At 37.9% G+C, this 138,800-nt stretch overlaps 19 protein-coding genes, 2 long non-coding RNA genes, 3 other non-coding genes and 3 pseudogenes across 27 annotated transcripts in view; 10 read left to right on the top strand and 17 right to left on the bottom strand.

The window, feature by feature from the left end:
- Positions 1-13,403: 13,403 nt before the first annotated feature.
- On the top strand, positions 13,404-13,510 carry LOC147948588 (small nucleolar RNA R71). The gene has a single exon (XR_015585957.1). It is a non-coding gene; the product is annotated as a small nucleolar RNA R71 (small nucleolar RNA).
- A 2,674-nt stretch (positions 13,511-16,184) lies between these two features.
- On the top strand, positions 16,185-17,330 carry LOC147948587 (uncharacterized). The gene has a single exon (XM_087467731.1). It carries the CDS (start codon positions 16,185-16,187, stop codon positions 17,328-17,330), a length of 1,146 nt encoding a protein of 381 aa, XP_087323857.1.
- Positions 17,331-21,677: 4,347 nt separating this feature from the next.
- Positions 21,678-24,160, bottom strand: LOC104749119 (putative cysteine-rich receptor-like protein kinase 32). Of its 2 annotated transcripts, none has more exons than XR_015579220.1 (6): positions 23,175-24,160; positions 22,983-23,104; positions 22,706-22,891; positions 22,380-22,617; positions 22,122-22,275; positions 21,678-22,035 (listed from the first exon to the last, which is right to left on the bottom strand). XR_015579220.1 is itself a non-coding variant. In XM_087482996.1 (6 exons), the coding sequence occupies exons 1-6, from the start codon at positions 24,130-24,132 to the stop codon at positions 21,712-21,714; spliced, it is 2,013 nt and encodes a 670-aa protein (XP_087339122.1). In that variant the 5' UTR covers positions 24,133-24,154; the 3' UTR covers positions 21,678-21,711. The 2 variants fall into 2 exon arrangements, 1 of the variants encoding a protein (XP_087339122.1); XM_087482996.1 differs by having other exon boundaries at positions 22,706-22,922; positions 23,175-24,154.
- Positions 24,161-25,994: 1,834 nt separating this feature from the next.
- On the bottom strand, positions 25,995-28,689 carry LOC104718775 (putative cysteine-rich receptor-like protein kinase 32). Its single transcript, XM_010436587.2, has 6 exons — positions 27,705-28,689; positions 27,505-27,629; positions 27,209-27,419; positions 26,888-27,125; positions 26,617-26,770; positions 25,995-26,523 (listed from the first exon to the last, which is right to left on the bottom strand). Exons 1-6 carry the CDS (start codon positions 28,591-28,593, stop codon positions 26,191-26,193), a joined length of 1,950 nt encoding a protein of 649 aa, XP_010434889.1. The 5' UTR covers positions 28,594-28,689; the 3' UTR covers positions 25,995-26,190.
- A 2,518-nt stretch (positions 28,690-31,207) lies between these two features.
- LOC104718786 (putative cysteine-rich receptor-like protein kinase 31) lies at positions 31,208-33,890 on the bottom strand. The gene is made up of 6 exons (XM_010436595.2): positions 32,877-33,890; positions 32,663-32,784; positions 32,354-32,564; positions 32,042-32,279; positions 31,787-31,940; positions 31,208-31,700 (listed from the first exon to the last, which is right to left on the bottom strand). Exons 1-6 carry the CDS (start codon positions 33,790-33,792, stop codon positions 31,368-31,370), a joined length of 1,974 nt encoding a protein of 657 aa, XP_010434897.1. The 5' UTR covers positions 33,793-33,890; the 3' UTR covers positions 31,208-31,367.
- Positions 33,891-37,371: 3,481 nt separating this feature from the next.
- LOC104718798 (uncharacterized) lies at positions 37,372-41,017 on the top strand. Of its 2 annotated transcripts, none has more exons than XM_010436605.2 (3): positions 37,372-37,759; positions 38,349-40,158; positions 40,254-41,017. In XM_010436605.2, the coding sequence occupies exons 2-3, from the start codon at positions 38,371-38,373 to the stop codon at positions 40,593-40,595; spliced, it is 2,130 nt and encodes a 709-aa protein (XP_010434907.2). In that variant the 5' UTR covers positions 37,372-37,759; positions 38,349-38,370; the 3' UTR covers positions 40,596-41,017. The 2 variants fall into 2 exon arrangements, with proteins under 2 accessions (XP_010434907.2, XP_010434914.2); XM_010436612.3 differs by having other exon boundaries at positions 37,430-38,244.
- On the bottom strand, positions 41,008-44,468 carry LOC104718822 (uncharacterized). The gene is made up of 9 exons (XM_010436628.3): positions 44,207-44,468; positions 42,749-44,110; positions 42,523-42,641; positions 42,270-42,394; positions 41,986-42,085; positions 41,755-41,841; positions 41,547-41,630; positions 41,384-41,469; positions 41,008-41,273 (listed from the first exon to the last, which is right to left on the bottom strand). Exons 2-9 carry the CDS (start codon positions 43,923-43,925, stop codon positions 41,087-41,089), a joined length of 1,965 nt encoding a protein of 654 aa, XP_010434930.1. The 5' UTR covers positions 43,926-44,110; positions 44,207-44,468; the 3' UTR covers positions 41,008-41,086.
- Positions 44,469-44,962: 494 nt separating this feature from the next.
- LOC147948586 (uncharacterized) lies at positions 44,963-46,105 on the top strand. Its single transcript, XM_087467714.1, has one exon. The coding sequence runs from the start codon at positions 45,107-45,109 to the stop codon at positions 46,103-46,105; it is 999 nt and encodes a 332-aa protein (XP_087323840.1). The 5' UTR covers positions 44,963-45,106.
- A 5,877-nt stretch (positions 46,106-51,982) lies between these two features.
- On the top strand, positions 51,983-53,458 carry LOC147948585 (uncharacterized). Its single transcript, XM_087467710.1, has one exon. The coding sequence runs from the start codon at positions 51,983-51,985 to the stop codon at positions 53,456-53,458; it is 1,476 nt and encodes a 491-aa protein (XP_087323836.1).
- Positions 53,459-54,311: 853 nt separating this feature from the next.
- Positions 54,312-54,641, bottom strand: LOC147948584 (uncharacterized). Its single transcript, XM_087467707.1, has one exon. The coding sequence runs from the start codon at positions 54,639-54,641 to the stop codon at positions 54,312-54,314; it is 330 nt and encodes a 109-aa protein (XP_087323833.1).
- Positions 54,642-54,951: 310 nt separating this feature from the next.
- Positions 54,952-60,732, top strand: LOC104718829 (eukaryotic translation initiation factor 3 subunit A). 2 transcript variants are annotated; one of them, XM_087482975.1, is made up of 14 exons: positions 54,952-55,905; positions 56,198-56,303; positions 56,409-56,890; positions 56,979-57,194; positions 57,333-57,701; positions 57,786-57,815; positions 57,904-58,131; positions 58,254-58,415; positions 58,532-58,753; positions 58,895-59,101; positions 59,186-59,392; positions 59,488-59,568; positions 59,650-59,851; positions 59,957-60,732. In XM_087482975.1, the coding sequence occupies exons 2-14, from the start codon at positions 56,258-56,260 to the stop codon at positions 60,451-60,453; spliced, it is 2,949 nt and encodes a 982-aa protein (XP_087339101.1). In that variant the 5' UTR covers positions 54,952-55,905; positions 56,198-56,257; the 3' UTR covers positions 60,454-60,732. The 2 variants fall into 2 exon arrangements, with proteins under 2 accessions (XP_087339101.1, XP_087339106.1); XM_087482980.1 differs by having other exon boundaries at positions 55,828-56,008.
- Positions 60,733-61,969: 1,237 nt separating this feature from the next.
- Positions 61,970-64,385, top strand: LOC104718840 (short-chain dehydrogenase TIC 32, chloroplastic). Its single transcript, XM_087482966.1, has 8 exons — positions 61,970-62,250; positions 62,511-62,742; positions 62,844-62,923; positions 63,061-63,214; positions 63,311-63,389; positions 63,503-63,587; positions 63,842-63,888; positions 64,019-64,385. Exons 1-8 carry the CDS (start codon positions 62,145-62,147, stop codon positions 64,187-64,189), a joined length of 954 nt encoding a protein of 317 aa, XP_087339092.1. The 5' UTR covers positions 61,970-62,144; the 3' UTR covers positions 64,190-64,385.
- A 95-nt stretch (positions 64,386-64,480) lies between these two features.
- Positions 64,481-64,644, top strand: LOC147948583 (U1 spliceosomal RNA). The gene has a single exon (XR_015585807.1). It is a non-coding gene; the product is annotated as a U1 spliceosomal RNA (small nuclear RNA).
- Positions 64,645-67,684: 3,040 nt separating this feature from the next.
- On the bottom strand, positions 67,685-67,896 carry LOC109127614 (uncharacterized). The gene has a single exon (XM_087482969.1). The coding sequence runs from the start codon at positions 67,892-67,894 to the stop codon at positions 67,685-67,687; it is 210 nt and encodes a 69-aa protein (XP_087339095.1). The 5' UTR covers positions 67,895-67,896.
- A 438-nt stretch (positions 67,897-68,334) lies between these two features.
- LOC109128200 (uncharacterized) lies at positions 68,335-70,247 on the top strand. Its single transcript, XM_087467699.1, has 4 exons — positions 68,335-68,364; positions 68,580-68,625; positions 68,732-68,880; positions 69,267-70,247. The coding sequence occupies exons 1-4, from the start codon at positions 68,335-68,337 to the stop codon at positions 69,570-69,572; spliced, it is 531 nt and encodes a 176-aa protein (XP_087323825.1). The 3' UTR covers positions 69,573-70,247.
- A 443-nt stretch (positions 70,248-70,690) lies between these two features.
- Positions 70,691-73,491, bottom strand: LOC104718863 (AT-rich interactive domain-containing protein 2-like). The gene is made up of 3 exons (XM_010436684.3): positions 72,924-73,491; positions 71,831-72,720; positions 70,691-71,712 (listed from the first exon to the last, which is right to left on the bottom strand). Exons 2-3 carry the CDS (start codon positions 72,647-72,649, stop codon positions 70,924-70,926), a joined length of 1,608 nt encoding a protein of 535 aa, XP_010434986.1. The 5' UTR covers positions 72,650-72,720; positions 72,924-73,491; the 3' UTR covers positions 70,691-70,923.
- An 11,407-nt stretch (positions 73,492-84,898) lies between these two features.
- Positions 84,899-85,675, bottom strand: LOC147948582 (uncharacterized). Its single transcript, XR_015579187.1, has 2 exons — positions 85,380-85,675; positions 84,899-85,169 (listed from the first exon to the last, which is right to left on the bottom strand). It is a non-coding gene; the product is annotated as an uncharacterized LOC147948582 (long non-coding RNA).
- A 1,919-nt stretch (positions 85,676-87,594) lies between these two features.
- On the bottom strand, positions 87,595-88,375 carry LOC147948581 (uncharacterized). Its single transcript, XR_015573690.1, has 2 exons — positions 88,246-88,375; positions 87,595-88,133 (listed from the first exon to the last, which is right to left on the bottom strand). It is a non-coding gene; the product is annotated as an uncharacterized LOC147948581 (long non-coding RNA).
- Positions 88,376-90,951: 2,576 nt separating this feature from the next.
- LOC109127213 (protein VACUOLELESS GAMETOPHYTES-like) lies at positions 90,952-92,083 on the bottom strand (annotated as a pseudogene).
- A 536-nt stretch (positions 92,084-92,619) lies between these two features.
- On the bottom strand, positions 92,620-93,247 carry LOC147948580 (uncharacterized). Its single transcript, XM_087467697.1, has 2 exons — positions 92,830-93,247; positions 92,620-92,714 (listed from the first exon to the last, which is right to left on the bottom strand). The coding sequence occupies exons 1-2, from the start codon at positions 93,245-93,247 to the stop codon at positions 92,620-92,622; spliced, it is 513 nt and encodes a 170-aa protein (XP_087323823.1).
- Positions 93,248-96,295: 3,048 nt separating this feature from the next.
- LOC147948579 (uncharacterized) lies at positions 96,296-96,757 on the bottom strand. Its single transcript, XM_087467688.1, has one exon. The coding sequence runs from the start codon at positions 96,755-96,757 to the stop codon at positions 96,296-96,298; it is 462 nt and encodes a 153-aa protein (XP_087323814.1).
- Positions 96,758-97,742: 985 nt separating this feature from the next.
- Positions 97,743-118,207, bottom strand: LOC109126446 (uncharacterized; annotated as a pseudogene).
- Positions 109,432-109,538, top strand: LOC147948578 (small nucleolar RNA R71). The gene has a single exon (XR_015585988.1). It is a non-coding gene; the product is annotated as a small nucleolar RNA R71 (small nucleolar RNA).
- A 2,282-nt stretch (positions 118,208-120,489) lies between the features above and the next one.
- Positions 120,490-121,370, bottom strand: LOC147948577 (uncharacterized; annotated as a pseudogene).
- A 34-nt stretch (positions 121,371-121,404) lies between these two features.
- On the bottom strand, positions 121,405-123,667 carry LOC104749154 (uncharacterized). Its single transcript, XM_087467667.1, has 7 exons — positions 123,093-123,667; positions 122,843-123,011; positions 122,418-122,726; positions 122,082-122,331; positions 121,819-121,869; positions 121,547-121,614; positions 121,405-121,428 (listed from the first exon to the last, which is right to left on the bottom strand). Exons 1-7 carry the CDS (start codon positions 123,665-123,667, stop codon positions 121,405-121,407), a joined length of 1,446 nt encoding a protein of 481 aa, XP_087323793.1.
- Positions 123,668-128,717: 5,050 nt separating this feature from the next.
- On the bottom strand, positions 128,718-130,727 carry LOC104749163 (uncharacterized). The gene has a single exon (XM_019230001.2). It carries the CDS (start codon positions 130,723-130,725, stop codon positions 128,770-128,772), a length of 1,956 nt encoding a protein of 651 aa, XP_019085546.1. The 5' UTR covers positions 130,726-130,727; the 3' UTR covers positions 128,718-128,769.
- Positions 130,728-135,244: 4,517 nt separating this feature from the next.
- LOC104718871 (beta-adaptin-like protein B) overlaps positions 135,245-138,800 on the bottom strand; it is a 5,445-nt gene continuing 1,889 nt past the window's right edge. Inside the window, exons 5-15 of the mRNA XM_010436695.3 lie at positions 138,490-138,625; positions 138,171-138,350; positions 137,975-138,067; positions 137,679-137,890; positions 137,528-137,591; positions 137,236-137,415; positions 137,053-137,145; positions 136,521-136,909; positions 136,213-136,402; positions 135,927-136,130; positions 135,245-135,757 (exon numbers count right to left, since the gene is read on the bottom strand). Coding sequence (XP_010434997.1) covers positions 135,458-135,757; positions 135,927-136,130; positions 136,213-136,402; positions 136,521-136,909; positions 137,053-137,145; positions 137,236-137,415; positions 137,528-137,591; positions 137,679-137,890; positions 137,975-138,067; positions 138,171-138,350; positions 138,490-138,625 — 2,041 coding nt within the window. The 3' untranslated portion in view covers positions 135,245-135,457. The remainder of the gene's footprint in view (positions 135,758-135,926; positions 136,131-136,212; positions 136,403-136,520; positions 136,910-137,052; positions 137,146-137,235; positions 137,416-137,527; positions 137,592-137,678; positions 137,891-137,974; positions 138,068-138,170; positions 138,351-138,489; positions 138,626-138,800) is intronic.

Genomic DNA, 138,800 nt, shown 5'->3' with positions numbered 1-138,800 from the left:
ATCGTCTAAAAAATTGGGCAATGGTTCAAAGTCATATTATAAAAGATACCAAAATGATTTCAAATACAAATGAGTAGAAAACTTGATTTATCAGGCATTCAAACTTTAAAAACTTTTATTTGGTTTATTCCGGTTCATTTTAAAGATTTTTAAAAGGTTAAATATGAAAAATATTTAAAACTTTTAAAAAGTTAAATATGATAAATATTATACCGTGACGGAATAATATAGCGGGATGGGTTTTATTGATGATATACTGTGAGTTAAAATATAATGTGAGTGAAAAATATTAAAAATTAAGATGATATAGTGTGAGTTAAAATATCTCGGGACGGGGTTATATAGTAGGACGGGTTTTATCGATATTTATATAAATTAAAAAATATAATCAATTCTGTGTTACATGGGTAAAACATTATTTCATTATTTAGTTAACATTGTCGGTATCAGAGAATAGACATATCTAATTAAATTAATTAAATAAATATTATGTAAAAAAAATTATATTGCGGTATTATATGGTTTATTTAACAATTATTATATAATTACAACATATTTAACTAAAAAATACAACTTATAGTTTAAGTATTTTAGTTATAAATAATTTTGCCCCGCGGTGTACCGCGAGTCCTAATATAGTGACATTGTAATAAAACAAGTAGTTTTATCAACTAATAAAATATTTTGATTTTTGAAGTGACATTAATAAAAAAAAGATGAATGTATCAGGATAATAAAATATTTTGAAAAGAAAATAAACTTTAATTAATCTTAACATTTTTACAACAGTTTTGGCAAAGAAAGCTTGAAGTTGGAAAATATTTATATCATATGCTATTATAATTAAGACGTTTAAAAAATATAAAAAATCAAAATTAGCAAAAATTGGGTGGAAATACATGTTTTCCTAAAATATATGAACAAAATAAATTTCTATTTTCTTTTTTAATTACAAGTTTTAAATTTTTTAATGAAAAAAGAAACTAAAATATGTTACCTTCTTCAATTTTGATTTTCTATAATTTGTTTGGCAAATTTATTTTCAAAGATTTTGCAAAATAGTAACTGATTTTCCATCATATATGTTTTGTTTCTATAAGTTTTTTAATGTATTCTTTGTTAAAATGGATAGAGTAATGTAGGATAGAAAAAAACAGAAAAATAAACTAACAATGTATGATTTTATTATACTACATGTATTTTGTTTCAACCTCCACAAATGATATACGTTTTTTTTTACTTCAAAAATGTGTCATTTATAAAGTTATGATGTCAAATACAAATATATATCTTGTTACAAAATTCTCTTTAAGGGGCATTTACAAAAATACTTTTTTCTATGTTACTATTCAAAAATATCCTTTCATGTTATCCTTTTTCAAAAATATTCCTTTTCTATATACAAAATGACTAAATTCTAAACCCTAAACTCCAAATACTAAACTCAGTCCCGTTAAAACTATACCTTAAATGTAAAATGGAGAACCCAAATCAAAAAAAAAATTCTAAATGCTAATTTAACATATTGTAATTGTGTAAAAGAGGGTCAAATTGTGGTCAGTCCTCCAACGAGAGTAGTAGAGGAGTCCATGTCCTTGGTTATAGACGCGGTTGGTGTTGCCCCTGTGGTGATTACTGGGCTTCAGGGTACGGAGGTGATAATGCACAATGTGGACCAAGGTTCCGTTCCGGAGAAGCAACAAGTTGAGCTGCAGGGGTCGGGTATTGAGCAGGAGCATACGCAGTCTCTTCAGGGCGGTACCTCTTTGGTTGTCTCTGAAGGTTCGGCTACGACTTTGCGGGTCGGAGAGGTTTTGGGTGGGGTTATGGATACGATGGGGATAGAGGAGGCGGCTGAGCAGGATGTAAGCAAGGAAGGTGTTGGTGGGGACTTAGATGGGGATCAGGTGGATGGTGACGTCTCGGAGGAGGATATGGACTGCGATGATGGTGATCTTGGGGAGGGAAGAAGACTCGAGGAAACACTTAAGCTGGCTCCGAGTGACAGAGGTCGACGAGGAAAAGGTCTGATGCTGCGTGGGTGATACTGGGACTTTTGTGTCTCCTAGTAGGTTCAATTAACCTTATGCGTTGTAATACTTAAGGTGTCAATCCAGTTGGGAAAGTTTACTATCACTCAAAATGCAATCAAGATGTCACAAGTTAAGCCAATTCAAAGAGTGTTTTTATCTAACAGTCCTAGAATGATCAAAATGCGAAACGGAAGTGAGTCACAGAACTAGAAACAAGAATGCATGACAAGAAGCGAAAGTGAATAAAAACGCAAACTATTCTAAGCATGAACAAACTAAACAGTTCCAGGAATGTAATAAAAATCAGAAAGAAAGAAGTCATGAGAATGGGGTAATTGATGTCGGTGGAGTACCCTAGTCTAAGGAGTGTTTAACATACCACAAGCAAGGTATCCCTAAACAATGAACATCACAACTTAGCTAATCCAATCTCTTGGCAAAAGCTACTCAGACTCAACCACTTCCATACCTAGCTCTCGCTAGAGAAACGTGGTTGAGCAGGCATGACAAACAAGTTCATTCATGTCAACAAACATCCTAGACAACTAATCTCTTAGGCTAGGAACGTAAGTCTCTGGCACTAGTTGGTCAGACATTTCATCAAACACCTTTCGGGTGTGGAAATGTCTCAAACCTAGTTCCAATTGATCAGAGAGAAACTAGCAATTCTAACTCTAGTCCAGAAGGGAATCATACAAATCAAGCTTAAACACCCTACAACCTAAGATCCTCCACCTAATCTATCCCATCCTCAAGAACTAACACACTACTCAGATCCGAAAATCATAGTCAAGGATGCAAAAACAGAAATCATTGAATCAAGCATAATAAGATAGATAAAAATAAGATGAACAACTTTGTAGAAGGAATCAAATGCAAAATCTGAATAAATCTCAAAAATATCGGAATACAAGTCTCAGAACGTATTGGTGGCTAGGTTCAGAAACCTTCTGGGAACGAAAACGAGATTAAAAGATAAGATGTCTCTGCAAAGACTTAACAAAATGTATATATAGTAGTCCAACATGGAAAGCCCTAAAACTTAAAACGACAAGGTAAAGCGTCGGTTCGGTAACAGAAGCGTGTGAAACCAAACGTCCTTCTTCCCGACATGTGCGATCGAGTCCGTGTGCGTCGAATGGAATGCAATGTCATCATAGCTCGGATGGAAGGCTGAGGAGCATGGCATGGACGAATAGCTCGGACGGAACGAAGATGGTGATAATGGCTCGGACAAAACGGAGATGGTGACCATGGCTCGGACGAAACGGAGACGGTGACAATGGCTCGGACGAAACGGAGATGGTGACAATGGCTTGGATGAAACGGAGATAGTGACCATGGCTTGGACGAAACGGAGATGGCGACCATGGCTCGGACGAGATGGAGATGGTGACAATGGCTCGGACGAAACGGAGATGGTGACCATGGCTCGGACGAAACAGGGATGGTGACCATGGCTCGGACGAGAATGGCTTCCAACGTCTCCTAAATACATGAAATACTCCAAAATGCACAATGTATGCAAGGATGATGCAAGAGCTACCTAGACGTGCAAAGTGTATAGAAAGAACTAGGAAATGATGCAAACCAATGAGTTATCCTAGCTAAATGCATGATAAAAATAGGCTAAGAAGAGACAAAATATAGACATATCAACTCCCCCAAACTTACTCTTTGTTTGCCCTCAAGCAATCAATCAAGAATAGAGTATGGAGAAGAGGTGTGAAGATGGGGTTTCAAAACCTAAAACATGCTAAATAAAATAGTTAGAATCAAGGTCCTTGTTTTTAGTTCTATGATGCATGGTGAAGGAACTCTATGTTTTTTTTTCTACACATGCAATCCTATCAATCATTCCCTTTAACATTCATTAACAGAGAATCGTGAATCAAGCTAAGCAATGTCGTTGAACTCATTTGGCTAGGGTGAAGGGTTGGAGACTTAGATGGTCTCCTTCTCGAGTGGTTTCATCAATACATGACAAGGTTCTCTCACGAAAATGAGTTGAGCTTAAGAGAAGGCTAAAGGTTGAAACCAACTGATACATACAAGAGCAGCGTCCTGTCTACCCAAAGAACATTCCAAACCGAAGTTGGTCCTATCTCTACCCTTCATCAGAAACATCATCTCAAACCCATTCTTTCACTCTTTATACTTGGTATTAGGAGAAGTTCACTTATTATCATTCTAGCAGATTAGGAAATCTTTATTATCACTATGGTTCTTCTTCTTTTCTTCTAAGGACTCTAGACATCATAAGCATTTTACTTTCTTTTCCTTGTCTAATCTTTTTATTTTATGCCCAGAACCAATTACTCTTTTTACTTCGGTCAACCCAAATCCTTTACTAGACTTGTAAAATTTGAAAGCACATCCCCCTCCTAAAGACTTTCTACCCTTTACTTCCGTTTTACACTTCCTTTTTCTGCACAAATCCATACCTAATACCCAAAATCGAGTTCTCACCTAGTCCTACTAGTCCGGATAACGCAAACTAGAACTACACAGGATCCTACTCTTGTCGGTTAGAACCTAACACTTTCTAACAAGCTCAACTCGGAAAAAAACCTGACACTCAAGAATACAATTGGCTTGAAAGAACGGTTGGTTAAGGGTGCGGGGAACTGTTCCAAAGATGGGAATCAGCTACTTGGATTGACAAGGGTGGTAAAAATGAGAAAGACAATCCAAGTATGTATATGGTATCCATGAGTTCGACTTCAATGCATAACATGATAATTGCAAGTCAGGATTAGGTTCAAGTAGATAGAGAATGATATCAATTCAAAACATGCTTCAATCTTAACTTTTCAGGTTCAATCAACAAGCATCAAAGAACTAAGAACAAGGGCCTTGATCCTATCCTATTGAATCCAGCATGCTAACAAGGTTACAATCATCATCAACCCCTATGCTAAATGCAACAACCCTATATGAATAAACCCAAACGTAATCCTAATATGCAAGTGCAAACTACATGATCACTCTGTTTTTGTGGAAATTTTCGAAATTTTTTTTTTTTTTTTGTTTTCATTTTTTTTTGGTTTTTCTATGCAAATAGATGGATGCAGACTCAAACATGATATGATGCAAAAATTTGAAATAAGAATCACAAAACACAACATTAGATACATGATCTCAAACCCTCCCCCAAACTTAAATTACACAGTCTCCTGTGTAAGAAAAATTTGCAGGACGATCTAAGAATCACAACACAAACAATGCAGAAATGAAATGGTATATACAAAGGAAGGTAGGAGTACCTCAGTAGTAGAAAAAGGAGTCTGAGCTCGCCCAAGGAGTCGGTGCGTGGTACTGGCTCTGTCCTTCACCGTGTTCGGAATTCGCAAGAGTGGTCTCACCTGGTTGGTCGACTTGTTGCTCAACCGCTTGCGTGTTCTGATAAGTGTTCGGCTGCTCGTCGCACTGCATGTCGTCGACTCTAGATTCGCCATGGTCCAAGACTAATACTACCACATCCGTAGGCTGATAATCACCTTGCTGCCCAACTTGTTGCTCAACCTCTTGCTCAGCTTGAGCTGCAGAACGACGCGCTGATCGACGACTTGAGGAGGCTCTGGAACCTTGCGAACCGCGTCTCTGTCTCTCCCTAGACTCGTGTGACGAGTGGCGTGAAGGAGCGGGTGAAGGCGGACGCTCCCGCGGCAGGTATGAAGATTGACGTGCGGGAGAGCGAATCGGAGTAGGTGTTCGCTCTATGTTCACGGAAGGACGTCCTGGCATTGGTCTGGTATCCTCAGGGATAGACCTAGGGACTGCGGTTGTGGAAGTCGAACAGCTAAACTTACGCATGAAGCTCATGACAGTCTTGGTGAATCGGCTCAACGTTTTGTCTCTGGCCTTCCCCCAGTCTTGTAGTAGGTTGAGTCTGTGATGAGCTGCTCTGACCCCCTTGGCGATTCGTGGATCCGAGTATTCCTCAAAGTGGAACTGCTCTGGGCGATAGTCCTCTGGGCGGTAGTCCTCTGTGTCTTATTCCATTGGCTCTGCGCGTGTTTCCGCAACGTCGACATGATCCTCTTCAGCTTCAGAGTTGTATAAGATAGCCGTAGGAGGGGTAAACTCGATATGCTCTCCCCCTAAGATTGTAGTCAACTCGACGCAAGGGAGGAGTAATCTCGAAGGTCCGACCGCAGGATGCACAAACTTGTAGAGCAACCTTCCTTGCCTCAAACCCCAATCCAAAGTGCGTAGCTGTCACAGGTAGCTGATGTCTATTCAACGTGGTGGGTGCGACTCAGAGTGTACGGGGACGCCAGCATCCTCAAGGAACCAAGTCACAATGCCTCCCATGCACATCACTCCGGGAGTGTGGTTGAGGCTTAGTCGCGAGACCCAATGCTTGTATGTCAGCATGTAGTTGATAAGGTAGAGCGAGACGGAAGTGTTGGATATGTCACCTTGCAGCGCGGTGCAATCCATGGCAGTGAATGAGAGTCCCTTAAGTGCTAAATCGATCATCTCTAGCTCGCCATTCGTCATGTATCCTTTAATCTCTTTAGCGTAAAATGCATTGGTGACCGCCTTCTGGAAGTAACGCAACACTGGGCTTCGCACGTCAGCGCTTTTGTCTTCGAGGAAGTGAATGTGGGTGTGCTCCCAATCGTTGCCCAGAGTGCGGATATCTCATCCCGATCGAACTGCGGCGTAGTCCCCGTTCCGCTGGGAAATCCAAACATCTCTTCGACAGTTTTGAAACTGAGAGTGTAGAACTGGCCATGAACGCGAAATGTAAAGTAACCCAGACCTCCATCAGACATCATTCCCGGCTCATCCGCATACAGATGCGTCTCCAGAGTACAGAGGAACTGAATTGTCTCCTCCCTGTATCCGCTTTTTGGTGTGTTCATGATTCCCTCCAGATGGCACCGCCTAAACAGATACTAAACATCCTCCCAAATCCCGAGTTGCTGCATAGTCTCAACATGGGGATATCTTGTTCCCTCAAACTCCATCTGCTGGAACAGCTCGTAGTATTCCTTGGGAGTTAATTTCGTCTCAGCGCTCTTCCGTTTGACCAATTTTCTGGGAGCTGGTGTTGAGCGCAACGCAGGTTCCTCCTGTTCGTAATCACTCCCGTCCTCTTTTGAGTTTGAAGATTGTGCCGGTCGCTTCCCGTGACTCTTGCACTTAGAGAGCGGTTTGTCTGGTCTGCTTGACCCAGCGCCTCGCGTAGGCGGCTTGGAAGTAGCAACACGTCCTGGAACCTGACAACCATACTTATCATACATCTCGTCCCAAAAATTGTCAGACATTGCAAAGCGGAGACAATTCAAACTCAAAATCAAAGATTAGTAGGTTAGTGACCGGGCAATAATACAAATCGCAAAAAAAATCAATGAGAGTGAGTATGGCGCGAGACAAACGAAGATGGTGATAATGGCTTGATCGAAACGAAGATTGTGACAGTGACTCGGTCGAAACGAAGATTACAGTGGCTCGGACGAAAATTTAGAGTGGCGATGGGAATTACGGCTCAGACGGGAACGAAGATGGTCGCAGTGGCTCGGACGACAGCAAGATGGTCGCAGTGGCTCGGACGACGGCAAGATGGTCGCAGTGGCTCGGACGACAGCAAGATGGTCGCAGTGGCGTGAGACGGTGGTGATGAACGAAGGCGTGGAGTGACGTCGAGATCATCGGTCGAGTAGAGGACGTAGTGGTGGTGGGATGAAATAGAGAAGTGAGAGTGAGTTGATGATGATGAGCGTAGAGGTGAGTGAAAAAGAGGGAGGTGAGAGTGTGTTTAAAAAGAAGGAGAGTTGTGAGGGTGGTGGTGAAGTGAGGTGACACAAAGTTAGTGTGTCTCATGAGTGGGAACAAGAGAGATGTAGAGGTGATAGGTTCACGTGGGTGGAAAATCAACAAAGAGGGAGAGAGAGAGAGAGAGGGGTGTCGGTGAGAGTAGGTAGAGGAGGGGGATGAGAAATGAATGGTTGGGGAGAAAAGAGAAAAAAATTATTGTGTTAGGTGGGGTTACGCAGTGTGAACTTCTCTACTTTTCTCACCACACTCTACTCTTCTGTTCACTCTGTCGACTCTTCTCTTCCCCTTTTCTTTTTTTTTCGATTTTATTTGTATCTCCACTCCTCTATTCATTCTGCCCCTTTTTTTTTTTTTATTGTTGCCCATATTCCCTTCTGTTGATTCCTGAACGCATAAAAACCAAAAAAGAAAATTAAAAACACAAGGATCCTAAAAAAAAATATTTACAGTGATACCTTTGGGACTTCCTCCCAAGTGAGCTTGTTTAAAGTCACTAGCTTGACTTTTCAGTTTTTTAGGCTTTTGGGGGTTCATAGAGGAGCACAGAAAACCCCTCTGGTCGGACTTGGTCAGCTAAATATTTCTTGACTCTCTGACCGTTCACAGTGAATTCACTACCATCTTTGTTCAGGAGAGTGATGGCTCCGAATGGCAGAACTTCCTTGACGTTAAAAGGTCCAGACCACCTAGACTTAAGCTTTCCAGGAAATAACTTAAGTTTGGAGTTGAAAAGCAAAACCTGATCCCCAGCTTTGACCTCCTTGACAATAATCTTCTTGTCATGAAAATTCTTTGTCCTCTCCTTGTAAATCTTGGAACTCTCATAAGCATCAAGTCTTATTTCTTCCAACTCATGGATGTCAAGAGTTCTCTTAGCCTGAGTTGTGTCAATATCCAAGTTCAGCAGCTTGATTGCCCAAAGTGCCTTGTACTCAACCTCCACAGGGAGATGACATGCTTTACCATATACCAACTGAAACGGTGTTCTGCCTATTGGCGTCTTGAACGCTGTTCTGTATGTCCAGAGAGTCTCGTCCAACTTGACAGACCAATCTTTCTTCGAAACTCCAACAATTCTTGACAAGATACCCTTGATCTGTTTGTTCGAAACTTCAACCTGACCGCTGGTCTGAGGGTGATACGCAGTAGACACTTTGTGCTTGACCCCATACTTTCTCAGCATGCTCTCAAAAACTTTGTTGACGAAGTGAGTTCCACCATCACTGATCACCGCTCTAGGTATCCCATACCTTGGAAAGATTATACTTTTGAACAGCTTCAGAACAACCTTGTGATCATTGGTGGGGCTGGCTATGGCTTCGACCCACTTAGAAACGTAATCAACTGCCACCAAAATATAGACATTCCCATTAGATGGAGGGTTGAATGGTCCCATGAAGTCTATCCCCCAGACGTCAAATATCTCCACTTCCAGGATCGGATTTTGGGGCATCTCGTTTCTACTTGTGATGTTGCCCATCCTCTGACAAGCGTCACACTTGGTGATGAAGTTGTGAGCGTCTTTGAACAAGGTTGGCCACCAGAGACCTGCTTGAAGGACTTTTTGAGCTGTCTTGAATGTGGCGAAGTGACCTCCATAGGTGGAACCGTGACAGTGCTCAAGCACTCCCTGCACTTCCCCTTCTGCTATGCATCTTCTGAACAGACCGTCAGAACCTCTCTTGTACAGATAGGGTTCATCCCAGAAGTAGTGGTTGACCTCTCTGAAAAGCTTCTTCTTCCTGTATGGATCCATGTCATCAGGGCCTTCTCCACATACCTTGTAATTCACAACATCTGCATACCAGGGTGCAGTCTCAGAAGTGATTGCCATGCATCTGATTTTGAGGTTCTCAACCCCTGTGTCATGCATCCGCTCACAAACCTGGGCTACCAGAAGTTGTTCATCAGGTATTGAATCATCTATGGGGACAACATCATCAATTCTCATTCGAGACAAATGATCTGCAACTCCGTTTTCTATGCCTTTTTTGTCAACTATCTCCATGTCAAACTCCTGAAGAAGCAGGATCCATCTCAACAGTCTCGGTTTGGTATCCTTCTTCGAGTAGATGTGTCTCAGAGCGGCATGATCGGTGTACACAATGACCTTCGAACCCACAAGGTAACTCCTGAATTTTTCGAATGCAAACACAACTGCTAGGAGTTCCTTCTCTGTGGTAGCATACCTTCCCTGAGTCTCGTCCAAGGTGCGACTCGCGTAGTAGATGACATGAAGCTTCTTATCAATACACTGTCCCAGAACTGCTCCAACTGCGAAGTCTGAAGCATCACACATGATCTCAGAAGGATGATCCCAATTCGGAGCTTGCACTATGGGTGCTGAAACCAAGGCTTCCTTGATCGTGCTGAAGGCTTCCAAACATGCTGCATCAAATTCGAACTCAACCTCCTTGCACAGCAACCTTGTCAAAGGTCTTGCAATTTTTGAGAAGTCCTTGATGAACCTCCTGTAAAACCCAGCATGTCCCAGAAAACTCCTGATGTCCTTCACTGTCTTAGGCGGTTGAAGCTGAATCATGACCTCAATCTTTGCCTTGTCAACCTCAATTCCTCTTTCAGAAATCTTGTGTCCCAGAACGATCCCTTCTTCAACCATGAAATGGCACTTCTCCCAGTTCAGCACCAGGTTCGTCTCCTCACATCGCGTCAATACCCTGCACAGATTCAACAAACAGGAGGAGAAAGTGGAACCGTATACAGAGAAGTCGTCCATAAACACTTCCACTGACTCCTCAATTAAATCCGAGAAAATTGAAGTCATGCACCTCTGAAAGGTGGCAGGAGCATTGCACAAGCCAAATGGCATGCGTCTATAGGCAAAAGTGCCATATGGACAAGTAAAGGTTGTCTTTTCCTGATCATTTGGGTGAATAGGGATTTGGAAGAATCCACTATACCCATCAAGGAAACAATAATAGGGATGACTAGCTAGTCTTTCCAACATTTGATCAATGAAAGGCAGAGGAAAATGATCTTTCCTAGATACAGCATTCAACTTCCTATAATCTATACACATCATATGTCCTGTGATGGTTCTAGTTGGGATTAACTCATTTTTGTCGTTTTTGATCACAGTTATGCCTCCCTTTTTAGGTACACAATGCACTGGAGATACCCAAGTACTATCAGAGATAGGATAGATAACTCCAGCATCAAGTAGTTTCAGGATTTCTTTCTTAACTACCTCTTTCAGATTAGGATTCAATCTTCTTTGGGGTTCAATACTAGCATATGATTCATTTACAAGATTGATCCTATGGGTGCATAGACTAGGTGAAATTCTCTTGATATCATCTAAAGAATAACCAATAGCCTTTCTATACTTTTTCAGCTCAGTTACTAGCATCTCCAATTCATCATCACTCAACCTAGCATTCACTATAACAGGATAAGTAGAATTGGTTCCCAGAAAGACGTACCTGAGCCCGGAAGGAAGAGTTTTGAGTTCTACCTTTGGAGCTTTCAGTTCCAACCAGTCGTCAGCATGGGCGTCAGAAGCGGTAATAGTCGAGCGTGGTTCGAACGGTGTCTCGAGCGGTGACTGAAGTCAGGTCTTGACGTTGGTCGAGTGGGAGGTTTCACGTTCTGAATTCTCTGTCTCAACTACACATACCTCTTCTGCGTCAGACAACTGCTCGAACTCTTCTGGTTCGTCCGTTTTTCTGTGGGAGTCTAGCATATTCTTGTAACAAGTGGTCTCCCCATGCAGGAACCCTTCTTCTCCATCCTTGGTTAGAGCAGTTTTGAGATGATCCTCCTCAGCTAGTTCCTCCAACAACTCGTCAGCCAACTTATCCATCTCCTCAATGTAGAAGAGTTGTCCTCCTATTGTTGGCTTCTTCAAAGTATCCTTGATGTCAAACTTCATAATGAAGTCGTCTCCCAGATTGAGATCAATCTTGCCATTTCCGACATCAATGATTGCTCCTGCAGTCGCCAGGAACGGTCTTCCTAGGATCAGAGGATCCTTTGGTTCTTCGTCCATCTCTAGAACCACAAAGTCGGTTGGCACTTCCACGTCTCTAATCCTGACAGGTAAGTCCTCTAAGATACCATGTGGAAGTCTCACTGATCTATCTGCAAGGATGAGGGAGATGTCGAATCCCTTAAACCTTGTGAAACCCAACCTCTTAGCCACAGAGAATGGCATCAGATTCACTGAAGCGCCAAGATCACATAAGCACCTCTCAAAAGACATGGGTCCAATGGAGCAGGGAAGAGTGAATGATCCAGGATCTTTGAGCTTCTTGGGTACAACCTTCTTCTGGATGATTGCACTGCACTCAAGACTTAGTACCACTATGCCTTGAACTTCTTTTGATCTCTCCATCACCAAGTCCTTGAGGAATTTCTGGTAGTGAGGAACAAGTGCGAATGCATCCAGCAATGGCATCCTAAGTTCAATCTCCTTGACTTGTTTTTCGAACAGAGCTTTGTACTTCTCAGTAAGCTGCTTCTTAAACCTCACTGGAAATGGTAGAGGTGGCTTGTATGGTGGAGGAATGAATCTCACAGGTTTATCCTTGGGAGTAGTGGGTTCTTTAGTAGCTTCAGGATCAGATTGTTTGGCTGACTCAATTGGATCCTTGAGCACCTCGAAAGGATCCTTTATGTCAACTTCATATTGAAGAAAATCCTCCCCATCTAAACTCTCAGTATCCTCAGTGAGCCGTACATCTACAGCTTGGGTGGTGATTGCATGGATAGTAGCATAGTCCTTGGGGTTTTGAACTGCTTTTCCAGGTAGTTGGCCAGTTGTTGGGGTAGAAGTAGAAATAGTCTTGCCTTCCATATACTTCATCATGGAGTTAAGAGCTTCAAACTTGACATTCAGATCATTGTAAGAACATTCCATCCGCTGACTGAGTTCAGCAAACTTCTTAGCAGTATCCAGAGAACCACTAGCTTGACCTTGAAGAAGTTGTTGCAGCATGTGCTTCATTTCTTGATCTGGACCTTAAGTAGGTTGAACTTGTTGAGGTGAAAATCCAGGTGGTGGTCCGGAAGGAGCGTGAGAACTTTGCTGGAACTGTTGCTTAGGCATGAATCCTTGATTATAAGGAACAAAAGGCTTTTGCATACCTTGTTGTTGCTGCTGAGGAGGGTACACCTGATCTTGTGGATTTGCAACATTGGTGCTCCGGTAAGACAAATTGGTATTCGTCTTGTAGGGGTTATAACCCTTGTTGTATCCACCTTGATTCTGGACGTAGTTGATTTCTTCAGACTGCTCACCCTTCCCATCCTGAAACTTGGAAAGGGTCATCCTCAGAGACGAAGTGGATGCTCCTCTGCTGGCTCAGTAAGATACGGTCAAGCTTCTCATTGACATTCTTGAGGTCCTTCTTGTACTTCTCTTCAGACCCAGCGTCGCCGCGAAATGTGCGGTCATAATCCTCGTTGTAGTTGTCGTCGGACTGAGCGAGATTCTCCACCAGTTGCCAACCTTCATCGACGTCCTTGTTCAGGAAGTTACCGTTAGAAGCGGTGTCAAGCAGCATACGTATTTTGGGAAGGACACCACGGTAGAGAGTACTCAGTAATGACTCATTGCTGAAACCATGGTGTGGGCACTAGCTGTGGTAACCTTTGAAACGCTCCCATGCTTCACAGAATGATTCAGAGCTCTTCTGAGTGAAGCTGGAAATCTCATTCCTGAGACGGGCTGTTCTAGAGTTGGAGAAAAACTTGGCCAAGAATGTCTTCTTGCAGCCATCCCAGGTGGTGATTGATCCCTTGGGAAGGTTTTTCTCCCATTGATGAGCTTTGTCACCAAGGGAGAATGGGAAGAGGCGCAGCTTGTAACCATCCTCACTCACGCCGTTGATCTTGGTGAGACCACAAAGACGGTCGAACTCGTCCAAGTGGTCGAGTGGATCCTCCATAGGCAACCCGTGAAACTTGTTTCCTTGGATCATGGTGATCAGACCACTTTTGATCTCGAAGTTGTTGTTCGGCACGGCGGGAGGGACGATTCCAGCACGTCGAGTATGCATCCCCAGCACCAATGTTTCGCGGTCCCTGATGTGGTTCATGCTGTTGTTCCATAGTGACGTTTGCGGGTTGATCAGTGGTTTGACGAGCTTGTCGTGGGCGTTGCAACCGATTGATTTCATCGATAACAGGAACGAGATTCTGATGCCCTCTTGATCTGGTGTGCATGCAAGGTTGCAATCAACAGGTATCTGAGATGCAAAACAAACAAGCAGACAACCAAAACAAGTTAGTACTCAGATCGATTGTGTAACAGAACTTAATCTTGCAAAACTTGAAATCTTAAATGTAGCAAAAAGAATCCCAAATGGCAACGGCGCCAAATTGATATTGGGATTTTTGTGTCTCCTAGTAGGTTCAATTAACCTTATGCGTTGTAATACTTAAGGTGTCAATCCAGTTGGGAAAGTTTACTATCACTCAAAATGCAATCAAGATGTCACAAGTTAAGCCAATTCAAAGAGTGTTTTTATCTAACAGTCCTAGAATGATCAAAATGCGAAACGGAAGTGAGTCACAGAACTAGAAACAAGAATGCATGACAAGAAGCGAAAGTGAATAAAAACGCAAACTATTCTAAGCATGAACAAACGGAACAGTTCCAGGAATGTAATAAAAATCAGAAAGAAAGAAGTCCTGAGAATGGAGTAATTGATGTCGGTGGAGTATCCTAGTCTAAGGAATGTTTAACATACCACAAGCAAGGTATCCCTAAACAATGAACATCACAACTTAGCTAATCCAATCTCTTGGCAAAAGCTACTCAGACTCAACCACTTCCATACCTAGCTCTCGCTAGAGAAACGTGGTTGAGCAGGCATGACAAACAAGTTCATTCATGTCAACAAACATCCTAGACAACTAATCTCTTAGGCTAGGAACGTAAGTCTCTGGCACTAGTTGGTCAGACATTTCATCAAACACCTTTCGGGTGTGGAAATGTCTCAAACCTAGTTCCAATTGATCAGAGAGAAACTAGCAATTCTAACTCTAGTCCAGAAGGGAATCATACAAATCAAGCTTAAACACCCTACATCCTAAGATCCTCCACCTAATCTATCCCATCCTCCAGAACTAACACACTACTCAGATCCGAAAATCATAGTCAAGGATGCAAAAACAGAAATCATTGAATCAAGCATAATAAGATAGATAAAAATAAGATGAACAACTTTGTAGAAGGAATCAAATGCAAAATCTGAATAAATCTCAAAAATATCGGAATACAAGTCTCAGAACGTATTGGTGGCTAGGTTCAGAAACCTTCTGGGAACGAAAACGAGATTAAAAGATAAGATGTCTCTGCAAAGACTTAACAAAATGTATATATAGTAGTCCAACATGGAAAGCCCTAAAACTTAAAACGACAAGGTAAAGCGTCGGTTCGGTAATCTCCTGAAGCGTGTGAAACCAAACGTCCTTCTTCCCGACATGTGCGATCGAGTCCGTGTGCGTCGAATGGAATGCAATGTCATCATAGCTCGGATGGAAGGCTGAGGAGCATGGCATGGACGAATAGCTCGGACGGAACGGAGATGGTGACAATGGCTCGGACAAAACGGAGATGGTGACCATGGCTCGGACGAAACGAAGATGGTGACCATGGCTCGGACGAAATGGAGATGGGGACCTGGGCTCGGACGAGACGGAGATGGTGACAATGGCTCGGACGAAACGGAGATGGTGACCATGGCTCGGACAAAACGGGGATGGTGACCATGGCTCGGACGAGAATGGCTTCCAACGTCTCCTAAATACCTGAAATAATCCAAAATGCACAATGTATGCAAGGATGATGCAAGAGCTACCTAGACGTGCAAAGTGTATAGAAAGAACTAGGAAATGATGCAAACCAATGAGTTATCCTAGCTAAATGCATGATAAAAATAGGCTAAGAAGAGACAAAATATAGACATATCAGTGGGGTTAGTGCAAAGAAGCGAAACGCACAGATGCTTTTGTCTCCACGGAGCGTCCTACTCACGGGACGGGGACTGGAGAAACCGGACATGGCCCCAAGGCCCAGGAAGGGGTGAAGGGAGGCCCAGGTGGGAGAAAGCCACCAAAACCAAAAGTTGTTAAATGAATGTATTAAGTTGGAATTGTCACGGGCTTGGTAATAAGGCCACTATAGGGAACCTTAAGGATCTCTGGAATAAACATAGGCCAGATTTTTTTATTTCTTATGGAAACAAAACAATCTTTTTCTCATTTGGAAAAATTTGTAGGCCATTTTGGTTATAATAATTTAATAACAGTGGACCCCGTGGGATGTAGCGGGGGTTTGACTTTAATTATAATCAAGAGTCTTTTAATGTTTCAATTTTATTGGAGTCTAACAGAATGATTGATGTTGAAGTGGTTTATAAGGGACGTGTCTTACATCTAACTTTTGTCTACGGTGATCTTGTTCCTAAAAACAGATATTTGGTTTGGGAACGGTTGTTACGGATTAGTTCAATTCGATCAACTCATTGGTTTATTATTGGTGATCTCAATGAATTAACCGGAAATCATGACAAACGAGGAGGGAAGTTGCGTCTTGCATCTTCTTTCCTATCTTTTAATGGGATGATTCGAGACTGCAGTTTTTTGGGGGATTGCCTGTCCTGGCGGGATTGGCGAGATAAGAAACCTATACGGTGCCGGCTAGATAGGGCCTTAGGGAATGGGGATTGGCATGATTTATTTCTGGACACGGTTACAGAATACTTACCTATGATTTCTTCAGATCATAAGCCTCTTGTGGTCAGCATAGGAGCAAAGAGGCCGCGGGGGCGTAGGTGTTTTATGTTTGATCATCGCTGGGTAGGTATGGAGGGTTTAATGGTTGCGATCTCATCGGGCTGGTCTGGAAAACCGGACAAAGATTTTGCCAGGAAAATTATTAGTTGTAGACGGGAGATTTCTAGATGGCGTAAAACGCAGGTTCCGTACGGTCGGGAGTTGATTGAGGATCTTAAAAGGCAATTGGAGATGGCACAGGCCAATGATTTGTCCACTCCGGAAGTTGTCTCGGACCTCAATGGCCGCCTACGAGAGGCTTATCGGGATGAGGAGGTCCATTGGTACTTAAAGAGTCTGAATCGGTGGATGCGGGTGGGGGATAAGAATACAAAGTATTTTCAAGCCCAAACCAAGCAGAGACAGGCTCGTAACCGGATTGCCGGTCTTTTTGACGAACATGATGTCTGGTCTACGGAGGATGTTGCAATCTGTGATACAACGGTAACATATTTTGAGGAACTATTTTCCTCGATATGTCTGGCTAATTTTGAGGATGCTCTACGGGAAGTCAACACGGTTATTACAGCGGTGGATAATGCCCGATTAACGGCCCCTGCCACGGAGGCCGAGGTACGATGGGCTTTATTTATGACGCATCCGGACAAAGCTCCGAGGCCTGATGGAATGACAGCCTTGTTTTTTCAAAAGGCATGGAAAGTTGTTAAGGATGATCTGGTGTCTTTGATTAATCAGTTTTTTTAGGAGGGTGTTTTCGACAGACGGTTAAATCAAACGCATATTTGCCTCATCCCAAAGGTGGCGAAACCGACCGGATGGCGTAGTTGTGTCCTATTAGTTTGTGTAATGTGGGATACAAGGTCTTGTCAAAAGTTTTGTGTAACCGGCTTAAGGTAATCTTACCTGGTCTAATCTCGGAAACTAAATCAGCATTTGTACCTGGACGTTTGATCTTGGACAACATCCTTATAGCTCAATAGATGTTTCATGGGTTGAGAACCAATAATTCCTGTAAAGGGAAGTTTATGGCATTTAAGACGGATATGAGTAAGGCGTATGATAGGGTTGAGTGGGGTTTTCTGGCAGCGTTATTGCGGAAGATGGGGTTTGCAGAGACATGGATCTCATGGATCATGTTTTGTGTCTCATCGGTGGAGTACAAGGTCCTTATTAACGGCCAACCTAATGGTCAGATTGTCCCAGGGAGGGATTTACGGCAGGGTGATCCGTTATCCCCTTATTTGTTTATTTTGTGTATGGAGGTTCTGATTGCTAATATTCAGAAGGCGGAGGGTGATAAGCGGATCACAGGTATTAAGGTGGCCAATAAGTGTCCGCCAATAACACATCTGTTGTTTGCGGATGATAGTCTCTTCTTTTGTAAGGCGGATAAGGAACAATGTGGTGTTGTTTTGGATATCCTCAGGCAATATGAGGGAGTTTCGGGGCAACAGATAAATTTCACGAAATCTTCGATTCAGTTTGGTCATACTGTTGACGACCGAGTCCGGTCGGAGATGCAGGGGATCCTTGGAATAACAAACTTGGGTGGTATGGGGTCGTACTTAGGGATTCCTGAGAGTTGGGAAGATCTAAAACGAAGGTTTTTTCTTATGTTCAAGACCGGCTGCAGAGCCGGACAACGGGCGGGTCGGCCAAATTATTGTCTAAAGGGGGTAAGGAGGTAATGATTAAGTCTGTTGCGACGGCTGTCCCTACATTTGTGATGTCTTGTTATCATTTGCCAAAAACGATAACATCCAAGCTTACTAGTGCAGTGGCGAAGTTTTGGTGGAGTTCTAATGGTCAGTCTGGGGTATGCATTGGATTGCCTGGGAGAAGCTTTGCTGTAGCAAGCAGATGGGTGGTTTGGGTTTCAGAAATGTTGATGATTTTAACACGGCTTTGTTGGCTAAACAATTATGGCGACTGATTGATGTTCCGGACTCACTGTTTGCCAGGGTTTTCAAAAGTAGATACTACCGGAATTCCAATCCTATGGAACCGATACGGTCCTACTCTCCTTCCTATGGGTGGAGAAGTATCGTATATGCTCGATCTTTGGTAAACAAAGGGCTCATTAAACGGGTTGGCTCAGGAGACACCATTTTTGTATGGATTGATCCCTGGATTCCAGCTCAATTCCCAAGACCAGCTTTAAGTAACGGTCCGTTTAAGGACCCAACTCTCCGTTTGACTCAGTTCATGGATACTCAGACGAATACTGGGCTTAGAGATCAGCTCGTTGAGCATTTCGATCCTGTGGATGTCACCTTGATAGAGGTTATTCCCTTTAATAGCCTCCCGATAGCAGACTCTTTAGGGTGGCACTTTACAAAATATGGTAAATATTCGGTTAAGTCAGGATATGAAACGACACGTCTGGGTGTTCCTAACACTTTCCAGGCTCATGGGTGTGGCCCGGAGATCACTCCTCTTCTTGCTAAGGTTTGGCAGGTTCACTGTCCACCAAAAATTAAACATTTCATGTGGCAAGTTTTAACGTGCAGTATTTTGGTTTCTGCTAATTTGCGACAACGGGGCATAGACTGTGATGTTGGATGTATGAGATGTGGGGCGGATGTGGAGTCGATTAATCATGCTATTTTTGTGTGTCTGCCAGCTCATCAGGTATGGGCTTTGGCCCATGTACCTGTGGGGCCTCAACACTTTCCGACGTACTATATTTATGCTAATGTAGATCACTTTCTGGGTTCTACGAATCCGAGTTCCCAGATAGAGATTTTCCCTTGGCTAATGTGGTATATCTGGAAAGCGAAGAATGCTTGTGTGTTTGAGAATCAGACGGACCGGATGACATTGTGCGCGTAGCGCAAGGGGAAGCGTCCTCTTGGCTACAAGCTCAGGTGGAAGACAAGGGTGAGGAGGTTATCTCCTCTCCTGTGGTTCCTACTTCTCGATTACAAGGGCGTCTCTCCCCCCTTCCACTGGTTTATTCCGGTTATCGATGTTTTGTTGATGGCTCTTGGAAAGAGACCGATGTTTTTGCAGGTGCAGGATGGTTTTGTACTTCTTCACAAGGATTGTCACCTTTTCTAGGCGCTACCAATTACCGGCGCAGTCTATCTCCGTTGCATGCCGAAGTGGAAGCTTTCAGGTGGGCAATGCGGTGCATGATTGGCCACGATTTCTGAAATGTGGCTTTTTTTACGGACAGCTTGGATCTGGTGAAGATGGTGTCTTCTCCTCATGAATGGCCGGCCTTTGCAACTTATTTGGATGGAATCAAGACGGATCGGGAGGAGTTTTCTTCTTTCTCTTTATTTCATATTTCTCGTAATGCGAATACTAAAGCGGATTCTCTGGCACGCCAAGCACGCTTATCTCCGCATTATGTTTTGTTTGTAAACAACTTTCCTTCAAATTGGCTCATTTGAGCTGATTCTTTTGTTGACAAAAAAAAAAATATTGAGTAAAAGATAACAAAAAAAAAGTAGCCAGGAAAAAAATTATTTTTGAAAAGAGATATCTCATAAAAGGCATTTCTAACAAATTCTTTTTAAATATTAAGTACATCAAATTTAGTCATATGAGTTATATCAACAACTAAGAGGTTGTGGACAAAACTAACTAATTTCAAATTTGTGGATAAAATTTAAATAATATTATATTAATTACAAAGGATTATACATATTAACAGATATTTACTTTCACAACAACTAATTTTGATTGGTTAAATTCCAAAATAAAAAAAAAATTTGAATAATTAAATTCCAAATGAAAGTAATAATTTGTACTAGATAAAGCAAATAAAATTACAAAATATCTAATATTATTATATTTTTAAAAATATATACATTTGATCCAACATAATTTTTTTAGTAAGTTATATAATATATGAAAAAAATATAATCTCGCGGTGTACCATTAATTAAAATTTAGTTTGTGCTTTAAGAACCATCTCAATCCTCGTCTCATCTGGTTTTTAAAAGGGTGCACTTGCAATTTTCCACAGACTCCATGAGATCATGACCGTTGTAACCACCAATAACATAAAAAACAGATCACGATCAAAACGATGCCCAGCTATAACAAGAAAAGTGATCACTCCCATAATAACAGACCGCCATTGATACATTCGGAAGTTGCTTTTTCCTTCAAAAAAAAAAGTAAAATAAAATTTTAGTCAGAAAAATTGTATCGTAAAAAGAAGATTTCATTAAACTTAGAATTAAAAAAAAAAACAAAAAAGAACTACTTACGAGAAAAGTGGGCCAAGATTGCTGTTGCTATGCATGCTGCGTAAGTCGAAAACAAAGCTGCTTCCACAAACTTTTTTTGATAACTTGCTTCCACAAACTTGTAAGACCAAAATTTGTCTAACTTGTCATCCATCATTGATTCGTTGGTGGTGATCATGGTGACATATATTATCAATGTTATAATAACAACGTTTAGTCTCATTGCAACTGATCCTAGATCTTCATCATTGGGGACCAAATTACGAGAAAATCTGCTAAGAGAAAGAGAAAGGAAGAAACAAGTGAAATTAATTAAACTAGGAAAATTATTAGGCCAACGAAAGAAAGTATGAAGAAGCTATAACATTACGACGGACATATATATATATAGAAAGTTATGCCGGCAATGAGTAGGAAATATTTCCATAAATATGGATACGTAAAAAGGATATATAACGTAAATTCTCAGTTTCCATTTTTTAAATGATGATGATGACCAAAAAAAAGGGACAACAAGAAAATATATAATTTCCCATTTTCTCCTTAATTCTAATCTATTTTTCTTTTTTCGTCACAGATAATTTTCCATATTTAGATACAATCTCATATTAGGAGGAAAAAGACATAGCAATTATAGCTAGGAAGACAAAGATTGTGGATTTGAGTCAATGACACTGAAATGAGGTTACTCATGGGTTTGATATAAGCTTGAGGAGTTAGGGAGAGCTCAATAGGAGAAAAAAAACGATGGTAAGAAGACTAATTGGAGGTAAGAGAGCATAATGATTTACACAACAACAGTTTGAAGCTAGCTCAGCCGAAATATTGAGACAACTATATGTAGTAAGCCAACTGATACGAAATCATTTTGCAATAAATGCGAGAGAAAGACTAAAGAAACATCAAATACTATAATATTATCTTCAACGAGGTTCTAAATCTGTAATCGATGCATCATTGAAAGAACTAGGAATTGGTTTTCCATATGAATTTGAGCACTCAACTTCTGAATCTTGGTCACGGCTACTTTGTAAGAAAAAAGCAGGTGCACGAGGCACTTGTAAAGTGATTGTGCTACTAGTGAGCATCAAGATAATTGTAGACATCATAGGACGGGTTTCAGGATCCTCTTGCACACATAAAAGCGCGATGTGAATGCATCTTGTAACTTCATCGCTTTGATAATTCCCCCCAAAAGTCGAGTCCAAGAGCTCTAAAGGCGAGCCTTTCCTCCAAAGTCTCCAAGCCTAACATTGATATATGAGAATATATCAGTAAACAGTACATATATAATCTTTTATCATAGTGGTAATTGTAGACGAAAAGTACTAACATGTGTGATTAAATTGCCGGCAGATCCATCTGTTTGATAGAAGCTACTATTCATCTTGCCACTTATGATTTCAAGAACCAACACTCCAAAGCTGTAGACATCAGATTTCATGGAAAATTGACCGTGCATCACATACTCCGGAGTCATGTAACCGCTGGATATATAATTACAAAAAAAAAAGGGGCAAAATGAAACTTGTGTTTACAATGTACAAGCGAGATCAAAAGGTTAACATCATTAATTATGACAATCACTTACAAGGTTCCAGCTATCTTGCTAGTATTGGCTCGAGTTTGCTCCATTCCGAAAATCCTTGCCATGCCAAAATCCGCTATTTTCGGGTTCATATCATCATCTAAGAGAATGTTGCTCGCTTTGAGATCACGGTGTATGATTGTGAGCCGTGAATCTTGATGAAGATAGAGAATCCCTCGAGCAATCCCTCCAATGATATTGTACCGTCTTCTCCAATCTAGTTGTGGTCGTTTTGTTGGGTCTGCTCATTCGATATTATATTAAGAACAAATCTAGGTTTCAAGAATGAACACAAGAATATCAAGAAAACAAAGGGACTAGAAACAAACCGAAGAGGAAATAATCAAGACTCTTGTTGGGAACAAACTCATAGACAAGTATTTGTTCGTCTCCTTCCAAGCAAAACCCAAGAAGCCTAACAAGATTCCTATGTTGAAGCTTCGCCACAAGAACAACCTCGTTCTTAAACTCTTGCGAGCCTTGTCCTGAATTTTTTGATAGTCGCTTCACCGCAACTTCAGTTCCATTTGGTATACATACACACCCCTTAGCTTCCATGGAAAAAAAAAAGCAAGCAGTCATATATATACAGAGCTAATAATATACCTTGTAAACTTCACCAAATCCACCTTGACCGACTTTGTTGTTCTCCGAAAATCTATCAGTTGCCGCTTCAATTGTCTTGAAATCAAATTGCAGAGATTGTGGACTTGTAATATCATCATTAGCTGCAACAGTAAATGTATACTGTTGATATAAGAACTCATAAGTAAACGCTGTTAGGTAAAAATAACTCACTAAGCTTTAATGCTTTGTATGATTGTCTTCTCTTCAAAGCAATCAAACCTAGAGCTAACAGCGCAACGAGTATGACGACGGAGAAGACAATCGCCACTATAACTCCAGTAGAAATCTTTTTGCCATCTAGAGGAGGAGGAGGCGACGCCGTGAGTTGAGATTCTTGAGGATCTTTAGAACTTTGAGGAGGAGGGGACGATGTTATGCTATCGAAAGCATCTAGGAACGGATAAGGATCAAACCGAAAAAAGCAAACAGGTCTCCTAATAGTACCCCCTTGCTTACCACCGCAACAACCTTGGTACGAACGAACGCTTGCTTGAAGACAAGCGTCACAATCCACAGAAGAAATCCCTGGAGTACACTGCATCAATACGTATATTCTCCGGAAACCTGGCAACGGAGTTATGTTTGCTGCGTAATGTCTGCCAGCAAGCGAGCCTGGAGTTGAGGACGAAGCTGCGGATATCATACGTGCCATGAAGTCTTCCCATGTTCTGTTATACTCTGAAACATCTCCGGTGACTTCTAAATTTAAATATTCTGCTGTGGTCGGGTCTAGGTCAGTGTCGTTGAAAAACGAGCGGTTGGAATAACGAACAAAACAGAGCGTCTTGTCGGCTCTCCAGTCCCATGACTCGGTCTGGTTGGGACAGTTCTTTAACAAACCGTCAGACGCGGGTTGGATACATTCGGAACAGACCTTTGGATCAGTCCCTGGAATACATAGCCCTAAAGCATATATCCTTCCAGCGCCTTCACCAGCCGAGACGTTGTAGTAGCCATCTCGAGAACTAACGTTGGAAGCAAGAGTTGAAAGAACGAGACGACGGTTCGTATCATACGTACCGTTTGGTCTGAAAAACAGATTCTCTCCGCATTTTTGAGCAGATACGTAGCCGAAGCTGAAGACGAGTATAATAAAACAGAGGATTGACAAGAGATGGTTATGAGACATTTTTCAAGAGACCAAACTTTGCTCAGATAGTTGTTGTAGATACTAGTACTACTAAATAAGGCAAGACTTTGGTTTGTAACTTTTTAAGAAACGTTGATCTCGTCAAAAAACACATGCATGTTTAGAATTTTTCTTTGAAGTAGTTGAGTCAAGCATGCATATTCAAGTCAACTCCATATGTAGACAATGTTGAGTCAACTCCATATGTCACCCATTAATAAACGCGTTAAAAATATATGATGTAAGTGAAGATCCGAAACATGGACCGTATCCAGAAACGTCTACTCTTTAAATATGTTGCTTTCATAATCAGAACATCTCCAATGGTTGGATCCCATTTTTACTCTTTAAATACGTTTATGGGATCCAACTATATTTATTATTTTTGACATAGTCCAATGATAGAACACCTATTGATGAGGGTCTAAAAATTTAAATTTGTAAAAAAGTAGTGTATAAGTGAAAGGTAGAAGAATACTTAACACACAAGACATATAGAAAGAAACTGAAAACTGAAGAGATTAATTGAACCGAAAGGCAGACCTTCCATGTATAGTTCATGAATATTTCATCACATAAGTCAAAGAAAGGTTTGTTCAGCACTGTCGATGGTGAGAGTGTACAGATCAGAGAACCTAGGTAACTTGGAAGATATCACTAAATCAGTACTTACTTGTAAATGAATCCCTGCATATTAACCATCCGAATCTACATTTAGACTTAAACCGATACTCACAGATGACAACACACCGACACAAACAGAAATCATAAACACAAATTAAATTGATTCCCAAAATCAAAAGCTACCTCAGAACATATACATCCACATCCACATCCACATACACATCAATATACTTCAAAAATCAAAACAATAAACATCTAGGAGCAGATGAATTACCTTGCTTCATTTGATCAAATTCATGCCGAGAGTCGCCAATTAACCTTTAAAAAAACAGAGCACACTTGATCAAATTCATGCAGAGAAAATCAAACAATTCAATCAGAAATGTAATTGTTTAGTTCAAAAGTTTGGTTTAAGCAAGTGAAATACTGACAATTCATATCAGTGCTTACCAAAAAACAGAATAAAGACTGCTTAATGAACAAAATCAAGTATTTCACCAAATCAAATCATGCCCAACGAGGACATGTTATATCAGCTAAGCTAGCACTTGCAGGAAGGAAAAAAAAAAAAAATAGAGGAAAATCTCATCTCTGGAGCTCAAGAAAACTTACCCACCACAGGAATAATGTCATGCAAAATTCACATTGCTATGAAGAAGAGATCGGAAGGACTAACGGCAGAGCTCCACGTCCTCCGTGAGGCAAAGGATTAGTTACGATTAAGAAACCCTTTTGTTGGACATGAAAGCTCAAAGGCCGTGACTTTATCCAGTGTATAGCCGTGATTACCGATGATCGATTTCCGAAGATTCACTGGAGAAGGAAACAGAAAAGAATGAAAGATTTTCGAATATGGGTTTCAATCACTCTCTTCCGATTGAAACAAACTCTCTTCCGATTGAAACAAAGATTCTGAGCGAAACCCTTTTTTTGTCATGCAGTCGCTCCAACCAAAAAAAACTGACACGTATGGTCACTTTAGGGGATCCAAAAACTCCAAAATTAAACCCGGTTCCATTGTTTTTTCTCATTATTGATTTATTTTTTGGACACATAAGTTAAACCCTCAGTTGGAGATGGTCTCATAAGCTAAAAAACTAGAATTAATGTCACGTGTGCTACAAGAAACAAATTGGATACACTGTGACGTTAATATGAGCAGACGTTAGGTTCAGTTCTTCAGTTACATAAACTTAAGGAAAAGTAGACTTTTGGTTTCTATCATCAGTAACATTTAGTTTATCAAAAAAAAAATAGTAACGTTTAGAAACTTGTAATAATACAAATCACATAAATGAAATTATTGCTTTTGAATCTTCAACTTCTGTATACATACTTTGAAGATTGGAGTTACTTGTGATACAAGGAAAAATTACGGACTTGTGCTAAACCTGCTGAGGTTAATTCTACATACAGAGTACATATTCAATCATTTCAACGAGGAGTGACTCTAGTTATTGAATCTTCGTTGATGGAATAAGGAATAGACTTGCTGCTGGATTGCCCCAACTCGGATCCATAAGTTAAAGGGTCTAAATCGGGTCTGTTCCTGAAGAAAAATCCGGGTGGTCGAGGTACAGGTAGAGTAATGGATCTATTGGTAAGCATTTGAAAGATTGTAGACATAGCCGGTCGATCTGCAGGAGTTTCTTGAACACATAATAGTCCAATATGGATGCATCTAACGACTTCATCCTTCTCATAGCTTTCCTTAATCGCGGGGTCAATGAGATCCAACGGTGAATCATTGTTCCAAAGTCTCCATACCTTCCAAGAAACTCATTATCAGAATCAAAACCTTAATCACAATTGAAATATATGGAGTAAGGTTTTTGAGATTTAGATTTGAATTTTGCTCACATGGGTAACCAAATTTCCACCAGAATCATCCATATGATAGAAGCTGCTATTCTTCTTGCCACAAACAATCTCCAGAATCAGTACTCCAAAACTGTAAACATCAGATTTGGTGGAGAATTGGCCATGCGTCACATATTCTGGAGGCATGTAACCGCTGAAAATACAGATGAAAATGTTTTAAGTTCATTATATACAAAAAGGGTTCATCAGAAAATTGTGCCCATTCTAAGTATTCAAGATTCATCAAATTAAACATTAAGAGAATACTAACAAGGTTCCAACCACTCTTCTGGTCATGTCTTCAGTTTGGTCCACCCTGAAATTCCTTGCCATTCCGAAATCCGCTATTTTCGGATTCAAATCAACGTCTAAAAGAATGTTACTCGCTTTGATGTCACGGTGTATTATGGTGAGTCGTGAGTCTTGATGAAGATAGAGAAGCCCTCTCGTAATCCCTCCTATGATGTTGTACCGTCTATTCCAGTCTAGCTGAATTTTCTTTGTTAGGTCTGCACATCCATATATGTAAAACATCTTAAGAAATTTTTTTCTAAGGGGAGAATAAATTAAACAAAGAGTTATTGTTTATTACCAAAGAGGAAATAGTCAAGGCTCTTGTTGGGAACAAACTCGTAGACAAGTATCTTTTCGTCTCCTTCTAAACAAAACCCAAGAAGCCTAACAAGATTCTTGTGTTGAAGCTTCGCCACAATCACAACTTCGTTCTTGAACTCTTGAGTGCCTTGTCCTGAATTTCTCGATAGTCGCTTCACCGCAACTTCTGTATCATTTGGTAAGATTCCCTACATATGAAAAGCTTCTTAAGGTCTAAGTTTTCATGAAAAATCAAGCAATCATACATATAGGTAAATCTCAGCTTAAATATACCTTGTAAACGTCACCAAATCCGCCTTGACCTAGCTTATTATTCCTCGAAAAATTATCTGTTGCCGCTTCGATTGTCACAAAATCAAATTGCAGTGACTGTGGACTATTCATGCCATGATCAGTAGCTGCAATAACATATGTAAGGTTTCGAACTTCCTATTATGCGTTTCAAAAAGGAGAGAAAGAAGAAAAAAACTCACTCTGAGGTTTTAGTGTTTTGTATGATTGTCTTCTCTTCCGAAAGACCAATACTAAAGCAAGCAGCACCACAAATATAACCGCGGAAACAACAATCGCTACAATAGCTCCCGTAGATATTGTTTTCCTATCTGAAAGAGGCTGAGGTAGAGATGGCGTGTCACCAAAGGCACCAAGATATGCAGAACCATCCCACCGGAAGAAGCAGACCGGCTTGCGAACAGTTCCTCCTATGAACCCACTGCAGCAATTCTGGTACACACGGACATTTTCTTGAATACACGTTACACATTCCTCAGAAGATATCCCCGGAATACACTGCATCAGCGCGTATATACGATCAGAGCCTATCCGAGGAGATATATCGGCCAGGTACCGAGTTTGACCGAGTCGTGTGATCATAGAGTTCATGAACACGTCCCATGTTCTTGAATAATCTGTAAGGTTCCCTTGGAATAGTCCACTATTCAGATCTCCTATTATCATTGTCGGCTCTAGATCCATTTTGTTGAAAAACGAGCTGTTGGAGTAACGAACGAAACAGAGTGTTTTCTGAGATCTCCAGTCGTATGAGTCGGTCTGGTTCGGGCAGTTTTGTAACAAACCTGTAGATGCGATTTGGATACAATCAGAACAGAGCGTTGGATCAGTCCCTGGGATACAGAGACCTAAGGCATAGATTCTTTCAGGGCCTTCACCGACAGAACCGTTGTAGTAGCCGTTTCGAGAAGTGACGTTAGAAGCAAGATTTGAGAGAATGAGATGACGGTTTGTGTCATAAGTACCGTTGGGTCTGAAAAACATTGAGTCTACGCATTTTTGTGCAGACACGTAGCCGAAGCTAATGGCGAGGAAAAAACAGAGGATTGACAAGAGATTGTGTATAAACATTTGTTTTTGGATCTTTTGCTGAGATCATCGAAATGAACTGTAAACAATATACAAATTTTTCTTTTACTATAGCATTTAGGGACGTTTGATTTCGTCAAAAAAGCATGTTTGGTTAGAATTTTTGTTAATTAATTGACTAATTTGTTTAAAAGCTTATACAAGTCAACTCGGTAATAATTTTACTGTAACACTTAGGGGGATTTGATTTTGTCAAAAAGTGTTGGTGCAGGTAAGAATGTTCTTTTAAGTATTAGTTGAATCTAGCTAGCATAGTCAAGTCAATTCCATAAAGAGAATATTGCATCAACACCCACTTTCTCAAACTCTAATAACACACACCCACTTTCTACTACTACTATACTTTACCCCTATAAAATTACATCTTGCCCCTTCAAACTCACTTCACTCACTTTTTACTCCCTCACCAAACCAAACACATCTCAACTCTTTCTCTCTCTTCTCTTTCTCTCTCTTCTTACTATATATATATATATATATTTCCTCTATTTTATTATTTAGTTTATATCTCTCCTTTTATTATTTTATTTGTTGTAACACTTTAGTTAGTTATTATTAAAAAAATTTCTGTTCATTTTTATACAATATCTTGTAATTATATTTTTTTCTACATTTTAAGATGTATATTGCTATATATTTTTAAAATTAGTATATTATACACTTTCCATTTTTAGTTGAACATTTGTTCACTAATAAGTGGATGACCAGTTACAGTAAATTATGTAACTGGTCATCCACTTATTATTGAACAAATGTTCAACTTTTAAGTTGAATTGTCACATTTTTAGTTGAATTTTTTTTAATGAAATAAGTTGTATCCATTACAATATATAGAAGTACTTTAACAAAACCACTTAATGAATTTTACTCTTGTTTGCATCAAAACACAATTTACTATAATTGGTCATCCACTTATTAGTGAATAAATGTTGAACTAAAAATTTCACATGATGTGTCTAGGTCTACTTTTATGGTTTGGGTACAACGACACATCGTATCCATATGACCATGATCATGTGGATACTATTGTAATTTGTGAATACAAGTTACACATGTGTATAGTACCTTCAAATCCATATGGAGTTAGTGCATCAATGTTCACTTTTAATATACATGGTTAGGATTTCACATTTTGTGTCTAGTATTTAGTGTGTTAGGCTTAAAGATTTAGGTGTAGTATTCTACTGATATCCACATGACCATAGATATATGGATTTGATGTTGTCGTTATATCTTAAACCCTAAATCTAAGCTCTAAACCCTAACCCCTAACCCCTAAACCCAAAACATTAACACATAATCCACATAAGTCCTAAAACATAAGTCTTAAACTATAAAATCCTAAACACTAAAACCTAAACCATGAATTTTTCCAAAAATCCAAAACCTAAAACCCTAATTCCTACCACATGAACCCTAAATCATCACATGGTGATGTGTTACTAGTATCCATGAATTGTATGATAAATCTTAAACCCTACACTTTAAACCCTAAATTATCACATGGTGATGTGTTACTAGTATCCACAAACTTTTTAATTAATTAGATTTTTATCTGTTTTAAAAATATTAAAGCATAAATATCCACAGTTTACCATCCATTTATCGTCAATCAAATGTTCAGCTAAAAATGGATAGCATACAATTTATTCATCTAAAATATAGCACAGTGCATCTTAAAATGTAGAAAAAATGTATTCATAGTCTTTTTGTGTAAAAAAATATACAAAATTTATTAATAATAACTAAATAAATGATAATAAAGATAAAAGAAAGAAAGAAAAGAGAGAGAGAAAGAAAAGGGGAACCATCGACTAAGGGAAAAAACAGACAAAATTCATTTTTTTCTTAGAACAAACAGATACTACAATAGTAAATTGTTGTCAAGGACAAGGGCAAACTTGTCTTGGTTTATGCAAACTCAACCAAAACACTCCCAAAAGTACACCACACTCAAGAAGTGGGTGTGGATGCAAGGGAGTTTGGGAAAAGTGGGTCTATGTGCAATTCTCTCTATATATGTTAAATATTTTTAAATCTTTATTAGCTGCGTTCAACTCTTTTTATAGGCTTTTTGAATGGTTTGTAACTTGGACTGTCATACACTTTTTTTTTTTTGTGCAACGACTCGTTTTTACAATATAAACCAGTGTAAAAACCAGTGTACCTGTCATACCTATAAACCAGTGTTCAACATTGTTACAATATAAAGAAGTTAGAGAATAAGGAATGGAGTGTATGATTATATAACGGTTTGTTTATGTTCTGTACTTCTGTTGGTTTTAGAGATAGTGAATTCGGTCTAATGTGTTTGATTCTGTTGAGATGTAAGCTAAATCATACACCATGATATAGGAGACTCGTTTTATATATTGTGTCGTTTCTCGGTTTTACTCTCAAGATGTATGTTCAAACTCCTTAGCGGGGTTGTGAGTTAATTTGTTTTAGAGTGTTCAAGCAATAGAATGGATTGGAACACCAACACTTGGTATCAGAGTTTAAACTGAGCTAACCCTAAGAGACTTGTGATTAATTCTACATAGGGTTTTCGTATGTTACAGTAAAGCATAATAGTGTCACAAGTAAACTCTTAATACATAAAGCGACAACAGATTATGTCTATATATACCTACTTGGGAAACTTGCAATATGTGTACCATCACATGCATAATTTTTTTTGAAAAGAATACAATTGTTTGTGCTACAAGGAAAATTGTACGGACTAGTGCTAAATACAGAGTTCACAAGCAAAATTTTCAGCGAGGAGTGACTATAGTGTTTGATTCACTGTCTCTAGAATAAGGAACAGACATGCTGTTGGATTGCCCCGGCTCGGATCCATAGGTTAAAGGGTCTAAATTTTGTCTGTTCCTGAAGAAAAAACCGGGTGGTCGAGGCACAGGTAGAGTAATGTAGCTATTGGTAAGCATTTGAAAGATTGTAGACATGGCTGGACGATCCGCTGGAGTTTCTTGAACACATAAAATTCCGATATGGATACATCTAATAACTTCATCATGATCGTAGCTTTCCTTTATCCCAGGGTCAATAAGATCTAAGGGTGAATCATTATTCCAAAGCCTCCAAACCTGCCAAGAAACTTATAGTCAGAGTTCAAAACTTTGACCAAACTTGAAAATAGTGTAAGATACTTTTTATATTGGCTTTTGCTCACATGTGTCACCAAATTTCCCCCTGAATCATCAATCTGGTAGAAGCTGCTATTCTTCTTGCCACAAACAATCTCTAGAACCAATACTCCAAAGCTATAAACATCAGATTTGGTAGAGAACTGACCATGCGTCACATACTCTGGTGGCATGTACCCGCTGCGCATATATATGCACATGAAAATGTTAATATTATAAATCAGAAAGAAAAAGGTTCACTAGATTGAGCTTATAGAAACTTATGTAGGGAGGATACTAACAAGGTTCCAACGACTCTTCCTGTATTGTCTTCAGTTTGGTCCACTCTGAAATTCCTGGCCATTCCGAAATCTGCTATTTTAGGGTTCATATCAGCATCTATAAGAATGTTACTCGCTTTGATGTCACGGTGTATGATGGTGAGTCGTGAGTCTTGATGAAGATAGAGAAGCCCTCGCGTAATCCCTCCTATGATGTTGTACCGTCTTTTCCAATCTAGCTGGCTCTTCTTTGTTGGATCTGCATTAGACTACTATTTTAAGAAAAGTTGATAAAATAAACATAGATATAAACCATAATGTTATTGTTATTACCAAAGAGGAAATAATCAAGGCTCTTGTTGGGAACAAACTCGTAGACAAGTATCTTTTCATCTCTTTCTAAACAAAACCCAAGAAGCCTAACAAGATTCTTGTGTTGAAGCTTCGCCACAATCACAACTTCGTTCTTAAACTCTTGTGTGCCTTGTCCTGAATTTCTTGATAGCCGCTTCACGGCAATTTCTGTTTCATTTGGTAGCATACCCTACAAATGTATATAACAGAACATAGGACGCGCTAATGAACTTTAAAGCTTCTTAAGCAATCATACATATATGCAAATCTCAGCTCAAATATATATACCTTGTAAACGTCACCAAATCCGCCTTGACCTAGCTTATTATTGCTCGAAAATTTATCGGTTGCCGCTTCAATTGTTGCAAAATCAAATTGGAGAGACTGTGGACTTATCATGTCATCATCAGCTGCAATAACATATGTATATGGATTGGGTTACTTTTATGCATTCCAAAATGAACTGTGAGTATGGTAACCCAAAAAAAAAAAAGTAACTCACTTTGAGGATTTAATGTTTTGTATGATTGTCTTCTCTTCCAAATAACTAATCCTAAAGTGAGCAGCACCACGAGTGTAACCGCTGACACAACAATCCCCACAATAGCTCCCGTAGATATTTTTTTTCCATCTGGTGGAGGAGGAAGCGGCATGGGTTGAGATTCTTGAGGAGGTGATGATTGCGTGTTACCAAAGGCACCAAGATAGTCGTAACCATCCCACCGGAAAAAGCAGACTGGCTTGGCAACGACTCCACCTACGAAGCTACTGCAGCATCTCTGATAATTACGGACACTTAGATCAATACAGGTTTCGCAGTCGCTTGATGATATCCCCGGAATACACTGCATCAGAGTGTATATACGATCAGAACCTATTTCAGGGGATACGTCGGCCAGGTATTTAAGTTGACCGACTCGGGTGATCATAAATTTCATGAGCGCGTCCCATGTTCTATTATAATTTGTAAGGTCCCCTCGAAACCTTCGCATATTATAAAATGTTAACGTTGGTTCTAAATCGATCTTGTTGAAAAACGAGCTGTTGGTGTAACGGACGAAACAGAGCGTCTTGTCGCCTCTCCAGTCGAATGAGTCGGTCTGGTTCGGACAGTTTTTAAGTAAACCTTCGGATGCTGCTTGGATACAATCTGAACATACCTTTGGATCAGTCTCTGGGATACAGAGACCTAAGGCATAGATCCTTCCAGGTCCTTCTTCACCGACCGAGACGTTGTAGAAGCGGTCTTTTCGAGAACTGACGTTGGAAGCAAGAGTTGAAAGAACGAGACGACGGTTTGTGTCATAAGTACCGTTAGGTCTGAAAAACATTGAGTCCCCGCATTTTTGTGTAGAGACAAAACGGAAACTAACGACGAAGATAAGACAGAGGATTGAAAAGAGATTGTTCAGACACATTTTTTTTGTTTTTTTCCTTAGATTTTACTTTTCTCAATACTTTGAACCTGAATCTAAATAAGTAAATCTTATTTACGAGCGTTGATCTTGTCAAAACTTGCGTGTTTAGAAACTTCGTGGGAGTAGTTGATACGAATTACGAGAATTCATAAAGAAGTCAACTCGGTAAATATTGTTTTAATATTTTATAAACGGCGTTAGGTGAATGATTAATTGAACATGAACCAACTCTTAGCCCTTCTAAGCCCAATCAGACACCAAAAGGTTTAATTTAGAAACTTCTAACTTACTCCGGAGCACAATGCCCACAAGCATTAACATTTGACGAGTATTTAAGCTGTTCGGTTCTTCTTCTTTAATATATCTCTTGTCCCAAACCTCCATTTAATGCGGTGAGATGAGGGTGGAGGCGCTAGCATAAAAAGATCAAAGGCACGATTGAAAGGGTATAGATCCCACCGGAAAATGCAATTAGGCCGATACATCTAGCCTCATTGCTTCCAATGACAACAATTCAAATAGTCATCAACACTTTGTTTCAAACAGATGGTACAGTTGGAAGGAGAGACGTCTGGCTGCACTACATTAAGGCGTAGACCATTGAAAAATTATCAAGTTTGCTTCACCAGCTGCAAAGAATCTACTATTATGTTATCGAATGAAGGACTTCACGGGGAGCCCTAATCCAGACCTTTTTTCAATGTCAAACTTTATTTAATATCACAAATGACATACATAAATATTATACTTAAGTCTTGAAACTATAATAACTTGAAATAAATAAGTAAAATTAATATTGTAGAAGAAAAATGTGTTTTTTAATACTTGAGTGAAATTGACCGTATAATTATAATTTCAATTTGATTTTATACACATTGTGTTGATAAAATATTGATGCATATATGCAATGGAATATATGTCTTTAGAATCGAATATATTATTTACAGACAATTTAGATTTGATGATAATATAAGCGAAATATTAAGAAAATGTATATGTAGACAAAATTCTAGAACGTTCTAACTTGAATTGTTTTGATGTATATGAGTGGGAAGTCATGTTGGTAAACAGAAGACGGTCGCTTTACCAATGGATGGATTCTAGATTTACATAAAAGACTATATTTTGTTGATGACCAAATATTTGTGATGATATATAGTAATGAATGAAGGAAATAAAAGGTTAATTATAGAAAACTAAAAAGTAACAGCAGCTATAAGATTAAATAAAATGATTGTTTACCGCAACAAAAGAATTGATACAAACAATAATTTACATTTCAATTAGTTTTTGTAATATAACATATGTTTTGTTTTTGTTTTGAAAAATAACTTTTGTAGTCAATAGACGTAGTGCTCTTGATTTAAGATTTTTAATTGTTAACAACAAATTATTTTTGGTATGAGATATTTCACAGATAAGAACTCATTGGATATCTTTAAAAATAAATTTACTCTCTTTCTCATGAGTATCATATTAATTTCATGTATCATCCATAATTCAACATGTATGTGCATCAGCAGAACAAAACAAAACCAAAGTTTGTGAGTATTTAGAATTCAAATATTACTAGTAAAATTTTATATTTGTTTCTTATACAGGGCGGGCTCAGTATCTAATATAATCATTATGATGACTTAGTTTCTGGTGACCTAATTTCACTAAATGATTAAAAATTAAATTTGGTATTTCCAAAATTGAACCGTTTGGAAGTGCACAACAAAATATTGAAAAATAGGAAAAAGATATGAGTTCATCATTTTAAAAAGTAAACAAATTTGAAATATCGAAATATATATATGTTTTTAAGGAATCCCATACCAATCGGTTTCCTGTTTTTTTTTTACCGGGATTTAACGGATTTATATGTTCAACAAACAACTCAACAATTATTTCGGGTTTTCACAAAACGAAAACCAAAAAGACCACATATTTGCAAGACCAACCCAGTCCGGTCTTTAAATAATAACTTTCAGTTAATCTAGATTTCACACAGTTCATAATCATCATCAACTCGGCAAACTATGAAACAAACGCACAATTTAATACTATATGAAAATTTTAAAAAAATTCATACAACTCTTCTCCTAAATAATGGAGATTTTCACCAGATTAACATTTACATGAGTCATTCAATTCCAAATCCCTATAAAACTATTTTTGTCTTTTATCAATTTGGACCAAAATGTTTTAAAGTTTGAAAGTTTGGTCAAAAAAGTGGGTCTTCCCCAATTACGATGCGGCCCATTACAGATAGGAGCTACCATTACAATACCACCATAATTAGTAGTAGTATTATTTTCCTTAAATCCTAAATCTGACTTAAATACCAATAAATCACACTACCTGTATTAAAGTTTCACACTACCAGTATTAATTATACAAACTCTATTTGAAAATAAAAATCCCCTATATATTAATAGAGAAACACTCTCTTGAAAAAGCTGATGTGTCGCCGCCAGAGAGCTTGAGACATATTTAACAAAAAACCTTAAATTTTCTACTTAATTACATTAACATGCCACTATATTAAAAAAATAATTAACTGAATAATAATTAGATATGTCATCAATTCTTACACAAATTTAAATATCACATATTAAAACTAATAAAATAATTACATACTATTTTAAGTCAAAATTTCACTAAAATTTACTTACAAAATATACAAGTCAAAGTTATATTATTTTTAAGAAATCAATATTTATAAAATATTGATTTCTTAAAATCAATATAAGTAAAATATTCTAAAAAGGCAATAAAAACATATAAAGTTAATACAAATAAAGAACATATAACTTATTAACAAAATCATATAAAAAATATTATTTTTTATGTTAGTATTATTACCTATCATAATAATTTAAATAACAAGATTTCAATAGTTATTATAATTGATTATAAAAAGAAACATATTACCCCTAAATCATCTCCAACTCATTAAAGAAAACTTAATTCTCAATAAATATAGATTTATATATATTCATAAATATATATAAAAATGACAACAAATTAGGGGATATCATGATGTGTGATTATTTATAAATATCTAAGTATGTAAACTAATTAATCTCAACATTTAGTGTGATTATTCATTAAAAAATAGAAATAATGATAACCAAATAGGAATATACGTTTTAATTGTACATTAATCAATGTGCTATTAAAAAAGAATGAGACAATAACCCTTATCATTATAAATAAACTTAGTACCTAAAAAAATTATAATATATTTAAAAAACTTTAGTTACATATTATGTTTGACACAAACAAATATTGGTTCTAAAATAATAATTTTACTTATTATAATTTTAAATAAATCGATTTATCCCGCATATAGTGCGGATTGTTACCTAGTATACTTTTATATGAGATGTGAGTACACACAGTCACATAGAGTCGAAAGATTTTAATTGGGGATAGGAATCTCACATGAACTTCCCGAGAAACAAGTAAACAAAATTACTTTATTAGTTTTTTGGTTCACGAACCGATCCAATTATTTTTTTTATTAATCCATCTTTATGTAAATGACGAAAATACCCTTTTAAAATAGTTAAGCGACAGTTTCTGACAGAAGGGTAAGATAGTCTTAGGTCACAAACACTTCATTGAAGTGAAAAAACCTTTGTTTGATAGAACAAGTGAAAAAGAAACAGACAACAAAAAAGCTAAAGCAAAAGTACAGTGAGAGAGAGAGAGTGATTGAGTGATATAGATTTTTTTTTGCACACTCGAAGAGGGAAATAAAGAAACAAAATGATGCCTTGAGGGAGAAAACTAATTGATTGCTTTTTTTCTTCTATATCTTTTTGTTTACACTTACACGAGAACATGATCGGTTTATCTTATTACCACCATCATTGTTTTGTAATCTCTCCTTCTTCTCCTTGTTCTTCTTTTTTTTCTCCAATGTCGATGAAGAAATGTTTGAGATTTACACAGTGTCTTTCTTACTGTAACTCGGGTATGTTTTTGTTTTTTTCTTTCATGTCTCTATCTGTTGTGTCTCTCTTAGATCTCTTTTTTTTTTTTTCTCTATCTGTAAAAAAATTAAAAATTGCCTCTTTTTGCTTCTTTTGCTTAATGCTATAGTCTTATGTCTCTATCTGATTCTTCTTTTGTTTAGTGTTCTTATTTGACCGCTATTTTGTGTTCTTTCTGTTTCTTAATGTTCAGTTTGATACTCTCTTCTTAAGTTAATTGGGGTTTACTTGATTAGTTCAATCCAATCTGCTAGCTTGTCTGGTTTTGTTATCTGTTTTTAATTCATGTACTAACCTATAATGAGATCTGCATTGGGTACGTATCAAAGATCATTGATTGTGCATGTATAGTTTGTGTTTTGGGAGCTTAAGTTGCGTCCTTTTGAAGCTTATGACATTGAGTCAATTGGATCTATTAATACTGATTAAGAAAGATTCTTCTACTCTGTTACTATCATGTTGTTTTGTAAGTTTCTGAGATTGGTTTGTTGTGCAAATTTGATATCTTTATGTTTTGAGGGCTGTGGAGGACTTAACATATTGCTTTGAATTTTAATGTTTTCTTTACAGATGTTTTGAAGTGGTGATTGGAATGGAAATGGAATTTGGTAAAGGAATTGATATGGAACAAAGCCCCAACAGTGTTCTGCCTGCTCCTCGTCCTTTCACTGAATTAGAAAAAAGGAGTACTAGACTGAAGCCGCCTCGTAGAGATGAGGTTTTGAGAGTCAAAGAAGGGTTCACAGAGATAAGCTTCAGGCGCTACCGTAGCACATCCTGTAAGAATTTTAATTCAAAGCCTCTTGCAATGGGGGATACAACGGAGCTAAGGAGAGGCTCTGTGTATCAAAGCTCTAATGAGTTGTTTAAAGAACTTAGAGAACCTCATGGTCGTAAAGATTCAAAGGCTAAACTTGAGTTGTCTCGTAGTAGTGATGCTTCTTTCTCCTTTAGAGTTGTTGATTCTTCTAGAAAGGGAAGTACAGAGAAAAGACAGAACAAGATGGTTTTAGATGGGCAAAAGTCATCAGTTGAACCTTGCACCTCTGGCAACTTCATTGACATTTGTTTGAAATCAGGTATCAAAGATAGAGCGGTGGTGTTGGATTCAGCTGATGATGTAGCCAGTCCCCTGAACGAATGTAGTAATGACCATAAAGTTAGATTGCCTAAGCTACATCCAGCAAAGGTAGACTCATTAGAAACCAGTTGCAATAAGGACAGCTCAAGAGTTAGGAAGATGTTTGATCCATTTGTTAAGTCAAAATCTCTGAGAAGCCCTCTTGTTTATATAGGAGAGTCAGGTGTATGTACAGAAAAGCCAGGGAAGAACAATGAGCGTTGCAAGTCTATGTTGAGTGATTACTCAAATATTCATAAAAGATCAAATCTTTGTCCTCCTCCAGTGGTCAGTAAAGATTTTACTTCAGTGCTGAAATCTTCCCCGGTTCATCTACATTGCCGTCTCAAGATGGAAAGCAAACATGGACTGCCGGTTTTTCAGTTTGTTACAGGTTCTCCTGAGGAGGTTTACGGTGCAAAGACTTGGAAATCTGACAATGGTTCTACTTGGATATATACATTTTCATCTGCTGGAAGCAGAAAGAGGAGCAGTGCTAGTGTGCGAGGATTGAATGAAGTTAGTAAAGAATCTTTGCTGTTGGCTCAGATGCAAGTTACATGTAACATGTGCTCAGAAGTAAGAAAAAAGGGACAAGATCCAGAAACTTTGATGGTGAATGAGTTTATTTTGTATGATATTGCACAAGCAAGAAGAAGTGTCTCCACAAAGGAAGATCAATCACTACCACTTGATATGGTTAATAATGCCTCCAAGAATTCTGTTAAACCAGACTCAGAGTTGAGAAATAACTCAATGTCCGGGGATGGTTCAGATACAATGAAGCAGAGAACATCTCAGCCGAAAAGAACATCTCAAAGCTATGATCTTGAGGCTTCAAATGGAACAAACCCGTGGTCAGCTGCAGATTTGCATCCTGACCTTGAGATCGCTGCTATAATTATTCAAGACACGATTGAGAAGAGAGAAAGCTTAAAATACAGAAGAGGTGACAAAAGGTTGTTGGAGAAAACTAATCTTCTTGGTCTGTCTCCAATTGAGGAGGAGAAGAAGGAGTTGTTAGGCAGCAGAGTTTCAGAAAAATTGAAGGTTGTAATCCCAAGGGGAAACCACGGGTTACCGAGTACCAAGAACCTTGGTCCTTCTCCTTTGATTCAGAGATGGAGGTCAGGAGGTGGTTGTGACTGTGGTGGTTGGGACATGGCATGTCCACTTATGGTTCTTGGAAATCCTCGTATCTCATCTTCTCATGATCAGCCTCTTGTAGACAATCAGCATCCTTTACAACTATTTGTCCAGGTAAAAACTGGTTCTTTCCTCAATTCAACACAAGTTATGTTGCCTTAGAACTGCTTCTTTTTTATCATCTAACATGTATTGTCTTCATATTATAGGGTGCTAAAGAGCATATACCAGCATTGTACATGTCGTTTGTTGAGGAAGGGCATTACGATGTTCATTTCCACGCGCAGTTATCAACGTTGCAAGCATTCTCCATCTGTGTTGCCATACTACATAACACGGAAGTCTCGGATAGTTACAGGAATGGCGAGAATGTACAACAGTTCTCGCATTGCAACTCATTGAAAATGCTGATTGATGATGATGTTCAGTTCTTGGTTGAAGCAGTAACTGAGGAAGAAGAAAAGAACGTACCTAAGCTTATGAAAGAAGCTGCGGCCGCTCTTCAATCGTACATGCCAAACCCTCCTTTCTCGCCAATCTCCCGAGTGTAGTCTGTGATGCTGTCATTATTGCAGGTACATTTGAATTCTTCTGTATCATGCATGAGTTGGCGAGAAGAAGAGAAGAGAAGGTTGGTCTCCAACTTCCTTCCCTGCAGAGCGCAACCATGAAGCGGGAGATTCGTAAGACAAGCTAGAGCTTGAAGATGGGATGGTCTCTGATCTCCAGATTGAGAAAGACGTCACATTCTTTGTTGTGTCATTTATTTATTCTTCGAGTAGGATCTAGGATTCTAGGCAAACGAAAAAGCCACACTGTTCATATTGTAAGGTAGCAAATGGGAAGTGCCCAATTTGGTTAGAGGTCTTATAAGCATAGAGTTGGTAGATCCTTCAAAAAAAAAGTTTTGTAACTTGTAGTGAATAATGGATCTTCATCTTCTCTCCCCAGTCAAAAAAGGACTTTGCACAAATGAATTTAATCAAATCAATAGTTTACAAAAATAAAAACAAAAAAAATGTACAATATTCCATTCTTTGTATTACATATGTTGCAATCTTGATGGTTTCGTTGGGGGTGAACTGTCCTTGTTCTTTGTTTTTGTGCCAGAGAGAGCTGACGAATTGGGCTGTGCCGCTTCTAGAGAGAGTACACTCTTGTAAAATTCATATGAAGCAAAGAATATAGCTCCTTGGGACATGTACATCACTAGTCTGGGGATCAATCCTCTGCAGCATATAAAAAAGAGAAGACTATGCCCGTAAATTGATGAAGCATGGATAATACAATTTCAATAACCAGGACTAGGGAGATAAGATCAGTGAATGCGAACCGAGACCTGTATAGCCCTCTCAGACCTTCTTGTTTGCGTATTGATTGAAGAGTTTGATAGACACTAGGATGCTGGTTCCTAGATCCGGGAATCTGCAGCAATGAGATAAGTTAGGTGTAGAAGACAACTCTTAGAGTAGTTCCTGAAAAGGTTGGAAAGAGAAACAAACCTGAGTTTGTAATCTTGTTTTTACTACATCAAATGGAGTTGTAAAGAAAGCAGCAGCAGATCCCGCTAAGCCTCCACATATGAGCTGTTAGAAGCAAATATTGGGAATATAAAGTAATCTCAGGTTCTCCATAAGAAGATAAAATACAGATAGCTAAGAGAACTACATAGTTCAGGATATTGTAAGATGAAGCAGAGAAGAGACAAACCGTTTGTAATGTCGTGGGTTGAGCCGATTGACCAAGAGGACCTAGAGATGGCAATACCATTTGCTTCATGTTTTCATAAACATAGAACTGTATTTCCAATAAATATGGCATCAGACGTTCAGAACTGTATTCAAGCAGAGAAGGAAAAATAGGAGAAGACTGGAGACATAAAGATCACAGACTGCTCCTAGCTAGAGCATAAGTACACATTATAGTGTGCGCAAAACGTACCTTAATGATTGAGTGTGGGATATTTCTACATAGCACTGCAGTCCATCCCGCATATAAAGAAAGCAGACCACCCTTTTGGATGATTCCAACCAATGCGGTCCTGTGTTCATATGTGCCCAAGAAATCAAAAAAAAATATGTAAAAGCACAAAAGGAAATGGAGAACTAATTTAAATGAGAACTAATTTTTTCAAGCCAGGAAAACCTTTAAGAGACAAGAGAACAAGGAAGTGTATTATGCAGTTAGCAAAAAGTTAGGTTCAGGTTCAGCTTGGAGATGTTTACCAGCAATTGCGATAATGTGAACTGACTTGCATCTGCTGTTTTATACGCTCACTTGGCGTGAAGATAAAAGAAGTTGCAATGCTTGCAGAACCACCAGCTACGCAGTGGGTAAGGGAGCAATATTCCTGAAATTTCAAGAGTTTAATTATATGAACTTTAACAGGCCAGCAGAAAAAGGGAGAAACATGTCAGGGAAAAAAGTAGAGTAAGACGTAAGAGGAATTAGAGATAGTTCTATTGAAGTAAATGATACCTTAGGAAAAAGAGGAAGAAGAGCTCCTTTAACTGATTCATAAGTGAAGGTATAGAGGGCAGAGATAGGAGCTGATGAGGCAATGTTGCTAGCAATCCCCCGGTAAAGTCCAGAAACACCTGAATACATATTAGGATATAATTGTGTTTAGCAACAAGGCCCTGTGACAAACTAATACAAAAAGTAAGCCTTTCTTTCTGATTATCTCCAGTAAAATCTTTTTTACCTCTTTCTGATATAATTGATCTCCCAGTATAGCATAGAGACTTCTCCTCCAAACGGCAAGACTGAATCATTGTCTTAACTGTATCAAGTGGATGAAGACAAAGACTGACACTTATGCCTGCCAACGCACCAGCAAAAGCATGCCGCTGTTTAGCAAAAGCGTAAGTAGGCGTTTCTGCAGAGGACGAACAAACTCCAGTCTCTTGGTTTTTTTCATATCTCTCAAGCAAATGTTTGTTTTCAACGATAGATAAGCTGTCCTCGTCTGAGTTATTCCCTGAAGAAGAAACCTCAGTATCGCTGTCCGTGCTACATGTTGAACTTATTATGTTCACTCCTTTGTTGTTGGCACACCTATCTTTGTAAAGCAAGAAGAGATAGTTCACATCATTAGATCTGGATGTTGTGGTGTCTACCAATGATTCTGCGACGCTAGCTCTTATTAGAGGAATCCTTGGTTCAGTAAGAGTTGAGCGGCCCTCTGCAGCAGTGGTAACAATGACAGAATCACAACTACTGGCATTTCTTGATGCGCATTCTGCTTCACGGCTGACTACATTGGGAATACGGTCAGCCGCTCCTCTTTGATACCTAGTACAAGTGGGAACTACTTCCTTACAGCTATACAATTTTTCAGTCTCCCATCTAGCATCAAAAGGAAAACTATACTCTCTGCAAGAACCACTGATACACTTGGCTCCATTACTCTGACTAAACCGACTAAAGAAAGATTCGCTAGATGGATTAGAAATACACATCTTCTCAGCCACTCTCAAAAACTTAACCCTGTGCTGTGTACTCGATGGCGACTGAGATACAGCCTTCTGATCAGAAGGCAACTGTGTACTACCCCTCAAAACTTTGAACTCACTAACTTCATCTCTATTTACATCATCTAAATTTCTTTCCTTTAATGAGCTAATCAACTCACCAGAAACAAAACCCGAACGATCCCACATCAAGTCAACAGCAGATATCAACGAATCCCTACTCAAAATTTGACTCAACTTGGTCTCTCCTCTTTTGATGTTCTCCCTCTGGAAAGCATATTCATACTCTACATGTGGATGATGATGATCACTAATCTTTGACAACTTCCTCTTAGCCTCAGCTAAGTTCCAACTATGCTTAATCGAAGGTTGACCCTTCTTAACAGAGCCTTTCGTAGAAGAAGCCATTTTGCTTTATCTTTCAATCAAATGAGAACCCACAAAACCAAACAAGTCAGAGCTCCCAATACGTTTCAAATCAGAACCTAGTAAGCATATTGATTGCTGCTAAGTAATTAACCAAGTTCTGATTTTTATGGATCGGACAAGTTCAATTGTATCCAGTAATACAATGCCCTAGCTGCAACAAGGATCTGTTCCAGAAACATGTCTCATGTGAGAAAAAAAAAATCGAAAATTTTCTTAAATATCAAAACTAATAGACGTAGTAGCTCAAATTGAAGTTATACCTTGAGAAACTAAGACACTCTTCTTCGGTTGAAGATTGAGATTTTCCCAAATTGCTCATTTTTTTTCTCGGGAAGATTCGGCCGCGAGTTGGAAATTTTTCTGGGTTTAAGTTTATGCGCTGGCTTCTCTCCTCAAAGGGTTTTACTTTTTTACCTTCTTCTTTTTTTGCTTACTTTTTTTACATTAGTGAAAATTATATAGAAATACATAAGTTTAGAATGGGTCTTTGTTCTAAGAAATGATGATGAGAAATCTGGAACTATATACATGTGGTAGTGTTTGGAGATTATACTAAAGAGATGTTATTGGTTTATGATTTAAATAGAATTTTAAAGACTTTAAATGTTATATAGTATCTATTACTATTATTTAACCAAGATTTTGTTAAATTCCGTTAAAGTTTATTGTTATTTTTTTTGCTTGAATCTAATATTAAATTATATTCAAAAAGAAAATAAACGTAAAAAAGAATTCCAATAGAAAAAATGGCGATTGAAAAGGCGATTGTAAAAACGGTTACTTTTTGGTTCTGGATCCTCAATCACGTCTCCCTTGAGACGGTTTGTGACAGTTTCGCCGGCGTAGTGGCACGGTTTCCAGTCCACGATCTCCAGGCGGTTATCTCCACGAAGAGATCTCCACTTCGTGATGCAAATGGGAGGATTTCTCTCAGCGGCTTCCGCTATAAATGGCAACCACAATTTCTTCAATTATTCACTCTTTCATCTCAATTATCATCTACAATCTTCTTCCCATTCCGATACTATTGTGTTCTTACCAAGATGGCTGATAATTTATGAAGAGCGGTCCAAGACATCAATTTAGGTGCTGATGATGTTCCAATTGCCATTCCGGCAAACCTTGTTGCTAACGCCGCGGCGGAGAACCGATTCATCCTGATGGGTCGCCCAGTCATGCCCCGCCGCCAAAACATCCGTGCTATCATCGCGTCAATGCCACGAATCTGGGGACAAGCGGGTTTAATCCATGGTCGTATTGTGGGTGGAAACCAATTCCATTTTATCTTCCCGACTGAAGGTGAATTGGAACTGGTGCTTCGTCGTGGTCCCTGGGCCTTTAATGACCGTATGTTGGTGCTTCAGCGGTGGTACCCAAACGACAACCCACCACTCATTGACTTCATCCCCTTCTGGGTTCAGATTTGTGGGATTCCATTCCAATTTCTCAACAGAGAAGTCATTTCTCATATCGGACGCTCCATTGGCAATCTTCTGGAGGTGGATTACGATGCAGAAGCGGCTGCTCGTGTGGAATTTGTTCGGGTCCAGATTCATTGGGATATTCATCTCCCTCTGCGTTTTCAGAGACAAATTCAATTCCAAGCAGGAGTCAATACCCTTCTGCGATTTCGGTTTGAGAGGCTACGGGGCTTCTGTGAGGTGTGTGGCTTACTAACTCATGACACCGGTGCCTGTATTCTGCAAAACGGTGGTGAAGAGCAATTTGATGACCCTGAGGACGACGAAGGGCTTCCACCCCCTGCGATCCCGCGTCAAGGGGGAGTGATCATTCGTGAGATCATTGATGGTGAGGAGATGGACGAAGCAATTGGCAATGTTGCTATTCCTGAGGACCGTGTTCAGGAAGCTGTTGAAGAAAACATTGATCTTCACCATGATGCTTTAGCCCTTCCTGATGAGCCCATTGCCGAAGTGATACCTGTCACTGAAACAACGCAACATGCTGATGACATTACCATTGCAAAAATGATCTCCAGAGGTAAACATAAGAGAAACAAACAGTCTGATCAACCAGAGAGAGGTGAATGCTCGAAGATGATGAGTTATGAGAATCCAATGTACTGCTCTGGGGAAGCTTCATCTCCCCAAGGTCTTGTAAGAGGCGCGGTGGGCTCAGAACCACCACTGCCCCCATGAGGACAACCGTTTGGAACTGTAGAGGACTAGGCAATGACCTCGCAGTTCGACGTCTTCAGGAGATTAAGAAGTCTTACTCTCCAGACATCATGTGCCTATTGGAAACAAAACAAGGGGATGACACTGTCAGAGCTGTATGTGCGGATTTAGGTTATGATCATGTATTCACAGTTCCCCCTGTAGGTTTAAGTGGTGGTATAGCTATCTTTTGGTCCAGTAGCATCTCTGTTTCAGTTCTTTCTCATTCTCCAAACCTTGTAGACACTTATGTTCAAGTTAATGGATTTGGCTTCTATTTGTCGTGTGTATATGGTAACCCAAATCCCTCCCTCCGACACCTGACCTGGGAACGTTTAGAAAGAATTGCAGTGAATAGAACTGGGCCTTGGATGGCTGTAGGAGATTTTAATGAGATCAAAGGCAATCACGAAAAGAGAGGTGGACCTCCACGGCCAGAAAGTTCATTCACAGACTTTCGCAATATGCTTCACAATTGCGATTTCCATGACTTAAAATCAAAAGGTGATCCCTTCTCTTGGGCGGGTAAAAGATATTCCCACGATGTTTCAAGCTGCTTAGACAGAAGCATGGCTAATAATGAATGGTTGGCTCAGTACCCTGCTTCTCATGTTGAGTTCTTAGAACTTATAGAATCGGATCACAGACCACTTATAACCACCATCACCAATGACTTTAACCCCCGCCAAGGTCAGTTTTACTACGACAATAGATTGCTTCAACGAGATGGTTTTAGAGATGCAGTAATAGATGGTTGGAATCATCATTCAGTTAATAACCAGCTAAGCATGAGTATTCGCCTGCGTGAATGTCGAAAGAAGATTTCCCAATGGAAAAAACATAACAGATGCAATACCCGCGAGGAGATCAGGTTTTTGAAATCAACAATTGATAAGGCCCACTCTGATGGTTCATCTACAGAACGCATAAGAGACCTACGACATCAGTTGAGCAGTGCTTATGCCAATGAAGAGGAATTTTGGAGATTAAAGAGCCGTAAAGAGTGGATGTCATAAGGTGATAGAAACACCAAATATTTTTTTGCTACAGCCAAGAGTCATACAGCAAGAAACAAGATGTACTCCATACTTGATGAAGAGGGATATGAGCACCAAGGTGATTCTAATATCGGTGCTGTCGCACAAAAACACTTCACCAAGCTTTTCAAGAGTGAACTCTCTCCTCAAAACAATCACTTTCACGTTTTTCATGATTTTCAAGCTAGAGTAACCCCTGCAATAAACGAAGATCTCACCAAGCCGGTGACAGAGGAGGAGATCAAATCAGCAATTTTCTCAATTGGTGCTACTAAAGCACCAGGCCCTGATGGTTTTTCTGCTGCTTTCTATCAGAACTTCTGGGAAACAACAAAGGAAGCAATTATACTTGAAATCCAGAACTTCTTCACCAGCGGTACCTTTGATAAAGACCTCAATCATACAAACATCTGCCTAATCCCAAAGATAGATGGTGCCAGACATATGAAGGATTTTCGACCAATTTCCCTCTGCAACGTTAGTTATAAGATCATATCAAAGATTCTGGTCTCACGGTTAAAGAAGCATTTGAACTCCATCATCTCTGAAGAACAAGCGGCGTTTATTCCTGAACGCATCATAACAGATAACGTGTTAATTGCTCACGAACTCATTCACGCACTCAAGGTCAAAAGACGATGCTCAAATTCTTTCCTGGCCATAAAAACAGATATCATGAAGGCATACGATAGATTGGAATGGGACTCCTTACAAGAAACAATGCTCAAGTTTGGTTTCGACAATAAGTGGGTGCAATGGATTATGGAGTGTGTTCGTACTCCAACATTTTCTGTTAACATTAATGGCATCCCCCATGGTTTCATCCAGCCAGAGCATGGAATACGCCAAGGTGATCCCCTTTCACCCTATTTATTCATCATCTGTGCTGAGGTTTTAAGTCATCTGATGAAGAGAGCAGAACAACAAGAGGTCATTAAAGGAATCAAAATCAGCAATGCCAGTCCCCCGATCACACATCTACTTTTCGCAGATGATTCTCTGTTCTTCTGTCAGGCGAATATGAGTTCGTGTTTGGCCATTAGAGAGATTCTTACACAGTACGAAAGAGCATCAGGTCAACAAGTCAATACTCGTAAATCATCCTTAACGTTTGGAAAACGGGTTAGTGAGCCAACCAAAAATCAGATCAGACATGTACTTCAAATCCACAACGAAGGAGGATGCGGCAAATACTTAGGTCTCCCTGAACAATTCGGTCGCAAGAAGATTGAGCTCTTCCAATTCATCATCGACAATGTTAAGGGCAAAACAAAGGGCTGGAATAACAAATTTCTTTCCCAGGGAGGTAAAGAAATTCTTTTAAAAGCAATAGCAATGGCTATGCCGGTTTATACAATGAACTGTTTTAAGCTCCCAAAAGGAATTTGTGAGGATATTGAACGGAGCATTGCCAACTATTGGTGGAACTCCCAAAGTCAAGGCTCTGCAACTCATTGGGTAGCTTGGGACAGAATGAAATTTTCAAAGAAAGAAGGTGGGCTTGGTTTTAGAGATATAGATAAGTTCAATGATGCCCTACTAGCTAAGCAAGCATGGCGTATCCTCCAAAACCCCAATAGCTTGCTGTCACGAATCTTAAGAGGTAGATACTTTGCAAATTCTAGTATTCTTGAAGCTAATAGTGGTGTTCAACCATCTTTTGGCTGGAGATCATTGCTCATAGGTAGAGATCTTCTACGGAAAGGTCTGCGAGTTACAGTGGGTGACAGTCATCAGATATCTACATGGACTGATCCATGGTTAACATCTCACCCTCCGCGTCCACCAAGAAAAGCTCAAGACAACCAACCTGATGATATACCTTGTGTGAGTAACTTGCTGCATTCAGATAGAAGTGGCTGGAACGAACAGCTAGTACGAAGAAGAATACACCCTGATGATATAAACCTGGTCCTCTCTATAAAGACAAGCTTCTGGCAGCCATATAATTATCTCGGATGGCATTACACTGACGATGGATTCTACACAGTAAAATCTGGATATTGGTTGGCAACACATCTTCCAGAACAGAATCATGCTCGACCACCTGATGGTGATCCTCTTCTGAAGAGTGAAATTTGGAAAACAAAAACACCACCAAAATTTAAGCACTTTCTATGGAGATTTTTATCAGGAGCTTTGGCAACGGGTGCTAAACTAGAGCGACAACATATTTCTACACACTCCCTTTGCAAGCGATGCACATCTGCCATTGAAACAACGGAACATCTTTTCTTCTCATGCCCTCACGCACAACAGATTTGGCGAGGTTCAACTATTCCAATCAGATGTCTTTTGGATCCAGGATCTACGATCGAAACCAAACTCAAAGCTATTTTTGACTATCATAAACATCAGCGACTCTATGATAGACTTGCACATTTACCGTTCTGGATCCTATGGAAATTATGGACAAGTCGTAACAAACTTACATTCCAACAAAAGAGTAACTCTTGGCAACGGGATCTACGGGAAGCGATTCAAGAAACAGATGAATGGTTAACAATTGACTCAAGCCGAAGTAATGTTAACCAAAACGGTAATACCAATCAAAGAGATCCTCATGTACCAAACTTTTGGCAAAAACCCCGGACTGGCTGGCTGAAATGTAACTAAGCTTCATTAACAGAGACAGGAGTTCCTCTGTAGCTTGGATTGTACGTGATGAGGATGGGCAATTTAAAGAGGCGGGTCAGGCAACAGGACCACCTGTATCTTCGGCTCTTGAAGCAGAGTGTATAAGCTTATCCTATGCCATCAAACAATGTTGGTTAAGCGGTTTCTCCAAAGTCATCTTTGAAGGTGATAGCCAAATTTTGGCTAATTTGCTCAATGGTAACAACTCTCGTTTTGATGTCTTCAACTAGATACAAGACATAAAAGGCTGGGCATCACGCTTTGAATCGGTTGTTTTTAAATGGGTACCTCGGTCTGCAAATCTCCTTGCTGACAAGATGGTCAAAGCTCAATGTACCCAAACTCAAGCATATATGCTTCATTTATCAATTCCATTATGTATTCGATCTAGCTTTTACCCTTGTCAAAACTCTCTTATTCAATAAATGCATTTTAAGTGTTAAAAAAAAAAAAAATAAACGTTTTTACATTGCTAACGTAGATTGTTTATTAAACATTTGAATAAAACCAAATCTAGTAAAATCTTGTTGCAAACAAAGTTTGAACAGTAGGTCCTCCTCCATCCGCAATTGTGCTCAATCTGTTGCGAACATTCTTGTTTATGAACTTCACCAGCTTCTCCATCGTTGAAGGGTGTTCCCCATGGAGTCTATCATTTCTCTCCCCCCCCCCCCCCCCAAAGAGAATGTATTATGTTCTGAAATGTGTAACCCATCAAAAAAAAATTGTTTTATCCAAAGTATTTCCAGCAATCAGAGACATGATATCTTCCCAATGTATGGTGAACTTGTCAGAGAGAAGCCTGTGCACCAGCGCCCTCCATACCTGCTGTGAAAAGAGGCATAGAAAAAATAAATGTTTTCTTGTCTCCATCGGATTTTTGCACAACACACAGCTTGTGTTGACCTGAACGTTCCAGTTTTTCATTCTTTCCCCTATTGCAAGTCTGTTTTTTACCACCAGCCATGTGACAAGGGCATACTTAGGAGTTGCATGAGGAAATCTGTTAAGATGGCAAAGGGGCTCTTGTTGGACTCTTATTAGTAGGCCTTTTATCTTTATTTTGTGTTGTGTTTAAGTAGTACTCTCGATCGTTTGTGAGGGTTATCGAATCATTAAGTAAAACAATGTTCGTCTTCTCTTTTCCAATCGTCTTCCTCCTTCTCTTTTCCTCATCCCTCTGATCTGATTCTTCACCTCAATCCCCTTTTCTTCTGTTTCTCATCCCTATTTCTGTTATCTCCTTGATAAGCTACTTCTGTACTTATCAATTGGTGCTCTCATTGAGAGCTATTAAAAAAAAAAAAAAATGGCTCCACAAACTCAAGCTGCTCACGCATCTTTGATAGCTGAAGTCGATGACAAGATTCACCACCTCAAATCGTCTCTCGAAGACCAGATCGCTGATCTCAGGAAGATTACCATGGAACAAAAAGTTCTTCTCGAAGAACAGGGTCGGGCACATGATGAAGCGATTCGTTTGTTTCACGAAAACCTACTTTTAAAAAATCTCCTTGTGGCAAATCCATCATCTGGATCTCAGACCCAGAGTCCTGTCACGCCTCTTGCTCCGGTTAACGCAGTCAGTGAGGGAGTCTCGCCTTTACCCGTTTTGGCGTTGCCAAGCCTGTGTCCTCCGACAAAACTTCCACAGACCATCACGATGAGTGGAGTTCCTTTACAACCCGATTCAACAACCAAGACAAATACTGCAAACCCGGTGGGGAATTTGGTCGAACACTTGGTGAACAGTCCGGCTCCAGAGGGTTCCCTTAGCCCATGGGTTGCTGAGCTTGCAATCGCAGTCCATTCGTTTGGGGAAGAACGAATTCCTGTTGTTAGAAGCTTTCATAAGGTCCGGAAGAAGAAAACACGGAAGAGACGACGCGAGAGCTTATCGCCGACACAAGTCACCAAGCAACCCATGAAGAAACAAGGTAAACGACCTCGTTCTCCCTGGATTGACTCTAAGTTTCGGATGGATGCTAGCACAGTTAGACATATGGATGCTTCCTCTGATTATGATGCGTCAAAAGAGCTTGATGATAGAGTTGATGTTGGAAATAAATCATTGAAACGTCTCCGAGACAAGAACGTTATTGTATCAACCGAGGAGTTTTCGAGATTTCTGAATGTTTAGGGGAACTTTGGAGTTGTCTCGCGAGCTAATCCAGTCCATCGTCGAATGGGTAATGAAAGGCTCCATGGTTCAGAGGCTGTGAACAGAAATGGTCGAACATGGAATGGCTCAGGGTTGTGGTCAGAATCTGCAAGAGCATGGGGACACATTGGGTTGAAACCTCTAGGTTTGAGCGATGGCATGGATGCTACAGGAACCATTTACATTGGATTTCAAGGATCTGCTGTACAACCGGACCATGATTACACGCCCTTGACAAATCAAGGAGGGAGTCCATTGTTGTACAGTTCTGCGAGAAATGTAGCAAGTACCGCTTGGGAAAGCAAAGTTTATCAAGCATCTGGGTTTCCCGGAGGCTCTAAGGAAAACGTATTCAAGTGGATCAACAACTTAGAGGCTTATTTTGTTGCAAGTCATACTCCTCACGATGAGTGGATGAGCATTGTGTATTCTCTCCTAAAAGGAGAAACTAGTCATTGGGTCAAGAGTTTATGTGACAAGAATTCTCCAACAAGTTGGAAAGAATTCAAGTGGATGATCAAAAAAGAAGCAAAGGAGAAACCGAGACAGAGCTATGTATGTCGTTCACTATACTCTGGGATGCTACAAGAGGGTTTTGTGGCTAGTTACTGCAGAGAGTTTGAAGGTAAGCGTAGAGAGGCCATGACTATACCAGAGAAGTATGTGTTGGATGTGTCCATACGTGGGTTGACTCAACCATTGCAGATGGAGGTTAGAAAATTACAACCTAAGCGACTTCAAGAAGCAATGGATCTTGCTATCTGGCTCGAGGAAATGAGCGGTTTCACAGCAACAAAGGCTATCTTACACTACAACCATGACATGACAAATGCGCAGGATCCAGCTTATGGTGGTGAAGTAGTGGAGTTTATGCGTCTCACCATGTTACAAGAGGATTCACCAGTGTTTGATAGTGAGTCAAGAGGTGATAAGGAGAAGAGTGTTGCCAAGCAAGAAGGAGATAATTCCTCGGTAACAGTTAGAACCGAGAGCAAGGCTCTAAAGTTTTGGGGCTCCATTTCAGGTCATAGAGTGGTGGTAAGCATTGACTCTGGAGCAACAAATAACTTTATTCCTGAAGAGTTGGCTAATCGCCTTATGTTGCCAAGGAGAAAGACAAGTTCAATAACGGTTGTCCTTGGACATGGCAAGAGGAACACGAGTGAATGTGTTGGTATGGAAATCAGTTTGCTAGTGGAAGGGTTGGAGATTATTGAGAATTTTCTCTTCCTAGATGTCAAAGGGGCAGAATCGGCTGTGGTTCTAGGTTATGAGTGGCTCACAAAACTGGGAGAAACCAGTGTCAATTGGCAAGACCACACTTTCTCGTTCTTCCTTAACCAACAATGGGTCACTATTGGAGATAAGAACGATACGCTGAAAAGAAGCACTGGGAAAGTGAAGATGCGAAGTGAAGTGGAGCATGGGAGAACCAAAGAAGAGCACTTAGGCAATGATGTAAGAATTGCTAGCTATCTTGAGGACAAGTTAGCTTTATAAGGGAAGAGTAATGTCATGAGTGTTACGGAGGTTATTAACACAGTTCAGAAACTGTTTGAGGTAGGCCGTAGTGAAGAGATGAAGCTGAGTGCAGAAGGAGTGTCAAAGCAGTACCACCGAGTTTACAAGCTCCAAGGTAGCACATGTGTAAGCGGTCAATTTCTAATACATCAAGTTGTTATTTCTGCTGTGGCTTTGGACGGGAAGCAGGAAGGAGTAGTTGCTAAGTCTACATACGAAGGGTCATATAAGGGAGAAAGGGAAGCTTGCTCTGGGGGTTCAAAAATGCAGGTATGGGTGCCTAAGTGTTGCAGGTTACTAGAGATGTTGGTTTCAAGAGCAGACTCAATCTTAGAGGTCCAATCTGCGGGTAGAATACAAGTTAAAGAGAGAGCACATAAGCGGTTTGGGGTTACCACTGAAGAGTTTGAAGTGACCTTCTCTAGCAAGAAGGAAATGGCAGTAGCAACAAGGACTGAACCTGAGTCCACAGAAGCCGATGCTGGAGCGAGCAAGACAACCAAATTTGGAAAGCTTCAATTCCTTCCACCATGAGGACATGGTGGATCTCATCGGGGCGGTATTGTTAAGATGGCAAATGGGCTCTTGTTGGGCTCTTATTAGTAGGCCTTTTATCTTTATTTTGTGTTGTGTTTAAGTAGTACTCTCGATCGTTTGTGAGGGTTATCAAATCATTAAGTAAAACAATGTTCTTCTTCTCTTTTCCAATCGTCTTCCTCCTTCTCTCTTCCTCATCCCTCTGATCTGATTCTTCACCTCAATCGCCTTTTCTTATGTTTCTCATCCCTATTTCTGTTATCTCCTTGATAAGCTACTTCTGTTATTATCAAAATCATATCGCTCTATAGCCTGCCATTGTTGGATGTGCACTACGAGTATTCACCCTGGTATCCTTCGTTGTAAACTGCTTGTGATAGTTTTGATTCTTCCCCTTCCACAAAGCTACATCATGTTCGCGATACTTGCGATTTATTTTTGGATTCCTCCTCAACCAAAGAGAGAAGGGCATTACTTCAGCCATTGTACTAGACAACGGTATTCCTAAAGCAATACAACCTCTATCACCAAGTTTCTCATAAAGACAACCCAAAGAGCTCCCGTTATCAAACCAAAAAGAGTTATCAAACCAAAAAGAGGTAGATTCACCATCCTTCACCTCCATTTGGTAAAACTGTTTTGCTATGTCCCGATTTTTTAGTAGTTTCTTCAGCTATTTGGTAAAGTTTAGTGTTATTAGTTTTAATTTATAAAAAAATCATTTAAAATCTTAACAAATTTTAAGTTATTGGATTCAAACTTTTATAAAGTCAATAAAAGGTTTGTGTTATTCTACTAAAATAAAAGAATCTAGGATTATTAATAAGTTATATTAATATGTTATTTATTGGTTCATGATTTTATATATTTTTCTTCACAAAATAAAATCATGAAAATATCATTAAAATAGAGAAATTGTCTGGAAAACTTTACAAGATTATAAAAAACTAATCAACAAAATTATAGAAAACTAGCCCTGGGACTTAGGTTATTTCGGTGAATTCGGTTCGGTTATTTTGGTTTTTTGGTTTTTTTGAGTTTTGAAAATCTTACCGATCGGTTATTTTGGTTTCTCGGTTAATTCGGTTTTAAAATTTCAAAACAGAAATTACCCGAAATTTGTTTAAAAACAAAAAATCGGGTTTTCAGTTATTTAGAGATAATTTTGGGGTTTTTGGTTTTTTCGGTTTCGATTTTTTTGGGTGGTTCGGTTATTTTAGGGGTAAATTTCAGTTTTGTAGATTTTTTTTCCTAAAAAAGAAAATTAGAATAAAAATAAATAATTCAGTTAACCGATAACCAAACCAAAATAACCAGAAATATTCGGTTTTTTATTTGTACTGATCAATTCAGTCGCCATAACCGAAACCGAACCGAACACCCAAAATATTGGTTCGGTTTAGTTCGGTTCTTATCCTAGGCCTATAGAAAACTTTCTAGCCATCCTTAAAATTATTTATAAATTAGATATCCAATAAGACCCTCTAAATTAAGAGAGCAAATTTTATTTCAAAAACCTTATAACAAATATACATTTAATATTTAATATTATGGAAGTAACCAAGTAATACAATAAAACTTAAATATTATATAGAAAATAGTGTACATATATTATTTCACATGGTGGTTATTTGAGGATCAAAAGCCATAAATGTGTTAAATCTCAATTGAATAAAACATCCCTTATATGGACATAAATAAATGGGGTTAATAAAGACTAAAAAGATTAAACGGGGTCAATTTCGAAAACAAAAGAAATTACGGTGCTATCTGCAAATCTAGGGAATATAAATGTAAAATGATAATATTAAGGGATACCAGAAACCCTAGAGTTGCCTTCCGTTTCGCTTCTCATCTCTTCTTACCACTCCCTTATCACGGCTACAAAGGTTAGTCCCAAGTCTCGGCTCTGTTCTTGCACCCAGTGATTGGATCTCTGCTGTTTCTTTAATCGAATCTCATCGAATTGATCTGGGTTAGGATTTTCATAAGGTTATCGAATCTTCTGTGCCTCGTTTTGCGTTATCTTGATTCTATGAAATGAATTTAGGGTTTGGGCGAGTTTAGTCTGGTCTCTGTAGTTAGAATACGCAGAAAGCTTCGTTTGTTTTGTGATGGGTTTTTTCGGGTTCGTGTGATCTCTGTAACAGAATCGAATCTTTGTGTTTTTTTATTTGTCAGGCAAATTGAGAGTGTACCTTTCGTGAGAGAGCTTGTCTTTAACCTTTGTTCGTCTGAAACATGGCGAATTTTGCCAAACCGGAGAATGCATTGAAGCGTGCTGATGGTAAGTTTACGAAATGCTTTAGTTTTAGTGTTCGTTTTGGTCCCTATGGATTTGGTTTAGTGGTGTGTGTATGAATTGACTTTGTGTTCCGTGTTTTTGTTTTAGAATTGATCAATGTTGGACAGAAACAAGATGCCCTTCAGGCGCTTCATGATCTCATTACTTCCAAGAGATACAGAGCTTGGCAGAAACCTCTTGAAAAGATCATGTTTAAGTATCTTGATCTTTGTGTTGACTTGAAGAGAGGTCGATTCGCCAAGGATGGACTGATCCAGTATCGTATTGTTTGCCAGCAAGTGAATGTCAGTTCCCTGGAGGAAGTTATCAAGCACTTCCTTCATCTTGCTACCGAGAAAGCTGAGCAAGCTCGTTCTCAGGCCGATGCTCTTGAGGAGGCCCTTGATGTCGATGACCTTGAAGCTGATAGAAAGCCTGAGGATTTGCAGCTGAGTATTGTCAGTGGGGAGAAGGGGAAAGATAGATCTGACCGTGAGTTGGTCACCCCATGGTTCAAGTTCTTGTGGGAGACGTACAGGACAGTCCTCGAGATATTGCGAAACAACTCAAAGTTGGAAGCACTTTATGCGGTTAGTTTTTGTTGAGGTTAAGCTTATTGGTGATACCTTTGATTTTATGTTGATTGAGATTGAAGATTTGTACTTCATTATCTTGTAGATGACAGCACATAAAGCATTCCAGTTCTGCAAGCAGTACAAGCGAACAACAGAGTTCCGTAGGCTTTGTGAAATTATAAGAAATCATTTGGCAAACCTGAACAAGTACAGAGACCAAAGGGATCGGCCTGACTTATCAGCCCCTGAGAGCTTGCAGTTGTATCTGGACACAAGATTTGATCAGTTGAAAGTGGCTACCGAGCTTGGACTTTGGCAGGTGTGTTTTTGTTTTCTGTGTATTGTTCTGCTGCTAACCTTGTCTCTGATTAAAATTAGTTTTGCAACCTATACCATCCTCTCTTTCACTACTGCAAATAAGTAAGTGTGGTTCTTGATGTATCTTTTTGTTTTGCAGGAAGCTTTTCGCTCTGTAGAAGATATCTATGGATTAATGTGCATGGTCAAAAAAACGCCCAAGTCATCTTTATTGATGGTTTATTATTCCAAATTGACTGAGATCTTCTGGATCTCTTCTAGCCATCTTTATCATGCGTATGCGTGGTTTAAGCTGTTTAGTCTGCAGAAAAATTTCAATAAGAATTTAAGCCAAAAGGATTTGCAGCTAATAGCATCATCTGTTGTCTTGGCGGCATTGTCCATTCCACCGTTTGATCGGGCTCAGAGTGCATCCCATATGGAACTCGAGAATGAGAAAGAACGCAATTTGAGGATGGCCAACCTCATTGGATTCAATCTTGAACCTAAATTTGAGGGCAGAGATATGGTAACATATTCTTTTGCTTCATTTTTGTATTGTGCCCTTTATTATCTTTTTTGATATTTCTAATTCCGTTTGTTCCTTTTTCAGCTTTCCAGGGCAGCTCTTCTGTCAGAGTTGGTGAGTCTCTAGCAGCTACCTTAACTGTTATTTAGAAAATATTGGCCTTACTGGAATCTGATTTGGAGGCTGATTTCTATGCAATTAGGTCTCAAGAGGTGTTCTGAGCTGTGCATCTCAGGAGGTCAAAGATCTTTTCCATGTTTTAGAGCATGAATTTCATCCACTTGATCTTGGCTCTAAGATTCAGCCTTTGCTGGAAAAGATCTCCAAATCTGGTGGGAAACTATCCTCAGCTCCTTCTTTACCAGAAGTACAACTTTCCCAATATGTTCCCTCTCTGGAGAAGCTTGCTACACTGAGGCTACTTCAACAGGTGAAGAGTGTTCCTTGTTCTCTACGTTGTAGGGCAATACCCACTCAACTGTTTTGGATTGGTCTGGCTGTTTATCCCTTTTTCTACAAACTCAATATTCTCTGTTGCAATTTTATTTTCAGGTGTCTAGGATTTATCAGACCATAAGAATTGAGGGTTTATCTCAGTTGGTACCCTTCTTTGAATTCTCAGTGGTAGAGAAAATATCTGTTGATGCTGTAAAGAACAATTTTGTTGCCATGAAAGTTGATCACATGAAAGGTGTTGTAATTTTTGGAAATTTGGTAAGCCTCTCCAGCTCAACACTGCGAATATCATGTCTATCATTAAGTAATATAACCATTAACTTATTGACACTTTGGTAGGTACTAATCTATTTGATCAACTGTTTTTATATTAGGGTATTGAGTCTGATGGACTGAGGGATCATTTGGCTGTTTTTGCTGAGTCTTTGAGCAAAGTAAGAGCTATGCTGTACCCTGTCCCGAGTAAAGCATCAAAACTTGGTGGCATACTACCAAATTTAGCGGATACTGTTGAGAAAGAACACAAAAGACTGCTTGCTCGGAAATCAATCATTGAAAAGAGGAAGGAAGATCAAGAGCGTCAGCAACTAGAAATGGTAGTGAACTTCTCCTTGGTCGTTTTGACACCTCTCCTTTTACTCTGTGCCGGTTTATAACAGTCTTTTATTTATTATTTTTTTTTTTTTGAACAAAGTGCCGGTTTATAACAGTCTTTGATTTGATGTTTACTTTTCAAGGAACGTGAAGAGGAGCAGAAACGGCTTAAGCTTCAGAAGCTAACTGAGGAGGCAGAACAAAAGAGACTTGCAGCAGAGCTTGCAGAGAGAAGGAAACAAAGGATCCTTAGGGAGATAGAGGAGAAGGAATTTGAAGAGGCTCAGGCTTTGCTGGAGGACAGAGAGAAGCGCACGAAAAAGGGAAAGAAGAAGCCGCTTTTGGATGGAGTATGTTTGTCAATACAATATGTTAGCTATTATAGTGTACTGGATTGCGTATTACTAATATTAATTGGGTTAATCTAAATGTAGGAGAAGGTGACAAAACAAACTGTGATGGAGAGGGCCTTAACTGAGCAGCTCAAGGAAAGGCAAGAAATGGAGAAGAAGCTCCAAAAACTTGCCAAAACTATGGATTATTTGGAAAGAGCAAAGAGAGAAGAGGCTGCTCCATTGATTGAAGCTTCATATCAGCGAAGACTGGTAGAGGAAAGAGAATTTTATGAGCGCGAACAACAGGTAAAAACCTTACAGTTTTAGTAGTTTTTCTTTTCTTATAACTTGGTTCTGATTTGGAAGTATATGAAGTCCTTAAAAACTCTACTCCTTTACAGCGTGAAGTTGAACTGAGTCGAGAGCGTCATGAGAGTGACTTGAAGGAGAAAAAGAGGTTGTCCAGAATGTTGGATAATAAGGTCAGTTTTTGACATGTCATTTCGTTTTTCTGAGTCTTCATGTAACTTTTCTTTCTTATAATCGAATCTGTCCGTGTCCAGGAAATATTCCAAGCGCAAGTGATAAGTCGTCGACAAGCAGAGTTTGACAGAATAAGGGCAGAGAGAGAGGAGCGTATCAGCCAAACAATTCAAGCTAGGAAGCAAGAACGGGATATTAAGAGGAAGCAAATATATTATATGAATATTGAAGAAGAAAGAATTACAAAGCTGCAGGAAGAAGAGGAAGCTCGCAAGCAGGAAGGTGTGGACTTGCTTCCATAAATCCACATCATTTTGACATTGATGTTGAAGTTTTTCTAATGTAATCCCTTGTTTCTGTTTATGTTTTGGGTTTTCTCTACTGTAGAAGCTGAGAGGAAGAAAAAGGAAGCAGCTGAACACAAAGCAAAGTTGGATGAAATGGCTGAGAAGCAAAAGCAGAGAGAGAGAGAAGCGGATGAAAAAGAGAAGCTGAGGCGAGAAGCCCTGTCGAGGGGAACTGATGCACCTGCTCGCCATGCAGAGCCTACTGTTACTCCTGCTGCTACAGCACCAGCGCCAGCATCGGCATCAGGTTCAGGTCCGGGCAAATATGTTCCTAAATGGAAGCGCCAGACTACTGAAGTCTCATCTCCAACAGCCCCAACAGCAGCACCAACACCGTCAGAACCTGAACGCTGGACCAGCCGTGGACCACCTCCAGCAGATGACCACTGGGGAAGCAGCAGAGGTGGACCTCCAGCTGAAAGAGGTTGGGGTTCTGGTCCTAGAGGCAGTGACCGCCCAGGTGGTGATGCTTGGCGCAGCAGTGATGAACGCCGTTCCACATATGGAAGCTCCAGGCCTAGGCCAGCACAGCGTTGAGTCATAATATTTTTTTTTGGTCCCAATCTCCATGGAATGAATGAAAGGTTATCTCTGGATTTCAAAGCACTCTTCTTTAGCCCAAAACCTGTCTTCTTTTGAAGATTGCTCCGCTTTTATATGTTTTATGAAAGATTTTAAAACCTGTTAGACTCGTTTTTGCTCTACACAACACCGAGAGAGAGTTGTTCTTTCCTTTGTTGGATCTTTCATTGTTTGTCTTGCAACTTTTCTGCTGTAAAAACTTTTGACATCGATCAGCCTCTTTTCATGCAGTCATTGTCATTGTTTATTAGTTTAATGTAATGTGGAGAACATTACACAAAAACCAATTTTACATTTAACAACTTTTGTATAAAATAAAAAGGATATTTATACTACTTATCTTGGATTAAGCAAAAGAATACAGATAAATTACTAGAATTGAGAAGAGCGCATGGGCAAAAAGGCAAAGCTTTATTCACTTGGAAGAAGAGAAGCAACTGTATACACTTTTTATATAATTAACAATTTCACAAGAGTTGCTGTAGTGATCATTAGCTAGGGTTTTGTTTAGGGAAAAAAGCTTAAAAATACCTCATCTATTTTTTATTTGGAAGTTTAATACCTCGTTTTTTTTTGTTGGAAGAAAAATACCTCATTTAATTAAAACGTATGATTTAATACTCAAACTAATAAATGTTGTTAGTTTCATACTTACGATTTTTTTGACAAAAATAAAATTCCGTTTTTACCCTTAGTATATCAATTAATAATTAATTTTAAATGACATGGTATTAATTTATAATTTTATTTGAATTAAAATTAATAAAAAGAAATATTAAATAAACTTAATTTTAATTCAAATAAGCCTATAAATTAAGAAAAATTCTTGGGTTTACAAAAGAGTGATTAGGGTTTAGATTTTACAATTAAAAAAATTATATGTCGGTTTGGGTTTACAAAACAGTGGTTAGGATTTAGATTTTATAATTAAACAAAATTATATGTCGGTTTGGGTATACAAAGAGTGGTTTAGGGTTTAGATTTTACAATCAAACAAATTTATATGTCGGTTTGGATTTATAAAAGAGTGGTTAGAGTTTAGATTTTAAAATTAAAAAAATTATATGTCGGTTTGGGTTTATAAAAAAGTGGTTAGGGTTTAGATTTTACAATTAAACAAAATTGTATTTCAATCTGGGTTTATAAAAAATGATTAGGGTTTAAATTACATAATTAAACAAAATTATATGTCGATTTTGATTTATAAAAAAGTAATTTAGATTTACATATTATAATTAAAAACTATAATATTATGTTTAGAATTAATAACTTTAAAATTGAATGATATACAGATTTTGTTTCTTTAATTAATAATTTGTTTCCTTAATTAAGTGGGGGTGAGTCCAAGAATTGTCCATAAATTAATACTATGTCATTTAAAATTAATTATTAATTAATATATTAAGGGTAAAAACGGAATTTTATTTTTGTCAAAAAATCGTAAGTATGAAACTAACAAAATTTATTAGTTTAAGTATTAAATCATACGTTTTAATTAAATGAGGTATTTTTCTTCCAACCAAAAAAGACGAAATATTAAACTTCCAAATAAAAAATAGATGAGATATTTTTAAGCTTTTTTTAGTACTCTGTTTTCAATTCTGCAAAGAAGATTAGGGAAGAGAGAGAAAAAAAAAAACAAAAAAATGTGGCCTTTTTGGTGGAAAGGAGCATCTGGGTTCTCAGCTCGTTCCACAGCTGAAGAAGTCACTCATGGGATTGATGGTACTGGTCTCACAGCTGTTGTCACAGGTCCTCTTCTCCTTCTTCTTCTTCTTGCAGATGTTAATCAACTTTTTATGATCTGGGTTTGTTTCAAATTTACACTTTTTCCTCTGTTTAGTTTCTGGGTTTTGATTCTGCTCCCTTAACTCAAGTTGTTGTGGTATCTGTTAATGGATGAAAGGATTGAACTTTATTGGAATATATCAATCAGGCTTGTTAGAATATATCTTGAAGCTAAAGAGAACATTTTGGTTAGTTCTTGATGTATCTGTTTAATTTGATTTCAGGAGCATCAAGTGGTATTGGGGAAGAGACTACTCGTGTTCTTGCTCTTCGTGGTGTTCACGTTGTAATGGCTGTAAGGAACATAGAATCTGGTAATCAAGTTAGAGAAAAGATACTAAAGGAGACACCTGAGGCTAAGATTGATGTAATGAAGTTAGATCTTAGCTCAATGGCTTCTGTCAGGAGCTTTGCATCAGAGTACAAGTCTTTGGACCTACCCTTGAATCTTCTTATGTAAAATCCATAACTTAACTGTTTGTTTCAGTAAATTGCTGTATTACTTAATGTTGATAATACTTGTTAGTCAGACTTAATCCTTGTTCTTGTTTTTGTAGCAATAATGCAGGGATTATGGCATGTCCCTTCATGCTTTCAAGCGACAACTTTGAATTACAGTTTGCAACCAATCATTTGGGTATGTTTCGTTTAGAAGAACATTTGATCTCCTCCATTTTTGCTTCTTTGTAGAACTTTTGTTAACATGAGGTACTCGAAATGTAATGAGGAACATTTTCTATGTTAGGTTGTTTATGTTTGTATGATTTTTCTCAGGTCATTTTCTGTTGACGAACCTTCTTTTGGAGACAATGAAGAAAACAGCTAATGAAAGCAATAGAGAAGGAAGAATTGTTATTGTCTCATCAGAAGGTCATAGATTTGCTTACGGGCAAGGGATTCGGTTTGATAAAATAAATGACGAAGCAAGGTGATTGTTATGTGATAGTATTGTTCACTACTTTTCGATTTTCAATTTGTAGTAAACTAGTAACATACTCATATTGATCTCATCGTTTCTCTATAGTTACAATACTTTGCAAGCATATGGTCAGTCAAAGCTCTGTAACATACTGCACGCTAGTGAGCTCGCTAGGAAGTTCAAGGTAAAATCGTATTTTGCAGGTCATTTTGTTAATATTATATCAATTCAAAATGCCAAAGAGAAAGCTAAAGGAAAGAAGATTTGTTGATCTTTTTTTGGTTATGTTTAAAACAGGAACAAGTTGTGAACATCACTGCCAATTCACTTCATCCCGGATCCATTATGACCAATCTTTTGCGCTACCACAGCTTCATAAATAGTAAAATTCTTTTTCTCATCATACTTCATTTCTGAATTCTTTAGACAACAATCTTAAAAAGTTCGTCTTTTTGTAAGAATATAGTTTCAGCCTTCTCTCTGATTCGTAATCTATGTGATGTTTGTTCCTGTATGACTAATATAAAGTGAACTCTTTCTTAAGCTTATCAATGGATGTTTATGATCTAACAGTAGATGCATCAAAGTATCAACCAATAATGTCAATGATTTTTTTTCTTCTCTTGTTTGATGCAGCAATTGGTAATGCGGTGGGAAAGTATGTTCTGAAGAGTATTCCACAGGTCAGGTTTTGTTTTATCCAATTAATATCCAAGGTCATGATCATGCTCAAGCATATGATCATTCTTTCCTCAGCTCACACACATACATACATGTTTGTATATGAGTTTTTTTCTTATACGGTTATTGCAGGGAGCGGCAACTACATGCTATGCAGCACTACATCCGCAAGTAAAGGGAGTGAGTGGAGAATACTTGATGGATAACAACATATCCAACCCTAACTCTCAGGGTAAAGATAAAGATTTGGCCAAGAAGTTATGGGAATTTAGCTTGAGCTTAACTGGTGAAGAAGAATCATAGATGCCTTAGGGTCTCGTTTATATATATGGGACTATAAAGCTTGGTTCAGTTTTAATAACAAGAATCCTATGAAAAAAAAAGTTGATTTCTCATTATTAACCTCAGCCCTGTATATATTTTTACAAAATAAAAACGAAATTTTGTGTAAGTTTAGTTTGAAATTGGATTGTAATCAAGTTTAGTAAGCCTTTACATTTCTGCTGTGGTCCAATTTTGTGAGTTACTTACAGTATCTGGAATCGCATTCAATAGAAGGTATAGAAGAAGAAGAGCAAGGTTAGAGGTCAAAAGATACTTACCTGGACAGGGTCAACAGTCGATCAAGAAGAACTGTGGCCTATGCTAGTGTCTTCCATTGCACTTTGGAAGGGTGCTTTAGCTTAAGGACTCCTTAAAGCGGGAGAGCCTGCGTCATTATATGTTGTCGCGGCGGCTTGCGTTGGCGCAGCCCCTCCCATTTTTCTTAAGTCAAATCTTCAGTGGATAAATCAGTTTGATGAATGTTTAAGAGTAGTAGTGGATTGTGATGATCAATTTCATAAGTCTAAAGTGTTTTAAGAAACTGATTGGCTGGTGTATACTGGACGGTAGTATAGCTTGATAAGCGTCATCATTAACATCAGTTAATCATGAACAAGAGGTTTCGATTTACGGATCTTGTCTTTTGCACAGTCTATGGACACACTGACCACCCTAGGAAACAGCTCTCTAGCTTTCTGTAATATGAGTCCAATGCTCTGTGAACAGAGTTTTTATTTATAAAAAAGAAAAGCTCTTTTTGACTTGAAAACTGCTACTCACGTGAATAAGAAGTAATTTTATGGGAAAAAAAATTAAAAAGTGCCCACAGAGATAGAGCTTTTTATGTTGATCAAAAATACCAAATCACCTCTTTCACATAAGCAATTATCTTTCTCTCTTTCGCTGGCAGCCAAATTTTTTTTATGATTTTTAGATCTCTGGCATAACTTGAAGAAGACTTCGCCGACCGTCGTGACTGCTTCTCTCTTTGCCGGCGCACTGAGGTCTAGTCAATGAAGGTTTCACGTCTTCCCATTGGCGAGTCTATTTTTTCTCTCTCTCATTGTAATCTTTGATTTGAAGGTTTTAGAAGAAAAATAAGATTTCAATTGATCAATGATTACAAAGAATTATAAGCTTTTGTTTTCGGTATGTGTTAATTGGTTAAGATTACATCATCTTCTCCGATTAATATCCAATTCGATTAGTGATTAGAGCCCATGAGTTCCCTAGAAAGTATCACTTATGGTTTAGATTTCTTCATCCAAAATAAAATAGATTGAATTGTATCCACTGAATTCACATGATAAAAGATGGTGTTTGTGATGGAGTGATTTTGTGTGTTTGGAAAGAGTTAGTGTTGAAAGAGAAAGAAGATGGTGTTGATGGAGTACGATAGTGAGTAGTGGTCAGGAGAAGAAGTGATGCTTTTGATCTAGTGTTGATTTGTCACTGTACATTGCACTCTTGATATTTTTTCAAAAATTAATACATATACTAATAAACATGTGCAATTTACAATACCCAAAAAGTTAATACAGTATATTTTTATAATTTAAACTCGCAGTCTTATAACAATTTTTTTCCCTATTTTACTCTTTCTTTATCTACATTAACTTTTAATATATACTTTTGAAATAGTAATAACTGAATAAATAAAAGGAAATAAATCTTTTAAATTTACGCTTATTCATCACTATCAATTATTATTTGATGGACGAGAAAGTGACATTTTAAGAGAGAAATACAAAAATAAAGTATTACAGAAATACATATCAATTTGTAAGCTTTGAAATACAAAAATTAATGGAATAAAATATGATTTTTAAAAATGAAAAGAATTACGCTGAACATGAGAGAACGGGGCTGGGCATTCGGGTTAATGGGTAATGGAAAATAGAACCCATTCGGGTATTTTACTATGTTTGGGTTCGGTTCGGTTCGGGTAGTACAGGGTTCGGGTCGGTTTGGATTACAATTTTCAGAACCCAATTAGTACCCGAACTACCGGGTACCCGAAAAATATAATTAAAATTAATTAAATTTAAATAAATTTAGTTAAAGTTTGACTTATGTGACAATATATTTTAGATATTTTGATTATTTTTGATATTTAGGTATAAAACTAAATGAAATATTCAAAATTATAATCATAACTTTAGGGTAATTGCAGTATATTAATGATAAATATTATAAATATGTTTATATGTTCGGGTTTGTTGGGTACCCAAACGGGTATCGAGTATTATCCAACCCTAACCCGAATCCTCGGGTATTAGAAAATAGAACCCAATAAGGTTTTATAAGCAAACCCGAACCCAACCCGAACCCGATTTTTCAGGTCGGGTTCCGGGTTGGGTATTCGGGTACAGTTTTTATGCCGAGGCCTAAGAGAACCCCTATTAGAGAAAATGAAGATTCATATCTAAATTGCCCATAAAAGTAAGACCAAATGAACGAACAACAACATTGAATGCATCTCAGCAAGTAGATGATTAATAAATTTTCTGCAACTTTCATGTTTATGAGACATTTCTTTTTTATTCAATGACGGCTTCTCAGACAATTCCAATAAAAAAAATTGGTTTATTAGGTTTTGTAGAAAATTTCAATAAGCAACATAGAATTAGAGAGAGAGAGAAAGAAAATGCTGAGAAAGAAGAGAGAAGATTTGCGCATTTTCATAGCTTTGAGCGTTTAAAAAATTCAATGGAGAGAAAGAGAAAATCATTGTTTAGTTTGTGGAAGAAAAAATGGCGATATACAAAATAAAACAAGAAATGAAATCTATACCCTTCTTTATTTGGTATTTAGTTTTCTCCCTTCCCCTTTATTTTTAACCATACTTATCTCTCTTTTCCATTCTAACTACAAAAATGTCGTTGAACAGAAAAATATTTGCTAGTGTTAATACTTATATTACTAGCGAAATTGTTCATTAAATTTCAGTGATATTGTTTATCAAAACTGGGTTACACAATATATAACAATACTGTTACATAATGTGCTAATATACTTAATAGCCCGTGTAATCATATATATTTTTATCGAGCAATTTATCATTTACACATTGTCATCTCTTTGTCCAATAAAAAAATGCATTATCGTCTTTTCATCTTATATTCATGGATGAAACACTAACTTTTTGGACAATGGATTGTCATTTTTTACATTTGTTCTGTATCTGCATAATTTACAACTCCTCTGTCGTAGTGTTTTGTATATACCCCGTAATTTTCTCTTATAATAAGAGGCATGATGTGGCAACTTTCTGAGTTCCTCAAAGATACAAACGACAAATATAACCCCAAAAATATTCAAAAACCAAAATAGACTCGTATTGCAACTTGCAAGCCATTCATTCCTTTAAGTACATCAATAAAGTCATGACATATTCATAAGTCTATGAAGGACAGAGACATAAACTAGAGATTAATACAACATCCATTAGTAAAAATCTTACTTTCTCGACAATTAGTGGCCGCAAGCACTGCGACTCGGACCAGAAACTAACTTACGACCCGACCAAAAAAACTCCTTGTTCACTCTCTTCTCGTTCTTTCCCATTCCACCTCCCAAATCTACTCCAATAACGTCACAACCACGATACGGTACCATTGCCATTGAACGCGTCAAGTAACCGAACAAGAAGACCAAAACTTTGAAAAGCTTCTTCATCTCCATATACTTCATATAACAATCACTTCGATAATTAGGATTTGACGATAAACATGCATATTTATGGGGTTCTCATGTTTATGGTTTCTATGTTGGTTAATGCATATTTAATGACTTGGGTTAATTCAATTGACTGATTACACTTTTGGAATAGAATAATGATTTGGGTTTTTTTTCATATACATTGTGTTTTAATGCAGTTTTTATTAAATAATCTGAGTCTGGCTCTTAAAAAGAATGTATCTGTACAAATTCTTTTTCTTCAGTTTCTCTCTTTTTGTTTTTGTTTTTCTTTACTGAAAATGACATTTTACGGAAAAAAAAAAAAAAAGAAAAGAGACAAAGTTTCGTGCAACAAATAATTTAATATGAAGGAGAATATATTGGAAAATGAAATAAAAATTAAACTAGAATGTATTTGACTCTCTATTTTCTTTGGTCATCGGATGTATGTGACTCTTAGGCCATATTTATCGGTAAAACGAAGGCCTGATCTTAGGCTTTTTTAAATTGAAAAAAATTGAACAGTGTAAATAAGATCAGGCCTTCTGATCTTAAATAAGATCAGTTCTTCGGGTGATCTTCCGGGCACGTGTCTGAACGAGATTGGTTGGAAATTATTTTGTTTTCGTATCATTTTCTTTCTCTTCACTCGGGTTTTCCTAAATTTTTTTTCTTGTTCTCTCCGAAGAGGCGAAACGGCGAAACTCGGAGACCTTTCTTCGTCTCCGATTCCGGTGTGTTCCGACCACTTCCGGTGATCTCTTCTTCTCCTCGTCTCCTCGTCTCCTCGTGTCCACCGAGCTCGTCGTCTCCACCGTCTCCTCTGTCTCGCTGATGCAGATCATTCGAACAAATGCAATAACATCCTTGTCCAATCTGCGGCTGCGCTTGGGAGTTTCGCTTGTGGGTTTGAAGCCGGAGTTCAAGCTGTTCTTGATGCCGGTGTTTTCACTCGTCTTCTTCGTCTTCTCACTAATCCTGACGAAAAGGTTTAATCTTTTATTGACTTTTTTGCTCAAGTCTAATCTTAGATTGGGAAATGAGATTAGAATTACTATGTGAGTCTTCTCAAGAAGCTTCAACGATTTAAATTTGTTCATAATCTTTCTTGTTTAGGAGTTTAAAGTTTTCACCTTTTGAATTGTCTGCATCTGAGGAAGTAGTAAAGCATTGGCCTTTAGATTGGGAAATGAGATGGGTCTTCTCAAGAAGCTTGAACGTTTTAGATTTGTTATTGAATCTTTCTTGTTTAGGAGTTTAAAGTTTTCACCTTTTGAATTGTATGCATCTGAGGAAGTAGTAAAGCATTGGCCTTTGAATTATGTGAACCGGTTCCTTATTGCTTCTGTTTCGTTTATGTTATTCATTTCTTCAGGTAGTAGATGCAGGGGCTCGTTCCCTTAGAATGATATTTCAATCTAATCAAGCTCCAAAGTACGATTTTCTTCAAGAGAAAAACATGGAGTTTCTATTCTCGTTGTTGAATAGTGAGAATGAGAATGTTAGTGGACTTGGTGCGAGCATCATTGCTCATGCTTGTGGAACAAGTGTAGAGCAGCGGGTTCTTTGTGAAGCTGGTGTCTTGGAAAAGCTTGGTATCCTTCTTGATGGTTCGTTAAGCCAAAGAGAAGCTGATATTGATCTCAGCCAATTGCCCACCGTTGAGGAGATCAGAGATTAAGTACTACGCTATGCTTGCCAAAGTTGGAGTTCATCACTACAATGGCAACAATGTTGATTTGGGAACTGCTTCTGGTAAATACTTCCGAGTCTCTTGCCTCAGCATCGTCGATCCTGGTGATTCTGACATCATCAAGGCTCTTCCTAGTGATCAGTGATTGATTCTCATTTTGACTATGATTTTGCCTTGTTGTTCCCTCTATGCTTTATTATGCAAATGTGTTCTTCTTCAAAGACTAAATGTTAGGTTTTATTTGGTTGTTAAAACTTCGAAGTAGAAGAAGAAGAAGGAAGAAGGGGTGTGGATCGAACGTTTTCAGGGTCGTGGAATGTAGAATCAAGAAAAGGTTTTGATCCGAAGATGATTAGGAGCAATAGTAGTGTGAGTTGGAGAAGTTCTGGTACCAATGTTCCGGCTTGTTCCGGCTTCTCAACCTTTTGGTAGTAGAAATGTTATGAACTTTTACTGACAACATTGTAATGGACTCTCGAGTCAATTTTTTAGATTGGTAGTTGGGAATAAGTGTGGTGGTGAAGTTGAATTTGACAAAAAAAAGTTCAAAGATTTTCAGTTTTCTTCAATTTGGTAATTGTGTTGGGATATAGTTGCTCAGTCTTATAACTTGTAGTTCAAAGTTGATCACTCTTCTTTGGTAATGGATCACTAATTTGGTCATTAGTCTATGTATTAATTAAATAAAATGTTTGTCTTCTTTAATTAATTAAGTAATATGTTTGTTATTTTATTTAATTTTAATAAAAGTTTTATAAGTTTGCAATTAAAATATTATTTTATAAATTTTAAAAGTTGTAATATGTTTAATAAAAATATTCATTAACATTATATTATTAAATAGTTTTAAACATTCTTCAATTATCTATTAAACATTAATCTTTGTATTTATTAAACATTTTTAAATTTTTAATAGAATATTATATTATTAAATCTTAAGATCTTATACCTGTTCTCCCAATAACTACCTTCTTAACAAAAGTTCTTAAGACCTGATCTTACAATATTTTTACAATATTTCTCCCCTAAGATCACCCTCACCTGATCCCCCTATAAACATGCCCTTAGGAACTACCGAACTAGGAATGTATAAAGAAGATAATGTACCAAAAATTATTAACTTGTTGATAAAAACTTTGAACCGATCTAATTCCAAAAGTTACATTTTTGCTAGTTTCATTAATAAATTTATAAAGTCACAAAAAGAAGAAAAAAAAAGGGAAAAAAAATCTACAAACTCCTATACTTCTATCTTCAGAAGAAGGTTATGAGTTAAAAGTTCATAGAAAACATAAAAACCATTTTTTTTTTCTTTTTGTTACAATCTTCTGTTTCTTCTTCAGTCAATGACTTCACCACACTGACTATTCTGAGAACAGATCATAATATCTGAATCAGGTGAGGTAACAGCACTACGACCATAACTGGGACCAACAGAACCAAAAGATTCACTATCGTCATCACTGTCTATATGCCTTGGAGTCACACGGTTCTGATATCTTCTACGGTTGATCAAGAACACATTGAAGTAGTAATGCACGAGTTCCTCTCTATTCTTTCCACGGAAGAGCCTTGCAGCATTTTTCCATAAAGACTTAGGATTCGAGATCATCATCATCTTAAACTTCTTCTCTTCTCGTTCTGTCCATCTTAGAGACACTTCTTCTCCCATTTGATTGAACCTCCAATGGAAAAAGACATCGCCGAGGTCACGTCTTAGCTCCATTCTGTTCTCGGCTATGTGGAATCTAATGCATTCCACAGAGTTAGATATGAGGGTGTCACAGCTGCAAGACTTTGCCCTTCCTTTTCCAACCAAATCTTCTACAGCTTCATTGTTTTCTAACGGCGGCCATACACGGGTTCCTAACCATTTACTATCGCTCTCCAAACCCGGTTCTGTCCATTCGTCCACTACGGCTTGGTAACGAGGTCCTACACCAACATTCCTTCTCGGGAACTGGGGTTGCTTTGGCACTTGTAAGCCTGTGGCTCTACATGTTCCTGCAATAACCTCTCTGCCACTAGATTGGTGTTTTGATACCTTCGGATTCCTAGTGCTGTATCTTAAACTCCCTAACGACGGTCGTTGATCATCATACATAGACGGATGCACAGTTAGGTTACCCTGCAAAGGTTTTTATCAATGAATGAGTTAAAGCCATCTCACATATAGAAAACAAAAGCATACTAACTGAATCATCGACTTTTTAAGGCAAGATAAGAGTTAAAAGTAAAGAAAGTACCATTAGTGGAGAATAGGTAAATCTGACTGCAGCATTGTGTCTCTGAAGAAGCAAAGCGTTTTTGGCTTTAATGACTTGGATGTAATACTCCTTGCCAGTAAACTTCTTCCATTTCCAAGAGTGTGGTATAACTCCAATGGAAGGATCATGAGGAGATATTGCAACTGAAGTCAGCCACTTCAGCATTTCCGGTATATCTACTTGTTGCTCAAGACATACAACAGACGCATCACTAACAACAGGACAAGACGTTCCTACTCCTTCATTATTATTATCATGTCTAAGTTTCTTCCTATGGTGGGACTCTTCAATATTCTTACAACCTAATGCCACAGCTCTGTTACGTTTCTGACGCTTTCCATTTTCCAAGAAACTCTTCAATCCAAACCCTAGCTCATGTAACAAACCCACATAAGAACCTATCTTTCTAACAACCGGATCTTCCAACTTCACTTTCCTCGAGTTCTCCATCACCCATTTCTCCAACCGGTTCAAATACTTGGAGTAAACCAATCTCAAAGTTGGAGAAACTGAACTATCCAAGCCTAACTTCTCAGCCACTAACTCCCACAACCCATTCCAAGACACAGAATCAAACCCATCTATCTCACAGACAAACACAAACAGCTTAAACAAATTAACTTTTTTACCATTACCTAGAATAACAGGCAGAGGCTTTCCATTAGCCTCTTCCTCAAGAAAAAACAAAAGAGCTTGACGAAACAATTTCTTTAACCTGTTCTCACATTCATTCAAATACTCAACCCTAACATCAATGTATGGACCTGAACTAAAATTGGAACCTGAACATCCTGCCATTTACACCCTTAAACTCAATTTCCCATATTTCATACTCTAATTAAGAAAGCTCTCTCCTCCGGTTACTGAACCTACAGCCAAAACACATACAAACAGATCAATCAATTAACCATTCTGAAGCTAATTTCAAGAAATGGTACAACATAAACATGGATTTAGCCTAAAGGTTGGATTTTTAAAAACAAAATTGAAGATGTTTGTCTTTCTTGATTTCTGTTTTATTTTTTTTTAATTGGAAGTGTTTCAATTGAATTTTGGGATTTTAAGGTTTTACCTGGGAATTTGCTGAAGAAGCCAAGAGGATATGTATTTGAAAGAATCCTCCTTTTATGGGTTTAACTCCGCCATTGTTGTTACAGAAGTGACAAAAAAAAAAAATACTGACAACAAGGCAAAAAATTTAGAGATCAATTGGAAAAGACATGCAAGCACTAAACCAAAGAGAACTCTTTTTGTTGTCTGTTTTATCTCTCTCTCTCCCCTTTATTTATTTTGTTTAATAACAAATCTGGGGTTAAATATAAAGATTGGGTTATAAGATAAAAGAGAAAGCTAAATCTGTGATATGATGATAAAAATACATTTCTTGGTTTATGTTTATATAGAGGATGATGGTGGTAGGGGTGATTGAGATATCTTGGTCTAGGGTTTCACAGAAGGTAATCAAAGTAATTCTGAAATTTGACAAGATTATTTACTTATTAAGGATTGGAAATATTTAAATGCATTCATCTGCATATCCTTTTTTTGGTTATATTGGGTCAAAAATAAGATTTTGGTTGAAAAATGGAGAAGAATGAGTCTCCTAGGAACAAATTTAAGCTAAATATTGGTTGTTTGCCAAAAAAAAAGCTAAATATTGGTTACCCTTTAAATGACACTTTGAATTGAAGCACTATTTTTCAACAAAATGCTTTGACACATTAAATTGAAATCACCTTTTACATGTCATATTAAATATTCATGATTACAAAACACATATAATTAAGAATTAATATTTTGTATTTAATGTAAATATAGAAACAGTTGTTTTGAGGAAAAGTTTTGAGGTTATCAGATCTGAGATCCATTTGTTGTATCGAAAATGTTTTAAGATCAAAATTTTAAAAAGTGCGAGAAACGTTTTAGAAAATATTTCTTGTAAAATTCTTTAAATACATTACAATATAATTTCTATAAATTAATATTCAATTAAGTTATATATTTATGTGGTCCTAAATTAGTTTTTCAGCTCTATATAAATCGATAAATTAATAACTCTAGAAATTAACAGAACAACAATGTTAATATACATAAGTTTTAATGTATATAAATATCCGATTTTGTTTTGAAAACTGTAACAATCTGTCCCGTGGACCCCGCTAGCCTCACTGCTAGCCCGCTAGCCTCACTGCTAGCTGCCCAAACGGACCCCAAGCTGGCCCTGCAGGGCATCGATCTTAACCCATCACTATGGATATCCCAATCCACCAGTAGGTTATTGGTGCGCCAGGCATTCCTCGAACCCTGGTCTCCACCCTTTATCAACCTTCCCACAGGACAAGCTGTCACCAATTGACCTGCAGATCAATTGGTGACAGCTTGTCCTGTGGGAAGGTTGTTAAAGGGTGGGGACCAGGGTTCGAGGAACGCCTGGCGCACCAATAACCTACTGTGGATTTGGATGAATAGTTCCATTTGTCCAGTGAGGGGTTATGATCGATGCCCTGTAGGGCCAGCTTCGGGCCTATGGGGGCAAGCTAGCAGTGAGGCTAGTGGGGTCCACGGGACGGGTTGTCACAAAAACACTTTGAATTTTTGAAACGTAATGAATAATGAATTTAACAACATAAGGATATATTTGGCAAGCTGTAACTTCAAATTTTATGTATTGTAATTTGATGAATATGAGGCATTCAATTTATTTGTATAACCCCACAAATGTAACCTAAATGGAACTAATGAAAGTGACGACAAGATGGTACTTTGAGCATTGTAATGTTAACAAAACTTTTTAATAAAGTTACTTAATAAGTGTATTAGATTTGTTTGATTTAAAACTCTTAAAATATATGAATATATAATTATATATATACACACATTTTAAATATGTTACACACTTCTTATTTTTATATTCAAATCGCTTTTACGTATCCGTTTTTGATATCTTGTAAAACTGAGTAAAGATGTGATAAAATCCTCCCAAGAAGTCAGCATTCTAAGATGGTAAAAGGAGATTTTCTAGGTTCGTGGACGATGAAGCCTCAAAGAACAAGGATGGTGTATTGAAGGGCCATAGAGAAGTTGCTGAAGACTTCTTATATCCCCAACTTGAATCTCTTAGATACAACACACTAAAGAAATTTAAGAATTACTCTCAAAAGGTTCCCCTCAATATGATGCACCAAGATGGATCATGTATTGACCGATGGATATAACAAAACATCAACCAAATCAATGGATATTACACACCTTTGAAAAAAAAATGAAAACTCACTCTATAAAGTTCCAATAGTAACAAAAAAGCTTCTTCTCTTTATTTATGAAACAATTATATAGAGAATAATACATTAAAAAAGTTCACAATAATTGCTTAGCATGCACATCATTTAGGTAAACAAAATTCAAACTCTAATATGCATGTAATAGATACAAAACATTTAAATAAATATTATATTAATTATGGACAAAAATCTCTCTTTTCCTGTTGTTTTTGGGTTGTAAACAATTAAGATCCATTCTTCTTAAATCCAAGCCCATGAAATTGCATGCCTTGATTAGATGTTTTCTCCCACATTCAGATTTGAAGATTTCATCATATGTCTTTGATGCTCAGCAAATATGATATAAGGAAGACTAATAAATGAGATTTTTTTGAAGTCTGAAATAGATAATTTAAAACTTCATTTACCAGACAGTTTAAATTCATTACCGTTAGCCTACCCTTTCTTCCCAGATTTGTACGCATTAGATATCAAAAATCATGTATTATCAGCTGTAAAAGTGTTTCTATAAAACTCATGGGTTGTTATTCGAGATGTGATTTCAAAATACATATAAAATTGTAAAATTATGGAAATTAAAACGTATAGATTTTGAAATAACATGTTTTATCCTTGGATTTGAATGTTTCTGTTTTACATTTTCAAATCCATTTGAAACATAATGTCAATTTTGAAATAAAAAAAAAAATCATTAAATGAATAACATTTTTAATAAGTATTTGTAAATCATAGAACCAATAACAAATAATTTTGATAAATATTTAAAATCAATGATTGAATAACACATAATTTTTGTTTAGATTTCCAAATCCATTAAAATAATAGAACTAATAACCCCATCTCAATTTGGAAGCGCTAAAGGGGGCATTTAGAAGCTGCAGATGCTCTCATATGCTTTCTTCCTGTATGCTCTCATTTGAAGCATTTTTCAAGTATTTAACTCTAAAATATTAATATCTATTAAAATAATTTTAAATAATTAATTAATTTTGTAAAAAGAGAAAATTATGATTTCATAGAAGATAAAATTATTTTTATAAGATAATATATATGAGAAACTACTTAATTTTATTATTTAAAATAATATAATAATTTATTTAATACATTAAAATATTAATGTGGATATAACGTTTATAATATATATTATTTTTTTATTTTAGTTTAATTTGTTATATTATATATATTTTAAAAAGTTATTGAAATTAAAAATGTAAATATAGATATAAAATTTTATAAAAAAATTATAATATATATTAATTATTTGTAATTAATGTTACACTATAAATATATATAATTAAAATTTATTAAATTACACATTTTTATATATAATAAATTATTAAATTTATTAAATGTAAAATATATTTTTTTAAAAATTATATAGCAATGAGTAATTTAATGAAACACATTTAAATTATATTTTTCATTTAATATCATATAGTAAATATAAATATAATATCTAATACTCCACTGCTATACCAATCAACTAAATGTGTTATATTAATCAGAGCATACAGCTTATGCACCTTAATGCGTATGTTGTATAATGCTAATGCTTTAGTATATGTTGTTCCAATCAAGGCCTAAGTGTTTTACAACACTCCCCCTTGAACGATATGACCGTGCCGATGCTAAGGGATCGATGCAATACACTTGGGGGTGCTGCCTCATTAAAACCTTACCAGGAAAAACCCAATAGGACAAAACCATGGTGAAGGAAAAAGAGTACAACACACATTGCTCCCCTTGTTCCAAGCATCACTCTAAGTCCTTAAGCCTCCGCATTCCAATCTGGTGTGCGAGCTTCTTGAATGTTGTAGTCAGTAGTGATTTGGTGAGGAGATCGGCTGAGTTGTCGCATGATTGACCTTGAACCACTTGAACTTCTCCGGCCTTTTGTAGTTCATGTGTGAAGAAGAACTTCGGTAAGATGTGCTTCGTCCGATCTTCCTTGATGTAACCTTCCTTGAGCTGTGCGATGCAGGCCGTATTGTCTTCATAGATTACGGTTGGCTCTTTGTCCTCAACCATACCGCAATTTGCTCTAATGTGCTGGGTCATCGACCTTAACCATACACACTCATGGCTTGCGTTATGTGGATCCGATAAATTACCTGCAATAACAAAACCAACTAAACTTTTCTTTGTTATAGTTAGTATAATATAAACCCAAAATTTAACATTCCTTGTAGGTAACATAATACATGTTTAATTCCGTCCCAGTGCCTTTGGGTTGGATGAAAGCTATATCTAGCTAGGAGGTTCACGGCAAAACATATGTCCGATCTAGTGTGGCTAGCCAAGAACATTAACGCTCCTATAGCACTGATGTATGGCACTTCAAGTCCGAGAACTTCTTCATCGGCCTTCTTTGGACCAAATGGATCTTTATCCAAGTCTAAGCTCCTAACTACCATTGGGCTGGTCAATGGGTGAGCTTGGTCCATATTAAACCTCTTGACTACCTTTTCTGTATATGCCATTTGATGCACAAGGATTCCATTATTTATGTACTCAAGCTGTAATCCCAAACAGAATTTTGTCTTGCCTAGGTCTTTCATTTCAAATTCTTTCTTTAGATATTCTACTGTTTGGGCAATTTCACCAGAGGTCCCAAGGATGTTTAAATCATTCACATAAACTGCTATTATTACAAACCCTTTGTTTGCAAACTTCTTTATAAATATACATGAACTGATTGGGTCATTCTTATAGCCTTCTTTAACTAAATATTCACTTAATCGATTATACCACATTCGACCACTTTGTTTCAGTCCATAAAGGGATTTTTTTCAGCCTTATGCAGTACTGTTCTCGAGAATTACTCTTATCTTTGAGCTCAAAACCTTCTGGTAATCTCATATAAATTTCATTATCCAGTCGACCATATAAGTATGCGGTTACAACATCCATTAACCGCAAATCCAGTTTTTCTTTTATAGCCAGACTTATTAGATTTCTAAAAGTCGTTGCATCCATCACATGGAAGTATGTCTCCTCATAATCTATTCATGGTCTTTGAGAAAATCCTTGTGCTGCTCATCAATAGCTTCTTTCCACTTTAGCCAATCTTTACTTTGAGTGCACTCTAGTATAGATGTGGGCTCTAAATCCTCATTTTTTCAAGTGCTACCTTGTATGCAAATATTTTATCGATGTTGACATCTTTACGGTTCCATTTTATTCTAGACATGATATAATTTATTGAGATCTCATTATTATCAATACCTTCAGGTCCTTGAGGTTCAGCGTCCCGAACCTCACTTGGTACCTTAGGATTTGCCACGGCCATGTCTATCATTTTCTGCATTTTCCCTAACCTCGGTTTGATTTGCACCTTTCTTAGATTTCCGAGGGTTCTTATCTTTGGGACCTAGTGGTCTACCTTGTTTCAAACGGGCCTTAGACTCTGTAGCAACTTGATTATTGTGTTCCTTCTGAACATCAATACGTACTGGTGCATTACAAGCTGGTATGTACGATTTTGTTACTCTCTTTGGGTCAGCAAAGGAATATGGCAATTGAATAGCTAGCTTTTGCAAATGCATAATCTTTTGGATATCTGCATCACGTGCTAGAGTCCGAGGATCTTGCCAATGTAAGGATGTTTGATTCCATAATATTTCTTTGACCAGCTTGTCTTTCTCTCCACCCAACATAGGGAATTCAGATTCTGCAAACTGACAATCCGTGTATCTGGCCTTAAATAAATCACCCGCAGTTTGCCCAAGATACTTAACAATGGTGGGAGAATCATATCCAACATATATTCCCATCCTACTTTGAGGTCCCATCTTTATTTTCTGTGATGATGCAATCGGTACATAAACGGCACACCCGAATGTCTTTAGATGGGATATGTCTGGCTCATGACCCATTAATAATTGGGATGGCGAATATTTATTCTTTATTTTCACTAGATGGCCTGATGCGTATAAGCTCTACTGCATGTTATACTGTGTGTCCCCAAGCCGACACAGGAAGCTTCGACCTTAGGAGTAATGGTCGAGCAATCAATTGTATCCGTTTAATGAAGGACTTAACTAATCCATTTTGTGTATGGACATGTGCCACAGGGTGTTCCACACTTCCCCCCATGGACATACACATTCATTAAATGCTTGGGATGTAAATTCACCAGTATTATCTAGACGTATAGTCTTAAGTGGAAAATCTCTTTAATTATTTTGACTGGTGATGGCCTTATAATGAGTTTCCCTTGTGTACATGCTACACACGTAAGATTTTTAGGGATAACTCTTCTTTCTTTTAGGATGTGCCCATTTGAATTTAATATCTTCTTACGCATCATGTTAGAACCTGGATAGCCAATCCGGTCATGCCATAAAGTGAATCGTTCATTGAACATCTTGTTAATTGCCAAATTAGCATCTATCATATTAATCCTTAGCATGGTAAAAACCAGTGGCTAGTGCAAGGTATAGACTCTAGGATTCTCTTAGATCCTTGGGTGATCTTAGTAATATATAGGAACACTTGGTTTCCTTCACCCTTAGTTTCAACATGTAAACCATTCAAACGAATGTCTTTAAAACTCAATAAGCTTCTCTTTGAGCTGGGTGTATATAAAGCATCACTTTGTTCAAGATGTGTGCCATAAAATATATACCTGGCCGTAGCCTTCATTTAGACTTGCTATACCCGCTATCTTGCTAATATTGGCATTTTCCATTATGAGATTATGCAAAATATCTCTTATCCTTCAAAACTGTGTGGTTTAATCCACTATCCACCACAATGATTTTCTTGTCCTTAGCCATTTCTCAAATGGACAAGATTTTATGTTTTTAAACATAAACAAATAATTTTATATTGAAGGAAATAAAATAATTGAATTTAAACCATAGAAATAAAATTCAAAGCATAAAATATAGAAATTAAACCAAGACATTTTTAAATTTAATTATCCTTTCCTAGACAATCCGAAGTTTCACAATCTAATTGTTCATCATTCTCATGGTCGAAATCTCCTTCACCATCGAGATGAACCAAATGGGCTTTTGGATTCTTTTCAACTCTCTTGATAGAGATCAATGAGATGCTTAGATGATCTGCACGTCTTAGCCCAATGATTTCCCATACCATATCGGTGATAAACCGATTTAGGCTTGTGTTGCGGTTTGTGAATTCCGCGGCCTTTACCACGGCCACGACCAAAGTCGGACCGGTTCCCACGGCTGTAACCAACATAGTGGTTCTCTTGGGAATTGCCACGACCACCACGTCCTCTTCCACCACGGCCACGGCCATGGTACTTGCTCGTAGTTAGTCTCTTTGGGCTTTGTGGGTTCTTTGGGCCTTTTCTTAGTCAAATCGACTTTGTGGGCTTCAGGTAATGGGGCAGAACCAGGAGGTCTCATTGCACTGTTCATTAGTAATAAATCATTGTTTTGCTCAGCAAGCAGCAAACAAGAGATAAGACTTGTATAAGTATTAAAACCCCTTTCACGATACTGTTGCTGAAGCAGTATGATATTGGTGTGAAAGGTTGAGAATGTCTTCTCTAGCAAGTCTTCCTCAATAACCTCCTTACCACATAACCTTAGGATTGAGACTATCTTAAATAGCTCTGAGTTATACTCATCCATGGATTTGTAGTCCTGGATCCTTAGGTTTTTCCAATCAAATTGAGTCTTTGGTAGGAGCACCGTCTTTTGGTGTCCATATATGTTTTTTCAACTCTGTCCAAAGCTCAAGAAGATTCTCTATTGTAAGGTATTGGTTCTTGAGACTCTCAGCAAGATCATGACATATATGCAAGATCGCCTTATATCTATTTTCAGTGCAATCATTTATCATTTTCAATTCACTCTCATAGGTCCTTTGATCTTAATGCCCATTATAAAATACAAAACATGCATCCGTTTATTGCCATGCGGTATTTGAGACCAAACCATGCAATTATTTTACTCTTAGGCCATGCGGTATTTGAGACCGAACCATGCCAATTATTTTAATCTAGGCCATGCGGTATTTAAGACCGAACCATGGATTTATTTTTGTTTGGGACATGCGGTATTTAAGACCGAACCATACCGATTATTTTAGTAGATAATGTCTTGTTTTATTACATAATTTCGTGGCTAATATGCATAAAAAACAATCCTAGACAAGTTCTAGTATGAACAGGAAATATGCACAATTTAGGTTTTAGCAATTTTCCTTTTCTTAGATAATTTAGAAAATTTCCTTTTACTTAACTTTTCCTTTTCCAATCTTTATACTATTAAAAGAGGAGTACAAAATTAAGAATGTCCAAAATTATGGTTTTATTTACTTCAATTGCCATTCAATTTATGCATTTAGAAAACACTAATTAAAATTAAAAAGGACAATTAGGGAATAAATCAGAAATTGAATTCAATTCGATTCAAATAGTATAGGGTCCGCGTGTTTTTGTTTGGGTAAATGGGTTAAATAGTTGAACCCAACTGTTTAAATGTGATTACGGGTTAGTTAGTATATATGGTAACTACAATATATTGTGAAATCTTAACACATGCACAAAGCTAAATAATCCAAATAATAGTCAGCATCTAATGTTGTAAATCCACAAAGCTAAATGTAATGCTACGCATATGCTGCAATAATTTCCGATTTTCTTTTGAGTTCTATTAGAGAGTTTAGAGATATGAAGAATTCAAATTTAACATATTAAATCTTAATTACTTAACATCAGTAGAAATCATAAATCTAGACCAAATTATATATATTATGAGTTAAGTGTATAGTTGCATTTTTTTTGTTGTCAACAGCATAAAAGATTAAACTGTTAAACTGATGGAAGTAAGATTTTCTTTTTAGTTGCATTCATATATAAAATATTTTAACAATACATTGGTTAAACTATAAAACTATGATTACCGGTTAAAATATGAACGGGTTAGGGTTTACATAATTTCATAATATTGTAGGCTGTGTGATAGAGCGGATTAGATTTTACATAAATATGATTATATGATGAATTTACATACATATTATTATTAAAGAATTATTGCGCAAAATTTTCAGTACAAAAAAAAACAAAACAAAATCACCAATTTGGACTAATAAAAAATAGCACAATAGAAAAACAATACTATTTTGATAGGTAATAAAGTTTTAAATTTAGTTATGATAAATTTGATGACACAGCAAATAAAATATGATACTATAAAAATTAAAAATATAAAAAAACTAAAATATATTAAATATTCAATTTATAAAAAAGATTATCCCGCGGTGTGCCGCGGGTTCAAACCTAGTTAGAAAATTAAACAAATAGTTTAGGGACCTAGATTTTCTCTAGGATCCCGATTTTAATTTAGATTTTTAGGGTTCATGCAGCTTGATTATATGCAGAAACAGTTTATGTAATAAACGATTTTATAATACCCTATAAACGGTTCAATGCTCTTCTTATACTAGGTTCGATTTTACCAATCCTAGAAACAATATCTATGCAGCCGATTTTATAATTTCTTATGCATGATTCGATTTTTAACAATTATGCATGCATCAAATCAAACAATCAACAACAAGCAATACAACCGGATTTTAATCATAATATAGTTGGTGCAATTGCAAGCAAACTAAACAGCCTAAAGCCTTCCACAATCCGATTTTAAGTTTTAGGGTTTTAGGAAAATAAGAACTTGTTTGTTGATTGTCTACTTTTAGGATTAGGGGTTTTTATAGATTAAGTACCAAATTCGATTTTATAGGTTCTAAGGAGGTTTAATCATAGTTTACCTTCCACTGTTTGGGGTCTGACTGGATATGAACCGGGAGCTAAAGACCACGGTTTTAACCTTGCTTGATTCCCGAACAGAGCTTCCCCCGGACCACGAAGCTCGAACAAAACTCCAACAAAACTTTGATCACAAACCTTGCTTGCCCTTGAACACAAACTGATCGCCGAACATGAGCTTCAACGAACAAGGACTAAATCACGAACATATCATATGTCCGAACAGCCGCAAAGTCTTCAAACGAATAAGGGAAGAAAGAGGTGGTGGTTTTAGGGTCTGATCGGGCAAGAGATAGAGGCGGCGGCCGATTAGGGTTTTAGGGTTTTACTCAGCTGGATCTTTAGGGCAATCGTGCTGATAACTTTTCATAAACTAGAGATTTTTAGGGAATGAAATCTCTTGTTCTTATTCATAAACAATCGAATGAAGTTACATATATATAATGTTTGTATATATATAGTGTTTGTATTAGACTGACAATAGACTAAGACAATGGACCGATGGGCCTTTGTGGTCTTGACCAAACAAGCCTCACAACATGGACAGTAAACGGGCCGGTCGATGGAGTCCACTAAGTGTTTTACAACAGAAGCGCTATAAAATTTTTTGTTTTTGTTTGGAAAGACGACAAAATCTTACATTTTATTTGGAATTGTCATAAATAAAGAATTCAAAAATATGTACGATACAAATCTAGTTTAAGTGTTTAACAAAAATTACCGTTTAGAATTCAAAAATCATCATACAAATACACACAAATTTTTAACAATGCATGTTAATTACCCGATATTTGTTTTTATTTTTGTTGCTTTCTATCTTCGATTCCATGTTAGATAGTTTGTTGTAGCGAGACTCATCAAAACTCATTAAAAAAATGCATCTGAATTCATTTATAATTACACTATAGCTAAAAGCCTAAAACATATTGAAAATATCAAATCCAGTAAAACACCCTTACAATATATACCTTTGATCAGTCAGCTTTAGCCTTTAGGAGAACACTAGCTAATGAACTAATACAACATGATCAACATATATTTTCTCTTTTTATATATAGTATTATTATTTTCTTTGAGATTCTTAAAAACACATTAAATAAAATGTTATCGATCATAGCGAACTTACATAATCATTGTGAAGCGCACAATATGAATACGTTATCACAAGGGAAATATTACAAGAAATGTATCAAAATCAATAATTCATCACACCAAGCAAAAAGAAAATAACAACATATATATATATATATATATATATATAATTTAACATTAAATTCAAAAAATATATATATATATATATATATATATATATAGTACCAAGAAATGAAGTTGTTGCATCGTCTCTCATTAAGTATATAAGATCGAGAGGCTTGTTTGTCATGGATAATTCATGTTATTATGGTCAATATCAGATGCTTAGCGACGGCAGTGACAATGTAATCCGGTGCTCTCTTGTTTGCATTATCCACAGATTTGTTTCCCGAACGTTGCTTTGCAACACATATCACATTGTCCCCTCAATCTTTGGTATCCAAATTAAACAGTTATCACCATTAGAGATAAAATTAAAAGAAATATGCATATAATACCAATATGATTAGGCTAAGAATGAGAATACGTAATCGACTAAATTACCGGTTGAAACCAATATAGGATGAGCAAAACGGCTGTGAAGCAAACAGAGTTTTGAATATTTTGCCATCGTGTGTTGTTCTTCTTACAGTTCAAAAGAGTATACATTATTAACATGATAGAATATACATCGTAACCCAACTTTTTTTTTTTTTGTCATTTTGACTACTCCATTGATTCTCATTCACATCGATCTCTGATATTGGTTTGCTTAATAATCGTAATGTGAAATGAGATATATAATCCTTTCGTGAGTTATGTACAATTGAACCCTTTGTTTTTTTTTACTTCGGTTTCTTATAACCAACCCCATAATTAATGTAAGTTTATTCGACATTTCGACGTTTCATACGAGTCTTGTTCGAATGATCCAATTTTGTTACCATATTTGATTTAATTATCTTTTTATTTTATTTAAATAATCTGTTTTTCAATCGGATTAACTTCTACTATAATTAATTAAGAACGAAACTTGATTTCTCCCCTCTAATTGTGTGTGGAATTGTGTGTGGAGTTCTTTTTCACGTATTTCTTTTCTTTTAATGGCAGTCATAGATAAAACATTTGTACATGTTCTTTGATCTTGCAATGATCTATAATTCTATATCCGTTCTAGATTAGTTTTTTTCTATAAAGCTCCCTCCTCCGGTTAGTGAACCTACAGCCAAAACACATACAAACAGATCAATCAATTAACCATTCTGAAGCTAATTTCAAGAAATGGTACAACATAAACATGGATTTAGCCTAAAGGTTGGATTTAAAAAAAAAAATTGAAGATGTTTGTCTTTCTTGATTTCTGTTTTATTTTTTTTATTTTTTTAAATTCGAAGTGTTTCAATTGAATTTTGGGATTTGAAGGTTTTACCTGGGGATTTACTGAAGAAGCCAAGAGGATGTGTTTTAGAAAGACTCCTTTTATGGGTTTAACTCCGCCATTGTTGTTACAGAAGTGACAAAAAAAAAATTACTGACCAAAAGGCAAAAAATTTAGAGATCAATTGGAAAAGACATGCAAGCACTTAACCAAAGAGAACCCTTTTTGTTGTCTGTTTTATCTCTCTCTCTCTCCTCTTTTTTATTTTGATTTGTAACAAATCTGAGGTTAATATAAAGATTGGGTTATAAGATAAAAGAGAAAGCTAAATCTGAGAATATGATGATAAAAGTACATTTCTAGGTTTATGTTTATATAGAGGTTGAGTGGGGGAGGTGATTGAGATAATTATATCTCAATGTAGGGTTTCACAACCTGGTATTCAACTATTTCATAAATTTGACAAGATTTTTACCTTGTATATATGGATTGGAATTCATTTTAAATCCTTTTTTGGTTATATTGGGTCAATATATAAGATTTGGGTTGAAAGAATTAGTCTCCTATGAACAAATTTAAGCTAAATATTGGTTACCCTTTAAATGACACTTTGAATTAGAACATTAAAATGAAATCACCCTTTACAACTCACTTTAAATATCCATCAATGCAAAAAAAAAAAAACACAGATAATTCGGAATTAATATTTTGTATTTCATGAAAATAAATAAATAATATATATATATATATATATATTTTTTTTTGAAAAAAAAAAAATAAATCGTCGTTTTGAGGTTACAAGATCGGAGATCCGTTTTCCGTTTTGAAAATTTCATAAGATCAAAACTTTATAAAAGTGCAGAAATGTTGTAGAAAATATTTCTTGTAAAACTCTTTGAATACATTACAATATAACCTCTATAAATTAATACTCGATAAATAAGTATCTCGATAAGTTTATATATTTCTTTGGTCCTAAATTGTTTTTTTTGGGTAAATATAATTCGATAAATTAATAACTCTATAAATAATAAAATAGCGACGTTATTATCTTACAGAAAGTTTTAATATATATAAATATCCGATTTTGTTTTTAAAACACTCGGAATCTTTGAAGCGTAATAAATAATAAACTTAACAACATAAAGATATATTTGGCAAGTTATAACTTAAAATTTGATATATTGTAATTTAGTGAATATCATTCAATTTTTTTCATGATCCCATAAATGTAATATAACCTAAATGGAACTAATGAAAATGAGAATATGATGGTACTTTGAGCATTGTAATGTTAACTAAACTTAATAAGTGTATAAGATTTGTGTTGTTTAAGGGTCTGATTGGTTCAAACGCAATGTTTGCGGTTGCGGTTGTGGGAGTTTGCGGAAGCTGGCAGTTGTGGTTTCAAGTGTTATTAAGCGTTTTGAAAGACTAGTTTAACTTTTTAAAATGAGTGAGTTTCCGGAAGTTTTACGACTGGTTGACCAGCGGGTACAATAGCAGTTAAAACATAATAAATGTATATAATTATATAAAAGTTTTAAAACATCAAAAACTTTATTAAACTTGATTAATAATTAAATATCATAAAAAGTACTAGAGTAATTCTTCAATAAATAAATAAATTTCAGAGTGAAATAGTTATTACTTTATGCATTTGTCTAATCACCAAAAATTGTATCAAGTAGTGTAACAAATTAAATGGCAATGCTTGATTTTTTAGATCTTCTGGATTATTTTTATAATAATGATTTCTTCAATGAATACAAACAATTTTGGTTTGGTCCAATTATGATAATATTTCTTCAAAAACTATATTTTGAAAAAGTACAAAAATTTTAAACATAATTAATAATTAAGAACCATAAATAATTACTAAATATAAATACAAAATAATTATTCCAATATTAAACAAATAAATTTTATACTGAAACACATATAATTATTAATATTAGAAAATTACAGTTAAAGAATGATTATTTGAGAATTAACATGAATATATATAGGATTTGATAATACATATTTTAATTTTGTAGATTTTCCTTTTTTAGTTTCTTTCCTTTTTAAAAACAAACGCAACCGCCCGCAACCGTTTGAAATTCAGTGATTTCGAGCGGTTTGAAGAAGTATGAAGTGATTTCTATAAATGGTACCAACCTCTAACAAATGCAACCGCCCGCTATCAACCGCTAGGCGAATGATAGCGGGAGAACCAATCAACATCTAAGAAAATTGTTTTTTTGTTTTGAATATGGTTTTGATGTTGATTGTAAACTCTTAACATATATATAAATATATAACTATATACATATATATACGTTTTAATATGTTACACACTTTCTACATTTATAAATCGCTTTTATGTATCCATTTTCGGTACCATGCAAGATAGAGTAAGAAAATAATGTAATCCTCCCAAAAAAATCGGTATTCTAAGATGGTAAGCGAATATTGCCTAGATTCAGTGGATGATGAAGCCTCGAAAAACAAGGATGGTGTATTGAAGCTTCACACAGAAGCTGCAGAAAATTTCTTATATCCTCAACTTGGTTAGAGATGTGACGGTAGAGAAATCGAGATGTATTGGTGGTGAACAGGCGGAAGCTTCAAAATGTAGCGGCGACCGTAAAAAGTGTGTGCATCTGCGGTGGTCCTCCACTTCCACCACCATCTCCGACGTCATCGTTGACACAAGGGTCTTCAGATCTACCACCTCCGACGTCGTCGTTGACACAAGGGTCTTCAGATCCACCACTTCTGACGTTGTCGTTGACACTAATTCTTCAGATCTGTCGATGAAACCTAAAATATAAATCAAAGAAATAATTAAAACATACATGATTTCTCCAGATTCAGTCAATCTCAAGCAAATAAACAGATTGAGAAAGAGAGAGAGAAGGTGAAAAGCTTGTACCTTTGTGTCATGTCCGGTGAAAACAACAGCTCCTTAGACATACTCTGTTTCTAAGCTCCGTAAAAACAAAGGAAAGAGAGAAGATGAGAAAAAAGAAAAAATTATTTTCTCTAGAGAAAAGGAAAGAAGACACGATGAGCACAAGAAAGGAAGGAAAACAAGAGATGATTTTGGTCCGTTAGATTAACTCAATCAATGGTGGATGATAAACCAAATGACAATCCTTGCCATTTAGGATTAGCCAATGAGAAAATTTTCTTTTCTTTTTTTTGATAAAATTTTGGTAATTTGCTATCATTTAATATTATAATTTAGATATTGGGGGTTTAGATTTTGAAAAGTATTAGATATGATTTTAAAAAGTATTAGATTTATAAAGAAAACACTTTTATTTTTAAAAGTGATGGATTTCAGTTTTGAGTATATATATATATACACAAAGTTACATTATATTATTCGTTTAGAGTTTTATAATTATGATTAGAATTAAAAAAAATCTAAGAAAAATTGGCAATAAGCATTTAAAAGCACTAACAGTCCAAACCTATGCATACAAATATTACATAAAATCATAAGTAACACTTATACTTTTTTTTTTGGGCAAACAAGTAATACTTATACATGTTATGTAAGTTGAAAATATTTTTTTCTAAACATTGGAAACAAAAAGTGTTTTGGTATTATAATCACTCAGTGTCTAAAGTAGTTCATATATATGTAGAAACAAATAAATTAACATATTTTACATTTCTCTATTGTTAAATATATAAATAAATTCATTAGGTGTTGGTAAAAAGTAGCAAATTCATCACAATGTCAGGTGTTAGTAGCACAATGATGGCATCCTAGTCGCAAATATGTGACCGTATTAGTAAAATAGTCACAAAGTGTGACTGTTTTATGACCCTATTGTATTAATCACAAACTTATACATATCAAATTTAAGGTTTAAGGGCCACCGGATTTTACAAATTGCTTGACAATCACACATATTAGATTTCTAACAACCATCTATGAGTTTGATAAGTAAAAACTTGATATGGTAAGTAAAGTTAGAAATTACAAAACAATCACAAACAATACATGGAAAGCACATGTAATACTTATACATGTTATATAAGTTGCAAATATTTTTTAAAACATAGGAAATTAGTTGGTATTATAATGACTCAGTGTCTAAAGTAGTTCATATCTATGTAGAAACAAATAACTTAACATATTTTACAATTCTCAATTGTTGAATATATAAATAAAGTCGTTAGGCGTTGATAAAACGTAGCAAAATCGTCACAATCTCAGGTGTTAGTAGCAAAGTGGTGGCAAACTAGTCGCAAATATGTTACCGTATTAGTATAATAGTCGCAAAGTGTAACTCTTTTGTGACCCTATTATGAATCACAAACTTATACATATCAAATTTTAAGTTTAAGGGCCACCGGATTTTACAAATTGCTTGACAATCACACATATTAGATTTCTAACAAACCATCTATGAGTTTAATAAGTAAAAACTTGATATGGTAAGTAAAGTTAGAAATTACAAAACAATCACAAACAATACATGGAAAGCACATGTAATACTTATACATGTTATATAAGTTGCAAATATTTTTTAAAACATAGGAAATTAGTTGGTATTATAATGACTCAGTGTCTAAAGTAGTTCATATCTATGTAGAAACAAATAACTTAACATATTTTACAATTCTCAATTGTTGAATATATAAATAAAGTCGTTAGGCGTTGGTAAAACGTAGCAAAATCGTCACAATCTCAGGTGTTAGTAGCAAAGTGGTGGCAAACTAGTCGCAAATATGTTACCGTATTAGTATAATAGTCGCAAAGTGTAACTCTTTTGTGACCCTATTATGAATCACAAACTTATACATATCAAATTTTAAGTTTAAGAGCCACCAAATTTTACAAATTACTTGACAATCACACATATATATTAGATTTCTAACCACTATCTACAAGTTTAATAAGTAAAAACTTGATATGGTAAGTAAAGTTAGAAATTACAAAACAATCACAAACAATACATGGAAATCACATGTAATACTTATACATGTTAATATGTTATGTAAGTTGCAAATATATTTTCTTAAACATTAGAAATTAGATTTCTTTTTGATATAATAATGATTCATTGTCTAAAATAGTCATACTAATGTAGAATTTAATACTTTAACAAATTTTATAAGTCATTACTGTTGAATATACATAAATAATTATCAAGCGTCGGTAAAAAGAAACAAATTTGTCACAATTTTAGGTGTTAGTAGCAAGTTAATCACATAATTGTCCCAAATGATTAACAAAATAGTCTCAAAATGTGACTATTTTGTAACGCTATTTTATGAGACAAACCACAAAAATTTAAAGCCTTCAAAAAACATATGATTTCTGCAATCACTCGCTAGAATTATAAAAAAGACCTCTTAATTTAACGAGTAAAAATTGATATAGTGAAGACACTTGAAGTCACAAACAAGTAGCAAATGTGGGACTACTTTTGTGACTAAAACTCCAGACTAAAACAAGCGTCTCTAATTCGTCACAAATTGCGACTATTTTAGGACTACAATGATATAGTCAGTTAATAGTCTTATAGTAGTCACAAATATGAGACCATTTGCAGACTACAAATGTTCGTCGTAATTCTGTGACTGTTTTGCCACTGTTGTTTGTGTAGTCGTATATTAGTCATAAATTCGTCCTAAAAACGTTACAATTATTTGTGACCAAAAAAGAAGTCACAAACTATAGTCTCAAAATGCATGTTTTCTTATAGTGGATGTTTATGAGGCGTGGAAGGGCAAGGCATTCTTGATGTATCATGAAATCACATTCAACACATATATAAGGGCTTCGATCTCCACTCAACCCGCAAGCATTACATGTAAAAGAATCAAGTCTTGGGCGGAACATGAGTTGGTGAGCATGAACTTTGAAATCCATAACAGATTGTGGTGGTGAGTTTAAAACACAATGTATATCCAAGCTGAAGTTTCAAGAAGAACAATGATAAAACAATCTATCAAAGTAAAACTTAGTTGCGCAAAGACGACATTTGCCATCAGAATATTCCGGTGGTGGACCTTTGTGGAGCTTAAGTGGGTGTAAGGGGTGGTAAGAGTGGTTTACCTCTGACGGGGGTTTTGTCTCGGACGGATTCCTACGCAATCAATATGGAAGGCTACATCACATTCATGACATTTGTAAGGAAACCCATAACCCTCATCCCCACAGTTTGCATCACAATCAAAGTCGATCTCCTCTTTGAGAAGGGTGAGCTTGTGGGGATGCGTCTCGGAAACGTCAATAACCTCTGGTGGTGGGTACTTTGCACAACATAGGTCCAGATCAAGGTCACAAATATCACAACTATAGCATAGACTTACGATCCTCTGCTTGTATAAATCACATGCATGGTCTGGTTTACTTTGTTGAAGCTTAAGAGGGTGAACGGCGTGAGATGAGTGTTCAATATATTCGGGGGACTCGTCCACACATTTCCTGTGAACAAAGAAGTCACAGCTTTTGCAGTAAATAGCCACCATTGGTAAATCCAAAGCGTCCACAACAAGCACCTTGCCGCAGATCATTACAAGGCATCATAACATGCTTGTGGATCAACGGTAGCGACACACCATTAGATTCCATGTTCGTATACTTCAAAATTATTGAAGAAACAAGAAGAAAGAATAAGAAAAAGAAAGTTGTATCCTAGATCTCAAAGCGTCGCTCCTTTCAAGTCTCATTCGTTCTCTCTGCATTTAAAACTCTTTGTTTTATCTCAAATTAAGATGCTCGTAGAAAATTTTCTTTAACTATGGTTTTTATAAGTCATGTACTATAATGAGAAAAATAGTAAAAGGCGCGTTGATAAAACAATGACACTGCGTATGGTTTTTTCCCCCTCTCTCTTCCTCGTAACGCTGCAACTCCTCGTAACAATCAAAACCACTTATCACGGTCGGTGACTGGCATCACCACTATGAATCTGTATAGTTTATTTTATTTTTGTTTTGTTTTGTTTGGATTTGGTGTTCTTTCTTTTTACTAAATTACAAAGTTAATCTCTAAAATTTTGGACAAAATTGCAATAACTAAAATATTTCTAAAATATCTTTACCAAATCAATTTATGTTTTCCTTTTAAACTTAAAGATTTAATTGTTTTGGATTCAGAAATAGAAACAATAATAATATCTTTCATTCAATGTCGATTTTTTTTTTTTTGATAACTATTATTATATTACCAAAAGGAACTTGAGGTTTACACAAGTTTATATAAGTAAAAAGCTGATCGTTATAGGAGACAAACTGCTTCAGGAAATAAAGATTAGATTACATATCCGAATAATACGAGTCAATAGAAATGGGCAAGCCATTTGAGAAGTAGCCCTTTGCCTTGTTTGCTATGCTGATGAGCTAGTAGAATGTCCCTGATTGTTCTGTCAAGAACTGGAAACAGAGAATCAGGGGTAGAGAGAACACCACCGTGAGAGAGTGTTGCGTTCCTTCCAGATAAGATAGATAGTTGCTTGGGTGACCAGTTTCTTAAGCGTGGACAACAAACCAAATGTAGTACCGATAAGCCAGCTGATCAGAGTTTGCCAGGAGGAGAAGATGAGGTTTGGTTGACCAAGGCGCGTGAAAACAAGACCCCAGAGTTGGAAAGAGTAGTCACAATGCTGGAACAGATGGTCCCTGTTCTCTATTTCTTTAGAGCCTAAAACACAGGCAGCGTCTATATTGATTCCCCAACTGAGTAGTCTCGACTGCACTGGGAGTCTATCACGATTCGCAACCCAGAACGTGAAGGAGTGCTTTGGGATAGCCCTCTTAAACCAGATTGCCTTTCTCCATTCCTTGCTCCCCGATGAAGGTCTCACAGCTTCCCAGGTTATCTTAGTGTTAAAGAACTCTTTTCGCTGCCCTTCTGGTCCCCAGGAGTAACAATCAACACCTGCTGATTCATGGGGAGGATCCACCATGAGGAGAGCGTTGCGGATTGATAAGAGCAGAGCATTTCTGGTCCTGTGGGATGGAAGTCTCCAACCTTGCAGACCAGTTCCTTAAGCAACAGTCGCTTCCCATGGGATACCCATTAGTCTCGGTCCATCACTACCAATGACATCAAACAGAGGTCCCAGACAAGACCAGTTATCAAACCAATAACTTGCAGTATTCCCATCACCTATAGTACATCCCAATAAAGGTTTGACCATCAGCTTCAAGGCATTGAGAAATTTCCACATCCAAGAAGCCCCTGAACTCACTTGAGCAGTCCAGAAGTTGTTGCTTTTTAGCATATGCTTCTTCATCCATACAACCCAGATAGAACTGCTGTTCTGAAACAATATCCAAACCAGTTTCAGGTTACGCGCTTTGTTCCAAACAGAGAAATTTCTGAGACCAAGCCCTCCTTCCTTTTTAGGAAGGCAGATATCTTTCCAGGAGACTTTTGCTGTGGCCCGTTTTTCCATGTTTCCACACTAAATGAACGAGTTACACATGGATTCAATGGCTCTAAGACAACCTTTAGGAAGAGCAAAAGCAGAAGACCAGAAGTTAACAGAGTTGTAAATCACTGCTGAGATAAGTTGAAGCCTGCCTGCAAAAGAAAGCACTTTAGTGGACCAAAAGGAGAATCGAGTCTTGATATTGTCCAGAAGAGGTGAATAATCAGCTTTCCTGGGTTTGCGATGAAGGAGAGGCAGCCCAAGATACCGCACAGGAAAAGATCCAATGTGAAAGCCGGAGAGTGCTAGATGGTCCCGATCCTCTGGAGGAATTCCTGCTACAAAGAGCGTGGATTTGTCACGATTCATGCTTAGACCTGAGAGTGACTTGAACTCATCCAGTAAACAAGCAATCTCTTGAAGAGAGTTGCTTCCTCTATCAAAGAACACCATGAGATCATCAGCAAAAGCAAGATGGGAGACGATGGGGTCCCTGCCCAGGGGATGATACCCTATTCGTCTCGAAGCAAAGCGCTGGCTGATGAGATTAGAAAGAGCTTCCATGGCTATAAAAAACAGGGTGGGAGAGAGAGGGTCCCCCTGCCTCAGTCCTCTTCCACCTTTGAAATAGCCGCATAACTCTCCATTAATGTTGACCGAGAAGGAGGTGGTGGTGACACATTGTTCCACCCATTTTATGAATTTAGGGGGAAACTGAGCAATCTCGAGAATCTTTAAGATGAAGTCCCAATGAACACAATCAAAAGCCTTCCTCAGGTCTACCTTCAATAGAGCACGTGGAGAGACATTACTTCTACCAAAATCTTGGACCATCTCAGAAGCTAACAGAACATTTTCAACGAGAAGTCTGCCTTTGACAAACGCTGACTGAGAGTTGGAGATCATCATGGGAAGGATATCTTCCATTCGACGAGCAAAGATCTTGGAAATCACCTTAGAGATGACGTTGCAGCACGAGATAGGTCTGAAGTTAGTTACCCTGTCTGCACCTATTTCCTTAGGAATCAGGATCAGTGCCGTCGCATTGATTTGCTTGAGCAGGTTACCATGACGAAAGAACTCTTGGACTGCTGCAGTAAGATCGGCCCCAATGATATCCCAGGAAGCTCTATAGAATTCACCCGTGAAACCATCCGGACGAGGGGTCTTGTTGGCAGGCGTGGAGAAAAATTCTCTCTTTATCTCGGAGTCAGTGATTTCAGCAATTAGATGATCCTGAAGATTCTCCGTCAGTCTGAAAGGCATAAGCTCCCTTGTTCGATCAATCTCATCTGAGGTAAGTGTTGTAGGGTGACTTCCAATCAGGTCCTGGTAATAGGACACACAATGGAGTTTCACTGTTTCAGGACTGGAAATTCTCTCTCCTTGCGGATCAATCAGATAATGAATCTGATTCATTGCTCTGCGGGTTGCCATCACCCTGTGGAAGAAAGCAGTGTTAAGGTCTCCACACTCAAACCATTTGATTCGAGCTCTCTGGTAAATAAACTTCTCTTCCGCGATCGCAAGAGTCATCCACTTCTTGTATGCCAGTTTCTCTTGAGTTGCAGAAACCCGAGAGGGATTGTTCAACAGAAGAGATTGGCAAAGGTGAAGATTTTCCTGAGCTTCTCTCGTGTGAGTCTCTAAGCCTGAGATCTTGGAGATTCGCATAAGCAAGACAGTCCCAAAACTCCTCCCTTCCTTTTTTAATTCTGGTACCTCCAGAAGAATGCTCTGCAGGGTTCAAGGTTTGGTTAAAATCTCCAAGAAGAACCCATGGTCTTGAATTGACTGAATGATCACGGGACAAAGCACAGATCTCCTCCCATAGTTCCTGACGCCCCATTTGGTGGTTAACTACATAAACGAAAGAGACCACAAACTCACTATCCTCACCAGGAAGTTGGACAACACAAGTAATTATCTGCTTGGATTTAGAGTGGATAACTAACTTCACTGATTGATGCCAAACAATCCAGATTCTACCTAGCTCAGCAAACTCATAATTGGCTTCAAAATTCCAATCCGCAAAAGTAGACTTCACATATTTATGAGATTTGTGTTGCCTGACATGAGTCTCAATTAAACTACCAAAAACCGGCTTATACTGTCGTAGCCATTTCCTGAAGTTTCTCCTCTTTACACTATGATTAAAACCTCTAACGTTCCAACAAAAAGTATTGACTTTTACCATTAATGAGATGATTTGGATGGTGGCCCCTTTCCATTGGAAGCCTGCGCATAGCACCTCTCTTTTTTCTTTTCCTATTTAGACAGAATCTTCATAAACTTCTCGTTGTGGTCTGGGTTATCATCTTCTTCGGACGGAGAGTCTGAAGAAGAAGATTCCTCTGGAGAGACGGATTCTGAAGAGGAGGAAGACGAGGGTGGACTACGCCTAGAAGCGGCTTTCATCATACCAGACTTGTGAGGTTTGGGGATAGAATTAAGGCCAATGTCAAGTTCAAGGTTACCTTATTTTTGGAAAGGGACAAAGGGGTCATTAGGAGGGTTCTCCACTCCCCCAGAACGACATTTTGCTTGTTCCTTACGCCTCCTTGAAGGGTTCTTTCTTTGTCAGGCCATAGAGTCTTCTGCCGTAGCTTTCCCTTCCTGTCTTCCTCGAGTACAAGCTTCCTTTGGGTGGGAAGTTGAATTGCGGAAACTACAAAGGATTGGAGCGGTGGGACAACGCTTAATAGAGTGACCAACCCCTTTGCAAAAATTGCAAATTGGGGGAAGCCACGGACTGGAGACAGCAATCCCGAATGTTTCCCCTGTTTCAAATTGAGCATTGACCGCTTCCGGTAGAGGCTTGGTGATATTGACTATCGTGAACACTTTGGCAACTTCCAAATCCGTGAGATTGATAGTAGATGGGTGACAGAAGACAGGATGACCAACCAAACCTGCTATGTATTCCAACGCTTCCTGGGAGAAGAATTGGGGTGGAACCCCTCGGAATTCTAGCCAGACCGGAGCTTCAGTAAGTTCTAGCATCACCGGGGAAAGACCTGGTTCCCAATCCGCTACAAACATAGATTAGCCTTCAATGTGCCACACTCGTTGACCAAGTACTCTTCTGCGAGTTTCCTCACATGGAATTCGTATGAGCACCAACTTTGGTCCTTGTTTGGAAATAGTGATATCTTTTCGTTTCCGACTCCAGATTCCATTAAGGATGGCATAGAGGACTCCTTTAGAGGGGAGATTACCGTGGAACTGGCCTATGATGAATTCATTCCACCGGTTTTGATTTCGCTTAACCACCACATTGGGAATTTTGACACACAATTCACCAGAATCTAGGGTAATTGGGGTACCCTTCTTCTCCATTTTGCCAGAAGATCCAACAAGCATTTTCTTCCTGTTTGCCAGGGCAGAAGGCTGAGAAGAAGCATTGGCCGAGGAAACTTCTGGAGGGTTTTTTATATCTGGGTTCTTGAGTCGCTCGAAGCAACAGGACTGGCAGATCTCCTCGAACGAGGACCAACCTTGATGGGGTCCTGAGGAATAGGAGGAGGATTTGAAGATTCCATCACAACAGTGGCTGCTGCTAGGGTTTCTTTCGCAATCTTTGGTGGAGGCATATCTGGGGAGATAGGGGGGGAGGCGCGGAAGCAGAGGAGGTGGAGGAGGTGGGCTTGCGGGGGGAGCATTTCTTTTTAGTCATCGGAACTGAGATTGGGTTGCCGCTGCCGAGATTGGCAACGGCGGCTACGAGGAGAAGGGGTTACAAAAATCACCTTTTGGGAGAGTGAAAACTGAACTTTTTTTAGTCAGAATCTCTTCAATGTCGATTTTTAAATATTATATATTTTATTTATTAACCGATTTTATCTTTTACAAAAACCATAATATTCTCTGTTTTATTACATTAGCATATTATGTAAAAAAACAAAAGATTAACTTATGTTTAACCTAATTAGAAAAAGGAATTGATAAACATGAATATATGGCTTAATCCTAATCAAAATAAGATTTCTAGAATATTATTCGGTTTGGACTTTATGGCCTCATGGGTTCACTTTAATAACCGAACATTGACATTACGTAATAATTGGCTACGTACCCAAGATTCCTCCAATATATGGCGTTGTTTGCGTTCTGCTTCATTTGCACAGTTAATAGAGCAAATGTATATATCAGACGTTCCAAGCCTCTTTAAGATGATAGGGTACATGTAGTACAACTCACAGTCCCTGCAAAATGGACGAGAGATACTATTATTGAGCACCACCTCATATGGTATGTCACAATAATTTATTGTGCTTCTTGGCATGAGCCCTGCAAAGTCTCTGAGCACACACTTTTTATGCAAACTAGCTCGGTGATCTTTACACCTGTAGAACCATATCATTGGATTCATTTCTTTCTCACAAATGTCACACCAGTATTTGCCACTTGCTTTTTCGCCGTAGCATAGTGAGAGAGGATTATCGTCTACTCTATGCTTTACTCGCTGTGGTAAAGTAGCGCAATTGAAGCATAAGACAAATCCACAAGCATTTTCAATGCACATAAGCCGAAGAGAATACAACATACTGTTGCAACCATTGCATCTTTGTGGTTCCACTTGTGGAATGTAATATAAAGGATGATGCGGATGACTTGGATGGACAAACGGCTCAGAGATTGAACCGCACATAACATCTAACTTCTTATTCCCACACTGGTACATGAAACCAATGGACACTCTACAACAACCTTCACACCTAAAAAAATCGTCCAAGTTTGTTACTAGAGAAAGCCGTTCATTGTGTAACACATATCGTTTCCTTATGGGAGACTCGGCGCAGCTTTGGTGAAGATTGAAATCACAATGGATACAACCATTGAAGGATTGGAGACAAATGGGATAGGTGCAAGTATTGCACCGTGATACTAAGATTTTTGTGTCTCCTAATAGGTTCAATTAACCTTATGCGTTGTAATACTTAAGGTGTCAATCCAGTTGGAAAAGTTTACTATCACTCAATATGCTATCAAGAGGTCACAAGTTAAGCCAATTCGAAGAGTGTTTTTATCTAACAGTCCTAGAATGATCAAAATACGAAATGGAAATGAGTCACAGAACTAGAAACAAGAATGCATGACAAGAAGCAAAAGTGAATAAAAACGCAAACGATTCTAAGCATGAACAAACGAAATAGTTCCAAGAATGTAATAAAAATCAGAAGGAAAGAAGTCCTAAGGATGGGGTAATTGAGGTCGGTGGAGTATCCTAGTCTAAGGAGTGTTTAACATACCACAAGCAAAGTATCCCTAAACAATGAACATCACAACTTAGCTAATCCAATCTCTTGGCAAAAGCTACTCAGACTCAACCATTTCCATACCTAGCTCTCGCTAGAGAAACGTGGTTGGGCAGGCATGACAAACAAGTTCATTCACGTCAACAAACATCCTAGACAACTAATCTCTTAGGCTAGGAATGTAAGTCTCTGGCACTAGTTGGTCAGACAGTTCATCAAACACCTTTTGGGTGTGGAAATGTCTCAAACCTAGTTCCAATTGATCAGAGAGAAACTAGCAATTCTAACTCTAGTCCAGAAGGGAATCATACAAATCAAGCTTAAACACCCTACATCCTAAGATCCTCCACCTAATCTATCCCATCCTCAAGAACTAACACACTACTCAGATCCGAAAATCATAGTCAAGGATGCACACACAGAAATCATTGAATCAAGCATAATAGGATAGATAAAAATAAGATGAACAACTTTGTAGAAGGAATCAAATGCAAAATCTGAATAAATCTCAAAAATATCAGAATACAAGTCTCAAAACGTATTGGTGGCTAGGTTCAGAAACCTTCTGGGAACGAAAACGAGATTAAAAGATAAGATGTCTCCGCAAAGACTTAACAAAATGTATATATATTAGTCCAACATGGAAAGCCCTAAAACTTAAAACTACAAGGTAAAGCGTCGGTTCGGTAATCTCCTGAAGCGTGTGAAACCAAACGTCCTTCTTACCGACATGTGCGATCGAGTCCGCGTGCGTCGAATGGAATGCAATGTCATCATGGCTCGGATGGAAGGCTGAGGAGCATGGCTTGGAAGGATAGCTCGGACGGAACGGAGATGGTGACAATGGCTCGGACGAGACGGAGATGGTGACAATGGCTCGGACGAAACGGAGATGGTGACAATGGCTCGGACGAGACGGAGATGGTGACAATGGCTCGGACGAAACGGAGATGGTGACAATGGCTCAGACGAAACGGAGATGGTGACAATGGCTCGGACAAGACGGGCTTCGAACGTCTCCTAAATACCTGAAATACTCCAAAATGCACAATGCATGCAAGGATGATGCAAGAGCTACCTAGACGTGCAAAGTGTATAGAAAGAACTAGAAAATGATGCAAACCAATGAGTTATCCTAGCTAAATGCATGATAAAAATAGGCTAAGGAGAGACAAAATATAGACATATCAACTCCCCCAAACTTACTCTTTGCTTGCCCTCATGCAAACAATCAAGAATAGAGTATGGAGAAGAGGTGTGAAGATGGGGTCTCAGAATCTAAAACATGCTAAATAAAATAGTTAGAATCAAGGTCCTTGTTTTTAGTTCTATGATGCATGGTGAAGGAACTCTATATTTTTTTCTACACATGCAATCCTATCAATCATTCCCTTTAACATTCATTAACAGAGAACCGTGAATCAACCTAAGCAATGTCGTTGAACTCATTTGGCTAGGGTGAAGGGTTAGAGACTTAGATGGTCTCCTTCTCGAGTGGATTCATCAATACATGACAAGGTTCTCTCACCGAAAATGAGTTGAGCTTAAGAGAAGGCTAAAGGTTGAAACCAACTGACACATACAAGAGCAGCGTCCTGTCTACCCAAAGAACATTCCAAACCGAAGTTGGTCCTATCTCTACCCTTCATCAGAAACATCATCTCAAACCCATTCTTTCACTCTTTATACTTGGTCTTAGGAGAAGTTCACTTATTATCATTCTAGCGGATTGGGAAATCTTTATTATCACTATGGTTCTTTTTCATTTCTTCTAAGGAATCTAGACATCTTAAACATTTTACTTTATTTTCTTTGTCTAATCTTTTCGTTTTATGCCCAGAACCAATAACTCATTATTTTGCTCAACCCAAATCCTTTACTAGACTTGTAAACCTCGAAAACACATCCCCCTCCTAAAGATTTTCTCCGCTTTACTTTCTTTTTACACTCACTCTTCTGCACAAATCCATACCCAATACCCAAAATCGAGTTCTCACCTAGTCCTACTAGTCCGGATAACGCGAACTAGAACTAAACAGGATCCTACTCTTGTCGGTTAGAACCTAACACTTTCTAACAAGCTCAACTCGGAAAAAGGCCTGACACTCAAGAATACAATTGGCTTGAAAGAACGGTTGGTTAAGGGTGCGGGAAACTGTTCCATAGATGGGAATCAGCTACTTGGATTGACAAGGGTGGTAAAAATGTGAAAGACAATCCAAGTATGTATATGGTATCCATGAGTTCAACTTCAATGCATAACAGGATAATTGCAAGTCAAGATTAGGTTCAAGTAGATAGGGAATGATATCAATTCAAAACATGCTTCAATCTTAACTTTTCAGGTTCAATCAACAAGCATCAAAGAATTAAGAACAAGGGCTTTGATCCTATCCTATTGAATCCAGCATGCTAACAAGGTTACAATCATCATCAACCCCTATGCTAAATGCAACAACCCTATATGAATAAACCTAAACACAATCCTAATATGCAAGTGCAAACTACATGAACACTCTGTTTTTGTGGAAATTTTCGAATTGTTTTTTTTTCCAATTTTTTTGTTTTTTTTTTCAATGCAAATAGATGGATGCAGACTCTAACATAATATGATGCAAAAATTTGAAATAAGAATCACAAAACACGACATCAGATACATCATCTCAAACCCTCCCCCAAACTTAAATTACACAGTCTCCTGTGTAAGAAAAATTTGCAGGAGGATTTAAGAATCACAACACAAACAATGCAGAAATGAAATGGTATATACAAAGGAAGGTAGGAGTACCTCAGTAGTAGAAAAAGGAGTCTGAGCTCGCCCAAGGAGTTGGTGCGTGGTACTGGCTCTTTCCTTCACCGAGTTCGGGATCCGCAGGAGTGGTCTCACCTGGTTGGTCGACTTGTTGCTCAACCGCTTGCGTGTTCTGATAAGTGTTCGGCTGCTCGTCGCACTGATAAGTGTTCGGTTGAGTCTGTTATGAGCTGCTCTGACCCCCTTGGCCATTCGCGAATCCGAGTATTCCTCGAAGTGGAACTGCTCTGGGCGATAGTCCTCTGGGCGGTAGTCCTCTGTGTCTTCTTCCATTGGCTCTGCGCGTGTTTCCGCAGCGTCGACATGATCCTCTTCAGCTTCAGATTTGTATAAGATAGCCGTAGAAGGGATAAACTCGATATGCTCTCCCCCTATGATTGTAGTCAACTCGACGCAAGGGAGGAGTAATCCCGAAGGTCCGACCGCAGGATGCACAAACTTGTAGAGCAACCTTCCATGCCTCAAACCCCAATCCAAAGTGCGTAGCTGTCGCAGGTAGTTGATGTCTATCCAACGTGGTGGGTGCGACTCAGAGTGTAGGGGGATGCCAGCAGCCTCAAGGAACCAAGTCACGATGCCTCCCATGCACATCACTCTGGGAGTGTGGTTGAGGCTTAGTCGCGAGACCCAATGCTTGTATGTCAGCATGTAGTTGATAAGGTAGAGCGAGACGGAAGTGTTGGATATGTCACCTTGCAGCGCGGTGCAATCCATGGCAGTGAATGAGAGTCCCTTAAGCGTTAAATCGATCATCTCTAGCTCGCCATTCGTCATGTATCCTTTAATCTCTTTAGCGTAAAATGCATTGGTGACCACCTTCTGGAAGTAACGCAACACTGGGCTTCGCATGTTCAGCGCTTTTGTCTTCGAGGAAGTGAATGTGGGTGTGCTCCCAATCGTTGCCTAGAGTGCGGATATCTCATTCCGATCGAACTGCGGCGTAGTCCCCGTTCCGCTAGGAAATCCAAACATCTCTTCGACAGTTTTGAAACTGAGAGTGTAGAACTGGCCATGAACACGAAATGTAATGTAACCCAGACCTCCATCAGACATCATTCCTGGTTCATCCACATACAGAAGCGTCTCCAGCGTACAGAGGAACTGAATTGTCTCCTCCCTGTATCCGCTTTTTGTTGTGTTCATGATTCCCTCCAGATGGCACCGCCTAAACAGATACTGAACATCCTCCCAAATCCCGAGTTGCTGCATAGTCTCAACATGGTGATATCTTGTTCCCTCAAACTCCATCTGCTGGAACAGTTCGTAGTATTCCTTGGGAGTTAATTTCATCTCTGCGCTCTTCCGTTTGACCGATTTTCTGGGAGCTGGTGTTGAGCGCAACGCAGGTTTCTCCTGTTCGTAATCACTCCCGTCCTCCTTTGAGTTTGAAGCTTGTGCCGGTCGCTTCCCGCTACTCTTGCTCTTAGAGAGCGGTTTGTTCTGTCTGCTTGACCCAGCACCTTGCGTAGGCGGCTTGGAAGTAGCAACACGTCTGGAACCTAACAACCATACTTATCATACATCTCGTCCCAAAAATTGTCAGACATTGCAAAGCTGAGACAATTCAAACTCAAAATCAAAGATTAGTAGGTTAGTGACCGGGCAATAATACAAATCGCAAAAAATCAATGAGAGTGAGTATGGCGCGAGACAAACGAAGATGGTGATAATGGCTTGATCGAAACGAAGATTGTTACAGTGGCTCGGATGAAACGAAGATTGTGACAGTGGCTCGGTCAAAACGAAGGTTGTTACAGTGGCTCGGATGAAAATTTAGAGTGGCGACGGGAATCACGGCTCACACGGGAACGAAGATGGTCGCAGTGGCTCGGACGACAGCAAGATGGTCGCAGTGGCTCGGATGACAGCAAGATGGTCGCAGTGGCTCGGACAACAGCAAGATGGTCGCAGTGGCTCGAACGGGACGAAGAGAAGTGACAGCTCGAGCTGATGCCTTGAATGAGATGTGGAACAGTATCTCAGGAGAGGCGGTTGGTGAGTGTCTCGAGCGGAGCTTCGCAGGGTGGACGAGAATGGCTCGGACGACAGCGGGATGGCGGCAGCGGCGGACACGACGAGGATGATGGCTCGATCGGGAGTGTGGCTTTATGGAGGCAGCAGTTCTCTTCGGCAGGTCTAGCAAGGGAGAGTGAAAGGTGTGAGTGTTTGTGGGTTGGGGAGAGTTTATTTTGCTTGGTGAGAGGAGAGAGTAGAGAAAAGATGGTATAAGTAGAGGGATGGTGAAGATGTCGTGCAAGTGGGAGAAGACAGAGAGTTGTGAGGATGGTGGTGAAGTGAGGTGACACAAAGTTGATGTGTTTGGTGTGAGGGAACAAGAGAGAGATGGGAGGTGAGGTGACAAGAGAGTTGAAGAATCTCGTGGGGGAGGGAAAGAGCAAGTGGCTCGATGGTACCATTATTTTTTTGTTTCGAAAAGAAATAAAAAGTTTCTCCCCAATCTCTTTTTCACTCTGCTTTTTCTCTGTATCCTCTATCTCTATTGTCAACACTCCCTTCTGTAGATTCCTGAAAACAAGAAAACCAAAAAAAAAAATTAAAAACACAAGGATCCTAAAAAAATAATATTTACAGTGATACCTTTGGGACTTCCTCCCAAGTGAGCTTGTTTAAAGTCACTAGCTTGACTTTTCAGCTTTTTAGGCTTTTGGGGGTTCATGGAGGAGCACAGAAAACCCCTCTGGGCGGACTTGATCAGCTAAATATTTTTATACTCTTTGGCCGTTTACAGTGAATTCGCTGCCATCCTTGTTCAGAAGAGTGATAGCTCCAAATGGCAGAACGTCTTTGACTGTAAATGGTCCAGACCACCTAGACTTAAGCTTTCCAGGAAATAACTTAATTATGGAATTGAACAGCAAAACCTGATCTCCAGCTTTGAGCTCCTTGACAATAATCTTCTTGTCATGAAAATTCTTTGTCCTCTCCTTGTAAATCTTGGAACTCTCATAAGCATCAAGTCTTATTTCTTCTAACTCATGCATGTCAAGAGTTCTCTTAGCCTGAGCTGTGTCAATATTCAAGTTCAGCAGCTTGATTGCCCAAAGTGCCTTGTACTCAACCTCCACAGGGAGATGACATGCTTTACCATATACCAACTGAAACGGTGTTCTGCCTATTGGCGTCTTGAACGCTGTTCTGTATGTCCAGAGAGTCTCGTCCAACTTGACAGACCAATCTTTCTTCGAAACTCCAACAATTCTTGACAAGATACCCTTGATCTGTTTGTTCGAAACTTCAACCTGACCACTGGTCTGAGGGTGATACGCAGTAGACACTTTGTGCTTGACCCCATACTTTCTTAGCATGCTCTCAAAAACTTTGTTGACGAAGTGAGTTCCACCATCACTAATCACCGCTCTAGGTATCCCATACCTTGGAAAGATTATACTTTTGAACAGCTTCAGAACAACCTTGTGATCATTGGTGGGGGGTTGAATGGTCCCATGAAGTCTATCCCCCAGACGTCAAATATCTCCACTTCCAGGATCAGATTTTGGGGCATCTCGTTTCTCCTTGTGATGTTGCCGATCCTCTGACAAGCGTCACACTTGGTGATGAAGTTGTGAGCGTCTTTGAACAAGGTTGGCCACCAGAGACCTGCTTGAAGAACTTTTTGAGATGTCTTGAATGTGGCGAAGTGACCTCCATAGGTGGAACCGTGACAGTGCTCAAGCACTCCCTGCACTTCCCCTTCTGCTATGTATCTTCTGAACAGACCGTCAGAACCTCTCTTGTACAGATAGGGTTCATCCCAGAAGTAGTGGTTGACCTCTCTGAAAAGCTTCTTCTTCCTGTATGGATCCATGTCATCAGGAACTTCTCCACATACCTTGTAATTCACAACATCTGCATACCAGGGTGCAGTCTCAGAAGTGATTGCCATGCATCTGATTTTGAGGTTCTCAACCCCTGTGTCATGCATCCGCTCACAAACCTGGGCTACCAGAATCATCTATGGGGACAACATCATCAATTCTCATTCTAGACAAATGATCTGCAACTCCGTTTTCTATGCCTTTTTTGTCAACTATTTCCATGTCAAACTCCTGAAGAAGCAGGATCCATCTCAACAGTCTCGGTTTGGTATCCTTCTTCGAGGAGATGTGTCTCAGAGCGGCATGATCGGTGTATACAATGACCTTCGAACCCACAAGATAACTCCTGAATTTTTTGAATGCAAACACAACTGCTAGGAGTTCCTTCTCTGTGGTAGCATACCTTCCCTGAGTCTCGTCCAAGGTGCGACTCGCGTAGTAGATGACATGAAGCTTCTTGTCAATATGCTGTCCCAGAACTGCTCCAACTGCGAAGTCTGAAGCATCACACATGATCTCAAAAGGATGATCCCAATTCGGAGCTTGCACTATGGGTGCTGAAACCAAGGCTTCCTTGATCGTACTAAAGGCTTCCAAACATGCTGCATCAAATTCGAACTCAACCTCCTTGCACAACAACCTTGTCAAAGGTCTTGCAATTTTTGAGAAGTCCTTGATGAACCGCCTGTAAAACCCAGCATCTCCCAGAAAACTCCTGATGTCCTTCACTGTCTTAGGCGGTTGAAGCTGAACCATGACCTCAATCTTTGCCTTGTCAACCTCAATTCCTCTTTCAGAAATCTTGTGTCCCAGAACGATCCCTTCTTCAACCATGAAATGGCACTTCTCCCAGTTCAGCACGAGGTTCGTCTCCTCACATCGCGTCAATACCCTGCACAGATTCAACAAACAGGAGGAGAAAGTGGAACCGTATACAGAGAAATCGTCCATAAACACTTCCACTGACTCCTCAATTAAATATGAGAAATTTGAAGTCATGCACCTCTGAAAGGTGGCAGGAGCATTGCACAAGCCAAATGGCATGCGTCTATAGGCAAAAGTGCCATAGGGACAAGTAAAGGTTGTCTTTTCCTGATCATTTGGGTGAATAGGGATTTGGAAGAATCCACTATACCCATCAAGGAAACAATAATAGGGATGACTAGCTAGTCTTTCCAACATTTGATCAATGAAAAGCAGAGGAAAATGATCTTTCCTAGATACAGCATTCAACTTCCTATAATCTATACACATCCTATGTCCTGTGATGGTTCTAGTTGGGATTAACTCATTTTTGTCGTTTTTAATCACAGTTATGCCTCCCTTTTTAGGTACACAATGCACTGGAGATACCCAAGTACTATCAGAGATAGGATAGATAACTCCAGCGTCAAGTAGTTTCAGGATTTCTTTCTTAACTACCTCTTTCAGATTAGGATTCAATCTTCTTTGGGGTTCAATACTAGCATATGATTCATTTTCAAGATTGATCCTATGGGTGCATAGACTAGGTGAAATTCCCTTGATATCATCTAAAAAATAACCAATAGCCTTTCTATACTTTTTCAGCTCAGTTATTAGCATCCCCAATTCATCATCACTCAACCTAGCATTTACTATGACAGGATAAGTAGAATTGGTTCCCAGAAAAACGTACCTGAGTCCGGAAGGGAGAGTTTTGAGTTCTACCTTCGGAGCTTTCAGTTCCGACCAGTCGTCAGCATGGGCGTCAGAAGCGGTAATAGTCGAGCATGGTCCGAACGGTGTCTCGAGCGGTGACTCAAGTCGGGTCTTGACGTCGGTCGAGTGGGAGGTTTCACGTTCTGAATTCTTTGTCTCAACTACACATACCTCTTCTGCGTCAGACAACTGCTCGAATTCTTCTGGTTCGTCCGTTTCTCTGTGGGAGTCTAGCATATTCTTGTAACAAATGGTCTCCCCATGCAGGAACCCTTCTTCTCCATCCTTGGTTAGAGCAGTTTTGAGATGATCCTCCTCAGCTAGTTCCTCCAACAACTCATCAGCCTACTTATCCATCTCCTCAATGTAGAAGACTTGTCCTCCTATTGTTGGCTTCTTCATAGTATCCTTGATGTCAAACTTCATAATGAAGTCGTCTCCCAGATTGAGATCAATCTTGCCATTTCTGACATCAATGATGGCTCCAGCAGTCGCCAGGAACGGTCTTCCTAGGATCAGATGATCCTTTGGTTCTTCGTCCATCTCTAGAACCACAAAGTCGGTTGGCACTTCCACGTCTCTAATCCTGACAGGTAAGTCCTCTAAGATACCATGTGGAAGTCTCACTGATCTATCTGCAAAGATGAGGGAGATGTCGCATCCCTTAAACCTTGTGAAACCCAACCTCTTAGCCACAGAGAATGGCATCAGATTCACTGAAGCGCCAAGATCACATAAACACCTCTCAAAAGACATGGGTCCAATGGAGCAGGGTAGAGTGAATGATCCAGGATCTTTGAGCTTCTTGGGTACAACCTTCTTCTGGATGATTGCACTGCACTCAAGACTTGGTACCACCATGCCTTGAACTTCTTTTGATCTCTCCATCACCAAGTCCTTGAGGAATTTCTGGTAGTGAGGAACAAGTGCGACTGCATCCAGCAATGGCATTCTCAACTCAATCTCCTTGACTTGCTTTTCGAACAAGGCTTTGTACTTCTCAGTAAGCTGCTTCTTGAACCTCACTGGAAATGGTAGAGGAGGCTTGTACGGTGGAGGGATGAACCTCGCAGGTCTGTCTTCAGGAACAGCAAGCTCCTTAACAGCTTCAGGTTCGAATTGCTTCACAGGCTCGATTGGATCTTTGACTGCTTCGACGGGTTCTCCATCTGAGCGTCATCCTGACCGAAATCCTCCCCATCAAATTCTGCACTGTCCTCAGTGACGTCTGGAACTCCTTTCCTGGGAGGCAATGTTTTCCCACTTCTCAGCGTAATGGCATTGGCGAACTCCTTGGGGTTCTAAACAGCTTTACCTGGGAATTGGCCAGGCTTTGGTGCAGAAGTAGAAGCCGATTGGCCCTCCATGTACCTTATCTTCGAATTCAGAGTTTCGAATTTGACGTTCAGATCATTGTAGGAACATTCCATCCTCTGACTAAGGTCAGCGAACTTCTTTGCAGTATCCATGGAACCGCTAGCTTGGCCCTAAAGAATTTGTTGCATCATCTGCTTCACTTCTTGATCTGGGGTTGGTGTAGGCTGAACTGGTTTAGGGCGGAATCCTGGCGGTGGTCCTGAGGGAGCTTGGTAACCTTGTTGGAACTGTTGTTTTGGAGCGAATCCCGGATTGTAAGGCACAAAACGTTTTTGTTGCCCTTGCTGTTGGTGTTGAGGCGGGTACACTTGATCTTGTGGATTAGCAACATTGGTACTTCGGTAAGACAAATTGGGGTTCGTCTTGTAGGAGTTGTAACCTTTGTTGTATCCACCCTGATTCTGAACATAGCTGATCTCTTCACTCTGCTCACCCTCCCCATCTGGAACTTGGAAAGGATTGTCCTCAGAGACGAAGTGGACGCTCCTCTGCTGGCTCAGCAAGATACGGTCAAGCTTCTCATTGACATTCTTGAGGTCCTTCTTGTACTTCTCTTCAGACCCAGCGTCGCCACGAAATGTGCGGTCATAATCCTCATTTTAGTTGCCATCGGACTGAGCGAGATTCTCCACCAGTTGCCAACCTTCATCGACGTCCTTGTTCAGGAAGTTACCGTTAGAAGCGGTGTCAAGCAGCATACGTATTTTGGGAAGGACACCACGGTAGAGAGTACTCACTAATGACTCGTTGCTGAAACCATGGTGTGGGCACTGGCTGTGGTAACCCTTGAAACGCTCCCATGCTTCACAGAATGATTCTGAGCTCTTCTGAGTGAAGCTGGAAATCTCATTCCTAAGACGGGCTGTTCTAGAGTTGGAGAAAAACTTGGCCAAGAATACCTTCTTGCAGCCATCCCAGGTGGTGATTAATCCCTTAGGAAGGTTTTTCTCCCATTGATGAGCTTTGTCACCAAGGGAGAATGGGAAGAGGCGCAGCTTGTAACCATCCTCACTCACGCCGTTGATCTTGGTGAGACCACAAAGACGGTCGAACTCGTCCAAGTGGTCGAGTGGATCCTCCATAGGCAACCCGTGAAACTTGTTTCCTTGGATCATGGTGATCAGACCACTTTTGATCTCGAAGTTGTTGTTCGGCACGGCGGGAGGGACGATTCTAGCACGTTGAGTGTGAGTGTTTGGTGCATCCCCAGCACCAATGTTCTGCGGTCCCTGATGTGGTTCATGCTGTTGTTCCATAGTGACGTGTGCGGGATGCTCAATGGGTTGACGAGCTTGTCGTGGGCGTTGCAACCGGTTGATTTCATCGATCACAGGAAGGAGATTCTGATGCCCTCTTGATCTGGTGTGCATGCAAGGTTGCAATCAACAGGAACCTGAGATGCAAAACAAACAAGCAGAAAACCAAAACAAGTCAGTACTCGGAATGATAAATGTAATGAAACTTAATCTTGCAAAACTTGAAATCTTAAATGTAGCAAAAAGAATCCCAAATGGCAACGGCGCCAAATTGATACTAAGATTTTGGTGTCTCCTAGTAGGTTCAATTAACCTTATGCGTTGTATTACTTAAGGTGTCAATCCAGTTGGAAAAGTTTACTATCACTCAAGATGCAATCAAGAGGTCACAAGTTAAGCCAATTCGAAGAGTGTTTTTATCTAACAGTCCTAGAATGATCAAAATACGAAACGGAAATGAGTCACAGAACTAGAAACAAGAATGCATGACAAGAAGCGAAAGTGAATAAAAACGCAAACGATTCTAAGCATGAACAAACGAAATAGTTCCAGGAATGTAATAAAAATCAGAAGGAAAGAAGTCCTAAGGATGGGGTAATTGATGTCGGTGGAGTATCCTAGTCTAAGGAGTGTTTAACATACCACAAGCAAAGTATCCCTAAACAATGAACATCACAACTTAGCTAATCCAATCTCTTGGCAAAAGCTACTCAGACTCAACCACTTCCATACCTAGCTCTCGCTAGAGAAACGTGGTTGGGCAGGCATGACAAACAAGTTCATTCACGTCAACAAACATCCTAGACAACTAATCTCTTAGGCTAGGAACATAAGTCTCTTGCACTAGTTGGTCAGACATTTCATCAAACACCTTTTGGGTGTGGAAATGTCTCAAACCTAGTTCCAATTGATCAGAGAGAAACTAGCAATTCTAACTCTAGTCCAGAAGGGAATCATACAAATCAAGCTTAAACACCCTACATCCTAAACACCTAATCTATCCCATCCTCAAGAACTAACACATTCCTCAGATCCGAAAATCATAGTCAAGGATGCAAACAAAGATATCATTGAATCAAGCATAATAGGATAGATAAAAATAAGATGAACAACTTTGTAGAAGGAATCAAATGCAAAATCTGAATAAATCTCAAAAATATCGGAAAACAAGTCTCAGAACGTATTGGTGGCTAGGTTCAGAAACCTTCTGGGAACGAAAATAAGATTAAAAGATAAGATGTCTCCGCAAAGACTTAACAAAATGTATATATAGTAGTCCAACATGGAAAGCCCTAAAACTTAAAACGACAAGGTAAAGCGTCGGTTCGGTAATCTCCTGAAGCGTGTGAAACCAAACGTCCTTCTTCCCGATATGTGAGATCTAGTCCGCGTGCGTCAAATGGAATGTAATGTCATCATGGCTTGGATGGAAGGCTGAGGAGCATGGCTTGGACGGATAGCTCGGACGGAACAGAGATGGTGACAATGGCTCGGACGAGACGGAGATGGTGACAATGGCTCGGACGAAACAGAGATGGTGAAAATGGCTCGGACGAGACGGAGATGGTGACAATGGCTCGGACGAAACGGAGATGGTGACAATGGCTCGGACGATACGGAGATGGTGACAATGGCTCGGACGAGACGGGCTTCAAACGTCTCCTAAATACCTGAAATACTCCAAAATGCACAATGCATGCAAGGATGATGCAAAAGCTACCTAGACGTGCAAAGTGTATAGAAAGAACTAGAAAATGATGCAAACCAATGAGTTATCCTAGCTAAATGCATGATAAAAATAGGCTAAGGAGAGACAAAATATAGACATATCACACCGCTTATTTTCGTCAAAAAGAAAACCATTAACGTGGAATCTTAGGGTAATGCTCTTTGCAGCTGAAATGTTGTATTGTGTTGTTATCTATTACCACATATGGCTCCATATCTTCTGTCTCTTCAGAAACTCCTTCGAGTTCTTTCTCGTTCCACACTTCCTTTTTAGTAGCACATTTTATTATAGTATATGATTCTCATTGTATATAGTTCATATTATTATGGTTTAATTGGAGTCTGTATAGTTTAGGATTAGCTGGTTTAGAGGCTTTGGTTTAGGCCTGGTCAATTGTATATAAACCTCCAATTATACATTTTATCTAATTAATGAGAATGAGATTATTTTACTAATATGGTATCAGAGCAAAATATCTATTTCTCCCTCACCGTCTAACAAACTTCTCCGACGAAAGATTTGAATCGTCACCGACGTTTGTTCTTTTTTTTTTTTCTGATCTGATCCTTTCGTTGTAGCCTCTTGCGTCTTCTTCTTCTCTTTCGATTCCTTTTCTAGTTCGACTACCTCTCGTTTGATTGGAGCTCGATCTGCCATTGGAAAACGAAAGACAACATCGAAGTATCGCTCATCTACACCGGATCTGCTGGAAAATGATTCTCCGATCTCTCGTGACAAGTCTCGAAGCTCGTCGCCGTTGCGAGTCGCCTCTGGATCTACGCATCAGGCACTCGACACTCGTCCTTCGTTGTTTTCTCCTCCGTTCACGGTTTTGAACTCTCCTGACAACATTCACAGTCCCTATCATCTTCACAGCTCCGATCATCCAGGTTTGGTTCTTGTTCCTGATCTCTTAGATGGAACAAACTATAGAACTTGGATTATAGCTATGACTACGAGTATTGAAGCTAAGAATAAGTTAGGATTTGTGGATGGATCTATCGTTCGACCTGCGGAAACTGATCCTTACTATCCTATATGGAAGCGATGCAATAGTATGGTGAAATCATGGATGCTTAACAGTGTGACAAAACAGATCTATTCCAGTATCTTGTACTTTCCTACCGCTGTAGAGATCTGGAAAGATTTGTACACTCGCTTTCACAAGTCTAATCTTCCACTGTTGTATAAGCTTCGCCAACAGATTCATTCGCTTCGTCAAGGTAGCATGGATTTGTCTACTTATCATACGAAGACTCAATCGTTGTGGGAAGAACTGTCTAGTCTTCAGGTGACTGGGAGGACTGTTGAATATCTTTTGGCTGAAAGAGAGACAAACCGTGTCATTGATTTCTTGATGGGAATCAACTGCAACTATGACACTGTGCGTAGTCAGATATTGATGAAGAAAAGCTTGTCGTCTTTGTCTGAAGTCTACAATATGCTAGACCAAGATGACTCTCAAAGGTCAGCTGTTATACCTCCATCGTCTGGTACTCTTGATTCTTCAGCTTTTCAAGTTAGTCAACAGCAATCTCAGGGCGCATCTTCTGGTGGATACAACTTTCAGAGAGAAAATAAGTCAATGTGCACTTTCTGTGGTTGAATTGGACATGTCATGGATAAATGTTACAAGAAGAATGGTTATCCTGTTGGTCATCCTCGTTTCAAGTCTTCACAGACCATCCCTACAACAGCTAATGTCATTGCTGAGAGTGGTCCTGACGGTAGTATCATCACAGAAACTCCAAAACTGAGTGATGATCTCTCCACCAAACAGATGCAACAGATAGTTTCCTTCCTCAACACCAGAATCCATAGCTCTGCTCCCACACCTGAAGTTCATGCGGTTTCAGTGTCTTCCATCCCATCTTCTTTACCTAATGGTCCAACACCTGGTAACTTTTATCCCTCTATCATTTGTTCTTTTCCAGTGTTGATATACCAGATCCTTTTTCTCATACTAAGCGATATGTCTGTTCCGCAAATAGCAATCTTATTGCTATCAATGCTTGGGTGATAGACACAGGAGCTACTAATCATATTTGCCATGATAAATCCTCTTTTTCCACTTTCAAGCCACTTTCCAATACTAACGTAAACCTTCCTAATGGGGGTCTAGTGAGCATTGTTGGGATAGGATCTATTCATTTGGGCAATCATTTAGTTCTTCACGATTTCCTTTTCATTCCCCAATTCAAATTTAATCTCTTAAGTGTCAGTTGCTTGACAAAATCTATGGGTTGTAAAATCTGGTTTGATGAGAATTCTTGTGTTCTTCAGGATCTTTCTTGGGACTTAATGATTGGAATGGGTAGACAGGTGGCTAATCTCTACTTTCTGGACATAGAGTCAATAAATTTACCTGTCCATAAAGCTTATTTTCTTGCTGCTACTGTCACCTTTCATGACCTCTGGCATAAATGGTTAGGTCACCCTTCTCTTTATAAGCTTCAGTCTCTTTCTAATGTTTTACATTTCAATTATGAACTAAAACTTTTGAAAGATTTTCATTGTAAAACTTGCCACTTGGCAAAGCAAAAACATATACCGTATATTTCTAAGAATAATATTAAAAATCTTCCTTGTGAATTGGTTCATATAGACACTTGGGGTCCTTTTTCTGTTCCTACTCACAATGGTTTCAAATATTTTTTGACCATCGTTGATGATCAATCACGGGCTACCTGGGTTTATCTAATGAAAAGTAAATTAGATGTTCTTCACATTTTTCCTTCTTTTGTTCAAATGGTTGAAACTCAGTTTGAGACTAGAGTTAAGGGGGTAGATCTGACAATGATCAAGAGTTGCATTTCGAATGAACAACATAGTGAGGACACCTTTGACAAGAATACCCGCCCCAAGTCCAATCTACCTTTTGGCGACAAACTCCACATACAGAATTCACAACACCAAGAACAGAAGTGCGAGATATATGGTGATCATGTCGATTGATGTTTATGAGGCGTGGAAGGCGAAGGCAGTCTTGATGGATCATGAAACCACATTGAAAACATGCATAAGGACTTCGATCTCCCTTCAACCCGCAAGCATTACATGTAAAAGAATCCAGTCTTGGGAGAAGGGTGAGTTGGTGATCGTGAGCTTTCAAATGTAAAATATATTGTGGGGGTGGGCTTAAAGCACATCTCATATCCAAGCTGAAGTTACAAGCAGGGCAATGATAAAACAATCTATCATCCAAATTTCTTGCGCAAAGACGATATTTACCATCAGAATAGTCAGGAAGTTTACTTGTGTGGAGCTTAAGAGGGTGTAAGGGGTGGTAAGTGTGGTGTACCTCTGACGGATGTTCTACCTCCGGTGAAGTCCATACACAATTCACATGGAAGGCTAAATCACATTCATGACATTTGTAAGGGAGCCCATACCCAGCCTCCCCACATTTTGCATTGCAATCGAACTGGATCAAACTCTTGTCCTTGAGAAGGGTGAGCTTGATGCGCCTCAGAAACATCAATAACCTCTGGTGGTGGGAACTTGGCACAAAACAGATCCACATCAATATGTTCCTTTCAAGTCTTTTTCTCGAACCACTTAAACTCTTTGTTCAATCTCAAAGATACATAACTTTTTTTAGTTAGTCGATAACAAATAAAATTAAATATATAATACATTTTCAGCAATATATATATGAAATATATACTATCTATATTAACATTTTTGAAGTACATTTTGGTTTATGCCCTTTAAGTTTTGCTTATTTAATTTTTTTTATTTACAACATTAACCCCTAACAATTTTCCTAAAATAACATTTCGTAGAAACTCAATTAAAAGAACTATTTAAATCGACCTAATTTGATATGTTTATTACCATAAATAGCTTGACAACATCTATACATTTCGATTTTTCCAAAAACAACTCTACGCAATAAATTTTTAATCCCATAAAAATCTCCAAACTTATTTTAATAGATCTTTAGAGACTGTATGATCTCTTAAATTTAAATGACACAACCGAATTTGAGTAACCAATGATTACAGTCGCAATAATTATTATAATGTTAATAAAGTTAATAAAAACGAGAACCCAACTTTAGAAACTCAATATTCGGGTAAATTTAACCTTAGCATCAAGACGCTTCTATATATATATATATATATTGTGTCGTTAGTAATTAGATGCTTTAAATATATATATATATATATATATATATATATATATATATATGTATATTTCTGTTATTTGAAAATTTATTTCATCACATTTTCAAAAAATTATGTTTTGCTTTATGTTTTGCTCAATTTTTCTTAATTTTTGCTTAAGTTTTGCTCAATTAATTGCGGTTAACATATATATATAATTTTGATTTTGATTCAAATATTTCAGTTTGTACCATTTAAATAAAATTTAGTCCAAGTTCAGGATGATAATCAATTTCTGGATAAATTCATAATTTCGTATTATAGAAAAACGGAAAACTATATGAAATTTCATACTATCTGATCAGAAATTGATAAATTCATAACCTCATGTCCTTCGGTGACTTCAGCTCCAGCCCCAGAATTGGTAGTCTTGTTCTCCGTATCGGAATGGTCTCGTCCACCCTCCGGACATTTGGACCCGTTGCGGTTCCAAACTTGCCACCCGCTAACTCCATCTTCATTCTTTGGCTGTGTTAGGAAGATTTTTTGGTATTTCCTGTATTATATTTTGTTTCAGAGAAAGGAAAACGTTGTATTAATAAGAATTAAAACACATACAGTATTTTATAAATGAGTACTGCATAATATAAAGTATTAAACTACTTTTAAAATGCATAAAAATTGAAAATATTTTATATTATAAAATACAAAAACTTCTCTATATCATGAAACTGAGGGAGTATTAGTTTTGGAGGTAGGTGTAAATTAAGTTCAATTCTTTTTGGAATATCTAAAAATGGAAACCTGCGAACCACACTTGGACGACTTGTGACTGATTTTTTTTTTTTGTATGAATGTTAAATTATATTCACCAAAAAAAAGACTGTTTTACAAATTAATGCATCATTGTAGCTGAATTTAGAAATAGAAATCTAAAAAATGCTTAAGAAACAACTGATTAAAGAGGGTGAAATTGGAACCAGAGCTGAAGAACATTCTCATAACCAGAGACCGTCGACAAGGTGAGCAGCCTGTTGCGGATGCTTTTGTCGATGAACCGGAAGAGACTGGACGATGGAGTGGGAGCCGTACCATGCCGCCTAGCATTGCGTTCGCGCCAAAGACTGTGTATCGAAATTTGGAAAGTGTAACGCAGAAGAAAACGATGGAGCGGAGGGATGGAGTCGTCGAGTAGCAAAGAGGCCAAGTGATCCCAAACTACAGTGTACTTAGTCCCCAGCAGAGTAAGAGTCAGAGGAGACCAAAGTTGAGAGGAGTAAGGACAGGAGAAGAAGAGATGGTTTCGAGTTTCCTGCTGGCTGTTACAGAGGACGCATGCACCATTTGCAGTAGCCGTCCATTGGACCAACTTATCACCCGTCGAGAGTCGGTTGTGAAAAGCTAGCCAAGTAACAAAGTAGTACTTCGGAGTAGAGTGAGTGAACGAAACCCCACTAGACCAAGCGCAAGGAGGGTGCTGCTGACGGATTAGATGCCAAGTATCAGATGTTGCAAAGGTGGACTTGTGAGAGCCATTCCGGCATTGCCATAATGGCTGATCACGACCAAGGACCTGCAACAAAGGACTTGTGACTGATTAGTGGGTACGTCTCTCTCTCTCTCTAAATAAATCTACACAACACATGTTACACATCAATAATTTGTCATTAAGCTTTTCTTAACATCATACATAATTTAGGTTAGATCCTAATGAACTTAATAAAATTAATCAATGTTTGCTAAGGAACAAGTTCAAATTATTTAGGGTAATAATGTATTCATCCGTGAGATGTAAATTAGATTGATTTCGCTTATGTCATAGAGAGAGAGAGAAAGAGAACAACAGAGACGTACCCACTGTAATTAATTCTTTTTAAGAGAGATATCTATACATATATATATATATCATTAGTTCTTTTTAAGAGAGTGAGAACATATATACTCAGTAATAACAAAATAGTTGTGATATATATAGATATATATTGATATGAAATAATATTGACGTTATTGGCGTAATGTTTATATCCTCTCTCGACGTTATTGTACGTTACATGAAGTTTTATAATACGCCGTGTTCAGGATGTCAAATCGACAGTTTAATAATTAACAAAAAGAGGTTAAATAACTCAGGCAATCTCAACTAGGTGGGTGCCCGCGCTATGCGCGGATTGTTGTTTTGGTTTGTGTTTTTCTTTTGTGTTGTGACATTTGCTTATAGCATGTTTTGTGTTGTTTTTATAATTATGTGTGTTTAATATCAGTCAGTGCAACTGATTTCTTACTCTGTAATAGATGTTTGAGTAGTAGTTTGATTTCAATTCCTTCTTCTTGAGAACCTTTGGAACAACAATAGGAAACACCTTATTTAAAACCGCAAAAGTTTGAGTTACTGAAGTTGCAACAACAACTACTACTACGTAATCATCAATTTGCATAGCATCTGTATCTGATTTAAATGTGACAAAACGTATATAATAGTAATCAGTTATATCAATTGATTGTACCGTTGCTTAGGTTCATTATTTTTTTGTGAAAACTTTTGAAAAACTAATAAGACAACTGAGACAAATACTATTTAACTATTAAACATTATTTATTTATTAGTTTTACCAAATGTTTTTATATTTGTTAAAGTTAGTCTGTAATTAAAATTAGTTATTCTAACCACTGTTTTTTAAACAATTCTATTTTCTTCTGCTATAAATCTATTATTTATTTACTAAGTTAAGAAGTATTTTAATTTTAGTAAATTAAACAGTAAGTTATATAAGTTTGTTCAATTATCTAGAATAATTTTTTTTCAGTACCTCTTGTGTTTTTAACTTTGAATAATACGTATTTATAAAGTTAATTGTTTGTCTATAATAACTATACTGTTTGGTATGTTTTAATCAATTTTTAAATGGTTGTTGATATCTGTATTAAGTTATTATTTTAAAAATTTAGGTTTTAATATTTTAATTTAATCTGTTGTATAACACATTTTGATTTTAACGGATATAAGTATTTGAGGGGTTATATCTTTAAAATATTGTACTTACGAGATAGATTTAATGAAGTCTTATATTTTTTATCCTTTTTAAATGAAGTATAATTATTTCATAGGTATATTGTTAGGAGGCCTTTTATTTTGTTAAATTCGAGTTTGTAATAATTTATTTTTGTTTAAATGTAATATTATTGTAAATATATTTATTAATTGACCCATTGTGGCTGCGGTATATACTTGATACATTATTAAATTTGTCAATGTAAATAACAAATGCAATTTTCATTTTTAAGAGGTTATTTAATATTTTTCCGGTGTGTATTGCAAGTTTTATTTTTTTAAAACATTATATGTAGTCTTCTTTAGATATTTCCCTAAATAATATCTGCCACATATTGTTGTATCAACGTAGTAGTATTAAAAAACTCCATCAATTTGTATTTAGTTCCTTAAAAACAGTTTCCCTGTTTTAATTCTTTTCTTTCGGACGAGAAGATTAAAATATTTTAGTCCATAATAATATATTAAGTTAAGTAACTGTATTGTTCGGCCCAAATCAATTATTAAGAATCATAATATTCAGTTTTTAAATTAAACAAATGGACGAAGGGGTAACATCTTTGCCCAAATCGCCGTCGTCGACTATTTCAATCAACTTCTTTTAAATCAGCTTCTTTGATATTTATATCATTATGTATGTCCTAAAAGCATTTAAAACAATTCAACTGTTACCAGTTTTTATCAATATATGAAATAGAAGATTTTAAAAATCTTCAAGAAAAATATATACATGAAATTATACGTGCACTATTGCGCATTGTCGGCGTAATCTTTTATATTATAAATCACAAGTCACATGGCCAATGAAAATATGTTACATAGGATTTAAAAACATTTTAAGTTAATAAAAATCAGTTAAAAACTAAAACGTGATCATGCTAACATGAATGAAGGAAAAAATAAAAATAAATAAACCTTTCTCCCACGATCTCTGTTTTTTTTCCCTATATATTAGATACATCATAAAATCTCTCAGTCGATAAAAAAAAACAAAATATGGGTCTCCTCAACCTCAGTCTCAAAACCTTAATTTGGAGTCGTTTATACAGTGAGTGGTCTGCCACATTTTCCCTTATATAATTTCATTTTTTAGAGTTTCGATATTGTATATGACGAATTGGTGGTTTATGTTCAATTGGTTGTAGGGACATGGAAGATGAGGTGTTGAAGATGACATAATTAAACCGATGTATTTTGGCCATGATGTATCAATCCTTTCAGCTTTCTCGGTAAATTAGTCTATTGTCAATAGAGAGTACATATATATATATTTTTGTCAGATGTTTGATTTAGCAATACAATGTAAAGAAACTTCTCAAACTCCACTGCACCCTCACCTCTAGAAAATATACAATATAAAACCATCATATTTCCCTATAAAATTATTACTATTATTATTATTTTTAATAACTTTCCATTAATTAAGAAAATTATAGACAAAAGCCCAAAAGAGCCATAGGCCCGACAGGAAGAAACAAATCTTCTCCTGTTTTACAAAAACAAACCTGCTTTTGCCACCTTAACTGATCCAAGTGGACTCTCCCCTACAATTATCACCACAAAAGAAAAAATACAAACCACAACAATGAGAGTATATTAGTTCTGAAAATTGCCAAACCACGTGATGAGAAGTGAATCGCCTTGAGGACTGAGAATGCTTCATGCTCGCTAAATCCTTGAGAAGGGCTCCAGCCAGCTCCTTATGATTACTTTAATCTCTTCAATGATTGTGGTGTAGGTCCTAGAGTTTGCTGTGTAAAGTCTTGAGTTTCGTTCCTTCCAGAGTAGATAGATCGAAGCCTGAAAAGCCAATCTTAAAATAGTTGCCACCTTTCGGTCTCGAGACGGATTCTTTACCCACCGCAGACAATCCTGAAACTGAGTTGGAGGCCAAACTCTTGCCCTTGAGTAAAAATACCTCCACACCTCCTTTGAGAAACTACAATCAAAGAATAGATGTTGCCTGGATTCATTCAATGACCCACAGAGCAGGCACATCGATGGAACTGCCAATCCCCACCCGATTAGCCTGTCTCTCGTGTTCAATCTGTGTCTCGCAACCAGCCAAGTAATGAAGGCATGCTTAGGAATCTTCCCCTTGAACAACACAGAATCACACCAATCAACTCTCTGCCCGGACGGATTTAGATAATCCCATGTTTTGGCCGTGGAGAACCTATCAGAAGCTTCGGTATCTCCCACCTTCCACAGGAAAACATCATCTTCACCATCCGGTTGTGGGTTGACTACAGAAAAGGTGGAAGGCAATCCTTCAATAGGACTATGATGGGATTCCTACTACAACTTTCGGAGATCCACCAGTCACCATTCCTCAAAGCTTCTGCAACCACTGCGTTCTTGGGTAGTCATGTTGATATTGGACCCCTCTCTCCCGTGATGTCCAATAACGGCCCCAAACCTGTCCAGTTATCACTCCAAAAACTGCACGTGATCCATGTACCCACTTTACAAACCACAAACGGCCTAGCTAGAGCACGAAGCTTACATATGCTCTTCCATATCCAGCTTCTCGAGTTCACATTCACCATTTGCCAGAAGTTCTCTTGTCTGTAAAGTTTCTTCTTACCCAGGAAACCCACAGAGATCCTACTGCAGAGAAAATCAACCAGATTAACTTTAACCCCAAGACTTTGTTCCAAGGCAGCAACCATTTTAACCTGAGACCACCACTGTCCTTACTCGTACACACTGAATCCCAACTTACTTTGGCGCCTCTAGCAGAGTTAGGAGTACCCTTCCACATGAAGGCATTAGGGATTCTCTCTATTTCCTCTAGACATTTATTAGGGAGAAGGAAGATAGAGGCCCAAAAAGTCACCGTTGAATATATCACCGACTGATCAGTTGAAGCTTCCCCGCAAAGGACAGATGCCTTACAGTCCAGGACGAGAACTTCCTATGAATTCTGTCAATCAACGGCTGATAGTCATGCTTAGACAATTTCCTTGAAGTTAGAGGAACCCCCAAATATCTAACTGGAAGAGATCTGTGACTCAGACCCGTATTGGTTGCCATACTCGCTGTTCCCTGAGAATCTCCACCATTGAGAAATAGAACTGTTTTATCTCTGTTTAACCCCAACCCCGACTTCCTTTTAAACTCTTCTAGGATTTGTAAAATGCTCTGCAATGAGTCTTCTTGTCCATCGAAGAAGATGAGGATATCATCAGCAAAACTCAGGTGAGATACTACTAGAGCAATACACAAAGGATGAGGTTCGGACCTCTAGTTGAGCAGACCTTTGTCCAGCTTTTTTGACAAGATATCCATCGCCATAACGAATAACAGAGATGATATGAGATCACCTTGTCTCAATCCTTTCTTGCCAGGAAAGAACCCGACCGACTCACCATTCACTACAATGCTAAAGGTTGTAGTAGTGAACCAGACCTTAAGCCACCCAATAAACTTCTCCGGGAGATCAAAGGCATGGATGACGTTCAAAAGAAACTGCCAATCCAGGTTGTCATAAGCCTTGGCTAAATCTACCTGTAAACACCCCTTGTTAGTCTCCCCAACAACATGAAAGTCAGTTACCAACTTTCACACAATTGGCGACCCTAGATAAACCCCACCTGATTCGCTTGCACCGAATCTGAGACAAATAACTTCAACTTACGCTTTAAAAGTCTGGATATGATTTTGTACACCGTATTACAGCATGAAACGGGTCGAAACTGGCTTATCTTATCCGCTCCTGAGATCTTTGGTATCAAGGCTATCACTGTGGTGTTGACGATTCTCAGTAAGACCCCTGAGGTGAAGAATTCATGCACCGCCTGAATCACTAGAGCTCCCACTTCGTCCCAGGCTTCCCATAGGAACTCGACTGGGAACCCGTCAGGACCCGGTGCCTTATTTTTGGCATTGACGCAATTGTCCTTCTGATATCCTCAGGTGTAGGAACTTGTAGCAGCTGGTTGCCCAAAGATGTTCCACATCTAAAAGAAGTAAGATCCTTGATCTCCTCTATAGACATAGGTTCCAGTTCATCATTTACAATTCCTAGGGGCCCCTGATAATACGCCAGGATCATGTCCTTGATTTGGTCCGCATTATGAATCAGATCCTCATCCGCTCCCCTTAGAAACTTGATGCAGTTCTTTCCTTGGTTAGCTATCATCGTCCTGTGGAAGAAAAACGTGTTGGCATCACCATCTTTGTACCACCTAATACAAGATTTTTGTCGATAGAATGATTCTTGACCTTTTTCAAAGAACTTTCAAGATTTCCTAGCCACAAACTCTTGCCTAAAGTTTTCATCTGATGGAGTAGACATAAGAATCGCCTGAACCTGCTCTAGGTGCTCCAAAGCTTCTTTGGTTCTTTGTTGTATATTACCAAAACCCTCTCTATTCAGCCTCCTACATGCAAGACGAGTGATCTTCAACCTCTGACCAAGGGTATACAGTTTGGAGCCGGCACAAACCTCTCTCTGCCAAGCCTCCTTAATTCTGCTTTGAAACTGTGTGTGAGTAGAGAGGAAGGAAAAATACTTGAAAGGTTTTTTCGTGTGCTGTACCACCGATGAGGTGTGGACTAAACACGGAGAGTGATCCGAGTCTCCTGGAGACTCAAATATGGCAACTGCCTCTGGAAACTTACTGCACCACACATCATTCACTACTGCCCAATCGAGTTTCCTCATTATAGGATCATCGTGTTGACCATTAAACCACATGAAGAGAGTTTCCCTACTAGGCATGTCCGACAGTTCATTATCCTCCAAGCAACCTCTGAACTCAGACATCCCTGGCAACAGGAGAGTATAAGGAATCACCGAATAGTGTTCATCAGCAGACAATATTTGATTGAAATCCCCCATTAACAACAGTGGAAGGTTTCTAGTAGGGGACTCCTAGACAATTCGTCTAATGTCCCTCCAAAGCTCCCTCCTTTGAACTTGAGTGTTATAAGCATAAACAAAACCAACTGAGAAGCTCTCTCTAGTTGTTGGGTTAAACACCCCACACAGCATCACTTGTGCTGACTTGTAAAAACAAATAACTGAGATTGCCGGATCCCACACCAACCAGATCCTACCATTCTCCACCAACTCATAGTTAAATTTGTACCTCCAACCCGGGAAAGAAGCCTCAAAAACTTTCCTTGCATTCTCTTCCGCTACATGGGTCTCCAAAACACTTCCCATTATGGGCTTATACTTACCGACCCAACTCCGCAAAAATCTCTCTCGAGATAGATCATTCAAGCCTCTAATATTCCAACATAAAACTCTCATTATTCACACTGCCAAAAGAAGTAGAGCTACGCTCTAACATTCGGTATCAGGCTTCCCTGAGGAGCTACCTCGGCTGGCCTGAACACCAGAGAGTTCACCAGAGATCGTCTCCTTCTCAACAACCTGCTCCACCGGATGAGGAGGAAAACGTCGCTGAGGCTTCTTCACAAATAGCATCTTTGATTCCAGCTTGGCAAGCTTCTTAACGCTCTTTATCCCTACTAGCGGTTTCCTTAGCTCTGCTAAGCCTTTTGATGAAGATGCCTCCCCTGTTATGTTTTTTCTCTTTGGACCCTTCTCTTTATCTTTCGCTTTCGACCCTACCAAAATCCACCCATTCTCTTTTGGTGCTTCTACCACCACCGCAAGAGCCTTATTCAATTTTTGATTCTTTTTTTCCTTTAACCAGAGCTTAACTGCCTCTTGGGTCTGAGCAGACATAGTCTGATCCCTCTGATGGCTAACAATCTTTTCAACTGGAGGTGAACTCCTACTCCTCTCTTTTGATCTCCTTCTAGTTGAAGCCCTAATCAATTTTTTTTTAATCTTATTCTCTTCCCCTTGCTGTTGACGACGGATAACTTCTTCAGGTTTTCTTCCTGTATCCTGTTTAGAGAGTTGACTGCTCTCAAGGGGAATTGTAGTGTCCACGGTTGCAGAGCCACCCGGAACAAACCTTTCCTTCCATCGAGCATCATAGTTCTTCTTTATTAAAGGTTCCGGACACCTATTTAGCAAATGTCCAAACTTGCCACAGTTACAACATTTTGGTGGCAATCTTGGGTAGGATACCCTCACCTTGACCGTGTTCATCTCCGAGTCTCTTACAATAATCACCGTCGGAGGCGGTTTCTCCAGGGATATCTCCACTTTCACTTTAGTGTGCGCAAAGTAGTAGGGATCTAACCGTGACTTCTCTGTGTGAAGGGGTTCTCCAATAGCACTAGCAACTACGCTAATTCCATCGAAGGAGTACATCTGGGGAGGAACATTCTCCAACACTGCCCATGTCAGAGCCGTCTTTAGATCTTGCATCTCGAGAGAGGGATTCGCCGACCACGGGAACACTGAGAATGCACAATTCCCAGCTTGCCAATAGCCAACCTGCAGAACCCATTCTCGAGTGGAGGTACATGGAATCATAATAATGCACGTCTTCTCGTCAACTTGTCGAATAACAATGTTTCCAAACTTTCCCCAAACTGGGTTCAAATCTGAGAAAATTTTTGAGGAAGGTGGGATTAGACAATGGAACCTCGCCACTATGTGACCTTTCCACTGGTCTGCTGCTTTTAGCAAGACTAAGGCTGGAGCTTGTACCACTGGTTGTCCATCTTCAATGACCACCGGAGTTTTGATTTTTCGAAGATTCCTCAATGACGTCTTGAACCGCTCTGCTTGAGTAGGGGCTGTGGTAGAAGGAATATTGACAGGAATCGAGGAGATTTGTGTAACTGAAGGAGTCGTCGTAGAAGCTGTCGGCGGCGACATAATGTCGGGATGAGGATTCAGATCTGGAGGTTGAACAGCACTCAGATCTGGGGGTTGAACAGAATTCGGATCCGGAGGTCTCAGGGGAACTTCCGCACCAGCAATGCGTGTCTTCATGTTGGGAAATCCAGGAGGCGGAAGAAAGAAGCGGCAATTCTCAGTGGACCGGCGTGAAGCCGACCACCGACGGAGATCTGCGAGAGGAACTCGCAATTTGCCTTTTTCTCTTAGGCATGAGTTTCGAGGTCAATTGGTAATCGCCTTGTTCCTATAAAATTATTCTAAAAGATAACTTTTCGAAAACCTCTTTTCGCAAAAACAAAAATTTTACTTTCATGAATTGTTGGAGAAGTCTTGAATTTAATGAAGCATCATGCTGCATTATTTTTTTCAAATCAATATGTGCAGCTGAGATTCTTTAACCAGTTCAACATGTCGTTTTGTGTATTTTTTTGATAAATAAAATTTTACATTCATTCAAAAAAAATAATAAATAAAAAATTATTGGATATATATATTATTTGCAAAAATACTCCCATGCATAGCACGGGTTTAATACTAAAAATTAAATAAAGAATGCAGCATGCAAAAAACTTTTCTAGATCCGCCACTACGGACAGACTAAGGCCTTGAATGGTAACTAGTTTTTAAGTTGATTTTGGTTTTTGATTTTTTGAAAATCTATTTCTTTACCATTCAAGATTTTCAAAAATTGGATTCCCTAAAGATTAGGAAAACTAGTTTCTAATTGGTTTTTCTAAATTTCAAAGAAAAACTAAAAACCATAAATTTGAGATTTTGTGGAAAACCTTTTTTTCCAGCGTAAATTTTTATTTTTGACTTTTTAATTTATTAATTTTTAAATATACAGCAAAAACCAAAAACCAAAAATTTAAAAACAAAAATCCAAAAACCAAAATCTAAAAACTAAAAACCAATGAAAAACTTATTGCCATTCATAGCCTAAAACTGTACGAGGAAAACAATTTTAAAAGTTACTAGCCGTTGATAAAAACCAAGAGACTGAACACTGCGTGTGGGTTTTGTTTCTCCTATCTCTCTTCCCCGTAACGCTGCAACTCTTCTCTTCGTAACAATCAAAACGTAACTATTACTCTATTTAATCTGTATAGTTTTTGTTTATTTGTCGTTTTCTTTTTTCTGGATCCCGAAAATTAATCATGTACTGTGTACTAATTAAGAAGAAACGTTTGAAAGTTTTGGCGTTGTCAATAGCATCATCAAGGGTCCAATGTAGCAAGATCATCCATGGTGATTTGGTTCTTTGATGGTGTTTGGTAAATAAAAGTGGTTTCAATACCAGAATTAGAATAAAAGAGTGAGCATTACAAATAGCGAAACTTAATGGGTCCAAGCAGAAGTAACACAAACAGGATTTATTACATACACTGAACTCAGTAAAAAAGGGTTGGAGATAACAAAAGAAAAAAACAAAGAAAAAAGAATCTGGAACCTTTTAGGTTTGGGTTTAACGCATTTGACAACAATGAATTATCATCAAGCCCTGAAGAGAAGCTCGACAGCTTCGAAGAAGAGAGGTGCGATCTCGGGAGTGGGAGTTTTCACTGCGCATTTGAGACCTGGTTGGCCCACCATTGCAGTGAGCTCGATCAAAAACGGTACATCTCGTGGATCCTTTGCTGATAAGTAGATCACGTCTTGGTTCCCATTCTTGCGCTTTGCTATGAAGAACATGTTGAATGCTGTAAGCAAATCAATAGTTGATTCGATGCTAGCGATGGTGATCCCGGGGAATTCTTTCTGGACTTCCTTCGAGTCCGGTAGTGACCGCCATGTCTGTGAAAAGACAAACCAAAACGTATATTGGTTTAAAAATTGCAGATATATCCAAATAAAAGCCCAAACTATACAAACCTATCCTTAAAAGAATCTATATATACATTTTCCAAGTACATTTAGCAAATAAATCCTGAAGTTGCCAACTATTTACAAGACTGCCATTGGTATTTAAATTTAATTTATAAAATATAAACTAAAATATTAAAATGACTAACCAATTTTCCAAAATCGGAATTGATATTAAATATATTAATTACTGTAATAAATCTAATATTAAACACAATTTTCCATAAAACTCGGATCCTAATTTAATTAAGTTGTAATTTTGGAAACATAATTATTATACTTTCAAAAAATGAAAATATTTTCACTGTAGTAATTAAATTATACATAACTATAGTAAGAGAATAAATAGTTTTGGAAACATAATAATTAACTTAGTTATTTTCAATTAACATATAATATTCAATTAATTTTTCTAAAATGTCTTAATTCTGATTTTTTAAAATACGAAAATAATAAAAAGTTACAATCTCTAATATTAATATGAAATAGTTAAATTCACACAAAAAATAATTGCATGTTTTCATAAGGATGACTTTCATTGATAAATACCAAAGGTGTTATTATAATTAGCTATTTTGGATTAAAATTGTTTTCTAGATTTGTTAATATCATAATTTTAAATTTAAATTACAACATTAGCTATATTGGATTAAAATTATGTTGTCTGACCCGCCTAGCATGGTGGGTTTATACTATAGAACCAACACTAAACTATTAGTTTATCACATATATACTATAGATTTGTAATCATAGTTTGGAAAATTAACTTATAAATTATTTAGTATATGAATTACAAAATATTACACATACTATAACACATTCTTAATATTCAAAAAAAAAATTAAATACACATAAAAATATAAAATAACATACCATATAGGCATATACCTCTTTTTAATTCTAGAGAACAAAACAAATCTAAAATTTTATATTCTATCTAATAACAAATTTAATGTAATTAAGTTATAAATTTTATAAAAGTGTAAGAAGAAGAAAAAGAATTGTAAACAAAATTATAAATCAATTAGACAAAAGTTAATTAATTAAGAATTTGAAAACTAAATAAATTAAAAATTATTATTTAAAATACAATAATTTATATTTAGCCCCGCGGTGTATCGCGGGTGAAATCCTAATTGGTTTTACAATTAAAATTTCAAGTAATACATAAAGGAAAGCAATTCATAGTGAAAATAAAGTTTACCATAAAAAAGTTATTGAAAAATAACTGAATTCTATATTTACAAACCTTTTATCATGTTTGGGTTTTAACGATCTATTATCACCTTGCTTGTTGACGTACGTCTTTAGAAATATTCTGCATATGATGCACATTCGAAAGAGCAAATGTATAGATCTAAAGTTCCAAGCATTTTCAAGATGATATGATACATGCAACGTGACTCACACACCCTACAAAATGGACGAGATAAACTATTATTGAGCACCACCTCAAATGGCCTGGTGAACAACTTTAGTGTGCTTCTTGGCATGAGCCCTTCAAAGTCTCCCAGCACACATTTTGTATGCAAACTAGCTCGGTGATCTTTACACGTGTAGAACCACATCTTTGGATTCATCATTTCCTCACAAATATCACACCAGCATTTACCACTTGCCTCTTCTCCATAGCATAATGAGAGAGGATAATCGTCTACTCTATGCTTTACCACTTGTGGTAACGTAGCACAATCGAAGCATATGACAATTTCACAGCCACTTTCGATGCACGTAAGCACATAAGGTGCCCATTTGTTGCAACCATCACATTGTTTTGTTTCCGCTACTTCCGGAATGTAATATAGCGGATGATGGGGATGGCTTGGATGCACAAAAGGCTCCGAAACTGAACCACACAGTACATCTAACTCCTTATCCCCACACTGGTACATGAAACCATTGGAAATTCTACGACAAGCTTCACACTGAAAGTAATCAGAGATGCCTGTAACTAATGTAAGCCGGTCATTGTGTAACACATGCCATTTCCTTCTAGGAGATTCAGCGCACTTTTGGTGAAGAATGAAATCACAATCGATACAACCATAGAAGGATTGAAGACAAACTGGATGGGTACAAGCGCTGCACCGCTTGTTTTTTTCCCAAAGAAGACCATTAACATGGAATCTTAGGTAATGCTCTTTGTGGCTGAAATGTTGTATTGTGTTGTCATCTATTACCACATATGGCTCTATATCTTCTGTCTCTTCAGGAACTCCTTCGAGTTCTTTCCCGTTCCACATGTCTGTTCTGGTAGCACATTTCGAATGAACGACATAGCCAAGACACCGCAAACAAGAGTACCCGCCCCATGTCCAGTCCACCTTCTTACGACAAACTCCACAAACAGAATTGACAACACCAAGAACAGAAGTGCGAGAAACATGGTGGTCGTGCCGATTGATGTTTATGAGGCGTGGAAGGGAAAGACACTCTTGATGTATCATGAAATCGCATTGAAAACATATGTAAGGGCTTCGATCTCCACTCAACCCGCAAGCATTACATGTAAAAGAATAAAGTCTTGGGCGAAAGATGAGTTGGTGAGCATGAGCTTTCAGATCCAGAACAGATTGTAGCGGTGGGTTCAAAACACAACGCATATCCAAGCTGAAGTTACAAGAAGAACAATGATAAAAGAACCTATCTTTAATCTCTCTTCCGCAAAGACGACATTTTCCATCAGAATAGCTCGGTGGTTTACTTGTGTGTAACTTAAGAGGGTGTAAGTTGTGGCAAGTGTGGTTTAACTCTGCCGGGTGTTTTGCCTCCGACAGATTCAATACGCAATCCAAATGGAAAGCTAAATCACATTCATGGCATTTGTAAGGAAACTCATAACCAATCTTACCACATTTAGCATCACAGTCGAACTCGGTCTGCTCCTTGAAAAGGGTGAGCTTGTGGTGATGCGTCTCGGAAACGTCAATGACTTCAGGTGGTGGGTACTTGGCACAGAATAGATCCACATCAAAGTCACAGATCTCACAACGATAGTGTAAATTCGTGATTGTCCTGTGACATAAATCACAGAAATTGTCTGGTTTACTTCGAAGCTGAAGAGTGTGAACAGAGTGAGATGGGAGGTCAATATATTCAGGGGACTCGCTACATTTCCTATGAGCAAAGAAATCACAACTTTTGCAGTAGTACCCATCACTGTTAGAATCCAAGCGTCCACAACAATCACCTTCCCGCAGATCATTCCAAGGCATCATAAGGTGCTCGTGGATCAACGGTAGTGACACTCCCTCAGATTCCATGGTCGTATACTACAAGAAGAAGAAGGAAAAGTTGAATCTGAGATCTCAAAGCTATTCTTTTGTTATATAGAACTTTGTAGTCAACCCATAACAATTATATTTAATAATTAATAACTAAATAATTGGACATAGACTGACTAAAACTATCAGGAGAAAAACAATTTAAAAGGGACTAGTTAGCCGTTGATAAAAACAAAGAGACTAGGGCCCATAATACTAGTACATGGAAAAAAGTTTCATTTTTACTAAACCAGTGCTGTATGAATTCTAAACTGCCTTCTCTAACGTTGGTTTCATTCGGTATTGAGGATATATATGTATGTGCGTGCAAAGTTTCTTGGCTTCTAAACAATCCTACTATATTAATTGAGAAGTACAAAAAAAGAAATTAACTTTAAAAATTATAAAAAATTACGTTCAAATGTCATTAGAAATATTTAAATACAGTAGAGGCTAAAATCATTGAGAGTATTAAAGATAATTAATAATTAATAATCATTTAATTATTTAATTAATCAGAAAATCCTGGATTACATAGATACTCAATCAAAATTAAGTAGGATATATTGACCAAATAAAAAATATATCAGTTTTGTGAAACACCTTAGATTTTTAATCTCATATAGTATCATATATATTTACCATATAGTATAAAGAGTAATGTTGAAATGTTGAAAATCATAGATTTCTATTTACACATATTATTATTGCTATGAAAAAATAAAAATAAAAATATTATATTATAAAAATTAGCCACTCACATTTTATTCATTACATTATTGGTTATTCTTATTTTTTGTTTTCATTTAAATTACTAGGATTTTCTTTAAATTTTTCAAATTCAATAAGGATAAAGTTTTTAGCTACCTTTAATAACAAAAAAGAGTAATGTTGAAAGGTTGAAAAGTCATATTATTGCTAATTACACATATTATTATGAGAAATTTATTAGATGTGCCATGAACAGTGTGTAAACTTGTGAGAGATGCCATTTTTGCAAAAACCTTTTCCCGGGTGCCATAGCCTCAATTTAAAATGACTAAATTGCCCTCCTCTCTCCCACAAACTTAATTGCAAAAACCTAATCTTATCCCACTTTTTTTTTTTCTTTTCACTTTATTCCCTTCACTCTTATTTTCATCTTGTTAGTTCTTCTCTCTCTCCTCTTTGTCTTCCACAAAATTCTGCCGAACATACCAAAAAGAGATGCTAAAGCTGAAACCTTATAATGAAAGAACTAAAGATTTGATGGAAGCGCTAGAGAAAATCAAGAGAAACCTCTAACGATTGGTTTCTGCGATGACAAGGCCATCAAAGGAGATGTTGACAAACTCCTAGAACTCAGATCGAGATCACACGAGATCTGATGCGGCGTTGAAGACATGCTGCTAGGTTGGATCTTCGAAGGACCAGATCCAACGCCTAGCCAGGTTTGTCCACCACAAACTTGTCCTTCAACCTATTTAGTGGACCAGATCCGTTTTTGCTGACGGACGAAACTTGTCCTTTGATAGTGGACCAGATCTGCTTTTGCTGACGGATGAAATTTATTGCAATTGGCAATTTGACATTGGAGAACTTACAGAGGATAACAATATGATTGACCAAAGAAGGTATCTCTATGGACTAGTTTTTATTTTTTTGATCCAGAGTATGCTTACTTTTTGTCTATCCAACAATGTTGTCTATTAAGTTCCTGATAGACCAAATTTTTTTATATATAACATTAAGTCCATCACACTAATATGTTTGTTGTCTATCACACAGGTCTAAAACGTTCAGGATGACAGTGGTGAACTCCTGAAAGACATCAATGTTACAGTACAAAGAAGGTATGTCTCTATGGACCAGTCTTATATTTGGTTTAGTCCACTGCATTTTCATATATGGACCACAATACGTTTGCTTTTTGTCTATCCAACCATGTTGTCTATTAAGTTCTTGGTGGACCACTTTTTAGTTTAGAACATTAAGTCCATCACACTATCATGTTTGTTGTCTATCTCATAGGTCTGAAGACGTTCATATTAACATTGGTGAACTCCTGGAGGACAACAATGTTACTGCACATTGAAGGTATGCCTTTATGGACCAGTTTAATCTTTGTTAGTCCACTATATTTTCATTATGGACCACTTACTTTTTTGTCTATCCAATTATGTTGTCTATTAAGTTTCTGATGGACCAATTTTTTATTTAAAACCTCATGTCCATCGAACTCACATGTGTGCTGTCCATCGCAAAGGTCCGAAGACGTTCAGCCTAACATTGGTGAACTCTCGGATGACAACAAGGATACACAGAGAAGGTATGTCTCTGTTGGTAGACCACAGTAGGCTTACTTTTGTCTTTCCAGTTCATCTTGTCTATTAACTTCTAGATGGACCAATTCTTTAAAAAAAATTTAAGTCCATCAAACTAACATGTTTGTTGTCTATCGCGCAGACTTGAAATTGATGAATTCCCCGAGGACAACCATATTACTGACCTGGAGAACTCCACCAACTTCAATCTCTTTTATATCTAGATGTGTTTAGGTTTATTGCTAACATTAACATTGATAATTAAAAAAGAAACAGTCACATCATTATTATTTTCGTCAGTCTCAAATTGATTGCCCAAAAGTTAATGATTTTTTTTTTAATTTTATTTCCTTCATTATTTTAAAGGGTATTATGGTATTTTGATCATATGGCATAAAAACAACAAATGGCATAATTGAAAAAGAAAAAACGAAAGTGACATTTCTCACAACTTTAATTATAAAAATGGCATTTTTGATAAAATTCCCTATTATTATTGTTATCCAAAATAAAAATTATTAACATTAACACTATAAAAATGAACTCATATATAAGTCATCAATTATATAGTGTTCTAACAGAGATTAAGTCACTTACACATCATGTTATTATATATATATCCTTTACAAACAGGGTTTATAGAACTATATAAAGATATTATATGATTCAAATTAAACGGAAACTTACCGAATATCTTTAGGCAGTTGACTATATATCCTAGATTACAAATCTGTCAATGTGACAATCTTTTTACTTATTTTAGAACTATAACAAGGATGTCGTTTTATTTTATTGATAAATGTTTAAACAATTTTATTCATCGTTATAATTCCGGTGTTTTATTGACAAAGATTTTCAATAAAAAAAAATTAAAATACAAAAATTATATAAACAAACCGAATTTATAATCACAAATGAATATAAATAATATAATAATAAAATAAATTATTACAAATTTACATAAATAAAAATGTTCAGCTCGCGGTATACCGCGGATTAGTATCTAGTAATATATTAACTGCGGAACTGCCTTCCCATATTTGTAAAACCTCATGTTATGTGTTCGTCTTTTTCATAATAATAATTAAAAAAAAAAAAAAAAAAAAAAAAAGGAGCGTAGTATGTGGCTATGATATACATGTCTACAGTCTACTCTACGTTTTCCTTAAATAAATATGTGATTGAACACCTATTAAGAACCTAGAAGAAACAAGAACTTTGTTTTAAACATATTAATCACCTTTAACTAACCGTTTACGCATTATATAATTTGTTTAAAAATCATTCTACAGACACATCAAATAAAGTGTTACTTATAACAGCGAACGTACATAATTATTGAGGAGTCCACAGAATGAATACAACATAGATTGATCGAACTGTATGTTGTGGTGGAACCAAAAGCTTAGTTAAAATCAAGAGAAATATCACAAGAAAGGAATCAAAATCATCACACATTCACACCAAATATAATTAGATAAACAAAAAGATTAACAAGAAATGAATAAAAGTTGCATCATCATTAGAGCCTTGTTTGTCGAAGATAGTTCATGTTATTCTTATCAAGATCAGATGCCTAATTAGCGGCGGCAATGAAAATGTAACTCGGTGCTCTCTTGTTTGCTGTAGATGTAGAAACCTAACAAGTATGTTGTGGGTAATTTTAAGGCAACTAACGAAGAATCTCTTTTATAGACTGTTAGTCTATTATTTAGGGGTTCTCTTTAACACCAAGTTATTTCATTGTACCCACCTCATCATGTAGAATCTATACCGTTCTGTCCTAAGCTACCCATCCAAGAAGCTTCACATTGCAACTTGAATATACCTAGAGGAGGATGAGACCATTTGCTTGGAGAAGGTTTCTGCTTGTCGTGCTCTTTCACTTTTTTTTCATGATACTCAACTGTAACTTAAGTATACCCATATTGTTTATAAGAAATTTTATATTCATTGTGTGTTGCTAGCATTTCTTGAAAGAAACTTCTAATTTTTTTTTTTTTCACAATCCGAAACTAAACAGTAGGAATTTGCATTTAAATTATACTCCTTTTAAAATACAAGATGGCTGTTGCATCCGTTGTGAAAGCCGTCTTTGGTCTAGTCCCAAGTGTACTAATTAAGAAGAAACGTTTGAAAGTTTTGGCGTTGTCAATAGCATCATCAAGGGTCCAATGTAGCAAAATCATCCATGGTGATTTGGTTCTTTGATGGTGTTTGGTAAATAAAAGTGGTTTCAATACCAGAATTAGAATAAAAGAGTGCGCATTACAAATACCAAAACTAGAAGGGTCCAACCGGAAGTAACACAAACAGGATTTATTACATACACTGAACTCAGTAAAAAAGGGTTGGAGATAACAAAAAAAAAAACAAAGAATCTGGAACCTTTTAGGTTTGGGTTTAAAGCATTTGACAACAAAGAATCATCAAGCCCTGAAGAGAAGCTCGACAGCTTCGAAGAAGAGAGGTGCGATCTCGGGAGTGGGAGTCTTCACTGCGCATTTGAGACCTGGTTGGCCCACCATTGCAGTGAGCTCGATCAAAAACGGTACATCTCGCGGATCCTTTGCTGATAAGTAGAGCACGTCTTGGTTCCCATTCTTGCGCTTTGCTATGAAGAACATGTTGAATGCTGTGAGCAAATCTATAGTTGATTCGATGCTAGCGATGGTGATCCCGGGGAATTCTTTCTGGACTTCATTTGAGTCCGGTAATGACCTCCATGTCTGTGAAAAGACAAACCAAGACGTATATTCTTGTAAAAATTGAAGATATAAAAACCCGAAACTATACAAACCTTAACAGAATTGGTTTTACAGTTGCCACTATTTTCCTAAACCCAAACAGATGCGAATAGTCCAAATTTTAAGGATGTTTGGTACAGTGCAATGTTACCTCAAGGAAGGTTCCACGTTCCATTCTACCGTCTTCACCGAAAAGAACATGAAGTATAATCTTATCAGTGAAGTACCAAACAGGCTGCTGATTGTTTTTGACAGCGACTTGTAATAGCGAGCTTGGAGGCCCAGCAGACATGTTTTGGAACAAGACCATAGGTAGCATTGTCCTGGCAGATGTTCCCGGTTGCATTGGCGGAATCTGAAACAGTACAAACGCGGATATCAGTTCTAAAGATTCGTACCTAAGTTTCAGACATAAAAGTAGATTCAGATAAGAGTACCTGAAGAGGTCCAGCAGCTGCAAGGCCGAATGTGTTCTTGTTAAACTGAATCATGAAACCATCAAGTACCGTCTGCGAGTTGTTCTCGAACAGCATACTGTAGAATACTTGTCCATCTCTTCGAGATAATTGAGCACTTATCTGCAGACCTTGACCACTTGAAGCTGGCACGACAACTGGCAAAGGAGGACTGTGATCGAATTCATAAGATTCGATGAGCTTCAGTATGAAATAGGCAACCGAAAGTGATCTAATGTAATAAACTAGCCCCTACGATAGAAAGTTTCATTATTCAAGATATAACTCACCCAGATGGGGTAGTGGGTTCATCAACTGGGACAATAGCGGCATTATCCAATCCCATCAGGTCACCTAGCAAATCGGGCACAGGAGCTGGTGCAGGAGCTGGTTGTCTTCCGGCCGACTGTGGGATATTACCTGTGGTGGCTGGAGGGGAAGCTGCACTATCAACCGGATTACTAGATGAGTATCCTGCTTCGCTTCCTTCCGCAAAGTCCTCGTCTTCTGTTTTCTGAACTGTGGTTTTCAAGCGGGTAACAAAAGCTTCTGGGGGTTTATGGTACACAGACGACAAGGTCGAAATATTTGTAAGCAGCTCATCAAGAAGTGATGGGTCTAGTTGATTTGAGTCATCAGTAATCACAGGTTTTTCAGCTAAAACAACATCCTTGGCCGCCTAGTGGAGAGAAATAACGAGTTCAGCCATATATCTCAAGAGAAAGCTCAACGGAGTATTGTTGCTTGAATAAACAATTCTGAATATATTCCTTCTGGACTAGCTAAGTACTAAAAGCTATAAATTATCAAGATGACACACACCTCAGGATCAGTAGATAGAAGGCGCCAGTATATGTATGCACGATCTCTGAGATCAGGATTATCCGTCTCCACAGTAGCGTTATTTAAGACAACCTGAAAACATCAAACATAACGTAATGCCTGTCATCACATACATGCACATCATCCAATCATAAAACAGTGTGAGCAAGGGAAAGGCCGAACCTGAATCATCTGTTGAGGGCCTTCAGTTGGCTTCTTCAGAAATAGCTTAACAGTAGCAGTGAGAAGCTGCAGCTGGACCTGTGCTGGTTCTTCAGGAAAACTCTCAAGGAAGCTTTCAAGAAGCTCGTCCGCATTGTCAATTCTTTCAGCATATTCACCAATAATCCATATCATAGATGCCTTTTAAGTTGCAATTTTCCAATAGATGTACAGTTATAAGTTCAGTGATTTATGGTCAAAATTAAGATAGTATTTCAATTTAATAAACCAAGAAAACAAGAAAGTTCATTACCTTGGCTTCTGGTTCATCCAAAGTGTCTAAGCTCTCACAGAGTGTTGCAATAATAGACTCATAACTGTATGGAATTTAAAATAGCATCAAAAAAAAATTTAAAGATGAATTCAAGATGCCATTTGACAGTCATTAAGAAATGTCAAGTTACGTGTTTGGATATCTTCTGAAGATATCTTTGATGACAATAATGGCCTCCTGAACAACATAGTTTACTTTGATCTTGATCAACTCAAGCAAAACACTGATGCACCGTTCGGCTGCTCTCTCTAGTTTAATAGCACATCGGCCTATTGCACGAACAGCCTTTCTAACAAAATCAACGTCTACTTCCGTGGCATACTCTTTGAACTCCAGAAGAACCTACAGTAGCATTTCCCCAAAAAATCATAATATGCACCAACAATAATAGAGACAACAGAAGATGGTAAAGTTCAGTGAGGATACCTGGTCTATGTTTCTGTCCGAGGCAAGTTTAATCATAATCTCCAACTTCTCCATCTTAACATAAATTGGGTCATTATACTTACAGAAGAAAACCTGAAAGAAAAAAGAAAAAAAAGATAACTTGCAACATAAGTACTAAATGCAAGGATGTAACAGTTGCGTCGTCTGAGAATTAACAAAGCACAGGTCAAACTACCTTAATTTCATGGGCAAGGATAGTGGGTCGTTTCTGAACGATAAGATTAATGTTACGAAGTGCAACATATTGTATCTCAGGTTCTGCAGAAAGCAATGTAACAAGGGGTGGAGCCATCTTCTTGCAAAGATTACGAATAACGTCTGTACTAGTAATAAGTTCCATTTGTTGAAGGATCATCTGTAAGGCAATTACCAAAAATAAAACAGAAGTGGGAGCACATTAGAATATATGCAACGGTGTCACTGATGGTTTACAAGCAAGTTTGACAAGCTACCAGTTAGCAGTAAGGGAAAAAAAACGAATGAAAGTTGCTCACCTTAACAGCTGAAAGCACAACAGCGCAGTTGGCATGTTGCAACCTTGGCGTGACTCTCTCAACAATATTTTCAGCTTCGCGGGGATCAGCTGCTTTATACCTCGATAAAGCATCTAAAATAAAAACTTGACCCCACCTGCGGTGATCATAGTGAGTACTAAAATTGGAGGTGACAAAAGCTTATCCAGCACTCATTTCCCCAAAATTCAAAATAGTGGGTCATTTATCTACAGATAAAACCTTCAATAATGAAAAGTAATTCCCAAACTGCTGTCTGATAATGGACATGAAGACAAAGCATAAACAACTGA

The sequence above is a fragment of the Camelina sativa genome, chromosome 2, assembly GCF_030686135.1.
Source record: "Camelina sativa cultivar CO46 ecotype springtype chromosome 2, ASM3068613v1".
Lineage (NCBI taxonomy): Eukaryota > Viridiplantae > Streptophyta > Magnoliopsida > Brassicales > Brassicaceae > Camelina > Camelina sativa.
The sequence above is the reverse complement of the archived record's forward strand: the minus strand, read 5'-3'. Positions and strand labels throughout refer to the sequence as shown.

Coding starts and splice junctions, on each gene's coding strand:
- LOC104718863 (XM_010436684.3), bottom strand. CDS start 72,649: ATGGCAGGATGTTCAGGTTCCAATTTTAGTTCAGGTCCATACATTGAT. Junction 71,713..71,830: donor TTACCTATTCTCCACTAATG/GTACTTTCTTTA, acceptor AAACCTTTGCAG/GGTAACCTAACTGTGCATCC.
- LOC109128200 (XM_087467699.1), top strand. CDS start 68,335: ATGTATGTGACTCTTAGGCCATATTTATCG. Junction 68,626..68,731: donor TTTCTTCGTCTCCGATTCCG/GTGTGTTCCGAC, acceptor TCGCTGATGCAG/ATCATTCGAACAAATGCAAT. Junction 68,881..69,266: donor TCACTAATCCTGACGAAAAG/GTTTAATCTTTT, acceptor TCATTTCTTCAG/GTAGTAGATGCAGGGGCTCG.
- LOC104718798 (XM_010436605.2), top strand. CDS start 38,371: ATGGAAATGGAATTTGGTAAAGGAATTGATATGGAACAAAGCCCCAAC. Junction 40,159..40,253: donor CTTTACAACTATTTGTCCAG/GTAAAAACTGGT, acceptor TTCATATTATAG/GGTGCTAAAGAGCATATACC.
- LOC104718829 (XM_087482975.1), top strand. CDS start 56,258: ATGGCGAATTTTGCCAAACCGGAGAATGCATTGAAGCGTGCTGATG. Junction 58,416..58,531: donor TTGTAATTTTTGGAAATTTG/GTAAGCCTCTCC, acceptor TTTTTATATTAG/GGTATTGAGTCTGATGGACT. Junction 59,852..59,956: donor GGAAGCTCGCAAGCAGGAAG/GTGTGGACTTGC, acceptor TCTCTACTGTAG/AAGCTGAGAGGAAGAAAAAG.
- LOC104749154 (XM_087467667.1), bottom strand. CDS start 123,667: ATGGGGGATTTCAATCAAATATTGTCTGCTGATGAACACTATTCGGTG. Junction 123,012..123,092: donor CCATCAGATGAAAACTTTAG/GCAAGAGTTTGT, acceptor ATCTTGTATTAG/GTGGTACAAAGATGGTGATG. Junction 122,727..122,842: donor ATCAGGGGCCCCTAGGAATT/GTAAATGATGAA, acceptor TGAGGATATCAG/AAGGACAATTGCGTCAATGC.
- LOC104749119 (XM_087482996.1), bottom strand. CDS start 24,132: ATGTCTCATAACCATCTCTTGTCAATCCTCTGTTTTATTATACTCGTC. Junction 23,105..23,174: donor ATACAAAGCATTAAAGCTTA/GTGAGTTATTTT, acceptor TTACTGTTGCAG/CTAATGATGATATTACAAGT. Junction 22,923..22,982: donor GATTTGGTGAAGTTTACAAG/GTATATTATTAG, acceptor ATGGAAGCTAAG/GGGTGTGTATGTATACCAAA.
- LOC109127614 (XM_087482969.1), bottom strand. CDS start 67,894: ATGGAGATGAAGAAGCTTTTCAAAGTTTTGGTCTTCTTGTTCGGTTAC.
- LOC104718786 (XM_010436595.2), bottom strand. CDS start 33,792: ATGTGTCTGAACAATCTCTTTTCAATCCTCTGTCTTATCTTCGTCGTT. Junction 32,565..32,662: donor GATTTGGTGACGTTTACAAG/GTATATATATTT, acceptor ATACATTTGTAG/GGTATGCTACCAAATGAAAC. Junction 31,701..31,786: donor GGGGAAATTTGGTGACACAT/GTGAGCAAAAGC, acceptor GTTTCTTGGCAG/GTTTGGAGGCTTTGGAATAA.
- LOC104718822 (XM_010436628.3), bottom strand. CDS start 43,925: ATGGCTTCTTCTACGAAAGGCTCTGTTAAGAAGGGTCAACCTTCGATT. Junction 41,470..41,546: donor AAACAAGATTACAAACTCAG/GTTTGTTTCTCT, acceptor TCATTGCTGCAG/ATTCCCGGATCTAGGAACCA. Junction 41,274..41,383: donor GGTCTGAGAGGGCTATACAG/GTCTCGGTTCGC, acceptor TATATGCTGCAG/AGGATTGATCCCCAGACTAG.
- LOC147948584 (XM_087467707.1), bottom strand. CDS start 54,641: ATGGAGGTGAAGGATGGTGAATCTACCTCTTTTTGGTTTGATAACTCT.
- LOC147948580 (XM_087467697.1), bottom strand. CDS start 93,247: ATGGTGGATCCTCCCCATGAATCAGCAGGTGTTGATTGTTACTCCTGG. Junction 92,715..92,829: donor GCTTATCGGTACTACATTTG/GTTTGTTGTCCA, acceptor CTCTGTTTCCAG/TTCTTGACAGAACAATCAGG.
- LOC104718840 (XM_087482966.1), top strand. CDS start 62,145: ATGTGGCCTTTTTGGTGGAAAGGAGCATCTGGGTTCTCAGCTCGTTCC. Junction 63,390..63,502: donor AGCTCGCTAGGAAGTTCAAG/GTAAAATCGTAT, acceptor TGTTTAAAACAG/GAACAAGTTGTGAACATCAC. Junction 63,889..64,018: donor TTCTGAAGAGTATTCCACAG/GTCAGGTTTTGT, acceptor CGGTTATTGCAG/GGAGCGGCAACTACATGCTA.
- LOC147948585 (XM_087467710.1), top strand. CDS start 51,983: ATGGGTAATGAAAGGCTCCATGGTTCAGAGGCTGTGAACAGAAATGGT.
- LOC147948579 (XM_087467688.1), bottom strand. CDS start 96,757: ATGTTTGTAGCGGATTGGGAACCAGGTCTTTCCCCGGTGATGCTAGAA.
- LOC147948586 (XM_087467714.1), top strand. CDS start 45,107: ATGGGTCGCCCAGTCATGCCCCGCCGCCAAAACATCCGTGCTATCATC.
- LOC104749163 (XM_019230001.2), bottom strand. CDS start 130,725: ATGGAATCTGAGGGAGTGTCACTACCGTTGATCCACGAGCACCTTATG.
- LOC147948587 (XM_087467731.1), top strand. CDS start 16,185: ATGATTGATGTTGAAGTGGTTTATAAGGGACGTGTCTTACATCTAACT.
- LOC104718775 (XM_010436587.2), bottom strand. CDS start 28,593: ATGTTTATACACAATCTCTTGTCAATCCTCTGTTTTTTCCTCGCCATT. Junction 27,630..27,704: donor CAAAACACTAAAACCTCAGA/GTGAGTTTTTTT, acceptor ATGTTATTGCAG/CTACTGATCATGGCATGAAT. Junction 27,420..27,504: donor GATTTGGTGACGTTTACAAG/GTATATTTAAGC, acceptor TTTCATATGTAG/GGAATCTTACCAAATGATAC.